The 144,179-nt window shown below is 37.7% G+C and overlaps 4 protein-coding genes and 1 long non-coding RNA gene across 7 annotated transcripts in view; all 5 read left to right on the forward strand.

Moving 5' to 3' along the window:
- LOC122144130 overlaps positions 1-1,622 on the forward strand; it is an 18,497-nt gene extending 16,875 nt beyond the window's left edge. Inside the window, exon 3 of the long non-coding RNA XR_006159551.1 lies at positions 913-1,622. This is a non-coding gene — a long non-coding RNA (uncharacterized LOC122144130). The remainder of the gene's footprint in view (positions 1-912) is intronic.
- Positions 1,623-5,059: 3,437 nt separating this feature from the next.
- On the forward strand, positions 5,060-71,618 carry LOC109097827 (NACHT, LRR and PYD domains-containing protein 12-like). Its single transcript, XM_042754804.1, is given in 12 exon segments — positions 5,060-5,373; positions 5,530-5,663; positions 6,620-6,733; positions 8,777-8,896; positions 17,962-19,134; positions 19,136-19,876; positions 49,783-49,956; positions 50,364-50,528; positions 56,424-56,597; positions 56,917-57,090; positions 57,220-57,266; positions 70,946-71,618. Coding segments are annotated over 12 exon segments (3,693 nt in total). The 5' UTR covers positions 5,060-5,232; the 3' UTR covers positions 71,482-71,618.
- A 9,611-nt stretch (positions 71,619-81,229) lies between these two features.
- LOC109054661 (membrane-spanning 4-domains subfamily A member 4A-like) lies at positions 81,230-88,985 on the forward strand. Its single transcript, XM_042754794.1, has 8 exons — positions 81,230-81,383; positions 81,896-82,102; positions 84,895-85,005; positions 85,094-85,162; positions 86,277-86,423; positions 86,647-86,763; positions 88,461-88,541; positions 88,721-88,985. Exons 2-8 carry the CDS (start codon positions 81,917-81,919, stop codon positions 88,793-88,795), a joined length of 786 nt encoding a protein of 261 aa, XP_042610728.1. The 5' UTR covers positions 81,230-81,383; positions 81,896-81,916; the 3' UTR covers positions 88,796-88,985.
- A 9,643-nt stretch (positions 88,986-98,628) lies between these two features.
- Positions 98,629-102,926, forward strand: LOC122144125 (membrane-spanning 4-domains subfamily A member 4A-like). Its single transcript, XM_042754798.1, has 7 exons — positions 98,629-98,831; positions 99,742-99,852; positions 99,948-100,016; positions 100,369-100,515; positions 100,759-100,872; positions 101,892-101,972; positions 102,175-102,926. Exons 1-6 carry the CDS (start codon positions 98,649-98,651, stop codon positions 101,949-101,951), a joined length of 684 nt encoding a protein of 227 aa, XP_042610732.1. The 5' UTR covers positions 98,629-98,648; the 3' UTR covers positions 101,952-101,972; positions 102,175-102,926.
- Positions 102,927-124,520: 21,594 nt separating this feature from the next.
- On the forward strand, positions 124,521-140,131 carry LOC109073057 (coiled-coil domain-containing protein 106-like). Of its 3 annotated transcripts, none has more exons than XM_019089240.2 (7): positions 124,521-124,631; positions 124,735-124,948; positions 137,253-137,318; positions 137,746-137,805; positions 137,972-138,109; positions 138,217-138,411; positions 139,466-140,131. In XM_019089240.2, exons 2-7 carry the CDS (start codon positions 124,783-124,785, stop codon positions 139,777-139,779), a joined length of 939 nt encoding a protein of 312 aa, XP_018944785.2. In that variant the 5' UTR covers positions 124,521-124,631; positions 124,735-124,782; the 3' UTR covers positions 139,780-140,131. The 3 variants fall into 3 exon arrangements, with proteins under 3 accessions (XP_018944785.2, XP_018944783.2, XP_018944793.2); XM_019089248.2 differs by having other exon boundaries at positions 124,547-124,631; positions 124,732-124,948; XM_019089238.2 differs by having other exon boundaries at positions 124,539-124,948.
- The last annotated feature ends 4,048 nt before the right edge of the window (positions 140,132-144,179 follow it).

Here is a 144,179-nt window from a genome sequence, read left to right on the forward strand (position 1 = left end):
TGCGACGGCAGCCATATTGTGCCAGAATGCCCACCACACACTTATTGGTGGAGAGGAGACAGAATGATGAAGCCAATCAGCAGATATGGGGATGGTTAGGAGGGGATGGTTGGGGATTCTGCTCGGAGTGAACCGTTTTTTTCCTCTCGATTTTAAGCCCTGCTTAAAGCATATGACATGCAAATAATAATAATAATAATAAATTAAATTGTGAATTTTGTTTACTCGTTTTACTAAATTGTGCGCACGATATTACTAAATCGTGGCCAGGATTTAGTTTAATAAAATCAACGAACGAATTATTATATCGTGCCAACAAATTTACATAAAAGGAGGGAACAAGTAAATTGTGCGCACAATTTAGTAAAATAAGGGAACAAATTAAATTTTGCGCACTTTTTTTATTTTTTTTCCTGCATTGTCGATCAAGCATGGGGATCCATACATAAGCCACTTTAAGCATAAAAATATCCACTTCAATTACGGTGCGGTTGTCTTAGAATATTAAGCCCACTTCACTGCACTATATTTGCGCTCACGTCTTGCGTCTTTTGCAGTGTCTGGAAACACTGCCTTTTAGAATGTCCTGTGACGGGGCCCCCTAAAAGGCCAGGGCCCCCACGCACCTTGGGGGCTGCGGGGGTGTCCTGTACGCCACTGGGGGTATCCTTTATTTCTCTTTTGTGCCAGTGTCGGGTCTCAACGACATGACTGACATCTGCTCTTCAATTCTTTCACACTGTGATGCTAGTTCTACTGAGCGAGCAAGTGTTAGACTCAGACCTTCCTCTAATCTCATCGCCAGTGTTACATCTCTGCATTAAATGAAATGAACACACTAGCACGCTTTTACATTTCCACTCCAGTTCACACTTGTTTACTGAAGATTCTAACACACCAACTTCTTTACAGGTAACAGGCCCCTCTAGTGACCAACACTGGAAACAGCACAGTAATTCCAATAATAACATGATTCACAGTGGAGATGATGACAATCACAGCAGCATTACAGCGAGAGAAGAGACACATCAAGAAGACTGGTGTTTGTAGAGACTCGTGATCAGCGTTAATGTGACTGCAGTCACACACACACATCTCACAGCAGACAGAATTCACTCAATCAAATACACATGTTTGATTTGTTATTAACTTTTACACAGAACTGGACTTTATCTGAGGATATCAGCTATAAGCGGAGTTCTTCAGATGGATTGAGGAGGGCAGCAGTGTGCCTTTGATGCGTCTGTTCTGCTGCAAATCACAGAAGAAGAAGAGGTTTCTGCGCATGCACATTCTTTACTCCTCTGAGGCAAAACTGAAAGTAAATTAGACCGGTAAATGCGGAAGTTTTGAAAAATTAAAAATTGTCATAAACATCACATTAAGGTAAGTTCATTTCTTGGCTTCTTATATAAATTCATATTATTGTAGTTTTCTCTGTCGTGTGTTAAATCCGATCTTTAAACTTTAACACATTTAGTGATTGTGTCACCTGTAAAAGTGGATGAAGCTGCACGAGTTAATTACGGATTAATTTATGGATTTTTTACAGTCGGAAATATAGGTTACCAAAGGAGGAAATAAAGATTGAATCAGAAAGCACAAGCTTCTGCCCTGTTGAAAAAACCAGCATATGCTGGTTAGGTATGTTTTGACGCTGGGATGCTGGTTTATGCTGGTCATGTGCTGGCAAAGGACCAGCATAAACCAGCAAAAGGACCAGCATAAACCAGCAAAGGACCAGCAAAAGGACCAGCATAAACCAGCAAAGGACCAGCATAACCCAGCAAAGGACCAGCATAACCCAACAAAGGACCAGCATAAACCAGCAAAAGGACCAGCATAACCCTAAACAAAGTGTTTATACATTAGTGTTTAGCTTATATATGGCGTAAACAATTTGGACCCAGAAAAGGATGCAGCAAAGTTAATCTGTGGAAAGAATTTGTGGAAAGAAAACATTCTGGTGTTCTTAATTGTTATCTTTCCATGGACATACATTTTAGTAAAAAAAAAAAGTGTTGCAGTTACAAATATAAATAAATGAATACAAATATTATAAACATTGACTCTACAGACAACTTTGGTTCAGACAAACCTGATATATTGTTCTCACAGCTGCATGGTCTGGCACTGCAAATAAATATTTATTAATATGAAGATCCAACACACAGTAAGTGACCGATACAGTACTTGTTTATAATAGTTCTTAATTCACATGATAAAAGGACACTCCAACAACAACAAACATCATTCTTAAAGAATTTATGTGCAAAATGAATTAACCAGCTTTATCTGCCTCTCCCTGAAGATGCTGTCTTTTGTAAGACAAACCTTCTTTCCTCACTGGTTGAACACTAAAACAAAAAAATGTGAAGAGAATTGCCTAAATTTTATACAGGCCGGTTCCAGAATTAAATCACTGACAGTGCTCTAGCCTTAAAGCACATGTATTTTCACCTTTTTTTTTTCCCCCCGTCCACTGCTATGTCAATTACTGCTCTTTTGAGAGTGAATCCTGTATAAATCAGCAGATGTCATGTAGCCAAAAGACAAAGGTTTTATACTGATTCTGAATGGATTTGTGAGCTTGCAAAACTTAGCACTGGACACGTTTTGAGCCTTGCGTGAATTCTAACTTAAATGCCTCTGACTGGGCATTGCCTTCATGAAATCAACAGATAGTATATTTGTATACTTTTACTATCTAATCAATCTCAGCATGCGGTAAGTTTGTATTTTATATGTTTGCCTCACTAAAGGTTAAATTATGCCTACATCTTTCTTTGGCCTGCACTCTGGAAGTGATGTTAATTATGCTAAACTTTAATACAAACTAAACTATATAAAAACTAAATAAAAATGCGTTCAAAAAATAAAAACTAAACTAAAACTAACAAAAATCTGAATTAGACTAATAAAAATGAAACTGAATTTTATAGCAAATTTGAAAACGATATTAAAGTAAAACAAATTGTAAAATTCAAAACTATAATAACCTTGGTAGTAACAAATTTTTCAAATTGTGTACGCATTAATGAATTGCACTGGGCCTTGTTCGTTGGTAGTTGTGTGTGTGTGGGGTGGGGGTGGGTCATGAAATGCTGCAAACTGCAAAAATTAAGTCTCAAAATCGAAATGAACCAAACAAGATCGACTCCTACAAGATGTCAATCAGAAACGTAGCAAGGAGATCAGTAAAACTATCCACGTGACATCAGGTGTTCAAATGTAATTTAACGAAGCTACAAGAATACTTTTTGTGCACAAAAATAAATAAATAACGACAATTCGTCTCAAAAAGTATTCTCAGAGAGCTCTCAGAATGCATAAAAAATATCTTCATTTGTGTTCCGAAGATGAACGGAGGTCTTAAGGCCCTGATATACTGTAAACGAAATTGAAGAACGAACTGATATGACATCATTTCAAACAAAATTAGGCGGAAAGAAGTTGTTTTGAGTTCGAAACAGCTGACCAAAGCAAACTTTCTGGGGGAGTTCGTTTGGCTCCTAAACACCTTTGAGTTTCCATTGGTTGTGGCGGTTACGCAATCGATGGGTGTGTTCTGAAACTCCACCTTCTTTGATGTGCAATTTTTTTTTACCCGGTTCGTATCTCATTCAACGGAGGTCAGGCAAGAGAGAAAAATATCTCTGGCCTAGTCACTAGCTACATGAATACACTGGAGTGTCGAATAGCAGAGTTGGCACAAATATATTCGCACCTGTACAATCGCTCGTGGAGAGAGTTTAAAGATTCAGAGAAAGCATTTAATTCCTAGAAAGAAAATACAACGAAGCTTGGTGTCGATGACCCGGAGTTATGCAAAAAGCGACGTAGAGAAACATCCGAGACAAGTTTTCCAAAGCCACGAAAAGAATGAAAAGAAAGAGTAAAGATATAAGGTAGCAAGTACCAAATACATTTGTTTCAAATAAATGTTACACCATGCTGCTGCTGCTGCTGTTGTTGTTCTTTCAATAAGCAAATTTAAAAGGTATACAATAAATGTATACCGTCACTCAGCCTTTTCAAACTTTTTTTTGCCTCAAAACGAAGAACGAAAACGAACTTCGTTTGAAGTATACCGGGCCCTTTACGGGTTTGGAACGACATGAAGGTGAGTAATTAATGACAGAATTTTCATTTTTGGGTGAACTATCCCTTTAAATGTCCTAATTGAACTATGGTCTAATCCTGGCTTCACCTAAGCCCTGTCTGTGAAACCAGCCCATTGTGTTTTAACATAAATTTATATTTAATTTAGTGATTCCTCTAAGTTCCACTGAGTACCGCTATAAGAATCACCATTAGAAGAAGACGACGTACCGTTCACTGTCAAAGAGGGATAGGCTAGGGTTACCAAACGTAATTGTTATTGATGTTCTAGTTAGCGCTTCAATTGCAATGAATGTGATTTTCTAATTAAAAATAGTATCAGTTTTAGCCTTGCGAAAATAGCCTGCGCTATGGCTAACAATTGCAATGAATGTGATGTTCTAGTTAGCGAATAGCACAGGCTATTTTCCCTGAACAAAACTGATTGCAGTCACCGCTTTCTCAGATCGGCTTCTGTTTGATTACAACTTCAATTTCTTTTGAATTTGGAAAATTCTGCACACAGTAACCATCAGAAAATCTCTTCTCCTGTCTCTGAAATGTCCGGATTTTGAAATCATTCCACAGACTCTCATTTTAACAAGCGTTTAATTCAGCTAGATGATTACAGCACATTGAAAATATGCATAACCGGAAATAGCTGAGCAGTATTATTTCAAAACAGAAGTGTATCATACGGCTCAGTGCAAGTAGTCCATTATAATACAAACTATATAAACACCAAAATAATTATTGCTGGATTTTCAGTGTAAAACAACTAAAGGAGCTGCAAATATTAGCACAGTTTTTGAGAAAAGCTGTCAGAAGTGAAAGTATCTTCAGCTGAAATGTAAACTGATTCTGGTCTACAGTCTGTGACTGAAATGTGTCATAAAATTTTGGATTTAAAGGGGTAAATTAATTCAGCACTGGCAAGATGGGCTTTTAATAAAACTTTGTCAATGCAGTAGAACGTAGTTGCAACATGAAAAGAGAAAACAGAGGAAAAAGTGCTGTGATGTTCACTTTTCCCAAAAAGGTGGAGAAACTTCAACACCCATAATGCACTAGGCTGGTTGTGGTCGTGGCGTCTCTGGTAATCTGACCATTAGTTAGCAAGATAGAAAAAGTATGATCTTGACGTTTAAACAACTTCTGAGTTTTGAATTCATCTTAAACTTTCTCCTTTCTCTCAGAGGAACAGATGTCATGATTGCTGTAACAAAACACATTCATCAGCTGAAAAACTCAGACTGTGCTTCAAGTGCAGAGGTAATTATTTATTATCACCTTTCTCGTCACTATTCTCTGAATTCTCAAGTATCTATGTGTTTTTAAATGTGTAATGGATATACTGTTAAATAATAAATAACTGAAGAAATAATGGATGTATTGTCATGTATAATTAGTTTAGTGCTTCATATACAGCCCTCATATCAGTCTGTCATTATGGAGAGCAGTGAGAGATATTCATCTCCAGAACACAACAGAGAGTCTCTGAAGAGTGACAAATCCATGAATCCTCCTGAATCCAGTGATGATCCAGTGACCTCTGACCCCAGGTGAGATATGATCCAGTGACCTCTGACCCCAGGGGAGATATGATCCAGTATTAGACTTAACACACTGAAGAACAGGCCGTTTTTTGAACAGACGCTATGTTTACGGCATTGCAGCACATTATTGTGGCAGAAAAACAATGGAAACAAGTGGAGGAAAAAATCCACAAAAGGAGGAAAAAATGTGTTGTGCCTTGATGTCAGAATCAGAGATGCATTTTCATTTTTACAGAATGCCATCACCAAAGACACACTGTGAAGCTAAACCCAGATGTTTATGTTTGCAAGCATTAATTGGATAGACTGCACTGATGAATAAAGCATGCATTAATGTAAACAATAGATCTATATAATGTTCATAGAGGAAATAATGTATTAGCCCTACAGTTTCAGCATGAAATAATATGTAAACCTGAAACATTCACATAGACTAGACAGTGATATCAGCAGTCGTTGTAGTGTTTTCTCATGAAGAACAGTTAATAGCACACTAACACACATGTGCAGTTCACTGTTAGTATATAGTTGTTTGGCTGCTTTATAATAGTCTTGTAGAGCTGTGGTTTGTGTCCTTGTCTCCAGTTCTTCAGTCTGTAATACACAAAAATCATTCGACAAATATCAGTATTCAGTGTCCTGGACGTGATCACAACATACTAAATTATAAAGCCATTTGAATGCCTTGAGCTTTTCTTTCATATAGACACTGGTTAAATGTAAAGGTAACTGTAATTTTTTTCATTTATTTGGATCCTTGTGACAGTGAGTGTGGGTCAGGAAACCTCACAGCATTGCTAAGTGTTGCTTTATACGTAAGACATTCACACATTTGGAGAAGGTGTCCGGATCGGAGGATCATGTTTTAAATGTGCTTTGTTGATCACATCTGACTGCTTTCTGTCATCAGGAAACACATCGTCACTGTTTACAGCAAAATAATCTATTTGCGTGTTTCTCAGTATCTGCAGACAGAGATCTTCATCTCCTGCTTACAGCTGTGTGTCTCTGAAGAGTGACGCATCAATGCCTCATCCTCCTGAATTCAGTGATGAACCTGTGACCTCTGACCCCAGGTGAGACACAACACTACTGCTTTATTAATGCAGGGATCTAATCATTTACAAACGACTGATCACAGTCTGTACTTTATGGTGTGGACATTGTAACATGTTAGATGGTTGTAAGATGCATATTTTATCTCCCTCATCTTTCTGAATGAGCAGCCAGCAACAGAAAAGCATACATTGCAAAATAAGAGTCCTCTGTATTTCTGTTTGTTTATAATTAAAGTCCAAAATTATGGATTAAGGTTTTTTGCTTTGTTTTTTGCCTGGTTAATATTGGTATTTTTGGTTGCACACTGTGTTTAAAGTAGGTCTAATGTGTCTCATGGCTGAGTGTGTTTGAATGAATGTGTATGTGCTGCATGTTTCAGAGTCACTCACTCAGATCCTCTCATGATTCAGTGTTTTCAGAGTGGATTCAGATCCTACTGTCACACATTATTACAGTCGCATGAAAACCTTGTTCTGTAGTAAATGCTGCTCTTCACAAACTCCATCTCTGAAACTGAATTTTTTAATTCAGTATTTATAATGCTAACACTGAACTTAATTATAATTATTATAATTATGACTTAATTATTATACTTATAATAATAACTAACATGGTTTCTAGAGAGCAAAAGGTTTTGTGAAAAAAAACCCGTAAAAACTGTAAAATTAACTGTTAACAGGATTTGGTGATCACTAGTTGTATTTCAGCTTTAATGCACAGTTTTTTAAACAAAGCAGCTGATATTTGCGACAGCTGGAAGCTAGTGGACTGCCAAGTCACTTTCGCTGAATTCTTAGAGCTGCTGCTGTTGCAATGGAATATTCTATTGGCTTTCACTTCTTGTCAGTATAAGTTCTTGTCAGTATAAGTTCTAGCCTTCATCCGTCCCTCGGGTCATTTTGACCCGAAAATGATTTTCTGAAGAAATTCTAAAAATCATGTGTTGGTCCAAAATTTCTTTACTTTTGTCACACTTGCACCGGGAATACACAGCAAAAAAAATGTTTTAGTGGATTCCAGGAGTTTAAATGGGTGCAATAAAAAAAGTAACAAAAGTGTCCCTCGCAGGTCATTTTGACCCACATAGAAATTAATTGAATTTTTTTTTGATGTACAAAATCTGAGACAATCCAGTAAAGATTTATACCCAAACGAAGGGCTGAGACTGCAGAATATCCCAAAATGCAGAAAAAAACTGACATACACACACACACATGCACAAACACACACATGGTACACACACTCCCATAGAACACATTATAACATGTTTCATGACTGATACGACTGTAATTTTTCCATTTTTTTTTGACTTAACAGTTAAATTTGAGTGATGTGGTGGAGACCAATGAGTTTATATCATTTATATTTTTAAAAATATATTATATATGTATTTCATATTTATGAAATTGTATGAATATACATATGTTTGGGTTATATCTCAGTTAGAATTTGATTTTTATTTTTTAAATATGGATTTTGTAATGTTTCAATATATATTTGAATCCATAAACAACCAAACTGAAGCCTCAAGATTATCTAATTTCTTATGTTACACTTGTTTTGCTCAGTTAAAATCTCCATAGGATCCTATAGGCCCTTAACCATAAAATGCAATGGTAATAACCTGCTTATTTGCTAATATTTTCTTAATAATATACACAATAAAAGATAAATAAAATAAAAATCACCCAAAAAAATTATAGAAAAACCTACATAAATATTTAGAAAAAATATATATATTTTAAGATTTCTGGACCAAAAAAAAAAGTAGTGTAATTTTTATCCTCAAGGGACACTTTTGTTATAGGTTGGAGAGGGATGGATGAGGGCTGGAGAACCTTAGTGCCCCCAGTGGTGCGTAGTAGTATTACTCTAAGAAGAAAAACCATGAGAACAGGCCTAGCCCTGTTACAATATGGATAAATGGTGTTTGTGTTTGAGGCAGAGAAACTCTTTTATCACAGCAGTATGTCAGCGGTCATAAACACGTTAAGATGATTTAAAGTAGCCTGTAAGTATAGTTTAAACTGAAGGAAGAATGATTTCTGTGTGTTTATCAGGATCATCAGGAGGAGCGAGAGATCTTCATCTGCAGATCACAGCTGTGTGTCTCTGAAGAGTGATGCATCCATGGGTCATCCGCCTGCATTCAGTAATGAAGCAGTGACCTCTGACCCCAGGTGAGGATAAATGTGTGGTGATGAATGAACTGGTTTATGGGAGTCAAAAACACAGTCAATGTACACAGACAGGACTCCACACAATGAGCACATGACCTCCTACATTGAAAATTTCATCAGCGCTATGAAGATGTCATATATATAATGTTATGAAAATATCTAATAATGTGTTTTCTTTAACCTGTTAACCAGCACCCCCCATTATGGGACTCACAGCTGAAAATGCTCTACCTAACTTAAAATTGCAACAGTTCCTGACTTCATTGTTCTACACACACAATTTTGGTGTCTTTGGAAAGAAGACCCTTTGGGCTTTACTGTCCATCATCCAGAGTTGATAATGCTAAAGATAAAAAGTTATAGACCCTGTGTCTTGAAAAAATATGTTCCACACTTAATTTTTTATTATTTCATATAAAAATACATGAAATTAGTCCTGGAGCAATCCAGAAAAGTAATGGGTTGAAAGTCACATGTCTGAAGAAGATACCATGAAAAATTAGATTCCTGCAACCATTTTTCTGAGACTATGTCATATGCCCATATGCAGGCAGCAAAAACTGAAGGCTATCTACCTGGCTTGACCTTCCTAGATACTGAATGAGGCATCAGCTCCATTCTAGAGAAACTCCCATATAGTCTACAAGAGAAATGGATGTTGCAGGGAACTCGTTACAAACACAAGTATGGTGTCAGCTTTCCCCCCTTTTCATTCTTTTGTGATTTCATTTGTTGCGAGGCCTGCATGAGAAATGATCACAGCTTTAACATGATTATGCATAATGCTACATCATCTAAAGGAGAGAGATTTTCATCAAAGGCTATCAGAGCTCCCGTCACTGTTCACAAAACAGAAATAGACAATAGCCACACAAAGGGATGAATCTACCAAAGCAAGTGACAGCCTCAACAGACATTGTCCTATCCATAAAAAGCCACATCCCCTCAGAAAGTGTAGAGGTTTCAGGGAAAAGACCTTGCAGGAATGCAGAGCGTACCTCAGAGAGAACTTAATATGCTTTAGATGCTGCTCGTCAACTACACACCAGGAAAAGGACTGTAAGGCAGTAATGCAGTGGTCTGAATGCAACAGCGACAAGCATATAGCCGCACTTCACAACGGCCCACCCTCCTGGTTAAAAAAGGAGAATAGCAATCCCTCTACAAACTATGGCGGGGAGCGAGAAGAGCCTCCTTCCCCAGTCGCCGCATCCACTTGCACAGAAGTGTGTAGAGATCACAGCAGTGGAAAATCCTGCTCAAAGATCTGCCTGGTAAATGTGTATCCAAAAGGTGAGCCTCAGAACAAACAAAAGGTTTATGCAATCATAGATGATCAGAGCAATAGATCTCTGGCTATATCTGCCTTCTTCGAGATGTTGCAGACAATACGGCACCTTACACACTTTGGACGTGTGCAGGGTGTCACGGAAGCTGAAGGGCATAGAGCTGAAGGTTTTATAGTGGAGTCCTTTGATGAAAATACACGCTTTGCTTTTCAATCACTTATTGAATGCAACCTCATCCCAAACAACAGAGCAGAGATTCCTACTCCAGAGGCAGCAAAATACCACAACCACTTAAGATCAGTAGCTTCCGAGATTCCATGTCTAGATCCCAAAGCCAAAATTATGGAAAAGTAAGGAAAGTTGAGGTCGAGGTGGTCAAAGACGGATCATCTAAGGTGTTCTTATGACCTAAATTGGATGTCGTTTTACTGCTATCTCCTGGGACTGAATAGACAAACGCTATTATGCTTGATGGCATCTTACAGATACCAGATGGGGAGTGTACTGTTTCCAGTGTAATTTAGTTTAGTGTAGTTGAATTTTTTTGAGCCACTAGGTGGTGCTATTCTATACGTTTTGACAGTAATCTCTGACATTAATAGCAGCCATCTTGTTTTACTCAGTTGATGCTGATAATCACACGGGTAAAGCAGCTATTTTTTAGGTTGGCCCTTGGGTGGGTGATAGTTGGAGATGTATGCATTAATGGAGCTCACAAGCCTTCATCAGTTGATGTTTTCAAAACTCATATTTTAGGAAATGGATGCCCCAGCTACAAACCCGATTCCAAAATTTGGAAAGTTGGGACACTGTACAAATTGTGAATAAAAACAGAATGCAATGATGTGGAAGTTTCAAATTTCCATATTTTATTCAGAATACAACATAGATGACATATCAAATGTTTAAACTGAGAAAATGTGTCATTTTAAGGGAAAAATAAGTTGATTTTAAATTTCATGGCATCAACACATCTCAAAAAAGTTGGGACAAGGCCATGTTTACCACTGTGTGGCATCCCCTCTTCTTTTTATGACAGTCTGCAAACGTCTGGGGACTGAGGAGACAAGTTGCTCAAGTTTAGGAATAGGAATGTTGTCCCATTTTTGTCTAGTACAGGCTTCTAGTTGCTCAACAGTCGTAGGTCTTCTTTGTCGCATCTTCCTCTTTATGATGCGCCAAATGTTTTCTATGGGTGAAAGATCTGGACTGCAGGCTGGCCATTTCAATACCCGGATCCTTCTTCTACGCAGCCATGATGTTGTAATTGATGCAGTATGTGGTCTGGCATTGTCATGTTGGAAAATGCAAGGTCTTTCCTGAAAGAGATGACGTCTGGATGGGAGCATATGTTGTTCTAGAAATTGGATATACCTTTCAGCATTGATGGTGCCTTTCCAGATGTGTAAGCTGCCCATGCCACAGGCACTCATGCAACCCCATACCATCAGAGATGCAGGCTTCTGAACTGAGCGCTGATAACAACTTGGGTTGTCCTTGTCCTCTTTAGTCCGGATGACATGGCGTCCCAGTTTTCCAAAAAGAACTTCAAATTTTGATTTGTCTGACCACAGAACAGTTTTCCACTTTGCCACAGTCCATTTTAAATAAGCCTCGGCCCAGAGAAAATGCCTGCGCTTCTGGATCATGTTTATATATGGCTTCTTTTTTTACCTATAGAGTTTTAGCCGGCAATGGCGAATAGCACGGTGGATTGTGTTCACTGACAATGTTTTCTGGAAGTATTCCTGAGCCCATGTTGTGATTTCCATTACAGTAGCAATCCTGTATGTGATGCAGTGCCATCTAAGGGCCCGAAGATCACGGGCATCCAGTATGGTTTTCTGGCCTTGACCCTTACGCACAGAGATTGTTCCAGATTCTCTGAATCTTTGAATGATATTATGCACTGTAGATGATGATAAATTCAAAGTCTTTGCAATTTTTCTCTGAGAAACTCCTTTCTGATATTGCTCCATTATTTTTCGCCGCAGCATTGGGGGAATTGTGATCCTCTGCCCATCTTGACTTCTGAGAGACACTGCCACTATGAGAGGCTCTTTTTATACCTTTATCATTTATACCTTTATTCATACTTTTTATCATGTTGCCAATTGACCTAATAAGTTGCAAATTTGGCCTCCAGCTGCTCCTTATATATACATTTAACTTTTCCAGCCTCTTATTGCTACCTGTCCCAACTTTTTTGGAATGTGTAGCTCTCATGAAATCCAAAATGAGCCAATATTTGGCATGACATTTCCAAATGTCTCACTTTCAACATTTGATATGTTATCTATATTCTATTGTGAATAAAATAAAAGTTTATAAGATTTGTAAATTATTCCATTCCTTTTTTACTCTCAATTTGGACAGTGTCCCAACTTTTTTGGAATTGGGTTTGTATATGAGTCCATGTCCAAACAGTATGCATGTGAAGGACTTTTTCAATCTTCATGATGAGCCACAGAAATCCTCTACGCTGAACCCTAAACAGAGAAGGTTGCATATACATAATGGGTGTCCAATAGGAGAATCAGTTTTCTGCTACTCAAAGAACGACGATAAACCAGCTCCCTCAATGGATGACCTTACCTTCCTGAAGATTATGGAAAGAGAATTCCATTAGAATGAGTCAAATAGCTGGGTTGCCCCACTTCCATTCTGTAGCCCACGGCAACGCCTTCCGAATAATAAGGTTCAAGTCAACAACCTGCTCATGTTACTGACTCGCAAACTAAAAACACACCCAAGGTAAGGGAGCACTTTGTGGATTTTATGCACAAGGTATTTGAGAATGAGCATGCAGAGTTGGCACCACAATTGCAGAATAATGAAGAGTGCTGGTATCTACCGAAGTTCGGGGTGTACCATCTGAAGAAGCTCAGCCAGATAAGAGTATTATTCGACTCTAGTGCTCGACATCAATGTGTATCATTAAATGATGTCCTTGTTACTGGCTATAATGTAAACAATAGCCTCTTGGGGGTTCTACTGTGGTTCAGGAAGGAACATGTGGCAGTGGTGGCTGATATTCAGCAAATGTTCCATTTCTTTGTGGTTGCAAAACAGCATCAGAACTTTCTACGCTTCCTTTGGTATGCAACAATGACATAGACAACAAGGTGCTGAAGTACCAGATGCGAGTGCATGTATTTGGTAATAGCCCGTCTCCAGCAGTTGCCATATATAAAATTAGGAGGGCTGCCCACGCAGGTGAAAAAGACTATGGATCCGAAGCAAGGCACTTTGTGGAAAGGAATTTTTATGTGGATGATGGCCTTATCTCTCTCTCCACAGAAGAGGAAGCCATCAGGCTGCTTAAGGCCACTCAGAAAATGCTGGCTTTGTCTAATCTACATCTTCAATGTAGAGGAATAAAGTGGAATTTATGAAAGCATTTCCTCCAGAAGATCTCGCAAAGGAGTTAAGGAATCTAGATCTCAGCACTGGCCTCCCACCAGTTCAAAGTTTGGGGGTGAACTGGGACATGTCTGAAGACATGTTCATCTTCCAGGTTTCAGACCAGTTGAGACCTTACACCAGACATGGGTTCTGTCAACAATCAACAGTTTGTCTGACCCACTTGGGTTTGCTGCGCCTGTCGTAATTCAGGGCAGACTCCTGCTCAGAGCGCTAAACACAGAGTCTTGTAACTGGGACCTCTGCCAGATGATAAATTTAAAGAATGGATAGTTTGGAGAGATTCATTAAAAGAGCTTGAGCATGTCAAGATTCCCCACACATATGCTAAAATCTCTCTATGTCAAGCACAAAGAAAAGAGATGTGTGTCTACTGTGGTGCATCTACACATGCTATCGCAGCTGACGCTTACAGCAGGCTTATCAATACAAGCGATAATGTAGAAGTGGGCTTCATGTTTGGCAAGGCTCCCCGACCTGCGATCTCTGTTCCCAGACTTGAGCTGTGCACAGCTGTTCTAGGGCTGGGCGATAAAACGATAACGATATGTATCGCGATAGACATGTAATCAATATCAATAAAAAATGTATTTGATAAAACGTTCGATTTTTTTTTTCTTCGTCGGAAGAAACCAGAGGTTGCGAAGCAAGTTTGGTTGCATGAACAAAGGCACTCTCTCTCTGGTAACCTAGCAACGTATGGAGTGACACGCTACCAGCCAATCATGTAACAGTTTGGTTGCGCCATATCGTTGTCTCGTGTTGGATTCTTCAGCAACAGAACCGGCGTGGAGTGATAAGTTGAAAGCCTTATTTGATCGGTGAGTGATGTAGATAAGATGACTGGCTGCTGCGCCAATTCTGACAGGTGCCCGCGCACGTTACTGAGAGAACAAGCAGAGAGAGAGCCCCTCCCCCGGCCTCGTGCGCCTGCACTCTCACAAGCTGTGTCCCAAACTTAAGTGCATGGACTCCGAAGTGTGCATTTGAAGTGAGAATGCATCACAGTGGCACGACGAAGGGTGTCCCAAACTGAAGTGTGTGGACTCCGAAGTGCGGATGTGAAGTGCGATTGCGTCACAGCGTCACAACGTAAGCTGTCCTAAAGTCAGAATGTGCACTTCGAAGACCGCATTTAAAGTGCGAATGCGTCACTGCGGCGCGACGAAGGCTGACGAGTTTCGAAAGCGACTTCAAATGCGCCCTTCATTTCCCATGAAAATGAAGTGTACATCTTATGGACACTTCGCACCCTACCATATCCCAGAATCACTTGCGTGCATATGACGAAGGTGTTTATATTCAGAGACAGGTGCGAGTTCTGTGGAGGACTTCACATTGAAATGTAAGTATTGTGTTTTCATTTACTCAAATACCTAGCGAAAGTGTTTAAAGCCAGGGTTTTTTTTAACATAAAGCCCACAAACAATAAGACAGCCACTATATAAGGCAATGGTCTTTCCCTTTGTTGTGTTTCTGTAGTGCAGTCATGCAAGAGATGTCTATAAATGTTTCAACCAAACTTTAGCACTTCAGTATTTTGTATGCATGTCCTGCTGTGTCATATTTTCTAATGTTAAGATTGCAAACCTGTATTTTTTCATAAGTGTTTCCATTTTCTTTTGTTTTAATACTATTCTGGAGAAAGTGAGCATGTGTTGTTATTGTTGTTAACAGGCATGGTTTATTTGTGAAGTGTCCTGAGACAGGTGAGGGAGCGAGTGGACAGGGAGGACATCAAACTCAAACAAATACATTCTTCATTAGCCAAGAGAAAACAGTGGGAAAAACATTGAGTACATTACAGTTTTTCCAATATATTTTTTTAAATGTCATATTGTCAATGAAACAACCTAATTTCTGTAGTTTATTTTTGTGATGCAAGTTAAAAATGAAATGCATAAATTGTATACATTATTAATTTTTTGTGTGTAATTTATTCGTAAATAAGCCTGAGTACTTTCTGTACATTTTGTATTTTTGTTTTGCATATTCACGTGTAAATATAAGAAAAGTGCTTATGTCCATTGTTATTTTTTTTAATGTAGCTTATAATTTTTTCCACAACACACACTAAAACAAATTTATCTATACATCAATTAAAAACCTTTTTTCTTACAACTTAAATCCTTTTTATACATAAATAGAAAGTACTTTTTACAACCATTTACATCATAGCTTAGGTTTAACATCAGAAAAACAACATCAGTTTGAGCCCGGCCCTGCCTCCATGTGTTCTGGGGTCTTCAGGAGGTCAGTCTCTTGGTAAATGGCCAGCACCTCCTCAGTCTCTCTGAGGATAATGTGGTGACAGTGGAACGAGGGACATGTCAAACACTCTGGAGACCATATGTATGATGTACCACTAGCAGATCGAAGAGAAACACCAGGGTCGGGATCGTGGCACACCATCACTGTTGCCGTTCACTTCCCAGTAGATCCAGCAGCACAGTCAGGGTCTCCCTGCTCAGAACAAAACCATTAAACACCTGTCCAGCGCTGCCACATTCAGCTTTATCCTGCAGTACAGGGGTCTGATCTGATTTAGGGAAAGAAGGAAAAGAGAAATTGTTTAGAGCTATGACAACGTAATTAGTACAAGAAATATTGACATACTTCAGTAAACTACTTTTAGTAACTACCAATACCATATTGGCGAAAAACTACTACTCATATTTGAAGTGAAGATTGTGAAGGCGGAGCATCTCACGCACTTCGGAGGACCCTTCGTGCACTTCGGAGGTCTGGTCTTCGAAGTCCGTGGCCTTCGAAGTGTGCACACTCAACTTTGGGACACAGCTACAGTCTTCAAACTGTCTTGCTTTCCCTCGCTCCCTCGTGCATATTAATCAAAATTGATATTACCATCAAAATCAATTGAGAATTGACACGATGATAGGTCGGAAGACCGAAGTTTCACGTGAAGCATTCAGAGATTTTTTTCCCTGAATTACCGCTGGGTGTGAATTGTACTAAAATAATGTTGCCTTATCTTCTCTGAAAAGCATTCAGCACATTCAGCTGACATAAACCACACTTTAAATAAACGAACAAAACCTATCCAGTGATGAAATGTTTTCTGTGTTGACACAAATCTTGTGCGATGTCGTAACTACCGGAGTAATCACATGTGCTGTCGCCGCGTCATGATAGCGCCTTATATTTTCCTGTTTTTTTGTCCTTTGCCAATCACACCTATGAATCAGAGGAAGGTAAAAGGATTAGTTCACCCCAAAACGAAAATTTCCTAATCATTTACTCACCCCCAGTGCCATCCAAGATATCCATGTCTTTCTTTCTTCAGTGGAAAAGAAATTAAGTTTTTTGAGGAAAACATTTCAGGATTTTTTCTTCATATAATGAACTTCAATGGCAACCAACTCGGTTGCTATTGTTTCCTCAAAAAACTTAATTCTCTTATTTAGACTCGTATTTTTAAATGCCTGCTTCTCTATTGCTGGATGCTCATTCAGAAAGATGAGGAAGATCAAATATGCATCTAACAACCATCTAACATGTTATCCACAGCATAAAGTACAGACTCATAATTCATCAGCAGTTGATCACAAGTGATCATCTGGCACAAATGTGCTCTGTTCACTGATTGTGAACAGCTGTGAAACACAAGCCTGTAGAAGAGCAACAGTGCCACGGTTTTATTCTGAATGTGCAGCGCTCAGGTTTATTTCATCACAACAGACTTTTGAAGATTAATTATCACTTTTGACTCTATCATAATTCCCGCTTTTCAGTCTCCACATTTAAGATAATAAAGATGATGTTTGTTTTGCAGTGTAAGATGTTGAAGACTGTAAGATGTTGAAGCTGCAGGAGCTTGTTTTATTCACACTTGTGCTCCTGGACACAGTTCACTGTTCACACACATCTAGTGTTTGCTGTAGATGTGAGTAAATGCTCGCACTGTCGAGTCCTGACAGAGAGAAGAGTTATGATTTTATTCCTGATTTCAACTCAAATCTGTGTACAAAGGTTCAGTGATGGAAAATGAATTTGATGTCAATGTCCAGATATAACAAAACATACTGGCTAACAGAATCTCTGCTGTCAGCTTGAGAAAGAGCTTTTGGTTTCTTCCTCATTTCTTGAAGCTCTTCGTGAGTTTGTTCCTTTCCTCGTCACCTTTAACTGTTCGCTGGAGGATTGTAAGACACTCTTTTCATTTTCCTGCTTTTCTGCTATGGAACTATGTGCATTAAACAAAAAGATAATAAGATTTACTGAAACTGAAATTATACTGAAAATACTAGACCGACATCTCTGTTGATTTAGATGTTAATTTATACATCCTTTATTTTCAGATATGTTTAAACTGTTGTTCTTGTGATATTCCAGCAGAGCAGATGGAGAGCAAAGCATCTCTCGAGGAGCCGCCTCTGTCTTCTGTCTGAACGACACGAGTGTTACAGCGTCTCTGAATAAACATGATCAACCAGTGAATGATGAACTACAGAGAGTCAAAGACCAGCTCAAAACCAGTATGAAGAACAAGTATGAGAGATTATTTGAGGGACTGAAACTCCAGGAGAATGAAAGCCTCCTGAACAGCATCTACACACAGCTCTACATCATAGAGGGAGAGAGAGAGGGAGTGAATGAAGAACATGAGGTTTTACAGATGGAGAAAACAGCAAGAACACAACACTCACAAGACACTCCAATCTACTGCAATGACATCTTTAAAGCCTCAGCTGAAGCAGGATCTGAGGAGAAAGAGCAGGTCAAGACTGTTCTTACTAAAGGCAACGCTGGAATTGGAAAAACCGTCTCTATTCAGAAGTTTATTCTGGACTGGGCTGAGGGAAAAGCCAATCAGGATGTAGATTTCATGTTTGTGCTTCCATTTCGAGAGCTGAACTTGATCCGAGATCATCCGTACAGTCTTCACAGACTTCTGCTGGACTTTCACCCTGAATTTCAAGATCTGGACTCACAGATTTATGAGGAGTGTAAAGTTGTGTTCATCTTTGATGGTCTGGATGAAAGCAGAATCACACTGATGTTTTCAGATGCTCAGAAAGTTTGTGATGTGACTAAGACTTCATCAGTGGCTGTGTTGATGTCAAACCTCATGAAAGGAGAGCTGCTTCCCTCTGCTCTCATCTGGATCACCTCCAGACCAGCAGCAGCCAATCAGATCCCCTCCAAATACATCACCCGTCTGACAGAAATTCAGGGATTTACTGAGCCTCAGAAGGAGGAATATTTCAGGAAGAGAATCAGTGACCAGCATCAAGCCAGCAGAATCATCTCACACATCAGAAGAGCAAGAAGCCTCCACATCATGTGCCACATCCCCGTCTTCTGCTGGATCTCATCCACTGTGCTTCAGAAGCTCCTGATAGAAGATCTGAGAGCAGAAATCCCTCAAAGTCTGACTGAAATGTACATCCACTTCCTGCTGATTCAGATCAACATGAGGAACCAGAAGTATGAAGAGAAAGATCCAGAGAAACTCCTGCAGTCCAATAGAGAAGTGATTGTGAAACTTGCTGAAGTGGCTTTCAAAGCTGATGAAGGGCAATGTAATGTTCTGTGAGGAGGACCTGATTGAGAGCAGCATAGACCTCACTGACGCCTCAATGTATTCTGAGATTTGCACTGAGATCTTTAAGGAGGAATCTGTGATTCATCAGAGGAAAGTCTACAGCTTCATCCATTTGAGCTTTCAAGAGTTTCTCGCTGCTTTCTATCTGTTTTACTGTTATTTAACAAAGAACAATGAGCCACTGGAGTTTCTGGATAAAAGATTTAAAAAACACAGTTCAAACAAAGTCTCTCTGTATAAGTTACTTATATTAACTGCACGTAAAGCTTGTGAGAGTAATAATGGACGTCTGGATCTGTTCCTGCGGTTCCTGCTGGGCATCTCACTGGAGTCCAATCAGAGACTCTTACAGGATCTACTGACACACACAGAGAACAGCTCAGAAACCATCAGAGAAACCACACAATACATTAAAGAGAAGATCAAAGATGAAGATGATCGTCTCTCCACTGAAAGATCAATCAATCTGTTTCTCTGCCTGCTGGAAGTGAAAGATCAGACTCTGTCCAGAGAGATTCAGGAGTTTGTGAAATCAAACAAACACTCAGAAAAGAAACTCTCTCCTGCTCACTGCTCATCAATCGCCTACATGCTTCAGATGTCAGAGGAGCCACTGGATGAGCTAGACCTCAAGAAATACAAGACATCAGCTGAAGGGAGAAGACGACTAATTCCATCTGTGATCAACTGCAGAAAAGCTCTGTGAGTGTTTAATCATTAACTAAACTATCATATTTAATAATGAATCTGACACCTTTAAAATAAATGCTCCTAAATGAGAGATTTTCTACTAAATAACAGGCCAGAATCTTAAAGAAGTCAAGAGTCATGACATGTCTTTTTAATACAGTAGATAGTAGATCACAATGGCTTTTAGTGCCGTGGGTAAACACAACCCAGTCACGTGAAACTCGTTCATTAATTCAGCAGCAGCTGCAGCAAAGGGATGGTCAAAATCATTGATCAGCAAAGCTGAGAAATTTTTACTGTGAATGAAGGTAAAATAATAGAATACATTACTGGTAATATTAATAACAATAATAATATAGCATTATAACATTTAATCTGTTCCAGCTGTTTGACTGCTTTTACAGTGAACTATTACAGTGAAGACAGTACTGAAGTGTGCTTACCCTTTAATGTACAGCACTAGCTAGTATTTTAGATGATTATACATGTAAAAAGATTTGCATTATGCCATAAAATAAATAAAACAAAAGAAAAGTGGGATTACTGTGAATGGGAATATCATGATATTATGATATAGGTCAAGTTCCCCTTCAGTTGGTCACTACGACTCACCTCATGACCGTCGAATTGGGATCTCACTTCTAGAGACCAATCTACTTCGAGTGTAAACATGCATAGCAGCTTTTTGCTTTGGAGCAGAGCAACAACATTGTTTTGCTCTTGCCTGATCCTTCATGTGTGACGATGTGGTTTACACAGATGCCTCCACCACTGGTTGGGGGGGCCACGTACAATGGACACGCAGTGCCTTGAACCGTCTCAAAAGGCGCTTACGAGGCAAGCATGTGCTGGTCTGAATGAACAACACAGTGACCATTGCGTACATCAACCGACAAGGTGGTTGGTGCTCCCGTCGTATGTCACAACTCATCCCCCACCTCCTCCTTTGGAGTCGGAAGGTTCTGAGGTAATTTCTGTCTGCTTAACTGTGCGGCCGACGAGCTGTCATGAGCCGTGCTCCCGGGAGAATGGAGACTCCATCCCCAGATGGTCCAGCTGATTTGGAGACATTTTGGAGTCGCTCAGGTAGACCTGTTTGTCCTTTTCAGGAACCTCTCACTGCCAGTTGTTTTACTTCCTGACCGAGGGAACACTTGGCACAGATGCACTGGCACACAGCTGGTTGCGGGGCCTGCGCAAGTATGTATTTCCTCCAGTGAGCCTTTTCACACAGACACTGTGCAGGGTCAGGGTAGACAAGGAACTGCTTGTGGCACCGTATTGGTCCACTTGGACCTGGTTCCTGGGAACTAATGCTCCTTGTGTCAGCCCCTCCTTGGCAGATTCCTCTGAGGAAGGATCTACTGACACAGAGACGGGGCACTTTGTGGCGGAGATTATAGTTGCCTTACCCCATGCGGTATTGGCCACCATCACTTCGGCACGAGCACTGTCTACGAGACCTAATTCGCTGGTCACAACATGACGTCTCCATTCCCTCCTTCAGGAAACAAGGGTTACATACATAACCGAGACATTTTCTAACACATATTTACTTTGTCAGCATCAGGATCAAATTAATGTTACAATAGGTTTGAAACTTACATTTAATAATTTGTTGATGCATTTTAGCAGGTCACGCATGTTCTTTTTCATTATCTGTCCATTTTTGACATCTATTCTGGTATACAAAACAGCCCTGCTCATGACATGCCAAAAAAATATAATGTCCATGAATTAAGACAATGCTGATCACTTTTTTCATTAAATCGTTCCTTTGTATGAGCTTAAACATGAAAGCACTGTATATATTCAGTCCGGTGAATTAACTAAAAAAAATTAAGAAACAAGTTAAAGGTCTTAATTTACAGGCACATGCACAGTAGGGATGCGGTGATTAACTAGTTTTGATCGATCAAAAGAGAGAAAAAGAGAGGTGACAATAGTCTACCTGCGCTTGCGCATCTCTCTACAAACAATGAAGCTAAGTTTACTTACTTAAACAGTGATTTAACCCCCTTGTTGCTGATGAATGTAATGTAACGATTCAGTATCCAAGCTATTTTATTAATAAAAGTTGAGGGGAACCGTTCATAACAAGTTTGTGTGTGCGCAGCAAGATTTCCAATCTCACAAAATAGACATTATTTTCAGGCCACATGTAAAATCATATGAATTATTATAATTATTATTAAAATCAATACATATGGATGACAAAAGATTACAGTAATAGTTAAGTTTATTCCCCTCATTTAGTTTCTCCTAACAACTCTCAGAGGGATTGGCATGGTAATGTACATTACAATGTGTAACACTACTGTTAATGCCTGGGCTTCAGCAATTGATGGTGAGTTGGCTGGGTTATCTCTTGAAAGTTATGGTTTACAGAAATTATATTTTCTGATGCGGTGCCTCCAAAAATGTGTCAACTATACACAAAGAAAATAGTCTGTGCACTGTTACTCCTGATTAAATAAAATGAAATACCCTATTTGTTATGGGCTGTTCTCTTTATAAACCACACTGTAATCAAGTTACTCAATGAAAATATACAGTAAAAACAAGTACTAAAGTAGTAACAAATAAAGACTTATTTTACCAAACAAAAACTCTCAAATTTAAAACAAAAATAAGATATCCCTTATTTTTATAGCGCAAGTAAATTATAGAATGAACACAGAGAAATAAAAAAAACTGCAGACTCAAAGCTGATACCAGATATTAGTTGCAGTTGTATACCTTTATGTATCCAAAACTGTACCTTTAATCACATATTCACCCTTACACGTCCTTAAATGTTCCTAAACCAAGCACTTGGATTTCGTTGGGGCCCCTATTCGGTGGTGCACATAATGGCAGTCACATTTGGATGACACAGTTTTTAAAGTACTCTGTCAATCTGGTTACTCACTCAGTCACTCCACTCTGTTACAGTGAAACTCTCCAAGTCGTGAAGAGAAACGATTACGTGAAGCTTTAATCCTCTTTTCCTTGATAGGCACAGGAAAACAGTCCAACGCTGAAATAAGTAATGTGTCACTCGTTCAGAAAATGTCAGATGAGTCCCAACCACGAAGGCCTGTGCTCTCTCTCCTTCAACTGCCAAACAGTCCACTGTTGGCATATAACCCCCCTGAAAACACTCCAATTCGGTCTGTGACTCCTCTGTGTCCTCAAATCCCGAAGAAACAATAGAACAACGCTACAGACTTTTCAGATATAGGACGGCTGCTACGATGAACGGAGTAGACCTAATGTATTAGTAACGGAAAACCCTCCCGTTATCAGATAGCTATAAATTATCTGTATGTGATCTAGGATACGAACACTGTTGCTAGATAAACTTTGACAGCATTACCTTAATTTTTTCTGTCTTACTCCGTCAAGCATCGCTAACCTCTCTCTGTTCTTTTTCCCAACCTCACGTTATCATTTTGATTGATTGAAGGTGAACACATCTCATTGGTTAGCATTTAAAATACCTCGGAATACACTGTACATGATATGTTCAAAATCAAATGTATGTACACACAATATTGAAAGTACATCAATTTTAAATAAATGTGTGTACAAATATTCACAGGGTTACACAATGTTAATGTATTTGGTCTTGGCGGAATAGATCTGCTACACTGCTGCTGCTGTAGAACAAGTACAGAGACTATACATCCACAACATGCTACTGTGAACATGTAAGAAATATTGCTGCTGTAAATATAACATACATGAAATAACCCCCATATAGCACACATGAATCACCTCGTAGCTGATCTATAAAGGTGGAGCTGGGGAAGGTGGAGGGTTTCTGAAGCAAGCTGCAACTGCTACGGCAAGCAGCAGTCTTATATATTTGAATGATGAGCAGCAAGTTCATTGGCTACCGATACAGGAGATAACCATTTAGCTGTGCCATGTGATGATGTCATTAGGTCAGATTGAGTTAGACCTATCGGACTGCATCTTCTAGAATTTCATGACAGAACTCTGTATTTCTGTCATGACAACTCTCGGAGGGATTGGGATGGTAACGTACATGACAATGTTAATGTATTTAATCTTGGTGGAATAGATCTGCTACACTGCTGAGCAAGTACCAAGACTTGCTACTGCCAATTGTTACTATCTCTTTTTGGATCGCAACAAAATAAGGTAGTCACCGCACATCACAACTAATTATTAAGTTAATTTATTTGTCCATGGAAGACAGAACAACATAGAATGTAAATATAAATGGTAATTAGTGTGTCAGCAGATACACATAAGTGTGTAGCAATCATGAAAGACAGCAGTCCAACCAAACACAGTCCATGGAACCTCCAAGAACAACAACCATCCCCAAAGGAGATGCATCAAAGGCATCCCTCCCATCTCATAAGTCCTCCAGTAGCCTCATGAGTAACCCAAAGTACAGTGCAAACAAAGACAGCCCAAGCTCCACACAAGCTCAGCCCACACTCACATTTCCCTCGCCATCTCTGTACCAGTCTTTTATAGAGCGCCCATGATTACATTCATACATGCAACCACTCCTCTCAGTTACTCAGTGGACCCCCCCCCCCCATACATACACGTCAAAAAACTGAAGAGCCCAAATTAAATATAAGACCTCTTTCTCAATCATTGAATAATTTCTCTAAAAAATATTGAACTTACAAGAAAAGAAACTTACGGGATAGTCCAATCCATCCTCCCCTGTCTGTAATAAAACAGCTCCAGCACAGACCTGGCTGGCATCCACCTGTAATTTAAATGGCATATCCAGCCTCGGGGCAGCTAGAACAGGAGCAGTGGACAACAACAGTTTAAAATTGCCCAAGCTCTCTGACAATTTCCACTCCAATCAAACTTCACTAAGCTCTTAAGCAAGTCAGTCAGCGGAGAAACCATGGTTGAAAAATTAGAAAAGAAACCTCTGAAATAACTGTTCATCCTCAGAAAATGTACGAGTTCTCTCTTGGTAGATGGAGAAGGAAACTGCTGAATGGCTAAAACTTGAACCTGAACTGGCTGTACTTTACCTTGGGCAACCTCTTTTCTCAAATATCTTACAGTAGCTTTGGCAAACTCACACTTGGCCAAGTTAACTGTAAGACATGCCTCAGCCAGCTGAGTTAAAAGAGCTTGCAGACAAACTAAATGTTGTTCCCAGGTCTCACTGAAAACAATAACATCATCCAAATACACTGCACACCCCTCCAGCCCAAATATCACTAATTTCATCAATCTCTGGAAGGTGGCAGGTGCATTTCATAAACCAAAACTCTTAACAGGGTATGAGTATAATCCAGATGATGTAATAAAAGAGGTTACCTCTCTAGCTCTAGGAGTTAACGGCACTTTCCAATATCCCTTAAAAAGATCTAGCTTGCTCACAAATTACCCACCTGATCTACACAATCCTCCATTCGAGAAAGTGAAAAAGCATTGGGCTTAGTAATGTTTACCGTTTAGCTTCCAGTAGTCAGTGCAAAATCTATAAGCTGAATCTGATTTCCTCACTAACAGGCAAGGTTAAGCCCAACTTGAACATGATGGAACAGCTATTCCGTTCTCAAACATATATTGAATCTCGGATTCCAGCGCTTTCCTCTTACTGGCTGGAGCCCTATAAATGCGTTGATGAGAATGACGTGACCTCTCGGCGGCAATGCACATATAGTACTTCGCTCTGCTCACTTTGTCAGAAATTATATATATCCTGTCAATAAATTTTGAACCACTCTTTACTTAGCCCACTATGAGTACCCTAGCAGTCAAGGACGACCGGGAAAGAGAGAGTGAACAATCTGCAATAAAGAAAAAAATTCAAAGATTCCACCATCTCCAGAGAGGATCTCGATGCGGCTATAGCTAACGGTATCAAGCTAGCGCTAAAAGAGAAACAAAGTACTCTCGATTTGGTAGTGGCTTCGAATGTAAGAGAAGCGATAGACTCTGTACTGACCCCAGCACTCCGTTTTCTACATTTGGATGTACAAACGACCAACGATTCTGTAAAAGAGCTAAAAGCAGAAGTTCAAATGATGGATGTAGAAGATAGCTGCAGGAGAAATAACGTCAGACTGGTGGGGTTACCAGAAGGGGCGGAGGGCTCCGACACAGCTGGCTTCCTCAGAGCTAATCTTTCCAAGTGGATCCCTTCACTGAAAGGCCGGGACATCGAGATTGACTGGGCACATCACGTGTATGATGGAAGGAAAAACTCAGTACACGGAAAATTAGAGAATGCAGCTGAACTAAGATGGCATGACAGGTCGGCAATCCTGAAAGGTGCTCGGCAAGCATATCCGGTGAAATATACGCAGGACAATGTCACGCTACTATTTTTTTTTTAACTTCCAAGAGAAAGAGCTTTAATCCAGTCATGAAGATGACAGCACTTGGTCTCCAGCCATTCCTCAGCTATCTGGCATTTAATTAAACTATGGCACAAAGGTGAGCAGATGATGTTCGACTCTCCTCAGAAGGCAGTGGATTATGTTACTTCATTGTCCCTGAAGACGTATTCTGCAGTGCTACAACGCAGCGGGAAGGCAATGGCTACTGTCTCCATTCTTTCAGCTCAATGAGATGAGGTCTGTGGTGATCCTAACTGCCCTGAAGAGAACAATAACAAGGTGGCCATGGACACTTCTTCATTTCTTTTTGGAATCATGCCCCTGTTCTGTACGCTCGTCCGCTGACTGCTTAATAATAATGATTTATTTTATTTATTTTTATTTATTATTATTATTATTTTTTCGGGTTAATGGAGAGCAGGTTTGATCTCTAAGCTTTTGGCTCAGTGGGCCTTTTGGGGACATGCCTCTCATTGACGTGGACTGCATGCATCAACATTTGTTTGTTTTGTTTATGGAGACCTACACTTTCGGTAATGTGCGGTCTACTTTGGCATTTTTGTACAAAGTTGTTTGTCGTTCCTTTTGTTTTGTTTTTTCTATGCCCTTTAACTGACACCAATACTTTTATTTATTTTGCTTTTCTTTTAAAAGGATTATGCATCTAGGTGGACTGGTATCTAGGATACATACTATTGTTTAGTACTATTGTCACTGGCAGAATGGCACTGGCTTTTGTTTCTCTTCACGTATGTAGACATAATCCTGGCATTGCGAGCACACAATGCAGGTTCTGAATATCTTGTAATTGAATGCGAATGGTCTAAATTCTCCTATTAAGTGTACCCGGGTATGAGAATATTTGCACCGTTAATCGATTTCCTGTGCCCTGAAACAAGAGTCCCATTTAAAACTATGCAATGTGGCACGTTTTCAAAACAGGTACTACAAACTGGCAGCCTTCTCTTGTGCTCGTAATAAAACTAAGGGGGTGCTTATCTTAGTCGATAGGAAGTTACATTAAACTTTTGAACATACCGGGAATGATGATGAAGGTAGATTTGTTTTTATACACTGTAAAATACATTATGACAGGTTAACACTGGTCTCCATTTACTGCCAGAATGAGACAGACAGTGCATTTTTCACAAATATTTCCAATATATTACTTGAGCAGATTGATTGTCCTTTAGTGATGGGTGGTGATTTTAATGCTTTCTTAAATCCTGCACTGGATAAATCTCACTCTGATACTACAGCTAACCAATCCTCTAAGTTATTGAATAAATTTATCACAGGACTTAATGTAATTGACCTTTGGAGAATCCAGAATACTACATCTAAGGACTTCACTTTTTTCTAATAGACATAAGTCTTTCTCTAGGATATATTACATATTTCTTAGCCCATCTCTAAATACATGTAACTCTTTCATCTCTATATTACCAGTTTTATTGTCTGATCACTCTGCAGTGTTATGTACAGTAGGTGGCCAACCAGAGAGTGCTTTCTACCACCGTGAGCACCGCCGCCTCGTCTTCAAAGTGCATTTGCAGCTTTTGACCGCTGAGTGGCTCTTTAACCACAAGTTATCAAACAAATGCATCAAAGCACATTTTCGCAAATAGCCATCAGCTTTGCCTCGCTGGTGTGTTACATTTGACAGATGCAGTCACAGGAAAATGAAAGAAAAAACACTATAGTTAAAATATCTGATATTCACAGATTAAACTTTAGTAGCCTACTTAATAAGTTATGTTCTTTCTTAGAATGAATTAAACAGAATAAAACACACACATACTTTGTTATTCGTTACCTGTCATTTATTTTGACAGATAACTACTTGGGGAAAAGATATCTGTCTGTACACTGATTAAAAAATTGTTGCCTGTTTTATAAATTATTTCCATTATTTAAGTAAAACTGCACTGAATAATTTCGCTCCCATTATTTAGGCCAAACTAAAACAAGAATCGAACAAATTAAACCTGGCCACGATTTAGCTAAATCATTGAAACTGAAAAGAATGTACGGATTAATAAAATGTTCTCACGTTTAAACTCCAGATCTCTCATTATAATCAACAAAGTGCACACGATGTAAAAAAAAAGAACATAATTAATTGACAACTTTAGTGATTTTAAAGGGAGCCTTCTTTACTTGCTTTTTATACAATTTAAGTAAAACTCAAAAAAAAAAAAATGCAGCCGCATTTAAATGCAGGAGTGTTTTCTAAAACATAAAATATCAAAATTCAAGATTCGCGCATAACGCATAAAGCAACACACAATTTTTTGAGTGTATTTTTTCTTCATTACAAATCTTTTTGGGTTTTATTTTGTATAATTGCCTGTAAAAAATAATTAACTTTGTAATGCATATGCAAAATGTGAAACTGCAATCTTATTCGCAGTCTATAGCAATTTTTATAATTATTTTTACAACAATATCTTACTTAGCTGCTTTGTATCTTTATTAATGTAAAAGAGATTTATTAAAACAATCATTTTAAAACGTCAAATCGCCTTTAATTTACATGTTATAACTTAATGTGGATCCCATACTGTAACCTAAAAGAAATCTGCTCTTTTACTATTCATATTCAAGCGTTTGTGCGGAAAATTATTAATGCGCATGCATGACAGGGAAGTGCCCTTGCGATCTTTTTTTTTTATTTCTTCCCTTTTTTCCTGAAAATTAAATAACTTAAAACTGGGGTGCCTTACATACAGAAAGCTTTAAATTTCTAGTTTAAAACGAACCAATTCAAAACTTAAGCCAATCCTGTGGAGATGAGAGTCAGCACCATGAATTGAAAGAAAACAAGAAAACATTAGAAAACATTAGTTTATTAATAAATAATTAAAATGTCTCCTTTTTCACAATTATTAGGCTACTTCTGCCTGTGCTTTGTGGCAAACTTCATGCGTGTGCTTGAGCGTAGAATATATTAGCTAAGGCTCATTATTGATTAGACTGTGTTAATTTAATATAAACATGCGATTAGTTGAATAATGACTTAAATGAACGACTACTACCCAGCTAACAAAAATTAGTTGTTAGAACATTTTACTAACATTTCCCTTAAGTTATGAAAACGTTATTTCGGAATGTTTTGTACACGTTGAGAACGACAAGTTTTTTTAATGTATTGAGAACATTTTTTGTGGGGTTTCTGCGAACGTTACAGGAACATTCCATACCACCATTTTAAAAACGTAACGAAAACTTCATTACTGAATTAGCATTTTTTTAATGTACTGAAAGTTTTTCTTGGTTCTTTAAATGTTTAAAAAACGTTAGAAATTTTTTTAATGTTCCTTAAATGTTTGAAATGTTTTTTTTAATGTATTAGGAACGTTTTTTCTTGGGTTTATGTGAACGTTATATAAACATTCCATTCTATCACCTTGAAAACGTTATGAAAATGTTATTAGTGAATGTTCCTTAAATGTTTGAAATGTGAATTTTTTTAATGTATTAGGAACGTTTTTTCTTGGTTTATGTGAACGTTATAGAAACATTCCATTCTATCATCTTGAAAACGTTATGAAAACTTAATTACTGAATGTTCTTTAAATGTTTAAAATTAGCATTTTTTTAATGTATTAGGAACGTTTTTTCTATGTTTATGTGAACGTTATAGAAACATTCCATTCTATCATCTTGAAAACGTTACGAAAACTTCATTACTGAATATTCTTTAAATGTTTGAAATGTGCATTTTTTTTATGTATTAGGAACGTTTTTTCTCGGTTTATGTGAACGTTATAGAAACATTTCATTCTATCATCTTGAAAACCGACGCTGCCACATCACAAGATGATACTGAAGTGTACAGCGCCCCGGGCGTGGCCCAGATTCATTTTGAATATCTTCTTTACTGTTAACTAACCTTTCAATCAAAATTGATACACTGCCAAAATGTTTACTTACCGCTAACCCTAACTCATCTCATTATGATAAATGCATTTAAAAGTGAAGAACTCACTGGATTAAGTTGGCATGAGAACAATTTGTTTACAAAACTATGCAATTACAGCAAAAAAGAAGACAAAAAAAAAAACAAGTTAGACAGAAAGTTTATATAAATATAAAAAACATACCATTTAACTAAATTACCCTTACACTTATTTATACTTACATATAAATAATTTAACACGTATAAACAATAAACACAGGTGATACTTCACAATTTACAATAAGGTTTCATTTGTAACATTAGTTACCTACCCAACATGAACTAACATGACAAATACTTAACATTAACCTTACTTAACTGTAGTTAATATATTAACCTAATTAATTTCAACATTTACTAATACATTAAGAACAAAAGTTGTGCCTGTTGACATTAATGGATCAGAGCCAACATGAACTAACAAAGAACAGTTGTTGTTTTTTAACAGCATCAAAGATTAATGCAAATTGTAACAAATGTATTGCTCGTTATTTAATGTTAATTTCAACATTTACTAATGTTAACTAATGATACCTTTTTGTAAAGATACACCAAAACTTAGTGTTTTGAATAACCCATTAGTAAATGGCAGAGTTTTAAAATTAAAACCATTTTGTACTTTTTATTTATTTATCTAATCATTTATTTACTATTACTATTACCATGAATCATTTCTGACTAAAACAATGGGTACTTTTCCTCGGTTGTTGCCCATATTCAAATTACTCAGGATTTATGGTTTTTGTGGTGTAACATATCTTTCCACATCTTAATCCGGTGACATCTTTGTTTGGGAGCTTTCATCTCTGCACCTGTAAAGAGCAAATAATATACAAGTATCTATTAGTAAAGGTGTAACGTAATGCATCATTCAAGTCAAGTCAAGTCAAGTCTGCTTTATTGTCAATTCTTCCACATGTACAGTACATACATACAGAGAATCGAAATTGCGTTACTCTCAGACCCCCGGTGCATACAGATAACACTAACAGTAGAGCCTAAAAATCTAGATCAAATATAAAATATAAGATAAAAACTATACAATAAGGGAACTAAAAAGACATAATAGAAAAAATAAAATAAAAATAAGGTTAAATAAAAGCAGCACAAGGCACATGGCAGATAGAGTGCAAACCAGTGAACAAACAGTGCAGATAAAAAAAAGAACATTTTTAGTGCATAAAAAAATAGCTTATTCAGTCTGATTAAAAGTGACAAAGTGACAAAGGGCTCAAGAGCAGTTATTTTATTTAACTGACTGATGAGGAGGTAGAATGATGTCAGATCCATGGTGAATGAGGTAGTGAGCAGACCACTGTGCACAAAGTGACTGGTGCATGACATTCGTATGTTAGAGGGAGGGGGGGTTCATAGTTCAGTGGTGCCTGAGGCAGAAGAGGGACGGGGGGGTAAGTTCGGGAGCGAGTTCAGCATTGTGAACTACATTAAATGTATGTTGTAGCAATGTACCTGTTATTTGACAGACTATTTACAGCACCAACTGCAGTGATAGCACAATAATTGGCTGTGCCCAGCATGATTAATATTTAGTGTGTAGCATGCTAATTAAAGAGAGTTCACCCAAAATATGGAAATCATTTTGTCCCCTTCGTACTGTCCATACCTGACAAACTTGTTGGGTTTGATTACCAGCATTCTTCAAAGTATCTTCTTTTGAGTTCTGCAGAGAAACAAAAGTAAGAGGTTTGGTAAAACGTAAAAGACAGAATTCTGGTTAACTATACATTGAAGTAAATTAATAAACACTTTTCACGAGTCATCGCTATGCAGAAAAATAACAGTGAACCATGCAATAAAATGCTTGAAAAATACACATTCAGTAGATCCAAAGCTTGCTTTTGATCAGGTATCTTCAATTAATATTCCCTGCAGTTACTAAAAAAAATAACACGGTGAAATGGTCAATGCAAACATTTTACTTGAACTTACTTTCTCATTGGCCCCAAAGCACCTTGCTAGTTCAGTCAGAAGTATAATAAAGATGATTTCACTGTCTTGGACTCCAACCACTGCTGAGTGTTCACAGGTGTCTGAGTAATGTCTGCCATTCCTTCAGCTTCTGTTGGTTACTACAAAACATAGAAATATTAAAAGAAATCTGTAGCATGTTAAGAGAAATAATCACTTACTCATGTGTGTCTTTACATCCTGAGTGAAGTACCAAGTAAAGTGATGAACTGTGATGCTGTGTTTGTGTTGTAGTCACGTGTGTTTTGGCAGAGATGAGCATCTGTAAAAGCAGGACAGATATTGCAGATGATCTCAGACAAACTGATTAAAATACTACAACACAACATCATCATAAAAAAAACAGAAAAAACCAAATAAATCAATTAGTTGAGGTTATAAAAAAACAACCAAACAAAAAAACAAATCTTCACTCTCACAAACTTTAAGAAATATGGGGGAAAAAAATATGTTTTCTTATTGCAACTGCATTAACAAAAATAAGAATGTGGAAGGTAAAAAAACAAACAAACCTTTCTCTTTGTATATGCTGGACCACTGTGATTATCATCCTCATCTTCCTCGTCTGTTGGTGGGTTGGGTTGCTCGTCAGTTTTCTGCAGAGTAAAAACTCTAGAGTAGACCCACACAACAATTCGATCAAAAATGAAAACTATTTCGTTTATTTTATTAATTTTTTTACTTAGGTTTCGCAGTCTCACACGTGAGGTGAAGGTTTGCGAGTTCATTTATGAGATTATGAGCGCCTGCGCTAGTAAAATACTAAAAAGAAATGCTCAACGATGCTTACCAGAAGTGTTTTATCGAAATGAGTTCATACATCCATATATCTTGGTAAATAATCCATTGTTTTGTTTGCATCCAAACTGCCCAAACATGGCGCACAGTACTCGCGAGCACAGGTACGAGACTCCGCTCACGCTGCGCGAGTGAAGGTGATACACGTGAGCGCGCAATGAAGTGCGTTCAAAATACATACAAGCAAACGTATGTAAGAATTACCTGCTGCGTTACATAAATATATATTTGATATGTTTATTAATATTAGAGAACGTTCTGTCCTATAAAGCACTTTTTTTTTTTTACTATGTATCGCAGATAATTTGTTTTTGACAAATTCACGACATTAGACATATAATTAACATTATAAGATACTGTAAAGATCTTAAGCCAAGTTTAAAATAGTTTTATGTTATTTATTGCTATATTAATGTAACCATCTATGACTGAACCGAGCAGAGTCGTTGCCAGAAGTGGGAAGCAAACAACAGCCAGACTCGGGTCGGTTACGGTGAACAGGAATCGGGTCAGTGCTTTACAGGCGCATCACAAACACATGCGCGAGAGCGAGCTGCAGGCCACACTCGGCCCGGATAACACCCAGCTAACAGGGAACGTTCCCATAACTTTCACTAACATAATGTAAAAGTTAAGTAAATGTTAGAAAAAAACGTTCCTGACATAATGTTTCTGGAACAGTCTTATAATGTTTTCATAGTTAAAATACATTGTCGTAACGTTGAGCGAAAACGTTCCCATAACAACGTTCTTGTAACGTCTGTATGATGTTGTTTTTAATTGACTGATGTTCTCATAATGTTGAAGGAAAACATTCTCATAACAACATTCTTGTAATGTCTTTATGGTGTTTTTTTGTACTTGACTGTTGTTCTCATAACAACGTTCTTGTAACGTCTTTATGGTGTTTTTTTGTACCTGACTGATGTTCTCATAACAACGTTCTTGTAACGTCTTTATGATGTTACTTTTAATTGACTGATGTTCTCATAATGTTGAAGGAAAACGTTCTCATAACAACGTTCTTGTAACGTCTTTATGGGGTTTTTTTGTACTTGACTGATGTTCTCATAACAATGTTCTTGTAATGTCTTTATGATGTTATTTTTACTTGACTGATGTTCTCATAACAATGTTCTTGTAACGTCTTTATGGTGTTTTTTTGTACTTGACTGATGTTCTCATAACAACGTTCTTGTAACGTCTTTATGGTGTTTTTTTGTACTTGACTGATGTTCTCATAACAACGTTCTTGTAACGTCTTTATGATGTTACTTTTAATTGACTGATGTTCTCATAATGTTGAAGGAAAACGTTCTCATAACAACGTTCTTGTAATGTCTTTATGGGGTTTTTTTGTACTTGACTGATGAAATCATAACAATGTTCTTGTAACGTCTTTGTTATGTTATTTTTAATTGACTGATGTTCTCATAATGTTGAAGGAAAACGTTCTCATAACAATGTTCCTGTAACGTTCGCAGAAACCCCACAAAAAATGTTCTCAATACATTAAAAAAACTTGCCGTTCTCAACGTGTACAAAACATTCCGAAGAAATGTTAGTAAAACGTTCTGACAAAACATTATTAAAACCTTCTCACAACCCATTATTTCTAGCCGATCACAACACAATGCCGAGTCTGAGCCGAGGGCTAGCCAAGCTCGGGCCGATTACTACATGCTGTCTGGCACTGGTCACACTCGTAATTTCTGTTCCCATCACTTATAAAATGAAGGCATTCCAATAATGGTGTTTTAAGAATGTATTTGTTCAACATTATGAAATAACACTATAAACACGTTACAAGAACGTTGTTATGAGAACATCAGTCAATTAAAAATAACATCATAAAGATGTTACAAGAACGTTGTTATGGGAACGTTTTCGTTCAACATTATGAGAACATCAGTCAATTAAAAATAACATCATAAAGACGTTACAAGAACGTTGGTATGGGAACGTTTTCGCTCAACATTAGGAGAACATCAGTCAATTAAAAATAACATAAAGACGTTACAAGAACGTTGTTATGGGAACGTTTTCCTTCAACATTATGAGAACATCAGTCAATTGAAAATAACATCATAAAGACGTTACAAGAACGTTGTTATGAGAACGTTTTCCTTCAACATTATGAGAACATCAGTCAAGTAAAAATAACATCATAAAGACGTTACAAGAACGTTGTTATGGGAACGTTTTCCCTCAACATTATGAGAACATCAGTCAAGTAAAAATAACATCATAAAGACGTTACAAGAACGTTGTTATGGGAACATTTTCGCTCAACATTAGGAGAACATCAGTCAATTAAAAATAACATCATAAAGACGTTACAAGAACGTTGTTATGAGAACGTTTTCCTTCAACATTAGGAGAACATCAGTCAATTAAAAATAACATCATAAAGACGTTACAAGAACGTTGTTATGGGAACATTTTCGCTCAACATTAGGAGAACATCAGTCAATTAAAAATAACATCATAAAGACGTTACAAGAACGTTGTTATGGGAACGTTTTCCCTCAATGTTACGACAATGTATTTTAACTACGAAAACATTATAAGACTGTTCCAGAAACATTATGTCAGGAACGTTTTTTTCTAACATTTACATAACTTTTACATAATGTTAGTGAAAGTTATGGGAACGTTCCCTGTTAGCTGGGTAGTAACTAAAAAAATCTTGCGTGTGGGGCAGACCTATTAACTACCCTCTAGAAATCTCTGTTAAAGTTTTTTAAGCATTTTATACGCGTTTGTATAAATTCTGCTTTCAGAACGGTCCGTAACGGAGATATGCCTTAACATTGAGTTTTCCTCTGAAACACAAAAACGAAAATTTAAATGAAACTGATATTTTATGTTTTGAGAATGGTCAACCCTTCTCCATTCTGCAGATATTGTTGCTTCTAGTTTGTGCATTGTAAATCACAGAAAGTGATCTACAATCTACAAAATGTTGTCTCCCAAAAATTCAGAACCTTTTTGTCATGTCCTTAACTCACGAGTATTTCCCAAATCTTATATAAAACAAGGAAAGACGGATAGACGGATACTTTTCTGATGTCTAGACTCTGTTTGGGATTTAGAAAAACATAAAAAGATGGTTCAATATATTGGTAATGAATACATTCTGTGAGAATTTATATACAAAAATTGCAAAAGCCAAACCCAATGAGGCATGAAAACACTTTGCCTAGACCTGCTCTGCAAGTCTGAAACCCTCATCGGACACTGTCCATATGAAAGAGCAAGAGATTCACACCTTTATTTTTCAACCCCTACAAGCTATACAAAACGACCCCCAACACCCTCCAGCTGGACTGAATTCAGTCATTACTGGTTGCTTAGTGTAAAATGGACATGCACCATCTAAAATAAAAAAATAAAAAATGGTGTAACATACACCAGCGAACTGCAGGATACATTTGTATTGATCATTTTGTATATTATTTTATTATATATAAATAAATAAAAAAACACCACAACCCGGGATTTTAAACTGTGTTGCAAAAATCACTAACTTTATAAACGAAACTTCCCTTCTCCAGACGCGCTCTTCATTCATCTCACTTTGCAATAATAAAAATAGTGTCATCAAGCAGATAATTCTTGTGTTATTATAGTATTTAAATGATGCGTTATTATTTCTGAATGTAATAAAATGCGACTTATACATGACATTTTTTTTCCTCTCAAAAACTCCATTTAGGCGATTAATCAGTTAAGCTTTGTTACTGTGGGTTAACAAATTTATTGGTTAAATTGTGTTACTGTGGGTTAATCTAGGATATGTTGTTAACTATTTACAAGTTTCGTATTTTCTGTTTACAAGACTGCCTCAAACGCCTATGCTCACAAATAACAATGATTTTTGCAAAAAGAATGATTAATTATCAATTGAGAATTTGTTATTATTATGGTCTGCTGAAAATAATAATATGGGCTGCGAGAAAATAAATAAAAAGAGTAGTATTTTCACCAGACCATAATAATTCCTAATTGATAATTAATCATTCTTTTTGCAAAAATCATTGTTATTTGTGAGCGTAGGGGTTTGAGGCAGTCTTTAAGACCAAGTGGAATCCTCTGCCAGCTGCTCCCGCTTCACTACCTGAAGGAAGACATATTTCATTGTAAGTTATTGCTGTTCAATAGAGAGAGAAAAAAAAATCATTGAAAAAACAAACAAACAAAAAACAAACAACAACAACAAAAATACGAAGTGTTGGCTATTCTTAAACTTGGACCTCATTATATTGAAGTATCAATCCAAACACCAGAAGCAACATACACTCTCTTTGAATGTTCTTTCACTGAAAAAAAGTATGCACTAATAATGTTTTAGTTCAAAACTTTAAGTGCCATTGTTTAAAAAAAATGCTTTATTGATTGACATTTCATAGACCTTACCAGTTAAGACTGTTTTTTTTATATACTAGATTTAACTTGAATCTCAATACTATTAAACTGACTTTAAAATCTCAAGGAGTTTATAAATTGAAACGGGTGAAAATGTCACAGTGGATGTTAAATAGCCTAAATGAACTTGTATCTTGTATAGTAACTTAAGACCTTGATTGCGTGTTACCATGAAACTAACAATATAATTTGATTGTTTTTAAAATTAACAATTCCTGTTTAAAAAAAATGGGACAGCAAGCTTTATCAAACATTTTTAAATTGTCCACATTAGCAACGCAGGAGGCAAGTTCTGCACCAGAGCACACAAAGTGAATGGGCATGCACAATTGTTAGGGGGGAGGAGGCTTTTTTTGTTTCTTAAAGTAATTTTCAGAAGCAATGGACAAAAACGGGATAAACACGAAACTTGTAAATAGTTAACAACATAGCCTAGATTAACCCACAGTAAAAAAAAATTAACCTATTAATCGCCTATTTTCGTTTGCTGCATGTTTTTTAAAAACCATTATTCATCCATGAAGAGAACACCTCTCCAAAGTGCCCAACGCTATCGAATGTGAGCATTGGCCCACTCAAGTCGGTTACGATGACGAACTGCAGTCAGGTCGAGACCCCAATGAGAATGACGAGCATGCAGATGAGCTAACCTGAGACGGTGTCTGACAGTTTGGGCCACAATTATTTGGTTATGCAAACCGATTGTTGCAGCAGGTGTCCGGGTGACTGGTCTCAGATGATCTTGGAGGTGAAGATGCTGGATGTGGAGGTCCTGGGCTGGTGTGGTTACACATGGTTTGAGGTTGTGAGGCCGATTGGATGTACTGCCAAATTTTCTGAAACGCCTTTGGAGACGGCTTATGGTAGAGAAATGAACATTCAATTCATGGGCAACAGCTCTGGTGGACATTCCTGCAGTCAGCATGCCAGTTGCACGCTCCCTTAAAATTTGCGACATCTGTGGCATTGTGCTGTGTGATAAAACTGTACATTTTAGAGTGGCCTTTTATTGTGGCCAGCCTAAGGCACATCTGTCCAATAATAATGCTGTCTTATCAGCAAATTGATATGCCACACCTGTGAGGTGGATGGATTATCTTGGCAAAGGAGTGCTCACTAACACAGACTTAGACAGATTTGTGAACAATATTTGAGAGAAATAGGACTTTTGTGTACATAGAAAAAGCCTTAGAACTTTGAGTTCAGCTCATGAAAAATGGGGCAAAAACAAAAGTTTTGCATTTACAATTTTGTTCAGTGTAATAAAACAGACAGACAGTCAAGCTGCATCAATCGACAAATTTGTAGACTACAGTGGGCCAACAGCTGACCAACATAAATATATAAGCGCGAGTTAGCCAGTTAGCAAGAAACTTAAAGGGTTTACACAACATAACATAAACAACTACTTATTTTGAACGATTGCTAGACAATACATTGAACCTCTACCTGTCAGTATGTTTAATAATTGATAGAGGAGCAAAGCAGGTCCAAAAAAACTGGGCACTGATCCATCTTTTAAGAGCAAGCGGTTTGGTGAATCCCACATTGAACTCCCCGAGATTGGAAAAGCAGTCATCAGTAAAATGACGGGAACACAACACAAGATTGGAATTGTACTGCTGAAGTGTTGTTGAAAAAATTTATGTTAATCACTGATTCTTTGTAGCTTCATCTTTTGGAAGTGTAAATAAGACAAATTTACTATCACAGTGTAGGATACAGATGTAGAACATTATGCAAATGTGTTACTTCGTGATGTAGAGCTGTAACAGAATAAGATTTTAATTCCTGACGAGTCGTTTAGGCGATTGCAAGCCGACTCTTTTTGATAGGCAATAACTTTATTTATCTTGCACTGTCAGCTTCACAACTTTGCAGGTAGTTTATGTTCACATACAGCTACATGACACACTGCATGAAAAGTAATATTCAAAAAGGCATAATGGGGCACTTTAATGATCACACTGCAAAACCTCTTTCTATTTAACCTATCTGGAATTGTGAATTGACAGATTTTGACTTATCAGTAGACTGGGAGAGGGTGTGGTCTAATCTAATTTTAACTTCTAAAAACTTGGCTTATTGTCTTATCCATTTCAAAGTCCTCCACAGAGCATACACAACTCCTTACAAGAGGTTTAAAATTAAACTGCAATCGACCCTATAACTGTCATATCTGTAACATGGTATTTGGTTTTTGGAATGTCCAGTTGTTGTCAACCTATGAGTTCTGTTTTGTCCTTTTTAATACAAATTGATTACATGCCTAATCCAGGTTTATGTTTTCTCAATGACGATTCTAACTCCTGTATAAGTTCATTAAAAAAGTGAATGTTGTTTGTTGGTTTTACAGCTGCAAAGAAGACAATAATACAAAACTGGTTTACTCCGCACTTGTGTGCAAAAACAATTTGGATTCATAGCCTCCTTAAAATAGTGACTTGTGAATGTACAACAGCACAAATTAACAAGGCTAAACCTAGCACATTATACACATCAAAATTTCTCTCCCAAAACCACTTACTACAAAATATAATAACCACAAAAAAAATTATTATTTTTTTATCCCTTTTTTTTTCTTTCAGATTGTAAAATTATTGATCTGTCTGTTGCTCCCCCTTCCCTGTTTTGTTTGTTTGAACTGATGTTTTTTTTTAAAATAAAGACAATAAAAAAGTTGATCACAAAAAAAAAAAAAAAAAACGTTGAATGTGCATCTCCCACATCAACATCATCCTGTATTAGATGAGTACAAGTGGGTACATCTGAGAACAATCCAGGAAACTCCCATAACAATTGGGTTAGCTCTTTGTTTTGCTGCTCTGTCAAATGTGAAAACAGAGAATCGCAATCCTGAAGAGTCTCTGAATTCTGTAATCGAGGGAAACAAAACACAATCTTAAGGAACAACTACGTCCTCATTAACAATCATATCTTCTCCTCCCTCAACAGAAAGTTGATAAGACTCAATGACTACTACATAAGAAGCAGTAGCAACAGGGGCAACTTCTATCATTGGTTGAATTTCAGAATTTGAGAACGATAAGCTTTAATCAAATTTACATGGGAACATTGCTTAGATTTCCACTAAACTGGGGTTGCAACTTGATAATTTTCATCAGACAGTTTCCCCAGAACAGTATATGGCCCAGTAAACTTAGCACAAAAAGGAGATCCAGAACACAGTAACAAAATTAACACCTGATCACCTGGTGTAAAGACACGACCCTCAGCATGCTTATCAAAGTGTTTCTCTTGCGCAACAGCAACATTTTTCTGTGAACTCAATCCGGCCAACAACATACGTCAATAAAAACCATTAACATACTCTACCAAATTTTGCAGATGATCCTGCTGGAGATAAAGGTTAGGGTTATAATTTTTTTAGTATTACATGACATTGTGGGTGTATATTAGAACAGTTTGGTGTTTTCTTGGGGCATCTAGCAGAGTGGTAGGACCCAGAAGCAGTGAAGCGTGATGTCAGACATAACAAGCAGATATTCTTAACCACTCCTATCCAACCGTGAATATGCTATAAGCAAGAGGTGGAGTGGAGATGCACCACAATAAAACATCTCCCTTCATTCAATATTCTGTTTCACTCGGAAATACTTCACAACACTAAAGTCAGTTGCAACTTCCGGTTCATGGGTACTTTGATATTTATAATTTTCAAGGTACTGAAAGTTACAAATTACTATTTCATGTCCACTAATTCACATACTTTGTCAATAAGATAAAAGTGGGTTTTGTTCAAGGTAGCTATTATCCACACAAATCTTTGATATGAATTAGTATTTTATAGTAATTCATTAAATATAGCCAGCTAAAAGTAACTAGTAACTAGTACTCTGAGTAGTTTTTGAGAGGATTACTTTGTACTTTTACTTAAGTACTGTTTTGGCACCAGTACGTTTACTTATAATTGAATATTATTTATATATATTTCAACATATACTGTATATTTCAACAAATGTAACAGTACTTGTACTAAAGTACTAAGTACAAAATTTCAGTACTCTTTCCACCACTGCAAATTACAAACACACAAGTTCATAAATACTACTATTGCTTCTGTGAAATATTAATTATTTTATCTACAGTATTTTTCTTGGATCGTCTGACTGAAACAGATCTAGTCCATTGGCAATTCAAAGCTGACTGCTACTCATGAAAACTTGCTTGGATACATTTCGGCAGATAACTTGTCATATTTTTTTTTACACAAACAGTCTATTTCCAAGCCTCATTCTGAGTGTCTGTCAGCAGCCAATATTTGATCTCTCCTTAGTTCTCATGGCCAGTACTGCTAAAGTAAAGTAGTTTTACTTCTCTGTAGTTTTTCAAGTGGCTCTCTGTCATGCCATTGACATTACTTGAGCATTTGAAGGCTGCGCATTTATTGCATGGGCAGAAAACTGCTGACTCATTCTATTTATGATGTGCTGACACAAAGTTCAAATTATTTGCAATGCTTTATTGCGTACAGAGTAGATATGATATGACAGCAAAAACATGGCAAGTGTGATACCATCTTTGTTATGGATGATGTTTTGCAGTGAGTTCACAGTTTTAATGTAATTAAGTTTGCTTTAGCCTAATTTATTTTCAAGATCTGTGGTAAAATATATATTGTTGCTTTAACTATGGCTATGAAGATCACGCAAAATAATATTCAAACTCGCATTACACAATTTTAACATTGAATAAAGCACATAATCATTACCTGATATTATCACTGTTATATTTTGTATGTTGTTCCTGCCGCGACGTTCTAGAAAATTAAAAACATTTCTAAAATAGAATTCTGTGTCACTTATTGTCACGTGTCGCTATCGCAGGTGATTAGTACAAAAACTACATGGAAAAGATACTTTTTTATTGCATTGCGTCATGTCTGGTTGGGACACATTTGATCCCCCCCAAAAAATATATGTAGAAAAATATTAATGCTGCAGATCTAATAATTGAATCTGCAATTAGGGACAGAGGAGAAAAGATATCCAGTTTGATGAGCAGTAACAGTTGATTTGCATGACAGACATGGAGATCCAGATTTTTTGTTAGTTCATTTGTTTTTAATATTCAGCAGGCAAAGTTCTTCTGTATCTAAATGCAAAAATGTTCAGAATTGTTTGAATAAAACAGACTACTGGGGGAAAAAAATCTGAATATGTTATGGATTGTGAGAAAGGACCCAAAAGCGAAATGCAAGAAAAAGTCTTTAATAAAGAAAAAGCAACAGTCCAAAAAACAGAAATTCTCTTCAGAGATAAATTCCAGCAACAGCCGTCAATACGATAAGGCAAATAAAAATATCCTCTTGAAAAAACAAAAAACACAGCAGAGGGAACAGGTCTGGCGGCGTGAAGCCTCAGTCTCTCAGAGGAGGTACAACACACGGCTGGCGGGTAGGAAGCTCAGGCTGGCAGACATCACCAGGTAAACTGGACCGAGTGCAAAGCAACCCGATAATCAGCAAACACAGAGTAATAAATTGTACAGACCAGATCCAGACAGGACTCAGACTAAACAGGTACATAGAATGGAGAGAAAGCCTCTGCATAGTTGACTCTAGGAATAATCCGGCAATGAAGCAGGGAAATGGGAAGCTAGAAGTAGCAAACACAATCAGAGGGAAAGGAGAACAGGTGTGAGAGAATTAACACAAATGCTGATAGCAAACTAGAAACAGCTGAGGAGAGTGAAAGAGCATGTGGAAGAGAGTGAGTGAGTAACCAGTAGAGGGAGACAGAGACGGATACCAGAACCATGACAGTACCCCCTCCCCTAACGAGCGCCCCCTGGCGCTCCCAAGGGAGGAGCCTGGCGGGCACGGAGGAAATCTTCAATGAGCGAGCAGTCCAGGACATCCCGGGAGGGAACCCAGCTTCTCTCCTCAGGACCATACCCCTCCCAGTCCACTGAGAACTGGTGTCCACGACCCCGGCGGCGCATATCAAGGAGCTTACGAACCCTGTAAACCGGAGCTCCCTCGACACGAACGGAAGACAGAGTGGGGCGAAGAGAAGCACGCACGACAGGCTTGATGCACGATACGTGGAAGACCTGGTGGATGCGACGTAGGTTAGGAGATAGTTTGAGTCTGACAGTAACTGGGTTGATAATCTTAACGATCTGAAACGGACCAATAAACCGGGGAGCCAATTTGCGGGAGACAGACTGGAGTGGCAGGTTGAGGGTGGAAAGCCACACTCTCTGACCACAAATATATCTTGGACTCTTGACACGTCGCTTGTTAGCGGCTCTTTGGGTACGAACCTTAGTATGACAGAGAGCTGACCTCACCCTTCTCCAAGTACGTTTACAACGCTGCATAAAGGCCTGAACTGACGGCACATTAGATTCAGTGTCCTGAGAAGAAAACAGGGGGGGTTGATACCCCAGGCAGCAATGAAACGGCGACAGACCGGTGGCGGACGTGGGCAGGGAATTATGGGCATATTCTGCCCAGGGAAGCTGCTCAGACCAGGACGCGGGGTTACGAAAAGCCAGGCTGCGCAAGATACGACTGACAATTTGATTGGCTCGTTCAGCCTGACCATTAGTCTGTGGGTGAAAACCCGACGAAAGACTGACGGAGGCTCCGATTAAACGGCAAAATTCCCTCCAGAACTGGGACGTGAATTGAGGGCCCCTATCAGAAACCACGTCAGAGGGGAGACCGTGAAGCTTGAAAACATGACTGACCATAATCTGAGCTGTCTCCTTGGCAGAGGGGAGTTTAGCGAGTGGGATAAAATGAGCCGCCTTAGAAAATCGATCAACGACGGTAAGTATCACAGTATTACCCGCCGACGGAGGAAGCCCAGTGATAAAATCAAGGGCGATGTGTGACCAAGGACGTGACGGGGAGAGGTCTGAGAAGACCCGCTGGAAGGGAGTTACTTGACTTAGTCTGGGCACACACGGCGCAAGAGGCAATAAAGCGACGCGTATCTCGTTCATGTGTTGGCCACCAAAAGCGTTGGCGAATACTAGCGAGAGTACCCCTAACGCCGGGATGGGCAGTTAATTTGGACGTGTGACCCCACTGAAGGACCGCTAAATGTGCAGAAACGGGAACAAAAAGGCGATTCTTAGGAACGTTACGTGGAGAGGTGGAGTGAGAAAGAGCACGCTTAACCAGTCTCTCGATTCCCCAGATGACAGCGCCAACTACGCGACCCTGAGGAATAATAACCTCCTGGGTCGAGGGGACCTCAGAGGAATCGAAAAGACGGGAAAGAGCATCAGGTTTCACATCCTTAGAACCAGGACGGTAAGAAATTGAGAAATTGAAACGAGCAAAAAACAAAGACCACCGGGCCTGGCGCGCATTTAGTCTTTTAGCGGAACGGATGTACTCTAAGTTCCTGTGGTCAGTCCAGACAATGAACGGAATGGCCGCCCCCTCCAGCCACTGTCGCCATTCTCCCAAAGCTAAACGAATGGCGAGCAGTTCACGATTCCCCACATCGTTATTACGCTCCGCGGGCGATAGGCGGTGAGAGAAGTAAGCGCAGGGGTGAACCTTCTCATCAGAGGAGGAGCGTTGAGAAAGAATAGCACCAACGCCCACCTCTGAAGCGTCGACCTCGACTATGAATTGTCTAGAGACGTCGGGGGTCATAAGAATAGGAGCGGTAGTAAAAAGAGTCTTAAGAAGGTCAAAAGCCCTTTGGGCGGACTCAGACCACCTAAAACAGGACTTGACCGAAGTGAGAGCTGTCAACGGCGCGGCCACTTGGCTAAAGTTTCGTATGAAACGTCGATAAAAATTAGCAAAGCCAAGGAAACGCTGAAGCGCAACGCGAGTGTCAGGGACTGGCCAATCAGTGACCGCCTGAACCTTAGAAGAGTCCATGCTAATCCCCTCTGCCGAGATAACAGACCCGAGAAAAGTAACTGAGGGCGCGTGAAAGGTACACTTCTCAGCCTTAACAAAGAGTCGGTTTTCCAGAAGGCGCTGGAGGACCCGGCGTACGTGTTGTACGTGAACTTGGAGAGAGGGAGAAAAAAATCAGAATTTCGTCAAGATACACAAAAACGAAAATATTAAGCATATCTCTAAGAACGTCGTTAATCAATGCTTGAAAAACTGCTGGAGCGTTGACAAGGCCGAACGGAAGAACGCGATATTCAAAGTGTCCTAAAGGTGTATTAAACGCTGTCTTCCATTCGTCTCCCTCCTTAATGCGAACTAAATGGTAAGCATTGCGGAGATCCAACTTTGTGAAGACCTTTGCTCCCTTCAAGAGCTCAAAGACTGATGACATAAGCGGCAAAGGATAGCGATTCTTAACGGTTATGTCATTCAGCCCTCGATAATCTATACAGGAACGCAAAGAACCATCTTTCTTCTTCACAAAGAAGAATCCCGCACCGGCGGGAGAGGAGGAAGGAACAATAGTGCCGGCGTCAAGGGAGTCAGATAGATACTTCTCTAACGCTTCTCGCTCAGGAAAGGACAGAGAGTATAGCCTTCCACGGGGCGGGGTTGGACCAGGAAGGAGCTCTATACTGCAATCGTAGGGATGGTGGGGGGGGAGAGAAGTGGCCCGGGAACGACTGAAAACCGCCCGCAGGTCGAGATACTCCTCCGGGACCCCAGTCAAATCACCCGGTTTCTCCTGAAAAACAGACAGAAGAGACAGGAGGGAATGCTGACGTTAAACACTCGACATGACAGGACAAATTCCAAGAAAGAATAGTGCCCTTAGACCAGTTAATGTGAGGATTATGTTTTACTAGCCAAGGGTGCCCTAAAACTACAGGGAAAAAAGGGAGAGTGAAAAATTAAAAAAGAAAGAATCTCGTGGTGGTTACCAGAAACAGTGAGAGATAAAGGAACGGAGTCACAGAGTACCCGAGGGAGGGCGCTACCATCAAGGGCGAAAAGGGAGGTGGCCTCCTCACGTTCCTTCAAAGGAATACCTTGTTCTAGAGCCCATGCCTTATCGATGAAATTCCCCTCTGCCCCTGAGTCAAACCAAGGCGTTACAGGAGACCGAGAAACCCGGCCAGTGAAGCGTGATAGGAATGGTAGTGCAGGACTTGGGGGGGGGAGATCAGAGAAGTTGCGCTCGCCAGTAACCCCTCCTCTACTGGCGAGCATTGGCTTTTAACGGGCATGTTGGAATGAAGTGACTGGCCGAGCCGCAATATATGCATAAGCGGTTGATGATTCTGCGTTCATGTTCCTTAGCTGAGATGCGAAGACCCCCCAGCTGCATGGCCTCAGACTAAGAGCTGGCGGAGGCGGGCGCTGATGCGGCGGAAGGGGCGAGAAGTAGGGCGGTCTCCATGCCTCGGTAGCGGCGGCGGAGCAATCAAAAAACGCTTCTCTATATGAATGGCTAGGTCAATAAGAGGGTCAACAAGCTTGGGTACCTCACGGGCGATAACCTCATCCTTAATGTCAGCGTTCAGTCCCTCCAGAAAGCGAGCGACCAGAGCTGGCTCGTTCCAACCGCATGTGGTGCCTAGGGTGCGAAACTCAATAGAGAAGTCCGCGGCGGAACGTCTTCCCTGACGGAGGGTGGAAAGGATGCGGGATGCTTCGTCCCCGTGAGCAGAGCAATCAAATACGCGTATCATCTCCTCCTTAAACAGATCAGACTGATTAATGCACTCTGCCCCAGCCTCCCAGGTAGCGGTACCCCACTCACGTGCCCGTCCGGTAAGGAGCGAAATGACGTAAGCAATCCGGGCTCGATCCCTTGAGTAAGTGGCTGGCTGAAGAGAGAACACCACCTCGCACTGAGTCAAAAAGGAACGACACTCTGTTGGCTCACCAGCGTAACAGGGCGGGTTGTTTATTTTGGGCTCAGGAGTCTCTGGTGTTCTGGAATGAGTAGGTGGATCTCGACGAAGCTGAAACACTTGCATGGAAAGATCTGACATCTGGGCGGCCAGGGTCTCAACGGCGTGTCTGGCTGCGGTCAGTTCCTCATCATGCCTACCGAGCATAGCTCCCTGGAGTTCGACAGCCGTCTGAAGAGGACTCTCCTTCGCTGGGTCCATACTGGCCGGATTATTCTGTTATGGATTGTGAGAAAGGACCCAAAAGCGAAATGCAAGAAAAAGTCTTTAATAAAGAAAAAGCAACAGTCCAAAAAAACAGAAATCCTCTTCAGAGATAAATTCCAGCAACAGCCGTCAATACGATAAGGCAAATAAAAATATATCCTCTTGAAAAACAAAAAACACAGCAGAGGGAACAGGTCTGGCGGCGTGAAGCCTCAGTCTCTCAGAGGAGGTACAACACACGGCTGGCGGGAAGGAAGCTCAGGCTGGCAGACATCAGCAGGTAAACTGGACAGAGTGCAAAGCAACCCGATAATCAGCAAACACAGAGTAATATATTGTACAGACCAGATCCAGACAGGACTCAGACTAGACGGGTACATAGAACGGAGAGAAAGCCACTGCATAGATAACTCTAGGAATAATCCGGCAATGAAGCAGGGAAATGGGAAGCTAGAAGTAGCAAACACAATCAGAGGGAAAGGAGAACAGGTGTAAGAGAATTAACACAAATGCTGATAGCAAACTAGAAACAGCTGAGGAGAGTGAAGGAGCGTGTGGAAGAGAGTGAGTGAGTAACCAGTAGAGGGAGACAGAGACGGATACCAGAACCATGACAGAATATGTATCTTATGACTTCTTTTGATTATTTTAACAAAAGCAACAATAATAATTAGTAATAATTGTAATAATAATAATAATAATAATAATAATAATGTCAATGGCCCTTGGTTGGTATTGTTGGCAGAATTCAGCCTTCTGCAAAAACTAATTGAGGAACCCTGTTATAAAGTTTTATCAGAAGAAGAAAAGCCCATGTATCCCAACTTTTTATTGTGTTAAAACTAACAGGGTCATGAATTGAGAAATAAAATTCTCATTGATCTTTTCACATATAAGCGGTCATTGTACTTGTGACGAGTGGGGCGGGGCCGAGAGCCGTGGGAACGGAGCGAGGCCGGTGGAGTGATTGGGAAATGAGCAACACCTGCTCCACTCACCGGTCTCGAGTCCCACGGAGGAGATCGGAAGGATATAAAAGAGGAGCGACGACAGTGAAGGACGAGAGAGGACCAGGCCTGGGTTTTATTTTGTGTTTGGTTTTTTGTTTGTGCGCGACAGTCGCCTGTGAGGGGCTGTCGCGCTATTTTATGTTTATTTGGTCATTAAAGTTTTATTTGAGTGTCAAAAAAAAAAAAAAAATTCCTGTTCCCAGACACGCTGCCGCTCGGCCCTCCACCAGCTGTGTGAACTCCTCCGCGGTGCCTGGCGGCGGCACTGGACGGCCCTCGGTGGACGGCACGACACTCCTCCGCCGCCCGGTGGACGGCGACGGCTCCTCCGGTTTTGGGCACCCGGCAGGAGTCCCCTGTTCCCTGCTCCTCCTCTTCTATGGGATGGCAGCAGGCTCCGGCCCCCTGGCAAACGGCGCCGACTCCTCCGCTCCCTCACGGATGGCAGCCGCCCCTCTACATCACGGGCGGCCGGCAGCGAGTTCGTCCGTCCCCGGCAACTCACTCCAGCCCACCGCCTCAAGCGTCCATGGCGCCAGACTGCTACGCCCTGCTCCACGGCACCGCGGATTCACCCCAGCGGCAAGGGATCTTCGGCAGCGCGTCCCTCCTTCCTCCCGGGTTTCGGCACCAGTGTAACACTATAAAACTCCATAATTACGGGAAGAAGGAGGCGGGAACCGGCGAACATTCAAATAAAGCTTTAATCACAAAATAAACATAAAACAGCGCGACAGCCCCTCACGGGTGACTGCCGCGCACAAATAAAAACCAAAACCACAAAATAAAAAACCAGGCCTGGTCCTCTCTCGTCCTTCACTGTCGTCGCTCCTCTTTTATATCCTTCCGATCTCCTCCGTGGGACTCGAGACCGGTGAGTGGAGCAGGGTGTCGCTCATTTCCCAATCACTCCACCGGCCTCGCTCCGTTCCCACGGCTCTCGGCCCCGCCCCACTCGTCACAGTACTATTTAACAAATCCTTTGAATTTCAGAACTCAACACTTTCTCATTAGTCTAAAAACAGCCTTTATTGAAACCAAGATTCTAAAATGGCTTGTTTTGGAATCTGTCACATTATGATGTCACAATGTGATGAAAGCCCACCTCTGCAGAAGATGATCAACAGTTACTTCAACATCACCGCCTATTTAGCAGTGGAGAAACAGTCTCAGAAAACTTTGCTACATTTTGCTAAATTTACAAATTCATTAGCTGAAGAAACTGTTAGAAGCATATCTTATTGTGATTCAATGTTCAGATCATGTCATCCCATGTTCCTGAGGGGGGCAAACTGGCAACCCTCTTTACATGTCTTTTTTATTATTATTATTATTATTATTATTTGTCTCTTCTAGATTTTCTGGCTGTGATCTTTCAGATCAGCATTGTGAAATGGTGTCATCAGCTCTACAATCCTCAAACTCTGTCCTGAGAAAGCTGGATCTGAGTAAAAATGACCTGCAGGACTCTGCTGTAAAGTATATTTTTGATGGACTGAAGAGTCCAAACTGTCAGCTGCAGATACTGAGGTATTAAGAACTTATAAGAGATAATTTACAGTCAACTAATCACATTGTTGATGTGTATCTGTAGATGATCTGACTGTGTGTGTCTGTAGATGATTTGTGTGTATGTAGATGATCTGACTGTTGTGTATGTAGATGATCTGACTGTGTGTGTCTGTAGATGATCTGACTGTGTGTGCCTGTGTAGTTGATCTGATTGTGTGTCTGTAGATTATCTGTGTGTGTCTGTAGATGATCTGACTGTTTGTCTGTAGATAATCTGACTGTGTGTAGATGATCTCTGTGTCTGTAGATGATCTGACTGTGTGTATCTGTAGATGATCTGACTGTAAATAATATGTGTGTGTCTGTTGTTGATCTGTGTGTCTGTAGATGATCTGACTGTTTTTGTGTGTTCTGCTCTCTTTCAGTCTTGCTGGATGTAACCTCACTTGTGAAATGGTGTCATTATTTCTTCAATCCTCAAACTGTGTCCTGAGAGAGCTGGATCTGAGTAACAATGACCTACATGATTCAGGAGTAAAGCTGCTCTCTGATGAACTGAAGAGTCCAAACTGTAAGCTGCAGATACTGAGGTATAAATAACATATAAGAGATAATGTGGGCTCTGTTTCTATATAAATGATCGAAGGCGTCGTCTGTATAAAGTGAATGGGAGGATCTGTGACACAGTTGTGGAGATTTTGTATTTAACTCTGAGACATTTCTACCTGCCCAGGGAAATTGTATGTGTTCTGGTGGTGGTTGTTTATGTACCTCCCAGTGGCAAGATTGTATTCATATGCTACGGCAGCAACATCGAAAGGCCCCAGTAATTGTTGCAGGAGATATGAACCAGTGTAAACTGGATATAACAATGCCAGGTAACTTGCTGGATAAATGTTTTGTAAATGTGGAGGGACCATATGTGTCACGGATAAGGCCACCGGCTGCAAACTCAGGTGATAATTTGGTACATCTTGTACCAATATATATTTCTAAGCTGAAAAGCAGTAAACCAGAAAAAAATGTAAAAACAGACTAAAACTGGTTTCTGTGTGATACCAACTAAGGAGATTACAATCTATCCAAATAATAAGATGTACATTACTAAAGATGTCAAGCATGTGATGAATCTGAGGAAAATTGCTTTTAAGAAGAAGGACACAAAATAATTAATTTACCTAGAAAAAGAGATAAAGAGGAAAATACGAGAGATGAAGATGGCTCATAAGGTAAAATTGAAAAGGCTTTTAAGGGTAATAATGCAAAATAGATATGGGATACTATGAAGGGAATGACTGGATTGTCAACAACACAGAAATCTTTAGAGTTAGATAATGAGATGGAGTTTGTAAATCAACTGGATAAATTTCTCTAGGCTTGATAAAGGGAATATTTCAGATCAGAGTGTGACTATTATTAATTCAGTCATACCTGAGTGGTCAGACAGAATTGATGTTACGTTTGAACAAGTGAGGAGTACTTTTAAAAAGTCAAATGAATTTCTTAATTTCTTTTAGACCTACCTGAAAAACCTGAATAGCACTGTTGACTTATTTAATGTCTTGTGTCTGCTATTGCTTGTAATTTGGAAAAGATTCTTAGCTTTCAGCCCTGCATGTCTGTATGAGACCCAGACTGTAATAATTAGTAGCAACCAAAAAAATGCAAGTTAAGTTTTAAATGATCTTCTCAAATTCAAATTTAGTTTTAAGAGCTTTATTTTTGTAATTTTTTAATATATTTATTTTATTAAAATGGAAGTTAATCCTAATCTTATTCATTGGAACCACCGTCCGCTGCTCAATACGCAGCATTAAGTTAAGACAAATAAAGTTTGGTTCTACACCAGAAACATAAACCATCTATAATGCTAACAAGAATACATCTTAAAATATACTCCCACTTATCATTTGTCATAAACATTCTTTATTTTTATGAAAATACCACAAACTGCATAAAAACACATACAGAATATATCGTCACAATCATATGTGACCCTGGACGACAAAACCATTCATAAGTAGCACGGGTGTATTTGTAGCATTAGTATATTAAGTAAAGATCATGTTCCATGAAGAATTTCCTAACGTAAATATATATAAAAAAAATTATCATTAGTAATATGCATTGCTAAGGACTTCATTTGGACAACTTTAAAGGCTATTTTTTTGCACCCTCAGATTCCAGATTTTCAAATAACAGTTAAAACGCTAATGCAAGGGTGATTCTAATGCAGCGTCTATGGGAGGGACAGTACATTTGACATCGTTCTCTCTTCTGACTGCCATTATCAGTCTCTCTCAATTTTTCTCAAATTTGCTTTTATTGAAAGTCACGAAAACACTATTGTGGAGTTTTTCTTTTGCTATTTGAGCAAATGGGAATTCAAAAAATATATTTGTGGTACTCTCCCATTTACTGCTCTTCAAATTTACCCAACTTTGACGACTTCCACTGCTGAGAAACCCGGAAATGTGTAAAGGGTCCATTGACAGATCTTAACGCACTCTGACTCATAACACTTGCGCACATGGAAGAAAATTCACAGAAATTCTATTCAGTATAAAGAACATGTGAGAATAAATCTGTTCTCAGATACCAGTGATAACACGAACTCAGCATCCGCTCTTTTCTCTTTTCTTTGGTGTTTGTTTGCACTGGTTTTTGGAACAGCGGCACCACTCTTTTGTGCAACAGCAGCTGCACCGGGCACATGATCACAGCTTAAATCTAATTGGACGGGCCGTTTCATCGCGGAGCAACGGAGAAAAAATGACACAGGACGAAAAAAAAATTCTCCCTTTTTCGTGCTGCGAATCTTCGCGCCTGGTGTGAATAGTCCCATAGGGATCTATTGATTCGATTCAAAAGCATCATTGCGCCAAATTTTCGCATCAGCCCTTTAGAGTTAATCAGAAATTTTCAACTCCAATTGTTACTTTTTCCGGAGTGCCTCAGGTTGTGTGAATGTAACCCCTTTCTCCCGGGTCCTCACTGCCACACCTCGTACTCGCTCCGAGTGGGCCTCGAACCCGGGTCTCCGGGATGGGAGGCGGACGCACTAACAAGGAAGCTAAATGACTGCAGCCACTAGCATCAGTCGCTATTGTGTCTCTTGGGATCAGGGGAAGGAGGTTTACCTGCACAGCACCTACTCGCTGGTCTTCGTTACACTCAACTCCCTAAACCTAATTCCAATCGGTGTCACGGCACCAATGTAACCCCTCTCTCCCAGGTCCTCACCGCCACACCTCTTACTCGCTCCGAGTGGGCCTCGAACCCGGGTCTCCGGGATGGGAGGCAGACGCACTAACAAGGACGCTAAATGACTGCAGCCACTAGCGTCAGTTGCTAGTGCGTCTCTTTGGATCATGGGAGTGAGGTTTACCTGTACAACACCTACATGAGTACACCGTTTCTTTTTACTCTTTATACAGATGATTGTAAAACTGATATCAAAAATATATCCTGATTTCTAATTATAAATAAAAAGAAGACAAAGGAAATAATTTTTGATCTCTCAGAGTATAGGTATCAAAAACAAGTGACATACATAATATTCAGATTGAACAAGTGTCTGCCTTTAAAAATCTGGGTGTCTGTGTGGATGCTGCTTTATCATTGAGTGCACATATAGGCTAACATTGTTGTAAGGTACAACAACGTATCTATTTTCTCAAGAGACTAAGGTAATTTGGAGCAAATAAGCAGATCTTCTTGTTGTTGTTTCAATCTGTAATACAGAGTGTTGTGCAATATGGAATATGTGCATGCATGGTATAGTTGTCTCTCTGTTCACCTCAAAGCTTGACTGGCTAGACTGCTATCTATTTGTTCTAAAATTTTAGGTCAAGTGCTTGAGCCAAGTTTTCAAGATCTGTATACAAAAAAAAAAAATGTTGGTCTCGTCAGGAAAAATTATGTCTGACCCTTCTCACATTTTCCATGAGGAATATACATTTTTGCCTTCAAACACAAGGCTTAGACTGAACAGATTATGTAAATCCTTTGTTTATCAGTCTGTAATATTAATCAATCAGAATTGGGGGTCTAAGTAGGCCTCTGGGCTCTGGAAAATAGAAAGGACTATACTAATGCACTGTAGCCATGTGTTTATGTAGTTATATTGTTGTTGTTTTATTTTTTTTATTAAGTTGTGTGTATTGTACTGTGTGGTTATTAATTGTTGTGGAAGTGAATTGATGTGAAACAGTACACGCTGTGAGTTATTCGGCACTGTGCCAGATCTCTGGCGTGTGGCATTTGGCTGCAGAAAAAAAATAATCCTACATTTTAAAAAAACTTGTTGATATCATTTTCGAGTCCATGAGTTTGCCTACCAATGGTATTAGAGGAGCACAGCTTTCACTCTCAACCAAACTAACATTACTATCCAATCAGCAGCCCTGATGAATGGAGAAGCACGACACATTGAAAAAGCTGTGAGGTGCAATGGTCAAAGATCAAAGATGTCCATCTAGCGCATATTTGCATAGAAAAACTAATTAAAAAGCTCAATAAGAACAATATGATTGCCAGAACAAATTTACCGGGATTTTTCAAAAGCTCCTGTTCACACATGATATCTTAATGGTAACTTACCAGTAAAGACTGTATGTGTGAAAAGGGCTAAACTCTTCTTCTGCTTATGCTGTGAATTTAATTTGCTTAACGTTCATCTGGGAATACAGTGTGCATTATCTCACTAGATTTCTAACGTAAATCATTTATAAACCATCACCAACACAGGAGAATACATCAACCCATTTCTAAATATGCCATTTATTGTACATTGCGGTTTCAAAATAAGTTTCTGAATTTGCATGTGGCCAAATATTAACATTTAACGGATTTAAACATTGTGTAATCATGCTGTAAACTGAAACGTCACCAGGCCGTTGGCACCCTCTGCAGGTATTTGTTATAATATATAATGTACTTAAGTTGGTTATGTTCATATTATGTATAGCCATCTTACATTATGTATTTTAACAGTGTTGTTCAATAAAAAAAAACCATGTAATTACTTGGTTTTGATATTTTATTTGAGCCAATTATTATTGCCTCATTGTTAGTTTATATATAAATCATCATACTGGTTGTGTTACCAAAAAGAAATTCAGATTACTCAATTGTAAAAATAATTAGTAGATTACATGATTACAAAATAATAATAAGTTACAGCCCTAGATTTTTAAAATATTTCAAAATACAACTGCATTGTCTTTTTTGTCATTAAAATAAATATTTTGTCATTGAAAATTTCTTCAAATAGTATTAAAATATTGTCTTTTTCTAGTAAACCAAGCATCTGTATTTTGTCTCATCTTGTGAGCTAAGTGTATTGTCACAACCCTAGTGTCGATGAGCTGTGATATAGCTCATAATTTTCCAAGCCTTCATTCTTCTGGTCAGCCATATATTCATGAAAAAAAATCAGTTTGTGAATAAGGAAAGCAATTACTTTGCCATAGTATCCTTTCAAATGTCAAAGTTGCCACAGTCATTGCATGCTTTACATGTGCTGCCCCATCCCCCTGCCCTGCCCCCGGAAAAAAAGTTCAGGCTCAGGATTTTTTATTTTTTTTTGCTTTAACGGGATAGTTCACTCAAAAATGAAAATTAGTCCAAGATTTACTCACCCTCAGGGCATCCTAGACATGTCTGACATTACTGTAATGCGCAGCTTCCGGTCTCTCAAGCAGGCGCATTCTTGACAAGGCGGTCGAGCACATGATGTAGGCGTAACGAAAGGTGCAACGTTAGATAGTGACGAACGCGGTTGCATAGAGGTGAAACAAAACAAAACACCTGTCACAAACTTATTTAAACATCCTGGGTATTGACACGAATGCACCATTTTAATCAAAACAGATACAATTTACTTGTTCACATGGTTTCTCAGTGCTGTACACAAAACTTACTCTCGCGAGACTACAGTCTTCTTTCTGGATCTTACGTTGCCCCTTTTGTTACACCTACGTCATACGCTCAAACGTGCCTGCTTAAGAGACCGAAAGCTGCACATTACAGTTTATAAAGTTTTAAGCATTGACATTTTTCTTAAACTAATGCATCGTTTCACTTCAGAAGGCCTTTATTAACACCCCGGAGCCGTGTGGAGTAGTTGTATGATGGATAGATACTTTTTTTTTCAGATTCAGAATCAGGGGCACCATTCACTGCAATTATACAGATTGGAGCAGACAGGACAATGTCGAATATAACTCCAAATGTGTTCGTCTGAAATAGAGGAATGTCAGACACGCCTAGGATGCCCTGAGTGTGTGTAAATCTTTGTCTAATTTTAATTTTTGGGTGAACTATCCCAATAATCCCTGTGTGAGATGCAAGACAATTTTTGGAAGAGATTCCAACAATAAAGTGAAATGGAGTTGAATTGAATGTACAGTTAGCCGGTCATGATGTTGATGTGTGTTTGTATATGATCTGACTGTTAATGTGTTTGTTCTACTCTCTTTCAGTCTTGCTGGCTGTAATCTCACTGCTCAGTGTTGTGAGAGTTTGTCATCAGCTCTTCAATCCTCAAAGTGTGTCCTGATAGAGCTGGATCTGAGTAACAATGACCTGCAGGACTCTGGTGTAAAGTTTATTTCTGATGGAGTAAAGAGTCCAAACTGTAAGCTGCAGATAGTGAGGTATTAAGAATATATAAGAGATCATTTACAGTATGTCCGTACATGATCTGTTTGTGTCCTGTAGATGATCTGTGTGTATGTCCGTACATGATCTGTTTGTGTCTGTAGGTGATCTGACTGTGTGTCTGTAGTCAGTGTGTGTGTCAGTCTGTGTGTGAGTCTGTAGATGATCTGTGTGTGTGTGTAGTTGATCTGTTTGTGTGTATCTGTAGATGATCTGTAGGTGATCTGACTGTGTGTGTCTATAGATGTTCTTTGCGTGTCTGTAGACTATCTATCTGTGTGTGTCTGTGTATGATCTGACTTTGTGTGTCTTTAGGTTGTCAGGCTGTTTGGTGTCAGAGGAAGGCTGTGGTTATTTGTCTTCAGCTCTGAGTTCAAACCCCTCACACCTGAGAGAGCTGGATCTGAGCTACAATCACCCAGGGCAATCAGGAGTCCAGCTGCTCACATACAAACTGAAGGATCCAGACTATAAACTGCAGATCCTCAAGTATGTCAAACACTAATACCGACATACTAAACGTGTGTGTAGGTGTTTGTGTGTGTGTGTGTGTGTGTGTGTGTGTGTGTGTGTGTGTGTGTCTGAATGATGCAGATCTACATTCATGTGTGTTTATAGTGTGGATCGTGGAGGAGAGAAGATGATGACAGCAGGACCTCGAAAATGTAAGTCCAGAAACACACACACACTCTCTCTCTCTCTCTCTCCCTCTCTCTCTCTCACACACACACACAGATTGTTGTTTGACTATATCACTGAGCTCATCTCACAGATTTTCATTGTTTTTCTGTCAGGTTAACGATATCTTCTGTGCCCTAAACAAATATAAAAGAAACCTGTGCAAAACACTAGATTCACGGAGAAACATGATTTGTCCTGTTTATGAGCCTTTTACTAGTTAGCAGTGCCGGTCACCACCCTTTGCTCACAAACATGATTTAAGTAGTGTGTCACTACATAACAGTATTATGTGGATTCAACTTTAGAGTCATGTTGAAATATCTTTCTTTTAATATATTAGGATTTATATTTCTTGAATTAAAGATGTGTTTTGACACATGATTATTATTTCAGATCCATTTGAAAACGGCTCTCAAGCATTTTTTCAAAACACTCTCCGTTATGACTGGACAATAATTCAATATCAATATATATAGTGTAACACACCTTATATGTGACCGCTTTCAAGTGTGAGAGTTTTTCGTGCCATTAATGCTTGGCTAACCCCTTACGCTGCATTACGGCTCCGACACGTCCACCGGAGCTGATTACAGACACTCTAGTCAATGCTTGTGCCACGGCACGTTTCTGAAGCGTCCCATAAGCGCCTCTGCGTGTGGCTTCACTAAAGATACACATCTACATCTTTGTCCTGGCTGAAGCACCTTTGTTTCAATCTATAGGAATAATCAGCCTATGTTTTTATTTAAAGTTAAAGATATTAATATTAATAAGGTGAGTATAAGAGTCTTTTGTTTATTTGATGATGAGTTCACATTTCTTGTTTGTATGAAGGTTAAAAATCATACTTTGTGCATTAAGTGCTGACACGCGAACGGTTGCTGTTTACGATGTTTATTATCATAAGTTCCTTAACTCTGTGTTTCTGAAGCACATTTGTAATGGCAAAGCAAAAAAAGCAGGGGAAACTCTGATTGGGTGGCGGTGATGTTGTCATCATATACAGTAGGTGGCCAACCAAAATGAGCTTTTTGCCGCTGCGTCTGCAAAGTGCATTTGCAGCTTTTGACCGCTGAATGGCACTTTAAACACAAGTTATCAAACAAGCACATCAAAGCACATTTTTGCAAATAGCCATCAGCTTTCCCTTGCCGATTTGTTACATTTGACGGCTGCAGTCGGGGAAAATGAAAGAAAAACACTGTAGTTAAAATATTGAATATTCACAGATGAAAAAGTTTAGTACTTGTGAAGTTATGTGTGTTTCTTAGAACAAATTCCAGCAGGATAAATGTCAAGCCTATGAGCCTGTGCTTATATTTTCTCTAAGTTACTCAGTATTACACCTTGTTTTAGATTTGACACATTTAATAGGTGTGCAGTATTATTTATATATTATGATTTATGTGTTATATTATCCTAAAGAAATGGTGGTTTACTTTGCATCGGAGCATTAAAAGTGGTAGACTTTTAGTGAGCTAGGCTACAAATATCTACATTCAAAAACCCAATACTCAAACACACAATTCCCAAACTTATCACAAATACATTTTTAATTTATATTTAAAAATTCCTTTAATAAAACAGCATGCATTTTTTTCACGCACATACTTTGTTATTCGTTACCTGTCCTTTATTTTGACAGATAACTTCTTAGGAAAAAGATATCTGTCTGTACACTGATTAAGAAATTGTTGCGTGTTTTATAAATTATTTCCTTTATTTTAGTAAACTCAAGTTCTCTCATTATAATCAACAAAATGCACACGATGTAAAAAAGAGCTTCATTAATTGACAGCTTCATTGATTTTAAAGGGATTCTTCTTTACTTGCTTTCATACAATTTAAGTAAAAAAATAAAAAAAATAAATGCAGCCGCATTTAAATGCAGATGTGTATACAGTATTCCTTAAAATATCAGAGTGCAAGATTTGTGTGGCGCGCATGATGCTGAGCATCATTTATTCTTATTTGTCTACATATTTTATCTTCATTACAAATCTTGTTTGGTTTTATTTTGGAAAATTGCATGTAAAAAATTATTAACTTTGTACTGCATATGCAAAATGTGAAACTTCCATCTTATTCCCAGTCTATAGCATTTTATAATTATGTGTACAATAATATTTAACTGAACCTGCTTTATATCTTTATTATTTAATGCAAAAGAGATTTATCAAAACAAGTTTATAAGAATCATGCTTCTGTTTAATCTTGACCAAGGACAACGAATGATCAATGATTTGAATTTGATATCATTTTAAAACGTCAAATAGCCTTCAATTTACAGGTTATAACTGCATCTCTCTCAGTTGTAGACTTGTGAAGATTATTTTTTAATGCGGATCCCGTACTGTAAGCGAAAAGAAATGTGCTCTATTATTATTCATATTCAAGTGTTTGTGCGAAAATTATTAATGCGCATGCATGACAGGGAGGCGCCCTCTCGATCACTTGATTTTTTTTCCTGAAAATAAAATAATAACTTACAATTAGAGTGCCTCACATATATGAGAAATATATATACAGAAAGCTTGAAATGTTAGCATTATGTAATCTGTGAAGGTTGCATTTTTCTTTAAAGGCGCGTCCAGTACTGTGGAGATGAGAGTCAGCACTGTGAATTTCATCTTGCAGCTGACAAGAAAACATCTGTTTATTAATAAATAATTAAAATGTCTCTTTTTTTCACAATCATTAAGCTACTTCTGCATGTGCTTTGTGGCAAACTTAATGCATGTGCTTGAGCGCAGAATATATTAAGGCTCATCATGTATTATAGATGTTAATTTAATATAAACGTGCGATTAGTTGAATAATGACTTAAATGAACGACTAGGCTACTAGTAACTAGAAAAATCTTACGTGGGGGGCAGACCTATTAAATACCTTCTAGACATCTCTGTTAAAGTTTTTAAAGCATTTTATACAAGTTTGCATAAATTCTGAGAAGATTTTCGTGAATCCGGCCCCAGGTTTTGACTGCGAATGTCACATCAGTAACGAATTGCCCAGTAATGAAACAAAAATAATTAGGCCTACATGACGTCTTGGGACAGTTTCTTATTACTGCAATATATTTTTACATTTGTATTGTCAAAATGACTGCAGCGTTGCCGCGAACAATTAAAACTGAAAATAGTAGCTACAAAGCAAAAAATACATTAAGAACAAATGTTTTTGTCTCTTTGGCAGATGCACGTCTCTTTCGGCAGTCTCTTTGTCTCTCTCTCAGAGGCGCCTCATCTCTCCTGAGAAAAAAAAATATTATATTGTGATTTATCTAATATTCTGTATGCAGTTGCAAAAATGACAAAAGCCAAACCAAATAAGGCATTTGTCCTACTTTGCCTAAACCTGCTCTGCAAGTGTGAAACTCTCATAAGACACTGTCCATATAAAGAGCAAGAGATTCACACCTTTATTTTAACACCCACAAGCTATACAGAACTACCCCAAACCCCAACCCCCCTCCAGCTGAACTGAATTCGGTCTGTTTTTTGGCTGCGAGGAACGATGTTGTCATGCTGCTGTGTTGAAATATGCTGCCTGCACTCACAGCAGCCCTACTCTTTTTATTCATTATTTTCTTGCAGCCCATATTATTATTTTTACCAGACCATAATAATAACAATTTCACAATTGAAAATTAATCATTCTTTTGCGAAAATCTTTGATATTTGTGAATGTAGGCATTTGCGGCAGGCTTTAAGACCAAGCGGAATCCTCTGCCAGATGTTCCCGCTTCACAGCAAGCGCGACTGATGCTAACTGACCCAGCTTCACTGTCAACGTTCAGATTTTAGAAAATCAGTTTGGGCGAATGCAACTTATTGATCATGAGCCCAACATTTAGCAAGGCAGGAAAACATTCAGTCTACCTGAAGGAAGACATATTTCAATGTAAGTTAATGCTGTTAAATAGAGAGTTAAAAAAACTAGTGTTGGCTATTCTTAAACTTGGACCTCATTATATTGAAGTGTTCTCTCATTGAAAAGTATGCATTTTATTTATTCACAGGCTATATGGTTGAAATAATATTTTAGTTCAAAACTTTAAGTGACATTGTTTAAAAAAATGCTTTATTGACTAATGTTTCATAGACCTTTGGTTGTTATGCTTTAAAATTCCATGCCATTTGCAATTTCACAGTATTTTCACCTTTCACCAGTCATAATTCTGTAATGATAAAATTTACTCAGGCCGATGGCATTTTTTGTATGACATTATTTATTTATTTTTAGAATAATTGTAGCCTACACAAATGGGTGAAGCAAAACAAATATGATTATTTCTCATAACTTTTTAACACTTATAAATAAACACTTATTTTCTAAAAGAGAAAGAATCACAATTAGCCCTTATTTTCCATTTCTGAAGTTAATTGGCAACCCTAATTATAATGTAATTATGTTTTGACTCCCCTGACAGTGGCACCTTCCTCAAAAAAACAAAACAAAACAAACAAACAAAAAAAAAAAACCTGTTGTAGGAGATATGCCAGCGAATAATAAATTTAAAAAAGAAAAAAGTGGGTGCTTGGTTTCCGAAATGGAAACCGATTACAGCTCGTTATCACACTGTAAAAAATTCTATGATGAAAAGTCATGATAACATTTTTAAGTTAGGCTACTTTAATTCATAGAAATAATTTAAGCAATTTAAAGCTTTTTTTAATACTAGATTCAACTTAAATCTCAATACTATTAAATAGAGTTTAAAATCTCAAGGACTATATAAGTTGAAACAGGTGAAAATGTCACAGTGCATGTTAAATAGCCTAAATGAACTTGTATCTTGTATAGTATCCGAAGACCTTGATTGCGTGTTACCATGAAACTAACAATAAAATTTGATTTTTTTAAAAAAATTAACAATCTCTGAATAAAATGGGACAGCAACCTTTATATCAAACATTTTTAAATCGTCCACAGCTGAGCAACACAGGAGGCAGGTTCTGCACCAGAGCGCACCAAGTGAATGTGCATGCACATGTAAAAAAAGGGGGGGGGGTTGTTTCTTAAAGTAATTTTCAGATGCAATGAAAAAAAACCTGGATAAAAACATACACGAAACTTGTAAATAGTTCACAACATAGCCTAGATTAGGCCCAGACTCTGTTGCTAAGTAGCCTATACTATAATGTAAATTTGTTAACCCACAGTAACACATTTTAACCAATTAATCACCAATTTTCGTTTGTTGCATGTTTTTTTAAAAACACGCTAAAAATAAATTACGTTTTTGAGAGGAAAAAATATATATAAGTCATGGATAAGTCGCATTTTATTACATTCAGAAATAATAACGGCGGGCCTTATAATGTTATAATGTACCAACAGGATATTTTTAGTTCCCCTCACTTTACAACAAATCAGAACAGAACAAGAATTAAATATATATAATTCTAATGAATAAATACAATTGAAGTATGTAATAATAATATAGGCTTAACTATTTATATATATATAATTTAAAACGAAACATAAGGTAAGGTTGGGCTTACCTCTCTCATTAGGGACAAATCCAAACGTTTCTATATTCGTGATGTTGCCCATTTGAAGCTTAGCTATTATTCATTAGGTAAAATAGGCTTTGTAGTTCACGTGTGTTTTACTATCGACGGAAAAAAAAATCATAATTAGCAAAAATATGCCAAAGTGGACTGCTGCTCACGCTGAATGGCGCGGTGAATGGCTGCGCTTTTTTCAGTGAATATGTGCATGTGAGGCACCAGCGCGATCAAACAGCTGAAACAGAAAATACTCCATTTTTGGTCACACAGTAAAGGCATAATTCAAAACGAAGTTAATAAGAATTATTTCTAAATGCTGGACCGTTCTCATTTCAATCTGCTTATGGAACCTGAAGGATTTTTTTATTATTATTTTTTTTTCCAAGAATGAACCGAAATGAAAACATTTAGCTTTTAATCTGTGTGTGTGTGTTTGTGTGTGTGTGTGTGTGATATATATATATATATATTATAATGTTATTGTTGTTTTACTTCGTCCTTTCATCTCCGTTTACAAACCAACATTTTACAATTAGGCTACAGTCATTTTGCAATCCGTCCCTTTGCACCACCTGCTGGCAGTTTTGCGAATGATTTTAACATGCGACTGACTTGAAGTTAACGCCGCGGCCCTGCCCTGCGGTCCTGCGGCATTATTACCCATTCTGGTTGTCCACCTACTTTAATGGCTGATTTAGAGTCTGATCACTCAGTATTTTTAGTTAGTTATTAATTTTACATGGCAGAGCTGTGATGTTTTGAAAGATTTTGCAATTATGCAGAAAATATTTTTATAGGGTCATTCAGACACACATAGAATCAAGACACACATCAAGAATCAGCACATGAATCTCAGCAATGGTGACAATGTGCAGATTCTTGATGTGTGTCTTGATTCTATGTGTGTCTGAATGACCCTCAACATCTAAACATCTTTTAATTCTCAACAAGAACTTTTATATGAAATGAATTCAAACTGGTTAGTAATAAATATGATAAAAGATGCTGAGATCTTTAAATCTATTAAAGTTTAATGTTCTGTTGCTGTAAGTCATTTTACTTTTTATTTAGTTGTTAGTTAGTGAAGGTGTTTGATTGTAAAAAATGTTAAAAATACCTGTAAAATAAGTGTTTGTTAAAGTTTAAATAAAGTTTTGCACTTTATTTAAATGAAGATATTTTACTTAAGTTTTACAGTTTTTGTTTTGTAGCTGTTGCTGCCTGTAACGGAGCGACTGAGACGAGAGACATGCAGATCCATATGCAAGGCTTTTATTTCCAGACATGGTCAAAACAGGCAAGGGTCAGACAACAACACAGGTATAGCACAGGCATGACAAAGGAGTAATCCAGAGACAGACGTGGGTCAAACGACGGCAAACATAATCCAGAGGGCTAAGCAAACTGGTAATCCAACTGACAGGCTATATTCCAGGCAAGGTGCAGACATAGTTCAAAACAGCAAGACAAAGGGATAATTCAAGGTGGGCTAAAATCCAAGGCAGGCAGAGAACACACAGAAACGAGATACACAGGCTAGGATCAAGATATGAATGACTAAGGCAATAAACAGGAATAAACTAGACTTTGACTAAAAAAACTTGGAATGGCTCCATAATGTAGCTATCACTTGGAGAGCGATAAACGCAATAGGGCGATTCCACAGTTTAGGCCTAACTGCAAGGACAATAGCCTGCAAAATCAATCTTCATGGAGAAAGCCATTGTCCTCAGGTTAACATCCTGAGAAAACCTGGGGTACAGCTGTGTGAAAGGCAGGATAAATCTGGCAATGGTAAACTAGTAAACTTTGATCAAAGTTGAGTTGATGTAAAATTTAACGTATGTAACATGGACGGAAAAACTGTGTAAATTCAAGCAGAAAGTGTACTTAATCTAATCTAATTCAGTTTTGTTTGTTCCTAATTTGGTATAGTTATGAGTCATGCATTGTGTATGGTTCACAAAACTGGTAATAGGACTTCCATGCAGGCAGGGTGGCCATCTAATATTATCTGTTCTATAAACTTAAAGGTGCATTTTTGATTCCGGTATGTTCATAAACTGAAAGCCAGCAAAATTATTAACAAATACCACAGGTATATTTTTTAAATTTATTTGCCAAATATAGAAGCCAAAGGAACTCCTACAAGTGTGCAAAGTTATAACGTGTGTAACGTGGATGGAAAAAATTTAACAATCCTGCAAGATTGCCTCTGTAACACAAAATATTACCATTTCATGAAAACTGGCAAATAGAAAAAGTTCATAACACATTAAAATAACCTGTCATCATTTACTATCAAATTTAAAGATCATACATCGTGAATGAAATAACATTTGTAACATGGACAGATAAAATTTGTAATTCTGCTGAACAGAGCACCAATAACTCTTTAGTTATTTTTACTGCAGAAGTAAATGGAAGTCAATTGAGGCAGATAAATGTCAATTAAGCAGCGGTCAGGGTGAACCTCATATCTGCCTGGTGACAATCATGGCAGTCGGTATAACCTACTGTGACCGTGTCCTGTGGTCCTGGAATGTTAAACTTATTCAAACAAGTCAGCGACTTTGAATGGGTTATGTCCCGTTATGGTAACAGGTCCATAAAAGATCCACATGGGATGAACACACTCAATGTCGTCTCTCCTTGGCCACGAGAATGAGTTGCCTGCCAGGTCTTTGTGTAGAAACTTGAACTTCACATGAGGGACGTCAACAACTTCACAGAGACAGTGATCTGTTACTCTTCCTATGTAATAGGCACGGTCATAATATACAGCATAATAGTCATCCATCTTGAAGTCTGAACCTGAAAGGCAAAAAGCAGGATATCAGAAAAAAAAATACTTTTTGCAATTATATGAGCACCTATTTATGAACCATAAACATGACAAAAAGGTAGTGATTTCACTGCTTAAATCTGTACAGCTGCTTTGTATCTAGCTGCTGTCTTCTCTGTCTTCTCTCCACTTGTGGGCCTGTTTTGCACTCTCATGACTGTGGGACTGGACTTCTGCAAAATTATATTAGGAAATAAACTTAAAAAGAGAGAGAATGCTCAGCTCACATTTTTCATGAGAACTTTTAAGCTTTGTATGGAATGAAAATAAAATATGGACAATTACCTGAGACTCACTGTTCAACTGTGTTTGGGAGCAGCCAGCTACAACAACAGGGTCAGTCTCATGTACTGCAGAACATGACAGTATTAACAAATACTGCGACAGCATGGGAATCATGCTTGGCATCATTTGACACAATTATCACTGAATCTCGTACTGAGTCTGGATCACCACAAGAACAAGAGTAGAAACACACTACTGGGTGAATTGTAACCTGGACTTTAGCCCAGTGGGCACTCTGTACCACGTTCTGTAAAAGGCATGTATAATTCTCAGCAGAGTCCATAATACAGACAACTGAAACTTTGGCGGGATTTTTCACTATTTCCCAGAACTTCTGCTGCCGCCATCTAGCTTGAAAAAGATGGTTGGGTAAGATCTTGAGCTCACTTTTCATCTCCTGGATAAATTTTTTAAGCTGCCCAGACCTGGGTTGTAGGGCCTTCCTAAGATTTCCACGCACTGTAGTATTTCCCCAGACCTGCCAGGAGACTTTGTTTTCTGCTGCTACATCTAGTGGTTGCAGATATGCATCAACACCGCATTCTTGAAATTTTTTACAGTCAGTACACAGTAACTTGTGAAGCTTTCTGGCATCATCTGAAGGTGGACAGATGGTGATGTCACTTGCATGGTATCGATCTCTGATTTCGCAGTCCAGATTTTTTGCTTGGACAACCTGGTTTATCACCTTTAACTTCAAGTCCATATTTTCACAATATTCACAAAGGCATTGGTTCAAATGGGCTTTTACATAGGGCAAAATGTGGCTTGGTCGGAGTGTGCAAAACTTGCTGAAGCACAACTTCATGTTGGGATTCTCATTTTGCCAGGCAGAGTATGTGGACTTCATGCTTTTCTGCAGGATTTGCTTCTGTAAGCCAGTTTGTTTGCTGACTGTTTTCTTGCGAGGCAGTGTGGTTGATACATCAGGTCTTCTCAAAAATGATTGCACAGAAAGCTAAATTGCATCACTTACTGCATCACAACATTTTTTACATTGTTCTGGATCATGCCCTGCTTTTCTCAGATGGTCATATTTCCTAATGATCTTCTGTGATATTCCTAACTTTCTGCTAGAGGCATTCCTGACTTGCTTACTGGCAGATCCAAGGATGGCTGCAAGATTGGCATTAAACATTCTTCTACTGGCTGTGGACATCTGTTTGCAAGTTTGCTTCACATATCCTAAAACAGAATCCACATCCTTGTCCTTACCGCCAAGCATCATGTCATGGAGAGCAGTTTTTTGGGGGGGCTTGCAGAGGCAACTAAGCCAGCTACTATTGTGCTATACTTCTGTGGACTTTTTGGCATAAGCCTTTTTATCCTCCAGGTTGCCTTCCTTCTAGAAAAATTAGTTTTGTACCCAGAACTGGTAGACAAAACAGGTGTTGCATTTAGCTGACACTGTATTTGAACCAGATTAGATTCCTGATTTGCAGGTGTTGCAGCCCCTGTGTGATTAGGTGGATTGTTATTGATGCTTGAGGCTTTCTTTGCTTCTGCTAACACCCTTTTCCTGGTGCGATCCTTTTCTCTCTCTTGTCTTTTCTTTTGTGCAGACATCCTAGCTCTCTGTTCACGCTTCTTGTTCTTAAAGTATTCCCTTCTTGCAGCTATTTTTTCCAGTTCACTCCTAGTTAGAGGCTTTCTTGACATGACACCTTGTGTTTCCTCACCCCCTTGAAGATTCTCTTTCTGGCGTTCTCTATACCTTCTCATCCTTTCACGCGCTTGTGCTTTCTGGATATTTCCTTCTTTTCATCTGATAGATTCTTCCTGTACTCCCTCAATCTCGTTTGCTCTTCCAATCTGTGCAGTACAAACAATTCAGGGTTCTGCTTTTACTTAGCCCGGTACCTCCGCATTCCAGCAGCAGCTTTACTTGTTCTTGAAACCACATCTGGACCATTCTCATTCGTTGGTAGGTTTCTCTCTCCTCCAGGACGCTCCATGGAGTGAAGCCTCAACTTGATGAGACCTGCCATAATTTCTGAAAAAAAGTAAATAAAATAAAGAAAGGCCACATACATATATATATATATATATATATATATATGTAAGGATATATGTATATTTGCAAAGGATATGTATATAAAAAAGACCTCTAACACTAGCTTGCTCTATTCTTTTTCTATTCTATCTGTTTTCTTTCTTTTTATTTATCATATTATTTAAAAGCCCTTGCTACATGTACTGCGTTTAAGCTAACTGAGACTTGTTATAGCACTTGTATATCATTGATCTTTTGTTGTTTTTGATTGCTTCCATTGTCCTCATTTCTAAGTCGCTTTGGATAAAAGCGTCTGCTAAATGACTAAATGTAAATGTAAATGTAATATGTGATATATGACTAATTATTTTTTAACACTTAAAATTTATAATTATGTGTTGAATTATATGCTCTGAACACCACAGCAAACTTGATTTACAGAATAGCTGTTTAATTTCTTGAATACACTTAAAATTAAGAATCTGAAATATGAATGATGACTGTTAGTCTCCATGTTCATGTCAATTACAAGATAAGGATATTATCTTCTCTATGATAGGCTGCAATTTACATAGTCTGATTTACAGAATATGATGCTGCATGAATGGTGGCCTACATAGTGTTTGGAAAAGTTTTTTTGATTTCATATTAGGCCTGCCAGTGTGTTCCGTTTAAAATAATGAATATAGGCTACTTCAAACATTTATGAGGCATGATGTGCTAAATATGATTTGGAGAAATAATACACAAGACTATAGGCTATTGCTGAGCTGTGGCTGTTGGCTACACTTGCACTCAAGAAATAGTTTGACTCTTGACTGGTCAATTAAGTGATGTAACGCTGAATTGCGTGATAGAAAGGAAATGAGCACAAATTCACGGTACGCTCTAGCTGCCATCAAACGTAGCTCTGGTGGAATTGAAAGTAAACTCGCGCATCGCCTGTGGCCTATATAATTTGGACATGATGAAGGTACACTTGACAGGCTGTGGAGCTTCATTTTACCACAAAGCTAATGTTTAAACTAGCTTTATTGTGTGCCGTCAGTGCGGAAAATCTGTGTGTTCCTTAACATTATAGCCCAGTTCACTGTTGTTTAAAAACCTATGCAATTAACACCGACACTTTAGATTGTGTTAACGCACTATTAACGTGTTAACTTCGACAGCCTAAGCTATATTCTTACGAACATTGGACAGAAAAAAAAAAATCATAAAAAAAGGAAAAACGTCAGCAAACTCATTGACGATGTTGACTTTCATGAACAGCTTATTGAGTTGAAAATACTCAATAAAAAAACCACGCATTTATACACCCTCAAAAATAAAATCTAATTTACGAGCAAGATGTGCAGAATCTGTCAAAATGTATACAAACACCATGCATGTATGCTCTTTCACGATGAACACGACACCGCTTTCGATCCAAAACCACTAGCAATCATCCGACTTGCACACTCTTTTCTCTTTTCTCACTACAATGATCCTATTTAATGTTAATGTTTTTATTTAATGTTTACTTAACCAAAGTTTACTGCATCGTGGTGGATTAAGGGAATTATACTTTCAGTGTTAGTAGTAGTATTTTGTAGAAGACACACCAAAATAAGTGTTATTTTATTAAAGGAAATGAAAGAAATGACTTAGGAAAAATCCAAATGCACTGAATGTCCCACCCTGACATCCGCTAAATCTGGGGACAGAAATAAAATAAAGTCTCATTACACGATAATGCCAAGGCTTAGTGGGATAAAATTAACTTTATTATTTCTTAAATCTATCTTAAACAAAATAGTGAACTAAAAATAAAAAAATGACAACAACTGGGTATTATTCGATCTATATTGTTCATTATACCCCATTGTGGCCAGAAACTGTGGAATCGTTCAATACAATACTCGGCAATGAGGAAGAGTAAGTCCATGGTTTATGTAGGGTGTTTGATTGGTTGCAGCTGTGTGTGTAATCAGTGCAATGAATGATGGAAAAAAGTAGTCCGGGGTGACATGCAACAGTTTGTGTAGTGTGAGAGTCCATGCAATTGGAAGGCAACATCTGGTGGTGAGCAGACGAAAAACCACAGACCGGATTCATGACAGTTTAAAAAAAATAAAATGTTACCAGTGTGAGCAATGGTGCCATTTGCACCATCTGGTGGGGTGATCTCATGAGTTATTATCACCATTATTTTTAAGAGTTTTGCCAAATTAAAATGACTGGTGGAAAAATGTATTTTATTATTTTTTTGTAAAAACATTTTTTTACATTGTTTTTTTGAAAATATATATAAATTAAAAATATGTATTTTTGAAAGTATATTTATACCTTTTAAATATACTGTAATATATATATATATATATATATATATATATATATATATATATATATATATATATATATATATATATAAACCATTTAAACATATTTTGACCTCTGTATATTTCTGTCCAAGAAAGTTCTTTTTTCTAGCCCCAGAAATACATTTATAAATATATTTTGGTAAATGAAGGTTGAAACTAAATATATTTCCTACTTCAAAAATATATTTCATTGAGCTTCCCTGTTTGCAACATATATTTAGCATATATTTCAAATATATTTTGGCCAAAATTTATTTATTTATTTATTTTTTTCCATATGGGAGAGCTCACGCTGAACAAACTGGTATATTGAGCAGATTCTGAATAAACGCCTCTGACTGGCCGTTTTGTTCACGCGCTCCGCAAACACGTCTGTGATTGGCTACAGTGATCAATGCTGCAGAAACACACTGTAAATAGAAAGCGTTGATGCTCTCCACAGACACACAAACACACACAGGATTGTCTGTCAGCAGGAACTGAACTGACCCGCTGCTGCAGAAAGACTGCTATCATTATGCTTTAACACTAAAAAACCCTGTTTTCACTGTATTAGTGAGGACATTTGTGAATAGTGAGGACAGTTTGGCAAATACAGTCAAAGCTCTAAACACTCACAGACATCTTCACTGTTGTGTTGATGTTTCTTTCTCCTTGTGTTCAGATGCCTGTGATCTCACACTGGATCCAAACACAGCAAACACTCAACTTCTTCTGTCTGATGAGAACAGGAAGATCACACGTGTGAAAGATCGTCAGCAGTATCCTGATCATCCAGACAGATTTGTTGTTCCTCAGGTTCTGAGTGTTGAGAGTTTGACTGGACGCTGTTACTGGGAGACTGAATGGAGCGGAAATGAGGCTGTTATATCAGTGTCATATGAAGGAATCAGCAGGAAAGGATGGAGAGACTGTCAGTTTGGATTTGATGACAAATCCTGGAGTCTGAAATGCTCTGATAACAGATTCACTGTCCGTCACAATAGTAACTACACTGATTTACCTGCTGTCTGTTCATCCTCTAATAGAATAGGAGTGTATGTGGACGTGATAACCGGCTCTCTGTCCTTCTACAGCGTCTCTGACACACACACACTCAAACACTTACACACACTCAACACCACATTCACTGAACCCCTCTATGCTGGATTTGGGGTTTATTATGGTTCCTCAGTTACTCTGTGTGATATTAAACGATAGAGAGACTCTCTGTAAATCCTCTTTCTAATGTTCACATGCACACAAACTCATCAAATCTCACATCATTACATTTGTATTCTAGAAGTTTTAAATCTAGTTTAGACACACATACTGTTCTGAATCTTTAATAAACGGAATGATAAGTTGCTTTAATATTTCTATTGTAAACTGATCATCAAATGTAATAAAAGTACATTTGTGACTTATTTAATGATGAAGTGCTTTCTGAATCTCTAATGTGAACTGATGGCAGTATGAATAATCATGAATGTGATTGAGATCAGCAGAATGAACCACAGAGGCATTGTCATCATTGTCTTCAGTATGGGCATGCGAGAGACTCCATCCATGCATATACGGACAAAAGTTTGATTTAATCACGGATCATAAACTGCTGGAAGCGATCTATGGCAGCGGTCAAAACCATGCGCTCACATCGAGAGGTGACTACAACTGTATGACTTTCGTGTTGTCCACATTCCCAGCGAGCAAAACCTAGCAGACCCGCTTTCACGTCCACATGAGGTTTTCAGTTTTCAATTGCAAAAACCCAGGTTATTTGTTTCACAGAAAGGAGGAAAAATAATATAGTGAGTATAAAATGTTATGGCCAAGAAATGAAACAAGTAGAGGTTATAAGATTTTTAGGAATGTGGATGGATGATGAATTGACATTTAGCATTCATATTCAAAAGTTAATAGACAATTTCATCCTTACCTCCTTGGTTATTCACAAAGCCTGAAATAGAGCTATTTTTACACAAAGATAAAAAGGAATCAAACCTGCCACTAAAAATATCTGTACAACGTTAGACAATTATACAACAACATGATTCAAATATTCACGGACGATTCAAAAGAATTAAAATCTGGAAGAACAGCTGCAGAAAATTAAGTTTCTACAATATTTATTAGTAGCTTATCTAGCTTTTCTGAGTTCTGGACACTGACAGAAACTGACTTTTTTGTGTGCGGCAGTTTTCCAGTCCGCTCACTAACGTGATAAACTCCCAGACACGGACGGGAATGTTTACTCACTCACCAGTAAATCCATGAGAAAGGGTACAAGCAGTTAAATCTCCGTAAACAGACACTCATGTCTCAGTAAACATCTATAAATTACTGTTCACTTAATGTGTTTTAAATGCTACGGGTCGTCTATACAAAAATGCATCATATGTGCTTATAAAACCTGTCAATAAAGCCACAAACACAGCAAGGCATCAACAAAACTCAATTTTTATTTTCCAGCAAATGCAAGACAGCAAACATTTAACAGGACTGCAAATATTATTAATTAAACAAACTCAGCAGGACTGCAATGTCATTTAGATTGAGAAAAATATTTTAAATATTTTGCAAACACAAGACACTAACAGTAAATCATTAAACTGATTAAAAAATAAAATAATTTTGAATATAAACAACAAAAAAAATGTATACTAACCAAAAGACAAACACAATAATGAATACACTTGCAATGGACACTCGAGCCAGGACAGTGATTACCGTTCTCTCAATCAGACAGTCACACGCACATATTCTACAACTATAATGGCACCATCAGGACCATGCCATATTTTTTCATTTAATTTTGCCTTTCAGAAGCTACAGAAGATACTGTTATGCTCATAAGTTTACATACCCCTAGCACAGAGATGGGCAAACTCCTTCCTGGAGGGCCACTCCCCTTCAGAGTTTTGCTCCAAACCTGAACAAACTCACCTGCCTGTAGCCTTCTAGTAATCCTGAAGACCTTGATTAGCTTCAGGTGTGTTTAATTAGGGTTGGAGTGAAACTCTGCAGGACAGTAGCCCTCCAGGACCAAGTGTGCCTATCTCTGCCCTAGCAGAATATATGATCATTATAAAAAAATAAGAGGGATCAAAATGTATGCTATTTTTATTTAGTACTGCCATTAATAAGAAATTTTACATAATAGATATTTACAATTACTGATTTTATAAAAATGAAAATGTATAATTTATAAAAACTTAAAAAAGTTTACATACACTGGATGACCCAAAGCTGTTTTTATGTTTTGGGAGTCAGAAAATCCTCCAAGTCCTGCAAATTCTTTGGTTTTCCAGGATCTTCTGCATATTTGGCCCATCCGACAATGACTAACACTGTATATATTATTATGAATATCTTGTCAATTATTACTCCTATTATTGTACTTCTTTTTTCATTACATGTTGCCCCAAAAACACATTAATATATTTAGTTTATAGATACATTATATATAATGAGAAAACCTGTTTATGGCCATTTTACACACATTTTGCATGAAGAAAAATTGTATATCAAATCATTCTGTTGTAACATAGTTGAGAATTATCTTTAAACAAAGTTTGGTATAAAAAAAAAAAATCCTGAAAACTAAAAATGTATTGGTGATTAAAAAAAAAAAAAAAAATCTAAAATTTTTTTGCATGTTCATTCATGTCTTTTTATTTAAAAAAATAAAATAAAAATGAGTTCCGATGTCCTCTACAAAGGACGCATAACTTTACAAAAATTCTTTTAATGCTCTAAACCAAATCAGTTACTTATTGCATGGCTCGCGAGCCTCCTGCAACTCAACAAGCTTTAATTTGTGTCTCGCATGGCAGTAAATAATACGGTGATATGATCATGCAGTCAATACATAATATATTTAGATTTGCTCTGCTCTTATACGTCTGTGACGCCCCACACACACACACACACATCTACCAACAAATGAGGCCCAGTGCAATTCATTAACATGTATACGATTTGAAAAATTTGCAAATGTGCGTCACTACACTGAAGACACTGGTTGAAAGGCATTGGTTTCAGAGTTAAGAATTACATTAATGTGCAGCATTTTGTTCAAATAAAGACATATTTGTGAATACAAATGTTATACTTTGTATTAAAGTATCAAAATTTTTATAATGTGCATTTGTGGATCAGGCGACATGCGTGCATTCATTCACATCTCTTCTGAGTAGATTCTGTTTGATTCATTTGAATTTTGAGACTTTCTTTCCGCCCTTTAAGCCTTGCCCAATACACACACACATAGCTCGCGATCCACATGCAGTTGAGCCACAGAAAATCAGCGACCACTAGTTGGCACTAGCCCCACTCACATGTGCGCATTCCATTATGTACAGTTTTATGAATGTTACATTGTTTTCTTTGTTTCTTTTTGGTTTGGCTTTTTTCCTCTGACCATGAATATGTTTTATTGAACTTGTTCTAACTTAACTTGTCTTAAGAAACAGAATAGCTCATGAGGAGGACATTCTGAATACACTTCTGGCATTTCTTGATAAAAACAATCTCAGTTCGTCAGGTCTAGCAAATGTGTGCACGGATGGCCCCCCTAGCATGCGAGGAAAGGAGAAGGGGCTTTTTGGGCTCATAAAAAAAACAAAACTTTATCAGTTTCCACTGCATCATTCATCAGGAGTCACTGGTATCAAAACTGAGAAATAATACATTCCAAAACGTGATGCAAACAGTTGTTCGTGTGGTAAACTTCTTCATCTCCAGAGCGCTCATTGAGGACTGTGACAGATATGATGACTTACTAATGCACAGTGAAGTGAGATGGTTGTCCCGTGGAAAAATGCTTGAACAGTGTCTGCGCCTCCTCCCTGGGATTTGCACTTTCCTGGACAGCAAAGGAAAACGGGAGCCAGAGCTGGAGGTCCCATGCTAGACCCATGCTTACTTGAAGCTTCAAGGAAGAGATACGCTTCCAAGCAACATGCTGAATGCAAACAGAACATTTCAGAACAAAATAACTGCCCTGTACATACCTGAAAGAGAATTCATTCACTTCCCCAAACTCAGAGCTGTCACCAAAAATGACCCATCTATGCAGCAGCACTTCAGCCACAGAGTATTTGTGAATGTTTTGGTAGAGCTGAGGTGGGAATTTGACTCCAGATTCAAGGATGTGAGTGAGCACAAGGAGATTTTCAGCTTTATTGAAAAGCCCTTCCATGTGGATGTGTCATCTCTCACTCTGCTCTGCCCTACTCAGCGTGCTGCTGTAGAAAGTGAAATGGTAGAACTGCGGACAAAAGACAATTCCAAATTGGAACTCAGATCAGGTGTTGGTCACTTCTGGAGTTTGGTGTCTGAAGAAGATTTTCCCACTTTAAAGCCACTTGTGCAAAAACTTATGTCTTTCTTTGTGAGCACATACACTTGTGAGTCAACATTCTCAACCATGAACACCATAAAGAGGAAACAGAGAATCTGCCTCACTAATGAACATCTTGAATTGCTCACAAAGATTGCAACAACAAGCTACAAATACAACATGAAAGTCAAGGAAATGCATACATGCTTCCGCTCAGACCAGCATTAAGGTAATCCTCCTTTTTTTTTCATTAAGGGAAATCATCTTGTCTCAAATACAAATTTGACTGGTAAATGATACAGAATGATTTTCCCCGCTTTTGTATTTTTTGCTTAGCATATTATATGTTCAGGAATGACAGATTGATAAGCAGGCATGCTATTTATTACTGTGTGTAACTTTTGATACTTTGCGGTAAAAGTGGCTCTCCTATTGACTTTGTCCTATCAGTGTGGCTCTCATTAAAAAAAATAGTGAGTAGCCCTGCTCTAAACAATGTAATGACATGAAGACATACTAATTTTTTCCTAAAACTGGTTTGCCGGGTCTCAAGAGATTAATAAGGTTTTTTTTTCTGTTTTTTTTTTTCTAGTATAAGTGCACTGTGCTCACATTTATTTGTGCATTAAATTACAAATTTACAAATTTTACAATTCTAGTAGAAAATATATGAAAATGATAATTTAAATGCATACAATAACCTTTTTTAATCTTTCTGCATGTCTCATTCATGAGTATGCAATATTGGAGAGCAATCATTTGGGAGTTTTGAGAAGTTGTATGAGCAATAAAGCTATAGTGAGCACCTTTATTAAAAAAGAGTTGAGGAATTACAAAAAATGTCATAAGTATTACTTGATGAAATATCAATTACAGTTTAGTAGAAACTATGTAGTTGTGTTTTAGACACCTCCAGTACATTATAAAAACACTGGAGGTTGTATTTACATAGATGTGCCACTCCAGAGTGATTGCTGGCCCCTCCCTGGTTACCCCTATGAAAACATCCTGGCTCTGCCACTGGCTGTGAGGCACAATAGTCAAAGATTTCCATCTAGTGTCATATTTACATAGAAAAGCTATTAAAAAAAGCAGCAGAGCTTTGTAAACAGCTCAGTGAAAGTCGTGACATTTGCCAGGTATGGTAACCCATACTCGGAATTGGTGCTCTGCATTTAACCCATCCAAGTGCACACACACAGCAGTGAGAAGTGAACACACCATGAACACACACCCGGAGCAGTGGGCAGCTATATATCCAGCGCCCAGGGGAACAACTAGGGAGTTCAGTGCCTTGCTCAAGGGCACTTCAGCCATGGGTATTGAGGGTGGAAGAGAGCACTGTTCATACACTCCCCCCCCACCTACAACTCCTGCCAGCACCAAGACTCGAACCTGCGACCTTCAGGTTACAAGTCCAACTCTCTAACCATTAGGCCACAGCTGCCCCTAGTAATAATGCTGCTCAGCTGCTCAGCTGCTCGGAGTAATAATGTCATCTCAAAAAGAACGATATGATTGCCAGAACAAATTTACCGGGATTTTTGAAAAGGTCATGTTCACACAAGATCTCTTAACGGTAATTTACCAGTAAAGACTGTATGTGTGAAAGGGGCTAAACTCTTCCTCTGCATATGTGGTGAGTTGGGGTTGCTTGATTAATGTTCATCTGGGAAAATTCACTTGATTTGTAACAATAATTTAAACCTATGCCAACACAGGAGAATACATCAACATATTCCTAAATATGCGATTTATTGTACATCATGATTTCAAAATAAAAGTTTCTGACTTTGCACGTGGCCAAATATTAAAATTAAATGGATTTAAATGTTGAATCACATGAAACATCACCATGGCAGTCTGTGGCCTTCGAAGTGTGCACACTCAACTTTGGGACACAGCTCATATGTGCTCAAACATTCCTATAATATAATAAGTATTAATAACCAGATAAGTCAAAGATTGAGTCATGAGACATTTATTTGCCTTTTAGAAAAAAAAGCTTAAAAGAGTTACTGTAAGACAAATATTATGATAAAGGCATCAGGTACATTACTTTTTCCAGTAGAACAAATGATGTGTCCTATGCATATAAACTTATGTGTCAAAAATCAAGATTAATGTTATCTTTATTTCTTCATAATTTCTCTCTTAATACGGGCTTAACCTTTAGCTTAAAGGTTAAGGTTCCTGTAGCTCAGTGGTAGAGCATTGCATTAGCAGTGCAAAGGTTGTGGGTTCGATTCCCAAGGTAACACATGTTAGATAAAAAAATGTTAGCCTGAATGCATTGTGAGTGGCTTTGGATAAAAGCATCTGCTAAATACATAAATGTGAATGTAAAGGGTTACTCCACCCCAAAATTAAAATTTTGTCTTTAATTACTCACCCTCATGTCCTTCCAAACCTGTAAGACCTCTGTTTATCTTTGAAACACTAATTAAGATATTTTTAATGCATTCTAAGAGCTCTCTGATCCTCCCATAGAGAGTAGGGCTTTGTATCGGCAAGAATATTGGCAATACAGGGGTTGTGATACGATATGTTGCGATACTGTAAACAAGGCGATATATTGGGATATTTCTTATTTTAGGAATAGGATATATTTTTAGGAAAGCTGTCATAAAGAACACACCACCATATGCAAATCTCAGCTATAAATAAATAAAATAAATAAATAAAAATTATTTAACCAGAACACAGTGGGATCTGCATTTGCAATAATCAGTCCATGTAACCTTCAACGTAATTGAACCACTTTTTGTGCAGTACGAGTCAAGGAGGAAAAATTAAATTGCTTGCAGGATCCTTTAGTTATGTTACGACCCAGGCCTCTGTGGCTCTCTCCGACGGCCACCGGAGGGCACCTTCACCTGAGTACTAACATTCTCATGGATTACATTACCCAGCGGCCCCGTACCTCAGATTAATCACCACCAGGTGTTCCTCATTCCACGCCCTATATAAGCTGAAGCCAAACACTCACTCATTGCGAAGTCTTGTTTAGTCTGTCTTGCAATTCTGAGCGTTTATCCCTGTCTGCCTTTCCGTGTATTACCTTGAACTGTTCTGATTCTGACAATCCTCTGCTGCCTGCCTTACTGACCCTCTGCTTTGTCTACGACCTGTCTACTGTCTGCCGTCTGCCCCGAATCAAGCCTGGTAACCGGCCTTGATATTGACTGTCTCTGAAATCTATGATGCTGTTGTCTGAACCCTGCCTGTTGTCACTACGAGTTCATAATAAACATTGCACATGGATCCGAATGTCTCTGAATCCTCGTTACAAGTTAAATGTATTATGTTTTTTAAAAAAAAAAAAATAAGTTTACAATTGTAACAATATCATAACATTTTGATCTTAACAAAATAATTACACCTGCTTAATATCAATGAAAAATAAAGTGCTTGCAGGATTTCTAAAGAAAAAAAAATTTAAACTTTTAAACTATAAAATAAATACAGTTGTTAAACATTCTTAGAACCTTTCCACTTGGATTTCACAGGTTTTTCAGTTTGTATTTATGTTCCATGTGGAATCGCAGAGACTGCGAAGCCAGCACCGCCCCAACTGCACAAAACACCCCCACCACGAGATAAAGCTGCAGCCGCGTGGTGACCATGCCACCCGCCACGCCCTGCACGAAGCCTCACACAAGACTCGGCAAGCGGTGGAACCGAGGTGGCACCCGCGCCACGTTCCCGTGGTGGATATTAAAAAAACAAATGATGCCACATTTTTGTACACCGAAACAGGAACTGGAAACTTTTTTTCATCATTCATTACTAGCATTGAACTATATTGATGCTAACATTAGTGGCGTGCCCTAATGCTAGTATTTCCTGTCACTGTTTAAGTTCAGAGATGAAGACTGTCATCTAGCGGTCGGGATATAAACTCAAAATGAAACAACTGCCATGAATCTTGTATGATTTATTTATTTATTTTAAAATATCGATATTCTGTTTTTAAGAATTGATACAGTATCGCCAAACAAAATAGCGCCATACTCACATGTATTAATATTTTCTTACACCCCTAATAGAGAGCAATATAACTTACACGATAAATGTCCAGAAATGTAGCAAGGAGATCGGTAAAATAATCCATGTGACATTAAGGGTTCAACCGTAATTTTACGAAGCTACAAAAACAATTTTGTACACAAAGAAAACAAAAATAACGACTTTATTCAACAATTGGTCTCCTCCGAGTCACCAGAGCGCCATTTTGCCGTATGCGGTTTTGTGTCAGCCGCACCACACAGATATGTTGTTTTCATTCAAATCAAAGCGTAAATAAACATAGATTTGCTGTGGGTCTGCCAGTCTTCATTAGCGTTGTGGCTGGAGGATCCCTTGTCTCCGCTTCCAGCCTCTGAGTCCTGGACTCCGCATCGGCCTGTCGACCCAGCAGCTCCACCATGGCTCCTAGCTCCCTCATCTCCACCATGGCCTGACAGTCCACTGACTTCGCCGGGCTCCTTCATTCCTCTTGCTCTGCCCTGGTCAGTCATTGACCATCCTCTGCCTTGGGACTCTACTCCTCTGGCTACACCTCGTCCGTCCGTCCCTCCCGCTGTGTCAGGCTCCTCCTTCCCTCTATCTCCACCTTGGTCCTCTATCGCTCTGGCTCCACCACGGCCTTCCGGATCCCTGCCTCCGCCTTGTTCACCGAAGCCATGTGCTCCGCCTTCGCCCTCCGGATTCTTCAGCGTCACCCTGGCTCGTTGGCTCTCCGCCTCGGGCTCCACCACCACCTGCTCCGCCGCTGTCAGTCAGCCCCCTGGAGTCGTCAGCCCTTCTTCCACCATGGCTTCTCCCTCCGTCGTCTCCACCCTGGACTCTGTTCGTCGCCCTCCTCCCGGGAGTCTGTCCTCCTCCTGAACCTCTACCTGGGTTTTCAGCCTGCCTTACTGCCAGCCCTTCGCCACCCCCTCTCACCATCACACATTCACTCCTTTGTCCTCCTCCTAAGTCTCCCTCCATACCTCCCTTTGTCTCTGCGGGGCAAGGTCGCGGCGCCTTTCGGGAGGAGGCGAACTGTCAAACCCCAGGACTGTTTTGTTGTGTTTTCCTTCCCCATGTGTTCCATGACCTAGTTTGCTATCTGAGTGTATCATTTGGTTCAGGTGGGTCTCGTTAATTATCCTTACTTGCCAATATATTTAGTTCTAGTCTGTTCCTGTTTTCCCTCGTCCAGTGTTAAAGTTAACATGTTGCATGTGTTACCTGCCTGCCTTCTGTGGATTGCCTTCTGTGTGGATTAATAAGCATTCTCTATAGACTGCACACCGTGACAGATATACTGTAGTATCCATTTGTGTTGTAAATGTATTAAATAACTTTTATTTCTAAATTATACAGCCACTGTAGGAGTTACACTAAGCTAACTAAGCTACTTTTAAGCTATAAATAAAGTTTCCGTATATACAACCATAGTTATAAAACAAAAGTGTCTCTTGACATTTTAGCAAATACAATTAAATAAAAATCTCTGTTGAGCTGTCACCTCATGGTGAAAATACTTATGCTCAACAAAACACGTCATTCAGGAGCTGGGTCACAGGTGTCAAAGTCTCCTCTTGATTGTGGAGCACACACAATCATGAACTCAGAATACTTCTGTTTTCCATTGTATTAGTTTTTATATTTCCTGGTAACAGTGGCCAGCTATGACACCCCTCCTATTCACCTGAGCCCTATAAAAGGCAACTGTGATTACGGAGCAAAGTGACTACACAGGGCAAACTGAAGAGAGGATTTTTTTTTCCTGGTAAAACAAATTATATACTTATATTACTCCTGACTATATATCTTTATACAAATACAAATCTTTGCATTATGTCTGGATCTTATTGTTGTTGTTTAAACTAAATGATATTAATGAATGGATTTCCTTTATTTGGTAATCATCTATAATGGCTGGTTGGACACTTGATTGTTTATACATTTATTTATATAGTCTTTGGAAAAGAGCATCTGCTAAATGCCTTAAATATAAATGATGTATATTAATTTTAACAAGCTATCTTTCATATAGTACATTTTCTATTTCCGAGATCTAATAAGGATGTTCTAGTTGATGACAATAATTCTATCAATTGTAATAACTACTATGACATAACTGCAGTCATGTTTCAACAATATGAAGAACACGTTTATAACAAATATAATGAATATATCCTTTTCAATAGATAAACTGGAAAGTTTTTTTTTTTTACATAGAAAATCTATTTTATGATCATGTTCTTTACATGTTTTAAATGTACTATAATTTTTGTTTAGGACAATTTCAGATTTGGAAGCATGTCTCAAACAGTCTTACCCGTGAACTCTTCAACACTCATCATCCAGATTCAACCACCAACACAAACAACACCAGCTGGGACTGTGACAAATGCTCCTGCGCCTGTTTATGTCCAACAGATCGCAGGAGTTTCTCCTCTTAATGGATTTCAGGCATTTCTGAAAGGACAACCAAAAGCCCTTGGGGTGAGAAATTTTTCATACACCCATATTATTGTGTATGCCAGTGTGAAGTAAGAAAATCAGAACATTAATAAATTATAGAAGAAGAAAAAAAGCAGAGTGGTAAACATTAAAGCATACATGGTTTTTATTGCATAATGTGACTTATTGCCTTGGTGACAATACAATGTAAGAAGACAAAGACCAATTTAAGATAAGGTTTAGCATTTACAGAGTTATTTTACAGTTTATAATTTACAGTGTACCAGTTACAAAAAAAATTCACAAAGAATGTTTTAAGAGGTGCAAACTATCAACAGATCGGCAACAGGGGGGGTCACACATTACACAGCTTTTCAGTACTTCTGTCTACACACTATTTTTCACAACAAAACCAATGAGAACTGATACGGGAAATGTGAGATCACGTGAGAGATTGGCGTTCTCGCACAAGAATGGATTTATTTCTGTAAAAATATGGTAGCCTACAAAAAGCTTTGGCATTTATCTGCGATTTCCACAAAACTGTTGGCGATTGAAAATCAGGGCTAAAATCATGTAGTGTGAACCCAACATTTATTGTTGAGGACTATTGCATCTTTGAGCATACATTCAGTGTGACTCAAATACTTAAGTACTCTTAAAATCAGATACTCTTAAAGGAACACTTCGACTTTTTGGGACTTTAGCTTATTCACAGTATCCCCCAGAGTTAGATAAGTCCATACATACCTTTTTTCATTTCTGTGCGTTCTGTAAGTGTTATTTGACGCACCCACCGCTAGCCTAGCTTAGCACAAAGACTGGATGTGAATGGATAATGCTAGCATAGTAATCCCAATAAGTGACAAAATAATGCAAACATTTTCCTATTTACATGTTGTGATCTGTATAGTCACAGCGTGTACAAATAACAAGGCTATATGAGACAGAGACCATTTTTAATCGTATAAATACTGGGAACTATATTCTCACTAGGCGTAGGAGCACAGCTTACGTTACTTGGGCGGAGTGATTAGAGCAGCACACGAGATGCCCTGTTGATGGTTCCGTAAACAAAACAAACGTGACTAACTAGCTAGACGTGACTCGTGATCATGGCTGACTTTGAGGAATTGTCAGACTCAGAGTAATTTTACTGTGTATCAAACCAAGATCCAGAACCATATAGTTTTGAGCCAGGATACACAGACGAGGAGTTACAAAGTGCTGTAGAACACTCATCTCATCCTGATTGATAATTATCACAGAAAATGTATAAAGAATTATTACAGGAATTGATATATTTGAAATGCAATTTATTACAGCTGACCAAATATATATTCAACAGCATATAATACAGTAATGTTAGATAATTGCATTACAATAGCCAAGAATATGGGGAAAGTAATAGCAAAAGGCAAATAGTTTTTGCACAATGAACCCACAGACAGTAACGTTAGCCTACTATTTCACAAACATTTTCTCAAAAAAAAAAAACTGCCCATCCCCCTCCAATTCATTAGCAAGTTGAATGTATTAGTCCTGAGAGTTACATTTAGCGCCGCTCATTTGTTATTGAGCGATACAGTGTGTTCACGACAACACAATAATAACAATAAAGGGATACACGGAGCCCCTATTCACGTAATAGTGTCACTACTAAGGTTATATTACATTAGCATGGCACTGTTACAGTATAGCTAATGTTAGTCATCTGAAAACATAACGGAACACTTACCGCAGCAACAGGTGATCCAATTTGTCCTGTCTTTATTATCGATGGGATGGCTGTATCCTTTAGCGCACGTTTCATGGTCCGTGTGGCAACTTGCATTTTTTCAAAATAGTCGTCTACAGTAAAATGTTCAGAGCAAACGAAATACTTCGTGATGGTGTTTACAGGTGTGTTTGGAACTATACCCAGAACAAGTAGCCATCGATTCATCAGGTCAGCGTTTTTGGTTGGAATTCTATGAAACATCATAGTATTACCTGGTCTCCCCTGTTTATTGTCGTCGCAGCTCTTTACAATACAGCGAACACCCATGACTGTACACTATAAATGTACTGTCTAGTAATTGCTGACTCTATTACTCCAACTCTGAGCGAACTCTCTGCTCCTCACCACGGCGCGTCTCGGGTGCTGCGCTAATCACTCCGCCCAAGTAGCCACTCCGCCCAAGTAACGTAAGCTGTGCTCCTACGCCTAGTGAGAATATAGTTCCCAGTATTTATACGATTAAAAATGGTCTCTGTCTCATATAGCCTTGTTATTTGTACACGCTGTGACTATACAGATCACAACATGTAAATAGGAAAATGTTTGCATTATTTTGTCACTTATTGGGATTACTATGCTAGCATTATCCATTCACATCCAGTCTTTGTGCTAAGCTAGGCTAGCGGTGGGTGCGTCAAATAACACTTACAGAACGCACAGAAATGAAAAAGGTATGTATGGACTTATCTAACTCTGGGGGATACTGTGAATAAGCTAAAGTCCCAAAAAGTCGGAGTGTTCCTTTAAGTCTTTAACTCAAGTCGTATTGGAATTGGTGACTTGTCATTTGTAATGGAATAAGGAATCGGTATGTTTACTAAAGTATGATTTTTAGGTACTCTTCACACCTCTATCAGTATGTGAATTCGTACATTGAGAATTAAACACTTGTAGAATATTTTTTGGGTATTTTTCTACTGTAATCTTAAGTCCATAACTACAGATGCTATGAATTTATACTGTAGATTTTGTTTTGATCCCCAAAATTTGAAACTGTTTAACTTTAGAAAAGACTATCTTGTCCTACTCTGTAAATTTTTTTTGTTCCTCACAGACTGTCCAGATAATGATTGCTCTGTTGACTTTCATGCTTGGGATCGTTTCTACAGTTCATGCGGAATCCATCTTTGTCTTTAGTGGTATTCCTTACTGGGGATCGCTCATCGTAAGAAAAAATTACAATTAAGTGATCTGTAATTCAAGCTACATTTTTCAACAGAAGCCTCAATTTTTGTCTTTCTCTCTCTTCTCAGTACATTATTGCAGGTTCACTCTGCATTGCTGCCGAAAACAAACTTAATTCACCCTCCGGTTTGTGTTTGGTATGTACACAACACTTGTTACTTTTAGGGGTCCAAGCTGCCCAACATAGACAGGCTGCATTGTAATAATATAATTAGCATTTTGGAGTGATTGATATAAAAAAAATTTAACCCCCTTGAATAATTAAGTGTACTTCTTATGATTTAATTTCCAGCTATAAACATTCTGCCATTTTTCAAACTCCTCCTAGGCTGTTGGTTCAGTCTTTACTAAATTTTGCACATAGCATCTAGGGATGATGCTGGAAAAAAAATTATCTAATTATTTTAGATTAAATGAATCACTGTGATGATATAAATGAATTAATTAGTCTGTCAGAACTCATTTTATCTCCTAAGCCTGGGGTCTGCAACCTTCAGCGTCAAAAGAGTCATTTTGGCCCCTTCCCCACTAAATAAAGTTCACTTGGAGCCACAAAATATTTGATCCCTAAATAAAGATAACACTGCATTTAGCTAAAGTGTTATATTCAGTTATGTTACAAAGCAGGGGAGTAGCAATCATTTCAGAAGTGAGGGGGACAGAAATGTCAAATGTAAAAATAATAATAATAATAATAATAATAATAGGCCTAATAATTTTTTTTATGTTTGTCTAATTGACAAAAAAAAGTTCTTATCTCTTTCTTTTAAGAAATAAAATACACTGCTGGACAATAACCAATCATTTGTCTTCTATAATATTTGTGATATATATTTTTACTAATGACAATTTTATGGTTTTGATTGTATAATCAGTATAATAGTTTTTATACAACGGAGCTTTTGAATGCTTTAATCTGATTGGCAAATCCCTTTAAATATATCATCCGATCAATGTCTTTAGGTGTGGTAACTGTAGTAAAAGAGGAATAATTGACGACGGGCCGTTGAAATATTAAAAAAAATAATGCACACCCAAAGTGGTGATGCGGCCACGATGCAAAGCGGAGTGAGCCATTGGTGCTTGAACCCCAGATGATTGCTGCTTGCGTTTATTTATTTCAAGTAGTGTATTTTATTTCACACTCTATATATTTTTCTATCTATGTTAACCTGATATGATAACAAAATGTGTTATAGTTTTTCCTAATTCATTAATGTGTTTTATGTTTCTTTGTTTTTCTGCCTATAGGTGAGAGGTTCACTTGGAATGAACATTTTCAGTGCTTTAACTGCAGGCACTGCCCTTATTATAACTTCATTGGATTTGGCTATAGGACCAATGTACTACAGTTACTGCAATGATTATGAGTGTTTTGATTTTGAGGGAAGGTATAAGGTATGTCACCAAATTTTGAATTCATATTTATTTAGCAATTGCAATAAGTGCACTTATCAAAAGTCAATCCTTAATCTACAATCATCTGTCCAGTCTTTTTTCCCCCCAATATTTCAGAAATAGTTTATAGATTTCTTACTTTAAGTGCTCATGTATAATGCAAGAAGGCATTGACATTATACGATTGTGTTATTATTATTTGTTCTGTTGAATTTCCTCTCAGACTCTCTTCTGGGGAATTGAGATTGTATCTATGATATTCGCCTTGCTTCAGTTTATCCTCTCCATGTATCTGTCAGCATTTGCCTGTAAAGTTTCCTGTTGCTGTTGTCCTCCACAGGTGAGTAATGCATCAAATCAGGGGTTCACAAACTTTTTTGTCAGCTGAAACTCAGATATGTATATAAAACGGAAATAGTTACTTGAGGATGTTCATACTTGGGTTCACACTTTACAAGAACCAACAAACACTACGGGTAACATTACAGAGATTTATTTATTTATTTACATTTTTCACTTTCAAATGTTTAAACCCTCAAGCTTTTAACATGTGACATCCTTGAGCTTTAGTCTTCTGTCCCTAAAAACGTTAAAAGTATGTGGATGTCAATAAAGTAAACTTAGCACACATTGTGTTCCCAAAGGTTAAATTCACAGCACTTGCAGAAAAGAGTTTGTGAGAAGCAAGGATAAGGTTCTGAAGACACACTTAGTTCAAGAGTTTATTTTGAATAAATTATCATATGTAATAAAAGACAGAACAATATCCAAGCACTATAAAAGGCATTGCCACAAAATCATCTGACTGGTTTCTCTCCTATATGATTTCACATCAGTCACTTGAGACCTTCTAACTGCACATGAGCTTCCAACTTCTGATTGAAGCTGTGTGTGACCTTCTAACTGAACTCCTTGATCTAATTAATTACACATCAATTTTAGCTGAGAAATTACACACCACAAAAACAACAATTCATAGATAATGATTATAAATGGTTATTAATGTTACTCTAAATATGAAACTAAAACCTTCAAAAAAACAAATATATATATATATATATATATATATATATATATATATATATATATTATATATATATATATATATATATTCAATATTGCATAGATAATGATTATAAATGGTTATTAATGTTACTCTAAATATGAAAATAAAACCTTCAGTCACAGCCTTGAATAAATATTTCAGTCATTCATTCAACTGATTTGTTCAAATGGCTGATTCGTTCACAAATGAAGTAAGTAACTGTTTTTATTAATGGCTTAGAATTATTTACTCACTTGTTTTATTAAATTATTGTATAAAGTTTGTTACATTTGCAATCGTGCTGATATCTGACAGCTGTTCACCTTGACAAGAAATATTGTCATGTTTTAACATCACAAGATCTCGTGGTACAAGATCTTGTCACACAGCTGAACATTACTGAATATTTTACTGTAAATGTTAACTTTAATACCACATGGTTTTACATACATAGATATACCCTATTAACTCATACTTAACAGTTCACAAATTGACATGTTCCCATTACCCCCTTTCTCTTAAATAACATAAAATACCATTCTCTGTAATACATATTTTTATGTACAAAGACATTAAATTAGTTTTTCACTAAAACTCCACTCCACGCTGTTACATCGGTGCTACTTGTCCTTTAAAATCAGAACAGAGTATTAGTTTTTTCTCTCTACTCCTCATTTTTGAAGACTAAAACATAACATTTCCACCCTGTTGTGTCAATTTACACTGGAAAAGAAAGTGTATAATAAATTTTATATATCTATTGATATTTTATGATGACATTTTCCAAAATGTAATTTTAGAGCTAGTAATGGAGGCTTGAGCCATTGATATGCAGAGATCGCAGTGTATGTAAATGACCTGGGTCTCTGTTTAGCAGCAGCGTCTCTACTAATCACAAAACCTGTAATAATAGAACTATCTGTCAGTGTTTTTGCATTTATGGCATTTTACAGTAAGAAGACATAAATGCTACATGTGGTTTTTTCCCAAAGGTTCCGTATGTTGCGCAAGTTTTACCTCCACTGCCCTGTGATTTTAGGCCCTGTCATTACCATGATCTTAACAGCTCAGAGGTAAGAGAAGCTTGAAACACCAGTTTTTAATTGGACTTAGAGTAAAATGGTACACAAAACAATAAAAACACAAATCATTATTTAGTGTTGATTTGTCCTCATACGGGAAATGTGTAAAGCACTGAATAATTGTCAATCAATAATCATTATATAGCTAATCATGCTTTTTTTTCTTGCAGATATCTGTGATCAGCAACCCTTCCATGCATCACCACCCTGCAGAAATTCCTCCACAATACAATGAAAGTAAATAAATATTAATAGTAATCAACAAACAAAAAGGGGGTGGATGGGGGTTGGGCCCTGCAGTTGTGTGTGATGCTTTCATGGGGCACTGGGGTTTCCCAATGGTTTCCTGTCCCTTACCACTAATGTCCTTTCATTAGAAAAGAGATAAAGAAAGCAAAAAAAGAAACCAGTTGATCAGATAAGGATTATATATATATATATATATATATATATATATATATATTAATATATATATATTATATACATATGTAAACAGTATCTTTTCAAGACACTAATCGATTATATTTCCTGATTTTCTTTCGTTAGTTGAGTCAAAGTTGTCTAATCATCAGTGAATCTGGGTAGATTGTTTTGAACAAGTAATTATGGCAGGAGAATGCCAGTCTCCTGGTGGACATTCATATCATTTAAAAGCCATTAAACTGGAAAATGTGATTCTTAAACATGTGATGGAACTGTCTCATTAACTCTTCAAAATAGCCTTTCTTTTTTGCTTTAAACATGTTAAACAGATAATTAAATACAGATAAAACTGTTTTAACAGGGATTATGCTAGAACTAAGTTAGAACAAACAATTTTATATTGTTTTAGTCATGTATTTAACCCAAAGTCTCATAAATCTTCTGAGAACTGTCATTATGTCATGAAGTGCCAAAATGTGACCTAAATCCTCTGCTGAGAACTCAAGAAACAGGAATTACGATATTTGCACCCTGGTAGACTAAAACCCTGTACTGAACAGAGGAGAAACTGCTTCTAAAGCTGTGATGATGATAACTGTAACTGTGTTACCTCAGTCAAGGCTTTTTGTGTGGGAATAACTTGATTTTTTAATGACTTGATGTTTTAATAATTTATGTAGGTTCCTTATTAATGTTACTTAATAGTTAAATAGCATTTTGATTTATGAGTATTGGAAGGGGTAAACTACAACATCGTTTTGTGGTTTTTAAATGCATTATCTTTTAAAAGGGGAGGTATTGTGTAGTGCAATGTCAGGTTTTACGTTCTTGTAGAAGTGGTTAGATTTATCACCGCTTATAACCACCTGAGCTCCACATGCGTTATCTGCTTTATTCTGGGAAACAGCATCAGCAATTACAGTTATGCAATATGCCTTATCTCATCTCAGATAAGTAACCTATTAACAACAGGTGGAAAAAAGTGCAAAACGACCTGAGGACTGGATTTTCTCCCCCTGGAAAACAATATTATATACTTATACCACAATTGACGACTACTGCTTTTTGTCTGCATTTTTGTTTCATTTTGTTTTAAATTAAAATTTTATTAATGAATGGTTTTGGTTATAAGTGGATTTATAAGGGCTGGTACAGCACTTTTTTTAAACAGGGTTCATACAAGGTGCTTGAAGTGCCTGAAGTACTTGAATTTGACTTTTTGAAATTAAGTCCTGGAAAACCCTTGAAAACAGCCATATTTATGAAAAGGTACTTGAACGTTTAAAGGCAGTATATATGAAAATGGTGTTAACTTCTGTTTTCGACAAAAACAATCTTTTCTCGCTAAATCAATGACGCAGAATGTCTAAATACAGAGCCGCTTCACCCGGCTGCCCGGAGCGCAAGCGATCTCACGGTATTACTCCTTGAGGTGAAAAGCAGTCTCGCGATATCCGTATAAAGTTGAGTTTGTGATAACACCTTTGATGGTGCTTGCATTATATTGTTCAATCTTTTATTGCATGTGCTGTTTGTTTGGGTTTCATTTGGGAATGCATATAAAGTCTGATTTACTTTGCGTTGCACTTACAAGTGTGAAGCGCGTCTTCATCTCAGCAGCTCGGTCCACAAACTCTTCCTCTGTGTATGCTGTGAGTTTGTTCGTCTGGGAAAACAGTGTGCGTTATCTCACTAGATTTATAAAGTAAATATTTTAGAAACCCAGAATACATCAACATATTTCTATATGCGATTTGTTGTACATCAATCGCGATCTCAAAATAAAAGTTTAAACCCTCCTCTGAGTTTGCATGTGACCAAATATTAAAATTATATGTGTTTAAAATGTTTTGTGTTTAAAATATTTTTATTAGGGAATCCAACAATTTGACAATCAATGTTACATCGCTTTTTATGATTCCTCATTATAAACATAAGAGACAAAGAAAATAATAAAATAAAAACAAAAAGCAGAACACAACTAACAAGAAAGAAAGAACAGTACCCATTACTACCCACCACACCCTAGGGACATAAGTCATATCACACTAATGGGACAATCAGTACTACACACTTGGCCTACTTAAACATGTCAACTTAAACTATGCTATCAAGGTAGCGGAAAAGGGGAGACCAAATCTTATCAAACTGATCCAGTTTGTTTGATAAAGAAAAATGAATTCTTTCCAGATGTAATAACCTAACCATTTCATCCAACCACATTTTAACAGTAGGGACATTGATATATTAAAATTATATGGATTTAAATGTTGTTGAATCATGCTGTAAAGTGAAACATCACTAGGCTGCTGGTGCCCTCTGCAGGTATTTGTTATAAACTTATAATACTTAATGTACTTAAGTTGGTTATGCTCATATTATGTAGAATAGGAATATTATTTTACGTATTTTAATAGTGTTGTTCAATAAAACCATGTGATTGGTTTTGATACTTTATTCAAACCAATTATTGTAGTCACATCGTTAGTTTAATATATATAAATGTAGTTATACTAAAGCTGGTTTTTCACTTAGGTCTATTTTTATTACTTAAAAATATCAGATTACACAATTGTCAAAATAAAACGTAGATTACTTAATTACCGAAATAATTGTTAGTTACGGCTTTAGATTAGTTAAAATATTTCAAAATACAACTACATTGTTTTGCGGAGCTCAGCGTCTTGCTTTTTCTGATTAAAAGACAAATATTTTGTCATTGAAAATTTCTTAAAAATAGTTCACTAGAATAGACTTTTTAATACTAAGTATCTTTAATTTAAATGCAACTCTGCATGGGCAGACATTTTTAAACAGCCAAAAGCCGTTGGGGTATGGAGATAGAATTGTTGCATAATTAAATCTCAGAGTTTCACAAACATGAACTAAATTCACAAAATAAATAAAATGAGATTTCAAATAATAATAATAAAAACATATTCACAAATATCTGAAGACTGTCACAAACACAACTTTGCCTGGAATTCATTTGTGAATCGCATTCTGCACATTTGTAGATCTCTGCACGCATTTGTGGATCACTCCCTGTACATTTGTGAATGGCTTTCCGTGCATCTGTTGATCGCTGCGTGCATTTCTAGATTTTGAAACATTTCTAGACCCGCTGTATACTCAAGCCAATCAGATAACAGCAATACTTCGCTGACCAATCGTAGCATGTTCCCACTATAGCCAATCACGTTTTGCTTTACAATCAGCATGGTCTCTTTATGAAAAAACATCATTCATCTGCACTGGCTCAAATAGGAAATATAAGTAACATAAAATTGGTATAGTAAAAGATTATTAAAATTGGATTTTGTTACACCATTAGAATGTGTATCAAGCCAAGCCACAGTATTATGCTTTACATGCCTTTGAAAATGCCAGAGAAACAGCACTTCAAATCACGGCTATGGGAACTATGCTACATTGGATTAAAATGCATTATAGAAGTGTCACGTCACATCACTTACTCACTTTTGCTCCATCTCCCATGCAGAGATCCTGAAACCATCTGGGCCCATTTAAGTCCTGTTCTGACCAGGGTTAAACAAAATCCTGTGTAAAGTTCCCTGCTGCTTCAAATGCTCTACTATCATTCTAGTCCCCAAAAAACCCAAATCACTGGATTTAATGATTACAGACCTATCACTCACATATTGTGTTCATGCAGTCATTTGAAAGACCTACCTGAAAGACATCACTGGGCCATTGCTGGATCCTCTTCAATTTGCCTACAGAACAAACAGGACTGTGGATGATGCAGTCAACATGGGACTCTACGTGCTGCAACACCTCAACAGACCTGGGAATTATGCAAGGATCTTATTTGTGGACTTCAGTTTGTCCTTTAATATCATCATGCCTGATCTTCTCAGACAAACTAACACAGCTCTCTGTACCCACCTCCATCTGTCAGTGGATCACCAGATTGATGATTGACATCTGACTCAGGGGGACCTTATGGATGCTGATTAGGGGTGTAACAGAACACAAACATGATGGTTTGGTATATACCTTAGTTTTGACATCACGGTTCGGTATGGTTTCGGTACAGCGGGAGAAAAAAAAACTAAACATAAAATTGCTTAAAATAAAATGGTTTACTGAACAAATTGTTCTTTCTTTAAAACCTATTAACATGCAAAGATTGCCGGTGCACTCAGATTATTGTTGTTTCACTTTCACAGCACGTTCAAACCCCACACTATTACTTGAAATTGACAAACTATGTATCATTAGAAAGATTAAAGACTTTAAAGCCTTTGATATTTGACCACTGTTTTGTTTAAGTTGTATTTACAACACTGTTCCAGAACAGTTTAACCCAAATTTTCAGATGTGCCCAGCGCATTTTATGAGGACTGTTGCCTGATCCTGGTAGAGTAGACTACAATGCTGGCTGTTCTGACTCACAGACTGGAAGTATGTTTTTTATATTTAAAGAATTTGCCACTGACGATGCAAAAGCGACTTTTGAGCAGTGTAGAGTAGCACTTGTTGTTTTTCGTTTCTCAGATCACAAATGCAGACATGGTTTTATGTTTACGCAGTGTGATGCAACGCAACGCGTAAATAGACAGTATAAGTCATTATAATCTGTAATTATGTCCTCACTGGATGCAACAAATGCCTCGTTTATAATGGGTTTTAATGTTTATGTCTCGTCACTCCAGCAGCACAGGGCATCACAGTATGTTAGGGGTGTAACATTTCCATCACATGCTTGAGGTATTCAGCCAATCTCAATGCACTGGATAGCTGGCCAATCACAGCACACCTCGCTTTTCCTTTTTTTTTATCTACATTTTTAAGAAACACTGTTCGCAGTAGAAAGAGTCATCATCCAAGATACCATGCTCCTCGGAACAAGACTCGTGATAGTAGGCATGACATGTTTCACATTTGATCCACCCTTCCTCTGACTTTGGATCTTTCTGATCTCTGTACATTTGTTTGCAGCCTGGACTCTCTTCACATCCCACTGATGAGGCTCTGTAATTTTTCTTGAATGGAATCGTGGCAATGTTCAGAGGGAACATTCCAGCTGCCCAGAATCCAGCTTGAGCATTTTCTACTGTTGCTGCTTTAGACCAGGCTTCAGAAAACAAAAAGAAAAAATTCTGCTTGGGAAATCTCATGCCAGCAGTTAGGTGGCTCCACTTTCTTCCAGCTTCAACCCAGTGATACTTGAGACTCTTGAAGACAGCTTTGTCTGCTGGCTGGAGTGCATGGGTAATGTGGGGAGGGTAGCACAAGACCCCTACATTGTGTTTTCTCATAAGCTGGAGGAATTCAACATTAAAAACATGGCTGCTGTGGCCATCAAGTAGGAGAAGGTGAGGTCTGCTGTTATCCTTTGGGAGCTGTGCAATTTACATATTTCCCAACTCATAGCAGAGATCTGAATTAATCCATCCATTGTCAGAAACCCTCACCATGGCATTTTGTGGAGAGCCATAAAGCCATTCTTTTCCTCACCCCCTTTCCCTTGAAGATGATCAGTGGTGGCACTTACTGCCCAACACTTTCTCTCTTGCTGTGACCTCAAAGCAGGGTTTCCCAACCTCTCCCAAAAACCAATAAATTGTCTTGAAGTCCACTCTCATCACAGTTCTATATATGACTAGGAAGATCTTTGATGTGTAGTTTTGTGAGAAGACGCTGATATTTCTCTACCACCTTTTGGTTCATTCCTGCAGACCTGGCAGCTGAGAGCGCTTCTGGTTTTTTTATGCAGAGCCCAGGATTGCGCTTCATGAAGCCCTTGAACCATCAGTAGTCAGCTTTCTTTTTTTTTTTTCAGAAAATCTCTTAATTCCTGCTGCTCGTTCAAAGTCATAAGCAACTTTCTGGACATCAGATCTTTTAAGGGGAAATCCCCTTTGAGAGAAAGCGTTGAGCAGGGCTGAAAGCTCCTTTTCAGACTCCTCTGATATGATTTTACCTAATGCCTCCTAATCCGTGTATCATTCGTTCATTCAGTTTTTCATTTAATATTTTGAAAGTAGAAAAATGAGAAAACAGCTACTTTTCGTTTTTTTCTTTTTAAAAAATGAGAATTCGGCTTACATTTTCATTTTTTGTTCAGGGGTAGAAAAATGAATAAACAGCTTGACTATTCGATTTCTACATGCGGGTGGGAATTAAACACCCCTTTCTGCTGACTGGTCAGCCGAAGATCAAACAGTGCCGTCATCAGTTCTTCTGCAGTATCACGCAGCAGAATAATAGTCCTCCGCTGCTGCAGTTGTATGGATTCTTAACACATTTATTGGAACTATTTTTAATCTTTTTTCATCAAACAAACAGACTAATGAATAGCTTGACGCAACGCATACTGGGACAGAGTCTAGACAGGGCTTTCTTCTGTGTACATATAAATTCTATTTTCTTTGCATTAGCTAGGCATGGCTGCTCACCTAGTAAGTCTGTTTGTTTAATTAAGAAATTAATTAATTAAATAATTTCAATATAAATATTTTAAACACTAAGACAAAAAGGAAAGAATCATAAATTTTCTTGGGTTTATATAGGCATATAATGTTCACGCCAGAACTGTCATTCTGACTGAAAACCGGAGAACAACAGATATTAAATAGCCTACTGTTATAGTTTTATAATGTCAAGTCAAGTCATCATTATTTATATAACGCTTTTTACAATGCAAATTGTGTCAAAGCAGCTTCACAGTATTAATTGGGGGAAATAGTGTGTTGAAATAGTGTGTCTTTCTCTTCTGGTCAGACAAAACCAGTAGTTTAAATCTAGGCTGCAGCCGAGTCAGATTGCGCATAGGACTCATCTGGTTCCTGTGGTCTTGTCCGAATGGCCGTCTATATGATGGGGTCTTCGGAGGGGATCAGTCTCTGGGGCACATCTAGATGTCCTGGTCTCCACTGACATTAAGGGCAATCTAGGTCATCTCTAGGTGCTGATCCACCATCTGATCTGGATACAGACTGGATCTGGTGGCAATGGTGACCTCAGAATAAGAAAGAAACAGACTAATATTAGCGTAGATGCCATTCTACTAACGATGTAACAAGTACATTGGGTGTTATGGGAAGTGTTCCCGGTTCCGGTTGACCTAATTAATGCAGCCTAACAATCCTTTAAGTCCTCCCATCAGTAGTTATCACTACACTTCCTTTCACATTTGCATTAGCTTTGTGGTACAAGGCTAGAATTATGTCATGACTAAAGTTCAGGCCAGATGGGATATTGTACTTAGGCTTAAGTACCTTAACAAGTTAGTAAAATCCACATTACCGACCACATAAAATGGGCCACAAATTACTGTTCTGATTATTTGTATTGCTTTTTTTTTTTCAATATGTACAAACCCGTTTCTAAACCAGCAGGTAGGTTACTTGTTATAATGTACAACAACATAAACACATTCATGAATACTTCTGTTTATTACTGTAAATTTATCTTATCTTATGAAAGGAAAGATATTGTTATATTTCCTGGTGGCAGTGGCCAGTTGAATGCATTTTATAAAGCTAGGGTGATAAGGAGGAGTTGGCAAAACTGCGACTTCGGAGCAGAGTGTGACTCTACAGAGCAAACTGAAGAGAGAGTTTCTGCTAAAACATATTATATACTTACATTAAATTTGACTAATTTTATACAAATACCTATCTTTGCATTATGTCTGCATTTTGTTGTAGTTGGTTTTTAACTAAATTGCTATTAATGAATTGATTTCTTTTATTTTGTAAAATTCTGTAATGGTTGGTATGGTACTTTTGTAAATGTCTTTAGAAAAGAGAATCTGCTAAATATCTAGGATGTACATGTAGATTAATTTAAACATTCACTGTATTTATATAGTATGTTGTCTGTTTTGTATTAACATATATATATATATATATTATATATATATATATATATATATACACACACACACACACACAGAACACATATACATGTTTTGATATACTATGATTTTTGTATAGGTACATTTCAGATTTGGAAGCAAAAATGTCCCACACAGTTTTACCCGTGAACTCTTCAACACTCATCATCCAGATTCAACCACCAACACAAACAACACCAGCTGGGACTGTGACAGATGGTCCTGTGCCTGTTTATGTCCAACAGATCGCAGGAGTTTCTCCTCTTAATGGACTTCAGGCATTTCTGAAAAGCCAACCAAAAACCCTTGGGGTAGGAATTTATTTTATTATTATTATTTTACTCCACCCCACCCCAAAATGAAATTTTGTCATTAATCACTTACCCCCATGTCATTCCAACCCCGTAAAAGCTCAGTTCGTCTGGAGGCTTGAGACTGTCCCCATAGACTGCCGTATGGACACAAGGATGCGCTGTTTCTTGTGTATTTAGCTTTGATTTGAAATAAAACAGCGCATCCTTGTGGCACAGATGATTCAGAAGAGCATAAACGCAGCAACATGATATGGAGAGGGACAGAGGCGCACAAGGAGGGACAAAAGAATTATTGGAATCCAAGGTCGTGTATGTTTGTTTTTTCGCTTCAAACAGTGTTTCCAAAAAGTGTTCCGTTGCTTCATATAACCCAGATTGCAATGTCTGATGGCAGGTGGAGTATTCCGGACGATGAACTTTCATTCATCCTTTTAAAGGACCCTTGACAACTGTTATTTTCTTGGGCAGTCTATGGGAACAATCTCGGGCAATGGGGACCTCAGAATAAGAAAGAAACAGACTAATATTAGTTGTAGATGCCATTCTAACTAACGATGTAAACAAGTACATTGGGTGTTATGGGAAGTGTTCCCGGTTCCGGTTGACCTAATTAATGCAGCCTACACAATCCTTTAAGTCCTCCCATCAGTAGTTATCACTACACTTCCTTTCACATTTGCATTAGCTTTGTGGTACAAGGCTAGAATTATGTCATGACTAAAGTTCAGGCCAGATGGGATATTGTACTTAGGCTTAAGTACCTTAACAAGTTAGTAAAATCCACATTACCGACCACATAAAATGGGCCACAAATTACTGTTCTGATTATTTGTATTGCTTTTTTTTTTCAATATGTACAAACCCGTTTCTAAACCAGCAGGTAGGTTACTTGTTATAATGTACAACATAAACACATTCATGAATACTTCTGTTTATTACTGTAAATTTATCTTATCTTATGAAAGGAAAGATATTGTTATATTTCCTGGTGGCAGTGGCCAGGTTTGCATTTTATAAAGCTAGGGTGATAAGGAGGAGTGGCAAACTGCGACTTCGGAGCAGAGTGACTCTACAGAGCAAACTGAAGAGAGTTTCTGCTAAAACATATTATATACTTACATTAAATTTGACTAATTTTATACAAATACCTATCTTTGCATTATGTCTGCATTTTGTTGTAGTTGGTTTTTAACTAAATGCTATTAATGAATTGATTTCTTTTATTTTGTAAAATTCTGTAATGGTTGGTATGGTACTTTTGTAAATGTCTTTAGAAAAAGAGAATCTGCTAAATATCTAGGATGTACATGTAGATTAATTTAAAACATTCACTGTATTTTTATATAGTATGTTGTCTGTTTTGTATTAACAAATATATATATATATATATATATATATATATCTATATATACACACCACACACACACAGAACACATATACATGTTTTGATATACTATGATTTTGTATAGGTACATTTCAGATTTGGAAGCAAAAATGTCCCACACAGTTTTACCCGTGAACTCTTCAACACTCATCATCCAGATTCAACCACCAACACAAACAACACCAGCTGGGACTGTGACAGATGGTCCTGTGCCTGTTTATGTCCAATGGGTAGAAGGAGTTTCTCCTAATGGACTTCAGGCATTTCTGAAAAGCCAACCAAAAACCCTTGGGGTAGGAATTTATTTTATTATTATTATTTTACTCCACCCCAAAATGAAAATTTTGTCATTAATCACTTACCCCCATGTCATTCCAACCCCGTAAAAGCTCAGTTCGTCTGGAGGCTTGAGACTGTCCCATAGACTGCCGTATGGACACAAGGATGCGCTGTTTCTTGTGTATTTAGCTTTGATTTGAAATAAAACAGCGCATCCTTGTGGCACAGATGATTCAGAAGAGCATACGCAGCAACATGATATGGAGAGACAGAGGAAACCGTTGACAAAAGAATTATTGAATAAAGTCGTTATTTTTGTTTTTTCGCTTACAAAAAGTGTTCCCGTTGCTTCATATAACCCAGATTGCATGTCTGATGGCAGGTGGAGTATTCTGACGATGACTTTCATACCTTTTATGGACCTTGACACTGTTATTTACTTGGCAGTCTATGGGACAATCTCAAGCCTCCAGGTTTTCATCCAAAATGTCTTAAAAATTGCAAACAATACGAACTGAGCTTTTACGGGTTTGGAACGACATAGGGGTAAGTGATTAATGACAAAATTTTCATTTTAGGGTGGAGTATCCCTTTAAAGCATACGTAGTGTTTTTTCATTGTACTTATTGCGAAACGTATTGCCTTGGTGATAACGCAGTGTTAGATGATGAAGTCCAATATAAGATGAGGTTTATTATTTACAGATTAAAATTTGTAGTGTACCAGTCACATAAAAGTCACAAAGAATGTTTAAGGAGTTGCAAATTATCAAAAAATGTGAACTAATGGACAAATTTTGCTCATCCACAGTCCATAACGACAGTCAACATAAATTTATATTGTACATTTTATATTGATTCCCAAAATCTGAAATGGTTTTACTTTATAGAAGACACTCTTGTACATTTTTCTTATCCCTCACAGACTGTCCAGGTAATGATTGGTCTGCTGACTTTCATCCTTGGGATCGTGTCTACAGTTCATGCGGATTCCATGATTGTCTTTAGTGGTATTCCTTACTGGGGATCACTTATCGTAAGAAAAAATTACAATTAAGTGATCTTTCTTTTATAATTCAAGCTACATTTTCCAACAGAAGCCTTAATTTTTGTCTTTCTCTCTCTTCTCAGTACATTATTGCAGGTTCACTCTGCATTGCTGCCGAAAACAAACTTAATTCACCCTCCGGTTTGTGTTTGGTATGTACACAACACTTGTTACTTTTAGGGGTCCAAGCTGCCCAAAACTGGCAGGTGACATTATTATTATTATTATTATTATTATTATTATTATTATTATTATTATAATAATAATAATAATAATAATAATAATTTGTATTGCATTTTTCAGTAATGGCTAGAAACAGTTTTCCCCCTTTATCGTTAAATGTATATTTTTTTATTTTATTTCTATCTGTAAAAAAATTCTGCTATTTTTTCACACTACATACACTTTTCCATCTACGTTAACAAACAATATGTTAACAAAATGTGTTACAGCTCTTCCGAATTTATTAATGTGTTTTATGATGGTTTGTTTTTCTGCCTATAGGTGAGAGGTTCACTTGGTATGAACATTTTCAGTGCTTTAACTGCAGGCATTGCAGTTGTTATAATTTCATTTGATTTGATTATTGGACCAATGTACTACAGTTACTGTGATGGATATGAGTGTTTTGATTATGAGAAAAGGTATACGGTATTTCACCTTTTACATTCACATTTATTTAGTAATTACATTAAGATGTCAAAAGTCAATCCTTATTATGCACTCAGTCTTTTCCCCCAAAACATTTCAGAAGTAGTTTATAGATCTCTTATATTTCTGATCATTTATAATGCAAGAAGGCATTGACATTATACATTAAGCAGCCGGCGTTCCAGTGTGAGTACTAATTATCAATTGTTTTATTATTTGAGCTGATGTTGTATTTTCTCTCAGACCCTCTTCTCGGGAATCGGTAGTGTTTGGCTGATATTTGCCTTGCTTGAGTTTATCATCTCCATCTATCTATCATCTTTTGCCTGTAAAGCCACTTCCTGCTGTTATCCACAGGTGAGTAATACATCAAGTCAACTGACTGTATGGGTCAGTGCTACTATTTGGTGGATTTTATGACCAAAAAAAAAAAAAAAAAATTAGGGAAGTGACAATGCATTTGCTCAAGAGACGATATTGAAGTAATAATCATACACAGTTAAAGACTGAACAAAATCCAAGCACTGTAAAGTTATTGGCACAAACTCAGCTGACTGGCTTCTCTCCTATATGATTTCACACAAGTCTTTTCAGACTGTACATAAGCTTCTAACTTCTGAATGAAGCTGTATGTGACCTTCTAACTGAACTCCTTTCCATAAACTGAACATAAACAATATGACTGTCAAGTGATTCAAATTTTTAATCTAATTAATCACCCCAAAGAACATTTAAAGTCATAATTGTGTTAAATGAGAAAAGCATTGAATAGACACTACAAAAAGTAGCTTTAGAAATTAATATTTTAATTCAACACTATAAATAATCATTATAAATGGGTATTAATGTTACTGTAAATATGAAACTAAATACCCCAGTAGGTGGTACTACTTGTCCTTTAAAATCTTTACATCTTCAAAAAAATTCACATGACTTGCTAGAAGTGACAATTTCAAGAAAGCAACTTCGAGAACAAACTATGTATTAGTCATTAGTTTTTCTCTTAAGAAAATGTATTTAAATGAATTGTATATATCTATTGATATATATATATATATATATATACATATATATATATATATATATATATATATATACTGTACATTATATATATATTTATGTTGACCTTTTCCAAAATGTCATTTTAGAGCTAGTAATGGAGCTTGAGTCACTGATACGCAAAGATCGAAGTGAATGTAAATGACCTGAGTCTGTGCATCTCTCAAAAGCATTAAGTAGCAGCATCTCTACAAATAGCAAAAAACAAACAAACAAACAAACAAAAAGAAACTGTAATACTGAAACTGTCTGTCAGTGTTATTGCATCTATGGCATTTTACAGTAAGAAGACGCTACATGTGCATTTTCCCCCCAAGGTTCCGTATGTTGCACAAGGTTTACCTCCACTGCCCTGTGATTTTAGGCCCTGTCATTAACATAAACCTAAGAGCCCAAAGGTAAGAGAAGCTTGAAACACCAGTTTAATTGGACTTTGAGTAGAATGATACACAAAAAATATGAAAAGTGAAAAACTCAAAATATTTGTATTTAGTGTTGAGGGTCCTTGTACTAGAAATGTCTAAAGCACTAAGTAATTGGTGCAATAATTATTTATTATCAATGTAAGGAAGCTGATCATATAGATTTTTTTCCTTGCAGATATCTGTGATCAGCAACCCTTCCATGAATCACCAACCTGCAGAAATTCCTCCACAATACAGTGAAATATAAATAAATATGAATAGTAAAAAGGGGTCAGTGACGTGATCTTGCAGTTGTGTGTGCTGCTTTTGTGGGACAAAAGGCTCCCTGTCCCTTACTACTAATGTACTGTCATTAGAAAAGAGAAGAAGCACAGAAGAAATCACTTGATCAGATTACAGATTTTACATATTTTTTTAAGTCACATATGTGTAAATTATAACTATTCAAGACACTAATAGATACTATTTCCTGGTTTTCTTTCTTTAGTTAAGTCAAAGTTGCCCTATCATCAGTGAAACTGGATAGATTGTTTTGAACAAGTAATAGACAATACTGTAATACTGTAGGAATAAAATATACTGAATAAAAATGGCTTATTCTTGTCTTTAACCTTTATTTAACCATGCAAGTCACTTGAATTAATGAATTCTTATTTACGACAATGGCCTGGAAGGAGAATATCAACCTCCTTGAGGACATACAGATTAAAACTTCATTAAAACAGGAAAATGTTTCTTAAACATGGGTGATGAACTGTGCCATTAAAATAGCCTTCTTTTTTGCTTTAAACATAGTAAACATATACAACTATAGATATGAAAAGAGTTTAAACAGGGATTATGTAAGAGCTAAGTTAGTATAATTTTATTGTTTCAGCCATGTCTTTAACCCAAAGTTAAATTCTGAGAACTACTTACACTATGAGGTGCCAAAATGTGACTGAAATTCTCTGCAGAGAACTCAAGAAACATGAGCTACAGTATTTGCACCTTGGCAGATCGATCAGGCTACCCAAAAATGTTAAGCTGATTTCTTATATAAGAGAATTGCAACATTTGCTATATTTATAAATAACTGCCACATTGTTTAAAAATATTTTTTTGACACAAAAATTCAAATATTTTTCTATTACTCTAATAGTCTGCATTTAAATTTTGGCAAATTATATTTTTCTCCCATTCGAAAATGAATGAGAGCTTTATATATCACTCCCGAAACTTTGCTGCATTAGAAGCAAAAAAAAAAAAAATGTTTATTCAAATACTTAACAGATTATATTTAGCCTAGAAAGTATGCAAATAGCCCTTCCTTTATAATCACTAAAACGGTATAACTTACTTCAGTTACTCACAAAGTTTTTATGTAGTTTTTATAATCAATGAACTTCTTGTTACGGTTAGAGGATTCGCGAGCGTCCAGAACAAAATCCGGCGTTTAGCCATGAGTGAATTGACACATTTGAAGGAATGGCCAATCCAAGGTGTTCAAGAATCACATATGCCTGTGATTGGCTACCAGGGCTGCCACTAACGACTATTTTTATTTAGATTAATCTGTCAACTAATTTATCAATTAATCGATTGATATAAACGATTAATTTCCCACCAAAAAAAAAAATCAATAATTTTAAAAAACATTTTATTAAACTTGCAACGTTGCCATTTAGTAGTGTACCATAAAAAAGTATAAATGTAAACATGCCATTGACAAAATGTAAAATTAAAAGAGTAAAAGTGTAAACAAACCTAATAAAACTGATATAAAATTAAAATAATTACAAAAGTCTGAGAAAGTCAGCATGTTCTTGATGTCAATATATCCACATGTTCTGGGCTTCTGTTCATTAAAGCTGTGAGTGCAACTACAAAGGGGAAAAAAGTAACCAATTAACCCCAACAGTTGGGTTTTCACATTAAATAAATGCAATGTTTAGAGTCCACTAGAATCAAGTATTAAAATTGTATTATTACGTAACGTAACCTACATGCCTATAACGCCATTACATGTAATTATTTAATTCAATTGTAGCGTTTGTGAATTCACAGTTATGTTTAATTATGTTAATTAAGTTTTTTAACTGTTTACTATATCATGAGGCCTTGGAAAACAGTCTAATAATGTGTTTTATGGATTCTCGCCCGAGAAATGTGCCACTTCCAGTATTTTGCCGGTTAGTTGACACAGGCAAAATAAAGTCGAGGATTTTTAAAAAATCGAATAGTCGAATAGAATCGACAAATCGCGACAGCCCTATTGGCTACATTGCTTAATGTTACAAAAAAAAAGTTGTAAATAGAAACTTTTGTAAAAACACAAATATGTACTGGAACGTTTACCCAATTTGATTCGCCAATATCGTATTAAAACAGTTTCAATTTAGGGTGATTTTTACTGCATGAGAAAATAAACGTTGCGTGAGAGCATGAGAAAGGTGTTAAGTGCGTGAGCTGGCAGCACTGCTTAACTGTTCTTCTAGCAGAAAATATTTCTTTTGAATAGTAATTTAAAAACAAAACTAACGTTTATTGTGTTAACTGAGACTTGTCATAGCACTTGCACATTGCTCTTTTGTTGATTTTGATTGTTCCATTGTCCTCATTTGTAAGTAGCTTTGGATAAAAGTGTCTGCTAAATGACTAAATGTAAATTTTGCATCATTTTTCAACCCCTGCATCTACAAATAGCTTCCCAGCCAGATGAAGCTCTGGTAATGTCTTTTTTTTATTCATTCTTGCGCATGGCCTTTTAAAAACTAAGCAACACACAAGTTAACAGTACTCATGGGGAACAGATGGGAAGTAAGGACAGGATGCAGAATTGGGCACTGATTAACGTTTTGATCCCCAAGACCGCTATACTAATAACATCTATTTTATTCTGCATTTAAATTCAGTGGGAGAGAATCTACCCTTTAATTGGTGAAGTTAAGAAAGGCCAATTTTGCTAAAAGAAACACTAATAAGGAAGGGCTAAGGCCTAGACCAGGGGTGCCCAACCCTGCTCCTGGCGATCGACTGTCCTGCATTGTTTAGCTTCAACCCTAATCAAACACACCCTGCCTTTAATTTTTAAGTGAGCCTGAAGACCTTAATTAGTTGCTTCAGGTGTGTTTGATTAGGGTTGGAGCTGAACTTTGCAGTAAAACCGAACGACATGATAATGAATCACAACCCCACCCCTATACACAACAGAACAGAGGAGAAACTGCTTCAATAGCTGTGATGATGATAACTGTGTTTACTTCAGACAGGGCTTTTGGGAGTGGGCATAAGGGTGGGAATGACTTGTTTTTATGATTCGATGTTTTAATATTTGTAGGCTCTTTATTAACATTACTTAACAGTAAATGAGCATTTTGATTAATGGGTTTTGGAGGGGGGTACACTGAAACATTTTTTTGTGTTTATTAAATGTATTATCTTATAAAAGGGAAGTTATTGTATAGTGAAGTGTCAGGCTTCATGTCCTTGTAGAAGTGGTCAGCTTTATCACCACTCCTAACCACCTGAGTTCTACCTGCGTCACCTGCTTCATTCTGGGAAACAGTGTCAGCAATTACAGTTGTGCCATAAAATATGTCTTATCTCATCTTAGACGAGTAACCTAATAATGACAGAAAAAAAGTGCAAAACAATAAATGAGGTATATATAATTATACCACAATTGACTACTTTTGCAATATGTCTGCATACATATATACATATATATATATATATATATATATATATATATATATATATATATATATATAGAATGACTTTCCTTTGCATTTACATTTGTGACACTGCCACGCAGGACATGTTTTAACCTGGTCAATATAGTATAATGATTTTATGCATATTTTAATAGGTTTACATGATGTCTTAGCCATTTTATTCCTATCGGTTTTATATGTGTGTGTATAGGCTTGTTCGAGATTAACCACACTAGCCTGCCACCAGCTGGTGAGATCTGCCGGTTGCAGGCAGGGGAGGAGTAAAGAGAAGGCCCTCAGGTCAGACACTTTGTGCTTTCTGTAGTGTGAAATGAGACTACATAGGGGGATATCTTAAGACAAGGCAAAGGCGGGTTTATTTATATAGCACATTTTATACACAATGGTAATTCAAAGTACTTTACATAAAAGGAATTAAAATAATCATAAAAAAAGTGGGAAAAAAAGTGACGTGACACACCCAAGTATGGTGACCAATACTCAGAATTCATGCTCTGTAAACAATATACTTGCTCTTGTGAATTTATTTTGATGTTAATTACATTGTGCGAGCGGTCTCTTTAATACCGCATGGTTTCTATACATGTTGCTGCTGATTGTGCTGATATGTTTGACACACCCACCAAACAAGAGAAAACACATCTCAAATCCCATTGCACACCGTTTCCAGGAAATACATATAATATTTGGAAAATTTCATAGCTACACAAACAAAATTGTGTAAATAATAAATCTAATGTCGTATTATATAAAAGTGAACTAACACACTATTTTGAGACTCTTGAAGATATGAGGAAATAAAAAAGCAAAACAATTGTATAGAATTCCTGATACTTTTTCTTTTATTGATTTATTGTAAGAAAATCTGAGCATATCACATCAGTCTTCAGGTCCTTAGACTGGCTTTTTAGGATTGATTTTAAAGTACTTTTACTTGTTTATAAATCACTCAATGGCCTAAGACCTAAATACATTGCAGATATGCTCACTGAATATAAACCTAACACACCACTCAGATCATTATGATCAAGTCAGTTAGAAATATCAAGAGTTCACACAACACAAGGGGAGTCCACTTTTAGCTATTATGCCACCCACAGTTGGAATCAGCTTTCAGAAGAGATCAGATGTGCTGAAATAATAGCCACGTTTAAATCCATACTCAAAACTCATCTCTTTAGCTGTGCATTTATTAAATGAGCACAGTGCTATGTCCGAACTGGTTGCATTCTATTTAATGTAAAAAAAAAAATTATTGATGAAAAAAAAAAGATTGTTTTACTGTTTTAATTCATTTGTAAATATTTAAAAATTCCTTATTTTTATTGTTGAGATTTTTTGGGGGGGAAGTCGTGGCCTAATGGTTAGAGAGTTTGACCCCTAACCCTAAGGTTGTGGGTTCGAGTCTCGGGCCGGCAATTCCACGACTGAGGTGCTCTTGAGCAAGGCACCGAACCCCCAACTGCTCCCCGGGCGCTACAGCATTAATGGCTGCCCACTGCTCCGGGTGTGTGTTCATGGTTTGTGTGTTCACTGCTGTGTGTGTGCACTTTGGATGGATTAAATGCAGAGCACAAATTCTGAGTATGGGTCCCCATACTTGGGTGTATGTCACATCACTTTCACTTTAAAATTTAGTTCCCCTCACTCTACAGCAAATATTTTAAATTTAATGGAATTCAGAACATAACAAGAATGAAAAATAAGTAGTTATAAAATTATATATTAAACTACAAAATAAAACACAAATTAGGCTACAAATTATGCAGCCAAGCGATGATATCTCAGATCATTATTTAGTTTTGTGTGAACTTCATATAGCTAAAACTGTAAATTCTACTTCTTGTTACAAGTATGGTAGAACCATCACTTCTTCCACAAAAGACTGCTTTGTAAGTAATCTTCCTGATGTATCCCAATTCCTTAGCATATCCAAAACCTCAGAACAACTTGATGATGTAACAGAAACTATGGACTCTCTCTTTTTTAGCATTTTAAATACAGTTGCTCCTTTACACTTAAGGAAGATTAAGGAAAAGAGTCTGACACCGTGGTATAATGAGCACACTCACACCCTAAAGAGAGCAGCCCAGAAAATGGAGCGCAGCTGGAGCAAAACAAAACTAGAAGTATTTCGTATTGCTTGGTGGGAAAGTAACCTATCCTACAGAAAAGCATTAAAAACTGCTAGATCTGATTACTTTTCGTCTCTTTTAGAAGAAAACAAACATAACCCCAGGTATTTATTCAATACAGTGGCTAAATTAACGAAAAATAAAGCATCAACAAGTGTTGACATTTCCCAACAGCACAGCAGTAATGACTTTATGAACTACTTTACTTCTAAGATTGATACTATTAGAGATAAAACTGTAACCATGCGGGCGTGAGCTAGAGTATCGCATCAGATAGCGTGCTATAGATCGCCTGAGGAACAATTCCACTCATTCTCTACTATAGGAGAGGAAGAATTGTATAAACTTGTTAAATCATCTAAACCAGGAGTTCTCAAAGTCTGCATTCAAAGGTCCAAATCTGAATTTTCATCAATGACAAAGGTCCGGAACGATCAACATTCATTTTATGAAAAAATAAGGTGCCTTTTGCATTCAAAATACATAAACAAAACAATTCATTTAAGTGTCTGGATTTTTCTTAACAAAACACCACAAAAGTAACATGGTTCAAAATACAGAGCAGTCTAATGTGAGAAATGGCACTGTCTGTCTCCCATCAGCTGCCGAAACCGTGGCACAAAAGGTGTGGTTGCTAGACGGAGACACTGGCCTAAATGTTCATTAGTCAAGCTGCTGCGATGTGAGTTCTTAACAGCATTCATTGCTGAGAATGCAGACTCACACCGATAGGTTGACCCAAACATGGTAAGAACACAAATGGCTACTTTCTGTAGATCGGGGAAATTTTCAGCTGTGACCATTTTAGTCCAAAAGGTAACAGTGTCACAGTCCACTTCCTGCAAAGCCACATTTTCCTGCAAGTCAATGAGTTCAGTCTGCAGAGATGCCATGCTTGCCCACGGGAAGATGCTCTTGATTTCTTTTGAAAACTCCTCAACATTCTTGACTAGGAATGGAGATGGAATGCAGAGCAGCACTTGTCTGCCTACATTGAAGCCCTCAAAGCGCATCCTGAAATTTTCAGCTAGCTTCTCCAAAAAGGAAAGATGGTGACGATGGTGATTGCCATTAGTCTGCTGGAGAAGAGTTGGAAAGTGAATATGTGGCCCTGTGATGTCACTCTTAAAGATCTCCAGCCGCCTTTCAAAGGAGCGTACTGCTGCCATCAGATCACACACTATGTTGCCTTGGCCCTGGAGTTTCAGATTTAGTTCATTTAGATGAGATGTTATGTCCACTAAAAAGGCCACAACCTCCATGGTGTCTTTGACATTCTTCTGCTGGGACAAAAACATCTCCAAATCTTTCCTGATGGCCCAAAACCTTTCCAAGACTCTTCCCTTACTCAGCCACCTAATGTTGTTATGGAGGAGTAAGTCGTCATAACCAGCATTTACCTGATAAGAGAAAGAAAAAAAAATATACAAATAAATAAATACATTACCTTTTTGTGTTGCATAAATATTCATAAAGTGAACACAAACACCTTTGTAAATGCTGTAAATGTAAATTGTTAAAGTCTGTTGTAAGTAGATTTTGATGACAACCTTTAATAGTTCCAAATGCATATAATTACATTTTATTCACAATTAAAAATGATTAAATAAAAAACATTTGTGAAATAAGGGTTGACTTATCATCAGTCAGTGGGGGAGATTTTCAGCATTTCCTGCATTAATTATGCCTTAGTTACACATTGATTAAAATTGTTAAAGATGTAAATGCTTTTGCTCTGAAGCCATATTTTTTTTTATTTGGCAAGTCTCTCTCTCTCTCTCTCTCTCTGTGTGTGTGTGTGTGTGTGTGTGTGAGTGAGTGAGTGAGTGAGTGAGTGAGTGTGTGTGTGTGTGTGTGCGTGTGCGTGTGATCAACACTTAATAAACCCCTATTGACCCACACACACAAAAACAAAGTAGAAGTAAAAAGTCAAATAAATTCTCACCTCAGTCAGGAATGCCCGCAGAAGACCGTGCTGAAGGGCAGAGGATGCTCTCAGGTAGTTCACAAGCTTCATAATAGTTTTCATGACGTCTGAATATTCTTTTCCAAGGCTAGCACACAGCACGGACTGGTGTATTATACAGTGGTATGTCAGCAGGTCGGAGTGCTGCTCTTTCAGACGCTGAACAGCTCCCTTCTCCTTCCCTATCATGGCTGGAGCACCATCAGTAGTGATGGACACAATATGCTTGACATCAATTCCCCATTCATTAAGCATCTGCATGATAGCTTCATAGATGTCCTCTCTTCTAGTGTGACAGAGTGGAGTAAGGCCCAGTATGTCTTCACAGAATGTCCCCATTGCCTTGCTGAAATATCTGACAAACACACATAGCTGGGCTTGGTCTGTGCTATCTGTAGACTCATCCACCGCAAGTAAAAGGCAGGGTGCACCTTTGATATCATCAGTTAACTGCTTTACTAAGTCATGGGTAAGTACCTCTGTTATCCTGGTTGAAGTGTCATTGGACAGTGGAATTTTCTTTAATTTCTCTGACATCTCCTGTCTCTCCTTTCCCTCAAACAAAGCATCTATCTCCACTAAACACTCCTTAACTATCTCTGCATCAGTGAATGGCTTCATGTTTTTGCCTAGTACCCAGGCCACACGGAAAGATGCTTCTGTAGCTCTCTCTTGCTGTGTCACAGCTCTCACAAGCAACTTATTTGTTGATTCATATGAAGACTTTAACTGTCGTAGTTTTGTATTTAACTGTCGTAGTTTTGTACTTCTGTATTTTGTGGATATTGCCGTTCAAAATGACCGTGTTTTGTTTCATAATGCCGTTTGACATATCCAATCTTCACAACTCCAACTGTCTCATTACAAATCAAACAGAATGGCTTTGTGCTGGACTGGGGCAAAATGAACGCATACCTTTCTGTCCAATCATCTTTGAAAACTCTATTTTCTTTGTCAACTTTTCTTTTTCTGGACAATGACATCCTCCACACCCATTCAAACGCTTACTGCAGTGAAGTGTCACGGCGTGCGACTCGCGCCCAATTATGTCAAAAGTATACACTCACTGGATGTCATGGCAACTGAATCACGGAGGAAAACTTTAAATATCTCGCCTTAGCTTTAATTTCGGACCATCTCCAAAAAGACATAAAACATTAAACAAATGATTTTGACATGCGTTATTCAAAGTAGGAAATCCAGACTTTTAATCCCTTACACACAATTACTGCTGTTGAAATACGAAATGGAGGCGGGTCCGGATTGAATTCCCTCCGGGTCCAGATCCGGACCGGAGTCCGGACTTTGAGAAGTGCTGGTTTAAATCTTACTTGTATGACCGCCATCAATTCATAGCAGTGAATGAAGAGGAATCATATCGATCACAAGTGCAGTATAGAGTACCTCAAGGCTCAGTACTAGGGCCGTTACTCTACATGCTTTACATGTCACCCTTGGGAGATATCATCAGGAAACACGGTGTTAGCTTTCACTGTTATGCTGATGATACTCAGCTCTATATTTCTTCGCGGCCCAGCGAAACATACCAATTTAAAAAAACTAGCGGAATGCATAGTCGATATAAAAACTGGATGACGAGTAATTTCTTACTACTAAATCCTAAAAAAACAGAGGTGTTAATCATAGGACCTAAAAGCTCTGCATGTAATAACCTAGAACACTGTCTAAGGCTTGATGGATGCTCTGTCAGTTCTTTGTCATCAGTTAGGAACCTACGTGTGCTATTTGATAGCAATCTTTCCTTAGAAAGCCACATTTCTAGCATTTGTAAAACTGCATTTTTCCATCTCAAAAAATGTATCTAAATTATGACCTATGCTCTCAATGTCAAATGCAGAAATGTTAATCCATGCGTTTATGTCCTCATGGTTAGATTATTGTAAGGCTTTATTGGGTGGTTCTTCTGCACGCTTAATAAACAAACTCCAGCTGGTTCAAAATGCAGCAGTTAGAGTTCTTACTAGAACCAGGAAGTATGACCCGGTTCTGTCAACACTGCACTGGCTACCTATTAAACATCGTTTAGGCTGCATTAATTAGTTAAACCAGAACCGGGAACACTTCCCATAACACCCGATGTACTTGCTACATCGTTCGAAGAATGGCATCTATGCTAATATTAGTCTGTTTCTCTCTTATTCCGAGGTCACTGTAGCCACCACATCCAGTCTGTATCCAGATCAGATGGTCATTGCAGTCACCCGGATCCAGTACATATCCAGACCAGATGGTGGATCAGCACCTAGAAAGGACCTCTACAGCCCTGAAAGACAGTGGAAACCGGGACAACTAGATGAGCCCCAGATACAGATCCCCTGTAAAGACCTTGTCTCAGACGACCACCGGGACAAGACCACAGGAACCTGTTGAGTCCTTTGCATAATGTGACATTACTGCAGCCTAAAATTAAACTGCTGGTTTCGTCTGGTCAGAGGAGAACTGGCCCCCCGACTGAGCCTGGTTTCTCCCAAGGTTTTTTCTCCATTCTGTCACGGATGGAGTTTTGGTTCCTTGCCGCTGTCGCCTCTGGCTTGCTTAGTTGGGGACACTTCATTTACAGCGATATCGCTTACTTGATTGCAAATGATTGCAAAGATACTATTTAAACTGAACTGAGCTGGATGATGACATCACTGAATTCAATGATGAACTTCCTTTAACTGTCATTTTGCATTATTGACACACTGTTTTCCTAATTACTGTTGTTCAGTTGCTTTGACACAATCTGTTTTGTTTAAAGTGCTATATAAATAAAGGTGACTTGACTATAGTGGCATTCATTAAGTGACGTGACATACAGCCAAGTATGGTGACCCATACTCAGAATTCGTGCTCTGCATTTAACCCATCCAAAGTGCACATACACAGCAGTGAACACACAAACACCGTGAACACACACCCGGAGCAGTGGGCAGCCATTTATGCTGCAGCGCCTGGGGAGCAGTTGGGGGTTCAGTGCCTTGCTCAAAGGCACCTCAGTCGTGGGATTGCCAGCCTGAGACTCGAACCCACAACCTCAGGGTTAGGAGTCAAACTCCCTAACAATTAGGCCATGACTTCCCCATTAGGCCATGACTTCCCTTTATAAACAGCATACAAATGTCAAGCAAAACTGAAACAGCATTGGGCTCACGAGCCTGTCTCATACCACAGGAATCCAAATGTTTCCATTTTTGCCATTTTTGTTGTAACATTTGTTTGCATAACTATTATTCATTTTGTAGCCTAAACATGGCTTCGGACTTCACTCATGTTTTAATATCCGTATAAAATCTTTCTCATGCACAAAAATGTTTGTTTGGGCACTGCACGCTGATTTTACAGCAGACCTAAAATAAACAGTGTAACTTTTATGCATTAAGATAAAATAAGAGTGTCACAAAAACGAGTGTCGCCTATACTTGTTGCACAGTGTTTTGTTTAATTATTTTGTTTATCTGTTAATTATATTATAGCCCATATATTTAATGTGATCCTATTTATTTTATTCCTTTTATAAACTTAATTTCTGTTTTTCTCCTTTCACAGAAGCACTGCAGGTGCATGATGCAACGATTGAATCCTTGTAGTCTTGTTTACGCTGCTATTAACACATATAAAGCATATAAAGCGCGCAAGTTCAGGTAACTCAAAAACTTGCGTACACGAGCTGGGACGTGAGATTTGATCGTAGCAACACGTCCAAATTAATAAATTCCAAGTTTTGCTCTGAAACGGCAAATTTTCTGTCGTATGTTCGTTTCGTTAATGAGACCCATTGTTTATGTTGTTACTGTTCTTGTGTATTGTCTTTTGTTTTGTATACTGTTTTATGCATGCTTATGATAGAACCACTCGTTCATGTAATCTTACCTGTATGTAATCTTACCATGTTTAGTATCTATGAATTCATCTTCTGATGATCTAAACGAGAGTGTGTATTATATGTTAGTACCCAGGCAATATATAAGTGTTCTAAGAATCTTAATAATTTTGCATCAACACCTAATTGAGTTCCATATCCAAATTACCATACTCTCAGACAAAGGTCATAAAACTCCCCAGTATTTCCAACTTCCCGCTTGGAATTTCAGCCTTTCTCATTGGACAAACCCATCCTGAGAGGCGTGAATCTTCTCAAACCTTAAAAGGCTCATGCACAGTTCTGCCCAGGGGCCTCATTTATAAAACTGTGCGTAGGATCCTTACTAAAACTCTACGTACGCAAAAAAGCCAAAAATAGCGTACGCAAAAAAATATTCAGATTTATAAAACGATGCGTACGCACACCTGCACGCAATTTTCATTTTATAAATCACAGCCTACCTGATAATTTGCGCACGCAAAAAAAAAATCATTTACCGCCCTTTATCCACCCACATTCAACCATATATAGACAATGCAAATTACCCCATTGGCCATGCATATTAAAAGGAGCAAGGAAATTTGTGTTTTTTAAAAACAAAATCATGGCAGCAATGGAGAGCAAGGGCAAGAAGCGAAATTTCTCTGAGGCAGAAATAGAGGTTCTTGTCAGTGAGGTGGATGAAAGGAAGGCTATTTTGTTTGGTGGCCACAGCAGTGGAATTACCAATAAAAAACAATATTTAGAGTGGCAACACATCACTGCTCCAGTAAACGCAGTTGCTTCGGCAAACAGGACGGTTCCAGATGTAAAAAAGAAGTGGTCCGATTCTTCACAAATGGCGCATTACTTCCTGACGGAGCCCTGCTCCCTGATGATGTCCTTCTTGTTGGGGAGGGGGGTGTGGGTCAGGCTCTTCATGCTGGTGTTGTGGTAGGTTGGGAGGAACAGGGATACCATTCATCAGTGCAATGTTGTGTAAAATAGCGCACACCATGATGATCTGGCATACTTTTTTTGGTTAATATAGAAGTCTACCACCCGAAGCATCAAGGCAACGCCATCTACACTTGAGGCCAATGGCTCTCTCAACTACTGAGCGCGCACGAGCGTGGGTATCATTAAAGCGCACTTCTTCTGCGCTCTGAGGGTTTTAGAATGGGGTGAGTAGCCAGTCACCTGTAAAGTATAACATATTATTTGTACAATAGGCTTTAACTGTTATGTAAAAACAATTATATGCATTTACTTACCCAGAAGCCAGCCATCGCGAACGGCACCTGCCCTAAGTCGATTCCCTACACTGCTGTGCGCTAGAATAAAAGAGTCATGTGTAGAACCAGGCCATCGTGCCACAACATTCCTTAGAGTCAAGTTGGCGTCACATATAATTTGCACATTTATTGAATGCACATGTTTGCGATTCACATAAATTAATTCATCTATATATGGAGCCCTTATAGCAATATGAGTGCAGTCGATTGCGCCGATTACATTTGGGAAACCGGACATTGCTGCAAATTGCCTTTTGATATTGGCCTGTTCTCCAACAGTGTAAGGAAACTTTATGTATCGATTGGTCATTTGAATAATCCCTTTCAAAACTGCAGGCATTAATGAGCTTAGGGATGGCTGTGAAATCCCAGACCTATGACAAATTAATAGGAATGTTAAAATCAATAAAGTTTTGCTTAAAAAAAAAGTACACTTAGTTACCTGTCGCCTATTTCCCGCTGATATGTCCCGGTTGCCAAAAATTCTCTGAAACTTAAAGTACTTGGGTTGGTACCGGGATGGCGCGGTTCCGTGTTGTTGGTCTTTGTAATGCTGGGCCAAGTTCAGCACACAGATCCAAGAGCATGGCTCTAGGAAATCTAAAGCGGCTTATTAGCCACTCATCATCATGGGCTAGGAAATCCTCACGGTCCCTGAATACTCCTTCCCTCCGAAGTCTGCCATTGGCATAGTCTTCCAGCAGTCCCAGCGCATCCATCATACAATATGCACTTAAGTGTTGCTGCAGTAGGCTATTTATGTTTTCAGCGATCAGATTTAATCATTTACACATTATCACATTAATCACATAATGAGTGATAGGCCTACATCCATTTAAGAATGGAAGTGAAAGAAATTAAATTTACTTACTTTCAGCATATAGTTCCTTTTATGTCTTTAAACTAAACATGCATGTATGTATCTTTAGGACCCATAATGGTGATTTAATGTTAGTTGTATTTTTGTTGTAACCGGGACCTATGAGCAACTTGTAAATATTGTAAATATTGAAATATGTCAAAGTAAATTTTGCCATTTTGCAAAGGGTTAATTCCCTTTATCCGTAGTCAGTTCCTCAACTCACCATCAGTGTCGCCAAACTGCTTTGTCTTCAAAATGTGCGTACGCATGGGTCAGAGTTTGCGTGTAGGTGCGCATATTTTCACGTCAAGTTTTTCTTTATAAATCCCACCTTTTGAGCAGGAACTGCTTACGCATGTTTTCAGCCCTGTTTTGTGCGTACGCAGGCTTTATAAATGAGGCCCCAGGTCTTCTTATACTAAGGCTTCTGCTAAGTTTTCTACTAAATCTCCTGATGGCTGCCCATGTGGAGAGCTTGAGCCGGTGCGGTTGTGCCCGGTGGGCTCCAACACATAGCCTTTCAGTCTGCGGTTCTGTTAGATAAGAAGATGAGGATGTAAGCTAGTCTTCTAAGGACACCCTAAGTCCGTACCAGACCTCGTGCCTTGACTTTCCATTCACTAAAAATCCTAGGATCTCAGCTGATCTCTCTCTTAGCTCTTTTTCACTTTCCACTGGGAAGAAACTCCCAATCACCATTGAGTCAGGACATCTTTGGAATTCATCACTCTTCAAACTCGGAAGAACGTGATCGCAAGTCCAGAACCTCCAAACCATCAAGACTTTCATCCGAGACTACAGTCGTGGCCAAAAGATTTGAGAATTACATAAATATTAGTTTTCAAAAAGTTTGCTGCTAAACTGCTTTTAGATCTTTGTTTCAGTTGTTTCTGTGATATACTGAAATATAATTACAAGCACTTCATACGTTTCAAAGGCTTTTATCGACAATTACATGACATTTATGCAAAGAGTCAGTATTTGCAGTGTTAGCCCTTCTTTTTTTTAGGACCTCTACAATTCGACTGGGCATGCACTCAATCAACTTCTGGGCCAAGTCCTGACTGGATGAGAAGCAACCCCACACAATAACTTCTTCAAGATTCTCAGAATTAGTGGGTTTTTGTTTGTCCATCCGCCTCTTTAGGATTGACCACAAGTTCTCAATGGGATTAAGATCTGGGGAGTTTCCAGATGGACCCAAAATTTCAACCTTCTGGTCCCCGAGCCACTTAGTTATCACCTTTGCCTTCGTGCTGGAAAATGCATTGTTCTTCACCAAACTGTTGTTGGAAGAAGTTGCAGGATGTTTTGGTACCATTTTTATTCTGGCTGTGTTTTTGGGCAGAATTGACCCACTCCCTTGGATGAGAAGCACCCCCACACATGAATGGTGTCAGGATGCTAGTTGGCATGACACAGGACCACTCACCTTTTTTCTTCTCCGGACAAGCCTTTTTTCCAGATGCCCCAAACAATCGGAAAGGGGCTTCATTGGAGAATATGACTTTGCCCCAGTCCTCAGCAGCCCATTCACTATACTTTCTGCAGAAGATCAATCTGTCCCTGATGTTTTTTTTTGGAGAGAATTGGCTTCTTTGCTGCCCTTCTTGACACCAGGCCATCTTCCAAAAGTCTTCGCCTCACTGTGCGTGCAGATGCGCTCACACCTGCCTGCTGCCATTCCTGAGCAAGCTCTGCACTGGTGGCACTCCGATCCCGCAGCTGAATCCTCTTTAGGAGACGATCCTGGCACTTGCTGGACTTTCTTGGACGCCCTGAAGCCTTCTTTACAAGAATTGAACCTCTTTCCTTTGAAGTTCTTGATGAACCTATAAATTGTTAATTTAGGTGCAATCTTAGTAGCCACAATATCCTTGCCTGTGAAGCCATTTTTATGCAACGCAATGATGGCTGCACGCGTTTCTTTGCAGGTCACCATGGTCAACAATGGAAGAACAATGATTTCAAGCATCACCCTCCTTTTAACATGTCAAGTCTGCCATTCTAACCCAATCAGCCTGACATAATGATCTCCAGCCTTGTGCTCGTCAACATTCTCACCTGAGTTAACAAGATGATTACTGAAATGATCTCAGCAGGTCCTTTAATGACAGCAATGAAATGCAGTGGAAAGGTTTTTTTTGGGATTAAGTTAATTTTCATGGCAAAGAAGGACTAACCAATACATCTGATCACTCTTCATAACATTCTGGAGTATATGCAAATTGCTATTATAAAAACTTAAGCAGCAACTTTTCCAATTTCCAATATTTATGTAATTCTCAAAACTTTTGGCCACGACTGTACATCCAGACACTCGTTCCAGGCCAAGAGAATGCAAGTATTGTACATTTAACAAAACGAAACAGAGGTTTAGTATAATCTATAGACCCCATTATAAACGGCGCTGATTGTTTGTTTGTTTGTTTCTTAGTTTGTGTTAGGGTTTAGTTAATAAAATTCTTGTGCACAAATTACAAGAGTTTCTAATTCTGCCTTGCAAATTAATTGTCCCTTTCTAGAGAGTGTCTTTCTAGAAAATGAAACATTTTCTTAACATTTGTTCCCTCACAGTAGCAGCAATCGTGACAGTTATTCATGTCTTAACTTTCAGAAGAGTGTATCAGTGCGGTGCTACATTTAATGTAAAATTGAAATGGCTTAAATAAACTTTATCATTAATCTTGTCCACCGATACTTTAAGAACTGGACAACGTTATATAAAAATAATGCCTATTACAGTAGGTGGCCATCCAAAACATTGGTTCTACCGCCGCCGCGGCGTCTGCAAAGTGCATTTGCAGCTTTTGACCGCTGAGTGGTGCTTTAATCCCAAGTTTTCAAACAAGCGCATCAAAGCACATTTTCGCAAATAGACGTCAGCTTTGCCTCACCGAAGTGTTATATTTGACTGCAGCCAGGGAAAATGAAAGAAAAAATATTTAATATTCACGGTTGAAAGTTTAGTCCTTATGAAGATATGTGCGTTTCTTAGAACGAATTCAAGCAGGATAAATATCAAGCCTATGAGACTGTGCTTATATTTTCTCTACACCAAATTTTAGATTAGACACATTTAAATAGTGTGCAGTATTATTTATATAATATGAATTATGTGTTATATTATTAAAAAGAAAATGTGGTTTACTTTGCATCGGAGCATTAAAAGTGGTACCCTATTGTGAGCTAGGCTTGCGTGTTTTATAAATTATTTTCTTTATTTTAGTAAAACGTGAGGCACTGTATAATTTCGCTTCCATTATTTAGGCCTAATTAAAACAAGAAACAAATAAATTAAACCTGCACGATTTAACTAAATCATTGAAACTCTAAAGAATGGACTGATTAATGAAACGTCCTCACTTATCAACAAAGTGCACATGATGTAAAAAAAAAAAAAGAGCTTCATTAATTGACAACTTCAGTGATTTTAAATTGAGTCTTCTTTACTTGCTTTCATATAATTTAAGTAAAAATAAATAAATAAAATAAAATAAATAAATTGCAGCCGAATTTAAATGCAGGTTTGTATGATATTCCTTAAAATATAAGTGCAAGATTTGCTCTGCGCATGATGCTGAGTGCACGTGCAACATTTATTCTTATTTGTCTACATATTTTATCTTCATTACAAATCATGTTTGGTTTTATTTTGGATAATTGCATGTAAAACAAATTATTTACTTTGTAATGCATATGCAAAATGTGAATTATTATTCATATTCAAGTGTTTGTACAAAAATTATTAATGCGCATGCATGACAGGGAGGCGCCCTCTCGATCACGTGATTTTTTTTTCCTAATAATGAAATAACTGAAAATTGTGGTGTTTCACATACATGAGAAATATATCAACAGAAAGCTTGAAATGTCTTTTAAACCAATCAATTCAAAACGAAAGCATTATGTAATCTGTGAAGGTTGTATTTCTCTTTAAAGGCGCGTCCATGTGGAGAGAGTCAGCACTGTGAATTTCATCTTGCAGCCGACAAGAAAACATTTGTTTATTAATAAATAATTAAAATGTCTCCTTTTTTTCATAATTATTAGGCTACTCTGCCGGTGCTTTGTGAAAAACTTAATGCATGTTCTTGAGCGTGGAATATATTAAGGCTGGATTATAGTTGTAAATTTAATATAAACTTGCGATTAGTTGACAAATGAACGACTAGTAACTAGAAAAATCTTACGTGGGAGGCAGACCTATTAAATACCCTAAAATTTTTTAAAGCATTTTATACACGTTTGCATACATTTTTCTTTCAGAACGGTCTGTAATGGAGAGATGCCTTAACACTGATTTTTCCTCTGAAACACAAAAACGAAAATTGAAATAAAATCAATATTTTATGTTTTGAGAATGATTGGGCTCAACCGTCCCCAGCGCGTTTGAGACACTCTGCCGAGCAGAGTATGAGCGGAGCGGTGTTATTCTGACTGGGGCGAGGAGTGGATTTTTTAACAGTCGGAGTGTCGTGGTTTTCACTCGCTCCAGCACCTCTCCATCACGAATACAATTCATGCCAACAGCCCGTAATATAACCGCATTTTTAGCAATAATTCACATGATAAACATATTTAGCTATAGCTTGATACACATAATCTCTCTGACCAGAAGATTATAATGACGGCAATAGTCGAGCGGGATGTTACAGGCTAGTTCTCAAGGAGTTTGTCTTCCTTTTACTGATTATTTTCGATTTAAAGCATGATTTAAACAGATACAGCACATTCAAACGTAATTGCTGTCGCAATAAAGCATTCAAACAAATGTTATTTTACAGTGCTACTTCATCTGTAACTGATTTTGAATGAGCAGAAATCTGTAACAAATGCATCGATCTGTAGATAAAATAACTGACGAAAATTTAAACTGTTGTTTTCATCACAAACAAAATTTGCACAGCAGAAAGCAGCAATTATACCTTTTAATGCTGACAATTTTATTAGTTTGGCGTTTGGTACAAAAAGTTTGCACACAATAGCCTAATCCCCTTTGAAACTCTCCTGTAATTTAATTAATTAATTTATTTTAATTTTATTTTTATAAGCTATTATGAACATAACATTTCAACTTTAGCCACGGAGTGAAGGCGGAGCAGTGTTTCTGGTATCAATGAACCGCGGAGCTTAGTGATTATTAAATGCTCGGAGCGCGGAGGGAAATTGTTGCTGCTCCACTCCGCTCACATAGGCCTACTGTACTGCCGAGTGAGAGAGATGTTTCGCCCTATATGAACAAGGCCGTCCGGTGTAGACACAGTTAGACAGTGTCTGCTATATTTACAAATAATTGATATAAGAAATAAAAATAAATACATAACCTAAACCAGTGGTGTCCTCCGTCCATGACACTGACTCACTGCGGAGTTGCCAGTTTTAATCTGAACAGCTCTTAACGCCGAGTGGATGGTTAGATGCATGATGCGCTAGTATTAAAAAATAATATATTGTTATATTAAAACTTGTTTTGAACAATTTCTTTGTAATTTGAATATTGATTTTAAGCAGGGAGGTAAAAAAAATCGATTTAAATTGTAAATCGGATTTTTTTGTGAAAAAAAAAATCAGGGATTTTTTTAGGCCATAGGTCTATCGCCCAGCCCTAATGCAAAAGTTTTTTTTTTTTTAAGTTAAGGCAACTTCCTCTGAAATTATGTTATAATAACTAATAAACTTTATTGCTCTATACAGTAGTCAACATTTGAAGTGGATCAAACCTTTCTTTAAAGTTGTCCTAAAACCTGTTCTGCAAGTTTGAAACCCTCATAAGACACTGTCCATATGAAAGAGCAAGAAATTCACACCTTTATCTCGACCCCCACAAGTTATACAGAACTACCCCCCAAACCCCTAGCCCCCTCCAGCTGAACTGAACTCGGTCTGTTTTTTGGCTGTGAGGAACGCTGAGTTGTTACTGGGTTGAAACATGCCTGCACTCACAGCAGCCCCTACTCTTTTTATTCATTATTTTCCCGCAGCCCATATTATTCTTTTCACTAGACCAAAATAATAACAAATTATCAATTGATAATTAATCATTATTTTGGCCAAAATCATTGTTATTTGTGAACGTAGGCGTTTGCGGAAGGCTTTAAGACCAAGCGGAATCCTCCGTCAGCTGCTCCCGCTTCACAGCGCGCGGGACTCGCGCAAACTGACCCAACATTTGGCAAAACATTCAGTCTGCCTGAAGGAAGACGTATTTCATTGTAAGTTAATGCTGTTAAATAGAGAGTAAAAAAAATAGTGTAGGCTATTCTTAAACTTGGAGCTCATTATATTGAAGTACAAATCCAAACACCAGAAGCAATCTACACTCTCAGTGTTCTTTCACTGAAAAGTATGCATTTTATTTATTTATTCACAGGCTATATGGTTGAAATAGTAATATTTTAGTTGAAAACTTTAAGTGCCATTGTTTAAAAAAAAAGCTTTATAGAAATGTTTCATAGACCTTCAGTTGTCATGCTTTAAAATCCCATGCCATTTGTAATTTCACTGTATTTTCACCTCCTAAATTACTACCCCAATTCTATAATGGTAAAATTTATTCAGACCGATGACATTTTTTATGAGATTATTTATTTTTATTTTTAGAATAGGCTAATTGTAGCCTACATAAATGGATGAATCAAAACAAATATAACTTTTTAACTGCAGGCAGATATAGGCCTATATTATTGTACATTACAAATATTTGGATCGTCCCTTATTTTATTTAAGAATAAATACTTATTTTCTTCAAAAATAAACATTATAAATAAATAATTAAAGAAAGAACCTCTATTAGCCCTTATTTGTAGGTTGTAGGAGATATGCGAGCGATTGATAGATTTAAAAAAAGAAAAAAGTGGGTGCTTGGTTTCTGAAAACGAATACAGCTCGTAAAAAAATGCTATGATGAAAAAGTCATGCTAACTTATTAATTCATAGAAATAATTTAAGCAATTAAAACCTTTTTTATACTAGATTCAACTTGAATTTCAATACTATTAAGCTGACTTTAAAATCTCAAGGAGTTTATAAGTTGAAACGGTAAAATGTCACAGTGCATGTTAAATAGCCTAAATGAACTTGTGTCTTGTATAGTATCTGAAGACCTTGATTGCATGTTAGCATAAAACTAACAATATAATTTTATTTTTTTTTAATGAACAATTCCTGTATAAAATGTGACAGCAACCTTTATATCAAACATTTTGAAATCGTCCACAGCTGAGCAACGCAGGAGGCGGATCTGAAGTTATATTTGTTTGTTCACGAAGTGAATGTGATGCACAAAGTCATTTTTAGATGCAATGGAAAAATAAAGCTGGATAAAAACATACACGAAAACCCCCTAAAAAATAAATTACATTTATGAGAGTTGCATTTTATTACATTCAGAAATAATAACGGAGGCCTAATAATGCTAAAGGCTAATGTAACAACAGGACATTTTTAGTTCCCTTCACTTTACAACAAATCCTTTAAATTCAACAGATTTATCAGAACAGAACAAGAATTACAAATATATAATTCTAATGGATAAATATAATTGCAGCAGGCTATATAATAATATAGACTTATAAACAACAACAAATCCAAACATTTATTGAAAAATCTGTTTTGTGGGGAACAAATAAAAGTGTTGTACTAAATATGGTAAAATGTTACACATTGCTATTTGTATTATTATAAAATCCATTCATTAAAAACATTTATGAATGTATTTATATATAAAAATATACTATAAAATTAAAAAATATAAATATATTTTAAATGTATAGCAGATTCTTTAATAAGGCAACAACATATGATAGATACGACAGGACAAAACAAATACAATGCAGCACGAAGTGCTTACAATGTGTGCATCCGGTGTGCAGAATGATGAGCTTGAAGCAACACGGTAAGCACTTTGTGGCACACTGAAATCTGTTGCAAAACACAAAGGGAAGAGAGATTCAATTTTTTATCTATAGCTTCATTACTTCTGCTGGTAGAAGTGAACTGGACTGTGTTCAGAGCAGGGAAATCTGTTGCTGGATCAATCTTCATAACGCAGGTCAGCAGAAGGTTGCACCACCTCCGTGTCGTGTGTGTCTTTACTCCAGGTGGCTCCAGAGGGATTGGGGTCCCTGTAATAAGAGCACTTTAAGTCACTTCAGATAAAAGTGGCTGCCAAATTAATAAATGTAAATGTGATTTTTGTAAATGCTTTTTTGTGTCTTGGGCACAAATGCTCAATAAAACTTCTTATTTCTTAAAGTTTATTTCTTCAAGGTACTACTATAATATCAATGCATGCATATATTTCATACAGTTTCTATTTGGGGCTTTAAAGGGTTGGTCCATTTAAACATTTCTTTTTCTTTTTTTCTGAACACAAAAGGTGTTTTTGGTCAAGTTTATGTTCATACAGTGTGTGTGTTTTTGAGGGTTTGTGTGTGATGTCTGAGGGCAAAGTTTGGTTTTTCAGAGTGAATGGTTTTGAGTGTAGAGCTTCATTTTGACCTGAAAATAGGTTGTTTGGGTAATTGGGTAAGACGTTATGGATTTGTGTTTACTCTTTTGAGAATATGAGGCATAGTTTCAAGAAATGTGTTTAAGCAATCGAGAAAAACTGTAATTAATTTTCCCAGTATTATTTTCCTCCTATTGCCGCTTCACACTCCAGTCCAGCGGGCGGCGTTAAAACACACATGTTTGTTTGCCAAACACCATTAAACCTCAGAGGAAGAAGATTAGTTTCTCCCACTGATCTATGATATAATATAGATCAGTGGTTTCACCGCGCTCTCTGTTGTTTTGTCGGGATGCGAAGCGGTTAGAATTGTCTCTTTAAATAGAAAAACGTTTTTGAATCAGGTCAGTAAATACCTGTAATATTCTCATCCTCACAGTCGTGTCTAAATGTTGAATTAAGCAGGATTATCTGGAGGGAGTATCAGCTGAACAGAGATCTGCTGCTGTGAAGATGATGTTTGTTAAAGAAGAGAGTGAGGAGAGCACGAGTGAACCAGAAACCTCCAGAATAAAACTTGAACCAGAAACCTGCAGAACAAAACACGAGGAACCAGAAAACCGGAGAATAAAACACGAGGAACCAGAAAACCGGAGAATAAAACACGAGGAACAAGGAGGTTGGTGTTTATTGTTCATGTAGACTAGAATTTTTGCTAGGGCTGCTCGATTATGGCAAAAAAAAAAAAATAATTATTATATAGATTATTTTGGTCAATATATTGTATATTTGGTCACACTTATTTAACACTATTATGAGTGGGCCATATGTCCAAAACTTTATGTGAGTGATTTATTTAAAGACATATCTCGATTATTGTATTTTCATGATCATTGAAGGCTGAAATTGAAATAAATTTTCACAGCCCTAGTTTTTGCTACAAAAATGATGTGAAAATCATCCAGTTCACTCTATTGATTTATTCTTTTTGGGACGTTTTGTGTAAGAAAGGCCCTGTGGGAGGGAGTGACAATGTTCATGAATATTTAGTGATTCACACCTGAGAGACAAAGGGCCCTCCCCTCTGTAATGTGATTGTGAGGCAGGTAACAAAGAATTTGAGGAAGGTTACAAAGAATGTGAGGAGAGTATAATAATGGGGGTTTTGGGTATTTGTATTTAATTTAAAACACTGTATAAAGAACAAAAAACTAAAAAAGTAACACAACACAAACTTGTGTCAAACGTTCATAGACTCTAACACTCATAGTGGTTCAGTGTAAACACTCTTACTACTTTATAGTAGGGTTGTAACTAGTGTTGTCACGGTACCAAAATGTCAGTATTCGGTACCAATACCGGTGTAAATCCATGGTTCTCGGGACCAATTTCAGTACCAAAGCAAAACACAAAAGCATGCTAATTAAAAAATGTGACTATACTTCATTTAATCCAAACTGTGTATTTAATTTTAAAGGGCTTTTAAAACCTTCTAGAGTTATTCAGCCAAAAATATCAACTAAATTAGCTAAAAAAATAAATTAAAAGCCTAGAACTGCTTTTCTGACTGTTATGACAAAAACAATGTTAACCATTTGTACATTCTCTAACACATATTTTAGATTCACAATTCGTTTAAAAGACTGGTGTGTAAAAATAGTAAATATCATCACGTCCTCCTTTTTTTAACCCTAATGAAAGTTACAGGAGCATTAAATAGTTAATAAAGGAACTTCATTCAAATGCTCATTAAATTAGCATTTGTCGTGCTTATGATAACGATTAACTACTGTAATAACAGCATGTTCATTTCAATCCAACATTCAAATTAAAATATTGAATAATATTCATAACAGAAGCGGTGTAAGCTGTAATCAAATAAGCACTGCGCTCACAAACGCTGCTTTATCAGGCATTACAGGCAAGATGAAATGAAAATTAGTGCGTTAACTCAGGCGATTTATTTATTCAAATCTGCATACTGCTGTACATTTTGAGGTAATAATTTCTAACATCATCAGTCACACAGCCTGTTAGGAGCTATAAATACTATTAAAGTGAGAGAATTAACTTGCATTAGTCTAAGACTGTGCGCGCAACTGCTGCGCATACTAGGCACTTCAGATCAAAGCCTCTGCAGTCTAACAGCGCTTGTCAATGTCAAAATGACTGAAATGGACAATCAAATCAAAGTAGGTGGGGTTTACTGTTGACAGAAGCAGAGCGCGAAGCGGCAGTTTAACATTAAAGGGGGCATAACACACAGTTTCACCCAATCTCATGTTAATCTTGAGTACCTATAGAGTAGTACTGCATCCCAAAAGTCTTTAGTTTTATCATATTTATAAAAGAAAGATACAGCTTTACGATTCTCTCCGGAAAAAGCCGAGCTCCTGGAGGCATGCCGTGGGTGGAGCTAAAGACTGACAAGCACTTGAGCGCCGAATGCCACTTATCGCGTGCAGTTCTGAATCACGTCTGGGATCTTTTATAGCTGGGACCGCTTCATCTTTCAGTATCAAACGTTGTGCGAATCCAGCGACAAACTGGGCCTTGTTTATAAAACGTTCGTCAACAAAGACACTTGTGAAACTCCATTGCTGCCCCGGAAAAACAAACTGTATACACTGTTCAGTTTCCTAAAGAACCCAGTGTTACAAAGTTATCTTTCCCTTACAACCAAAAACACACTTCTTTGGATTGGAGACATTCTTCCCGAGCGAGTCCCGTGCAGTGCTACCACCGGGTGAAGCTTGTTGATGGGCGCGATGTCGCTCTCGCTCCTGCGCTGGTCGATGTGTGCACGGGTGCACTCTTCCGGGAGAAATGCCCATATAAGTAGTTCCACCATCGTCTACGTCATGAAAAGCCGCGATCGAAAAAAACTCTCGGAAACTTGTTCGAACCTGGAAGTACGATTTTTGGCACAGAAATACTGTCATACGGCGAAGTTGTTTTTTGAAACTTTGTCCATGCTTGAAATGAAAACAAAACTTAATCCACAAACAAAACAGTACCCCCTCTTGAAATACTGTACAAATGATTTAATATTAGTTAACTTTTAATGATACGTTTTACGATAGAAATGTTAATTGACTGATAGCTATATCCATTAATGCAAACTACTCAAATTATTTTTTTTCTCAAATATGGACATTTAGAGAGAGTGAGAGATTGTCTGAATCTGATTTTACCCCCCTCTTTAAAAAAAAAAATAATACAGCAACTCACCATCGATTAGAAATAAAATTTACCAATCAACAATCAAAAAGGGCTGTGCGATTAATCGAAATAAAAACAAAATCATAGCGTGTGCGATTTCGAAATCGCTTTATAGCACGATTTTCCGCGGTCCCGACCTCCCGCAATATGCTAGCCGATCCAGTCAGAATGCAGCACACCTAAGTGGCTAAAAAACAGAACAGACTGGGCATATGAAACGCCAGCATGGTGACCCCCCTCTTAATAATCAGAACGTTCAGACACGGTAAAAGATGTGAACGAAAAGGTTAGACTCGAAAGGTGCGAAAAGAATGAATTTAGTGCATGATTAGTGAGTGACACGTTTAAGTGCGCACTTTCTCTACGGACGAGAGCCGCGTGTTAACGCATTGACTGAGCAAAGGCTCTGCGTGCGAGCGAACAGATTCGCGCTCGCGCATTATTTTAATGTGCTTTCGTGTTAAAATAATTCTCCGCTTTTCTGAACCGCATCAAACGTTATGTACATTTAGAGAGACGTGAGAACCTTGCAAAAATATATTTCAGGTCTGCGTACAATAAGTCTCTATGACCAATGCATGGCAAAAAAAATTTACTTACTGATTATTTTGACTCATGTCTATTCTAAGGCATGATTTTGATAAAGCCTCATTGGTTTTCTTTGGAATGTGTTTAAATATACTGAATGTTTATGCTGTAAAGCATGTCTGTTGGGTCAAATCGTGATTAAAATTGAAATCGCAAACAAGTTTATGAGTGATAGGTTTTTTTTGTCCATATCGCACAGCCCTACTATCGATTAATAAAAGTTGCGTGGCAGCACTGACAACAAGTTTATGAGCTTCTGAATGTTACTTTATGCACAGCGCGATCTCAGATCTCTGTGTGCAAGTGGGATCAATTAAAGCAGAACATTAATATAGAATGTTGATTAAACTGAACGGTTTTAATGCATTGGATTTGTCACACACATATACAGTGGTGTTCAGTACGGTCCCACTGTTTATCTGTTATTCAAGAAACTTTTGAAAAGTTTAAAAACAATTAGGGCTGTGCGATAGATCGCATGCGATTGTCACACGCATTTCGTCAGTAAAGCCGGTTCCCTGATTAGCGGTAAATCTCCATCACCAGCTTTCAGATGGAGCGGCATTTAATACACAGAGCCGTAGTACACTAATAAGCTACACAATATTGTGTTCATTATTGAAGGCAATTCATCAGCGATAATGAACGCGATATTGCGTAGCTTGGCAGTGATCTATGGCTCTGTCTATTAAATGCTGCTCCATTTGAAAGCAGGTGATGGAGATTTAGCGGTAATCAGGGAACCGGCTTTACTCACTAGATGCGCATGATCATTGCGTTCGATATATCGCCCAGCCCTAAAAATAATTTATGAAACAAGCATAGCCAGCGAATAAATAGCCAGATCGTCGATTAATCATTGACATCCCTACTACTTTAATATCTTGGCTTGTGATGTATAGAAAGTAAAAATAAAATAGTTCGGCGCCGATCCAATATTCAGTATTGGTATCGCTCTGATACTGGCATTTTCTGCTGGATTGGGGTAAGTGAGTAAAACTGGCTGTATAGACCACACAACATTGTTATATTATTTTAAATGACTGCCTCTGGATCAGTAGAGTACTCTTCTAATAAAGTAGCAGTGGCTGGGACAGATTTTGAGTATTGAATCTACTTAAAAAGACACGATCTAATCCTGTTTACATGAAATAAGCTGCTACCGAGCAGGTTTAAACTTATGGACCTGTTGCTATGACAGAAACTCTTGGATGGGCTTTGAAGAAACCCAATCCAAGGTCAAGCAAAATTGTCAACAATCAAATCCAGCTAACTGAGTTAAATTTAAAAATCGTAAGCTCTTACTGGACATTTTGTCTGGTTTTCACCAAAATTGGCTCAGATCATCTTCAGACCATGCTGGCAAAAAGTTATGGATCTCCAAACCATTTACAAAACTACACCAAACTTTATATGTGCCATTGACACCTCACACAAAGATGCCAAACTGCATCTGAGGGCTGTATGTCTGCAAAGCTTTGACATATTTACATCAAACTTTATATGTGCCATTGACACCTCACACAGACCACACCACCTCAGTTTGGTAACAGCGCCGCCTATTGGTCAAGAGTGATAAACCATTCATTAACCATTCATAATTCAATTTCCAGAAATGCTAATAACTTTTGATTGGATTAGCCTATTGTAATGAAACTAGTCTCAAAATATTCCTTGGCTTATTTGGACAACAAAGATACCAAATATGCCAGAGTAAGCAGAACTTCCTGTCCGCCATTTTGATTTATGTTGAAAAACTACTTTTTTTTGAACTCCTCGTCAACTGTTCGAGTCAGAAATCGAGTCAGATTAGGCATAGTGTTTTTAGGCATAGTGCCAAACTGCATCTGAGGCTGTATCTCTGCAAATATTTGACATATTGACACCAAACTTTGTATGTGCAGTTGTCACCTCACACTGACCATGTTACATTAATTTGGTTACAGCACCATCTATTGGTCAAAGTGATAAGCCAATAAATCATATTACTAGTGATTGTATTTATGACTAAAATAATCTTAAAATGGTTTTAATTACTCATTGCTGCAGTTGGTCTGAAGCTTGCTTCTGTAGTGCTTGGCCCCGTAATTGCTGCTTGCAGCTATATTTATTGTTGTTGTTGCTGTTATTAGGGGCCAAGCACCGAAGGCGTTAGCGTGATTTTCTTCTTCTTCTTCCGCCGCAAGTCTATGGCAGCCCATAGAACCGCTTGCGGGAAAGTTGTGAAATTACGCACTGATAGAGGACAGTCCCCATCATTAACCATAGCAAATTTGGAGTCTCTTACGCAAACTCTCTAGCACCACCATTTGTCTAAAATTTAAAAAAATGTTATGCTAATAACTTTTTAACCGTAAACCACAAAAGTAAAATTCTTTTTTCCTCTGATTCCTTGGCTCATGCGGAGTCGAATGGACACCAAAATTCAAAAATTGTAAGGTTTAGTATTTTCGCTATTTAAAATTTTTCGTTAATCCTACTTTTTCGAACTCATCCTAGGCCGTTGAACCGATTGTCACAAAATTTGAACCAGATCATCTTCTGACCATGCTGTTAAAAAGTTATGGAATTCAAGTTGATTAGTCAAACCGTTCTGGAATAGCCCGCGAACAAATTCTACGAAAAACATGCAAAAATGGATATGAGGCTATATCTCCGCAACGGTTTGGTGTATTGAGACCAAACTTGGTGTGTGTTGTACCAAACATGACCTAAGGCTACCTGTAGTATTTTGGCGCTGTGCCCCCTAGTGGTCAGGAGATATGAAACATGCATATTTTTGCTCATAAATTAAATACTTCAATTTACCAAATAACAAACATATTGTTTTAAGACTTATTACAATAAACTTAATGAAGATAACTCTAAAATGCTGTATTTTACGAACAAATTAGCGTATTGTTACGACACTAATTACAAAAATCTTTGTCTCCATAACCTCATGGCAGTGTTGTAGTCGAGTCACCAACTGTCGAGTCCGAGTCGAGTTTCGAGTCCCAGTGTTAGAGTCCGAGTCCAAGTCCGAGTTCCCAAAGAAGAGTCCAAGTCGAGTCCAAGTCAAGTCACCATTACCAGAGTTCGAGTCAGAGTCGAGTCTCGAGTCCCCAGTGTTCGAGTCTCAAGCTCCCAGTGCATGTCTCCACTCTGGGACCTTCAAAGAACTGATAAAATGTATGTTACATTAAACAAAAATGACACCACTGTCACGATTGCAAAGTTTATTTACTGATTTGACATACACTTTGCAACACACTTTGCAACTTTACGACGCCATCAAAAGCATGTGTTTACTTCCATTGTTGTGAACTTGTGATTGAGAACTAGCGTAGAAAATTTACAAATTGCATGTTTAATCATGCTGCATTTTCATGTTGCATTTTAAAAGCATCAGACACAGTGACTATCGCAACAGACAAAAAAATCATGTAATCTGATCTGACACAGTGACTAGTAAGTTATCAACAGACAAAAAAAAATGTGTAATCTGAACCAGACATTAGACATCGTCGACGTCTGATGCCAAATTGTCAAACATCGCCCAACCCTAGCTTCTTCTGTTTATTATCATATATGCATTAGTCAATAATAGTTTTTTTTAAAAGCTAACGTTAGCCAATGGAAAGCATTTTACTTACTTTTCTGGGTGCATCCGTGACAGGTGTCTTTTCCTCAATTGTGCGATTACACACACAACATTTAGCGCTGCTCTTTCCAGCATTAGATGCAAAATTCGTGTAGGCAAAGTTCACGATCCGGGGCACATCTTTCTGCATTTTCCAAATGTGAACATTTAGCCCGCGAATCATGCACTAGCGTAAAGTGAGTGATGTCAGTGAGTGTGTTGTCAAGCAAAGAGAGCGATTGGCAGTGGTAGTGTCTGTGAGGGGAAAAAATAGATCCCGGCCGGTCTTGGGCACGAAACAGGAAAAGTGTAACACCTTATATAATTTTTTATAACATATTTAGTCAAAAACAACGTGATGAATGCTCAAGTCCGATTTTATATATCCTCGAGTACGAGTCATCAGTCCGCGAGTCCAAGTCGAGTCACGAGTCCAGAGAATGGAGTCTCGAGTCGGACTCGAGTCCGAGTCTCGAGTACTCCATCACTGCCTCATGGTTCTCAAAAAGTTTGGGGGCAGCGCCACCTTGTGGTCAAAAGTTATAATGAAATTTAAAAAAACTCATAAAACTTTCTCACACAAAAAACATTTAAAAAGACACCTCTTTATATATTACTATTACTTTAAAAATACCGAGAACACCGACAAAAATTTCCAAAATATTGGCTGAAAGTCGTGTCCAGGATTTTGATTAATGTTGAAAACCTACTTTTTTTAACTCCTCCTAGACCGTTGGTCTGATTTTTACCAAATTTGGGTCGGATCATCTTCAGACCAAGCTGGCAAAAAGTTATGGATTTTGTGTCCATTCACAAAACGGTTTTTGTTTAGCGCATGAACGAATTTGCTGGAAAGATGCCAGACTGTATTTGAGGGCTGTATCTCTGCAAAGGTTTGACATTTACACCAATCTTTGTATGTGCCATTGTCACCTCACACTGACCACGCCAACTTAATTTGGTAACAGCGCCACGTATTGGCCAAGAGAAATAAACCATTCATTAAACTTCAATTATGAAATTTTCAAAAATGCTAATAACTTTTGATTGCATTAGCCTATTGTTATGAAACTGGTCTCAAAATATTCCTTGGGTTGTGCCGACAACATACATACCAATTTTCGCGAAGGAAATCTGAACTCCCTGTCCGCCATTTTGATTTATGTTAAAAACTTACTTTTTCTAACTCCTCCTCAACTGTTGGTCAGATTTTCACCAAAATTGAGTCAGATCATCTTCAGACTGTGCTGAAAGTAAGTTACGCATTTTGTGTCGATTGACAAAACCGTTTTCGTACAGCACCGTACAAATTTTAGGCATGGTGCCAAATGAATGAGTCTGAGGCTATATCTTTGCAAAGTTGACATAATGACAAACAAACTTTGTGTCTGCCATTGTCACCTCACACAAGAACACACTACAATGATTTGATTAAAGCACCACCTGTTGGTCAAAAGTGATAAACCATTTAATCATATTAATACAAGTTGGATTTATGATTTTTCAGCCATTTCAATTACAATCATCCTAAAATTGCTTTTATTACCCATTGTTGCATTTGGTCTGATGCTCCATGCCATGCTGGAGTGCTTGGCCCTGTAATTGCTGCTTGCAGCTATGTTTATTTATGATGTTATACATAAAGCAGCTGTTTTAGAGGTAGAGAAAGAGAGAGAGAGAGATTGTCAGAATAATATTGGCACCATAAGAAAATATGATCCAAAAAGGTTGTGAAAATAAACCAGGATGTGTGTTTTTTTTTTTGTTTTTTTTTATACTACCTTTTTGGTCTGTCATAAAAAGTAAATAAATAAATAAAAAAAAAAACCATCACAAAAAATCTAACTTTTCAACAAAATCGCATTATGAAAATATTTTCTCTAGGGAAAATTGGCCACTAGGGATGCAAAAATACAGTTAGCTCACGGTTCAAATCATACCTCTGATTTTAACCACGGTTTTCGGTTCGGTTCTGATGTCTTAGCACATTGTAGTGTTTTTTGCAACAAATTAACAAAAAACTCCTGTAAACTTTTATATACTGGAAAAAGTATGGACCTCCCAAATATTACTTAAAATTTCTTTTGTGAGGGGTATTACTTTTCCTATTTTTACCCAAAATAGAATGGAATTGGAAGTTATTATTGAATGCTATAAACACATGTAATGTGTTTCATGCAGGTCATCAGAAGGCGCCCTCGCACAGAAAATCCACATTAGTGATGGGAAGTTTGGATTATTTTCCCGACTCGGACCTTTGAGTCTCTTTCAGCAAAATGAATGAATCTTTTTTCGAGTCATTTAGTTCATTTTACCAAAATGTAATTTAAATATTACATGCTACTTCCCTAACACATCTACTACTTACGCAGACATTGATCACACTACAAACAATACAAAAGTATAATGCTATAAGAAACCGAAAAGATGAATTCATTATAAAAGATGGGTACATCATCATGATTTATGATTTATTATGCATGATCATGATGTTTTCTGGGAGGAAAAGTGAGTGAGGAAAAGGGCTCAGATCCCTCACATCCAGGTTAACCCCTTTTTGAACTTTTGCCATCTGGCCGGAGCTTCAGAGCCACAAATACCAAGACAGCCAGGCACAAGAACAGATTCTTCCCCCAGGCAATCTACCTCATGAACAGTTAAATGTTCCCCACTTACACAATAAAAATGTGCATTAACCTTATATTTATTTGTTACCACCTCCATCCTAGTACATCCCTGCATCTCACTCTATTCTATTCCATTATCATCTATAGCACAACTGTTCATACAATTTATTTATTTTTCGATTTATTTGTATTTGTCAATACTTGTCTATTTATATATATGCATTTTTTTTTTGTCTGTGTGTTGTTGTCTCTGTGTACTGGAAGCTTATGTCACTAAAACAAATTCCTTGTATGCGCAAGCACACTTTCAGAATCTCTTTCAGATTCTGATTCTTTGTTCACACACAAAAAAAAGGCCTTTACTATCCACTTTGGATAAAGCTATACTTTTGGTATATTAATCATCATGAATTCATAAAAAAAAAAAATCACATTATTTTTTGCATGTAAGATTACTTACCTCATAGAGACATACAGGCTAGAACGGTACATCAGTTAATGTGAGAACTAATGTTTTTCATTAATTATGAGTTTTCAAGCACGTTCATCTTATCCTCATACAGCCTGCAGTAAATGGACAGACCCCAACATTGGCCAATCACAGCACATATCACATGAATCACGAATATCCTTTAATAAACGACCAAGTATTCCTTCCTTATGCTTGTTTCCAAGCCAGTGGGTCCATTCTATAACTGCAAGATGCTCTTTCAAAAGCTTGGTAGTTCGGTTTCCCCTCAATTGCCAAATTGTCGATTTGTATGTTAACCATGCCCTCTCCAAGTACTGAGTGTGAGCTCCACTAACAGGATCAACAAACCACCTTGAATGATTCACGGTGAAATGCCTGTAGCCTAAGTTGTTGAGAGCACCCCTATATGCTCTCCACCCATCACTAAGGATTGATGTCCCAGGCATCACATAAACCAACTTTTAGGGAATCAGATGGTGGCGGGACCTCTTCTTGACCAGCCCCAGAATAGGTCTTCGATGCTTTTCTTTTACTCCAAGCATCCCAAAAACCCACTTTTTCCGTCTCCAGGTGCTGGATATTCTTCCACGAGCATACTGTAAAAACAACATATTTTCTTAACATTTGACACTTCAATTCACCCTTGTGAATTGTCATAATAGTCATATAGCCTAACCCTTTCTTATTTGATCAAATCTCCATTTACATTCACATCTATTCATATAGCATAAACTCTTAACCAAAAGCCAGTCACAAGCACAGTAACATTTTATATATTTGATTTTTAAATACTTAATCTTAAACATAAGTAATATAAATAAAACAAAAATTTGGCCCCAGGTTCGGACCAGCATACTATTTGCAATTGAGTTGGCAATTAGGAAGCTGGGGCTGATATTGTTACACATTCTAGTAGCAGATTGCAGCACAAACAAAGCAAGATAGTTTAAACTTAATCCTTACATTTATATATACATTACATTTAGTCATTTAGCAGACGCTTTTATCCAAAGCGACTTACAAATGAGGACAATGGAAGCAATCAAAACTAAAAAAAGAGCAATGATATACAAGTGCTATAACAATTCTCAGTTAGCTTAACACAGGACACATAGCAAGTTTTTATTGTTATATAATAAATATATATACTGTTGTTATATAATAAATAAAAGGAACACAGTAGAAAAAGAATAGAGCAAGCTATGTGTTATTGAGTGTTGCTGAGCTTTTAGCTATCCCATCTGTCTTCATATCAACCTGCCTCATTCGCAAGCCTTGAGAAAACCTGACAAAGAAGCAGATTTACTTGAATATTAAATATTTACCAAGCAGCATAGAAAGCATAGACATGTTATAGCCTGTCTGTCACTGCCCACTGCACTGAACTAAACTACAGTTTTACTAATCATGATTTTTAGTGAGGTCCAAATATTGTAGGGCTTTGTGGGTTAAAGAACCAAAGCCTTCCAAATATATGTGCCTATCTATGTCTAGACAGAGAGAGAGAGAGAGAGAGAGAGATGTGTGTGTGTGTGTGTCTATATCATTACTTATCTGAATGGATGATCTGGATTACCTGTAAAAAAAAAAAAAAAAAAAAATCATCCATGAAAGTAGGCTGCATCTTGACTTCTCAAAGATTGATCCTGATCTGACAGTCTTGGTGTTTTTTTTTTTTTTTTTTTGCCTCTATGGCGCACCAAGTCCAAAAACACACATCGAGGTAACACCTTTATATAGCGCGCACGCACGCACATTGTGATAGCAGCTTACAGTTAACATGGAGTCTGTGGGTAAGCGAAGAGGCAAAAGAAAGGCGAATGACATTGGTATGTGGACTGACATGTATGCATTAAGTTGGTTTTGTTTGAAATTTATGTCCACTATTGCATAGCCAGGCGGCTGGCTAGCAAGTTACACTAGCTTAGCTAGCTGCTCGATGCCCAGACAGAGTAATAATCGGCTGCAAAAGCTAATTTATTTTTCCCCCCTTATGTATAATGAACCATAAAAATAGTTGCCAGCTTTCTGATTCCTGGCAGCATTAGTCATTAGTCATAGATTTTAATCAAACTTAAAATCTTGAAGTGTGAACAATTAGTCTAATATTAGTCTGCAAATCTAAATAATACTTATTCATGTTCACTATAACATGGTGATATAAAAGTTAAAATGTGTAGACAGTGTAAATATGTTGGATGTAATACAAATTAATAAATCAGCAATGTAATTACTTAGAATAGATTGTGAGTAGCCTACATTGTAATTATAGATTGTAGATTCTAATTGAGTGACAAGTAAAATGTGTCTTCAAATATCTTAGGTTCTTGTTATATTCCAACAATTTCTTTCGACTTCACCAAAAAAAAAATAAAAAATTAAAACCGTTATGTGATGTTATAAAGTGCTGTTTTGATATCGTTTTCTTTATCTTCTTTAATATTCCTCCCAGACCCGTCTGTGCAGCAGTCTCCACAAGATATACCAAAGAAATCAAGAGTCGAGAAGGCTGAAAAAGGTAGGATTCATTCATTCATTCCAAGGCTCAATGTACATTTGTAGGCTTTCAATGTATTATTACAAAAATTGTGCCAACAGTAATACCTCTATGCATGGGAATCTAAATTAGTCCTAATATGAAGACATTTTTTGCCAAAAAGGGGCTTCAACTATCATTAGGTTAACTGTTGAAATGAACATTTACTACTGTGTGACTTAGGCTACTCATTTACTTATCTGATGTGTAAAGTGATGTTTATCCACAAATTCCAGTGACTCAGTCTTAAGTATTTTTGGAGATTTAAATGTAAATGTTTTGTGTGTCTAGTTAAGTGTCAAGCTGTTGACCTCCCAGCCATCAGACATTAGCATACATCACACACATCAAATGAACACTGACATCTGTAACTAAATTTCATGTTTCATCTGTCATTGAAACCTTATAGTGTTATCACCTCTGTGGGATCATCCACAGATCTCTGCAGCAGAAAAGGCTAAAGAAACTGGTGAGCATGTTTCGCAGTCAACTACACTTTACAGAACTTTGAAGTATGGGATTTTTAATCTCAGTATTGCTCTTTATGTGCTTGTGTGCTTCTTTGATCACTTTATCACTATTTAAATCTGATTTAAAGTGTCAATATCTCATTATGAGGTCTTTTTTTATTACAGGAGCCCCTACCCTGCAAACTGCTCTGCAGGAGGCAAAGCAGACCATTGAAGTTCAAAAAAGGGAGATTGCTACCCTAAAAGAATGGGTAGATACACTTAAAGAGGAAAGAAATTTCCTCCGCGAAAGACTTACAGAGGGTAAAAACTGATTCTAGAACATTACGGCTTCAAAAATACTGATTGTCATAACACCAATGGCAAATATTACATTGTCAAACAATTCCTCAACCATTTAATTTTCACAGCTCTTGCATTTAGAAGTAATATCCCACCTATAAAGCAGGCACCTGAACAGAGGAAACAGGAGTCCGATATATCTGACTCCTCATCTTCTGATTCATCGTCTGAGCACGATTCGGAGTCCTCAGAGACCAAGAATAGGAAGAAGAAGAAGAAGTCCCAGTCCAAAACGGCAAAAAAACGGGGCAAGACACTAAGAGGTATGCAGTGAGTCAGTCTCTATTTTGGCAGTAGGTAAAAAAACGAATGTAAACACTTTTAATGTACTTTACATACACCTATACTCAGAGCTCGAATTGAAGGGGGGATGCAGGGTGAAAAAAATTATAAAAAGCATCCCCTCTGTAAAACCCCCATCCCCCTTACCATCCCCTTTAGATTAATAATGTTGTTTAAAACTCGTCATGCAAATGAAATGTTAACATTCTCTTTGTATGATAATTTACAAACGAAATATCAGCGATTTATAAATCAGAACTGCACACAAGCTCAAAAATGGTTCAAACGTGACTTTTGACGTTCTTAAAAACATGCAGAGCAATCATTTCTAAATGAATATGTTTTTGAATGAATCGATTTAGCCACTAATTAATAATCCATTCATAAAGGTGGTCACTTGCTTTGTTCAACTGAATCAGCCGTTTTGAATGAATCTTTTGACGCAATGATTTAGTGAATCATTTATTAAAACAGGGACTTGCTGACAACTACTGGCAGTTTTAGTGTCATGAGGGCCCTAAATCAGCCAAATGTACCAGCATAAAAATATTTTGCAAAATATTGTGTAATTAACAACAAAAAGCCCTTATTTCAGGTCCCAGAAGGAAAACATCTTATAAATCATAGTACATTAAATTAAACATCATTTTATATACATCAATTTAAATTATACAATTTGACCACTGCCTACACTATGTTCTGTGGTAGATTCCACAGCAGTGGTGATGCATCTATTGAAAGTAGCTATGTATGATTCCTTTGTACCCAAATGTCACTGCTTTTAAGCCCTATCATTATTGCGCAAACAAAGTTAGAAGACCTTTAAAAAATTTATTTAAAGTGTACCACTTTGCAAGCAGTGACACTTTGCCACTCTTTGCCCATTGTCATATACAAATCTATGGACCACTTATGAATTATATTTCGTTTTGTTTGATTATGCAAATGTAAAATTGTTAACTGCATTACAGTGCTATTACTAGGCTGGTTCAATTGAATAGGAATCACCCATTAATGCATTCTTTTGTCCTACAGTCAAAACCCCTGACGACTCCATCCGCCGCTACACAATGGTATTGGAAAAGGTTAAAAAGGATCGCATCAGCAAAGCTGAAGCTTATTTTAGGCTTGGGGTAGATCGGAATACCATTGTGTCTCAGGCTCCGATTGCAGAACTTGCAGCAACTAATCCAGATCTGTTCCATACCCTGAGGTCCACTTTTAAAAGAAAGGACAGCCTGAAAAGGTTTGTTGAAACTTGCAGGGGGTTTTGTGAGCAGGAGCCTACAGCTTCAGCTATTTTAAAGAAAAAATATGATGGATCCTTACTGGATATTTACAAGAACTAAGCAAGTTTGTATGTTAGTATGCCATGTGTTTGTGCCATTTATTTGTTCATTTTATTTTTGTTTAGCATTAAATATTTCATGAGGAGTCCACATGAGTAGCTTGTTACATTAAAAAGTGGTTCCTTACCCTTAAAAAAGACCAAGCTGTTTGTGAAACCTTTTTTCATCTTTTTTTTTTTATTTTATTTTTTTTGGAAATCCTTTAACAGCTTTATGGTTTTAAGTGTTTTCAGATAAAGGCACTAAAAGTTCATGGTATATGTACTGTATTCCTAATAAGCTCTTCCCAGGCATTGCTGTTCATTTAACTGGGTTATACTGTTTCTGAATAAAACAGAAAGTTAAGATCAAAGTCCTTCTGTGTCCAGTGCATTGTGTGCAGAAGCTTGAACTTTCATGTTCATATTCATGTCATTTCACAATCATGCCATCATTAATAACACACCATTTATCAGTATTTAAAATGTCCAAGTCACCACACACGATGAAGTCATGAAAAACTAATGCTTAGTTAATGATGAGTACTGTTTTTGGGTGTTAACAGAAACAAACACAGAGACAACAACACACAAACAAAAAAAAATGCATAAGTAAATATAAATAGACAAATATTGAAAAATAAATCGAAAAAGTAAATAAATTGTATGAACAGTTGTGCTATAGATGATAATGGAATAGAGTAAGATGCAGGGATGTACTAGGATGGAGGTGGTAACAAATAAATATAAGGTTAATGCACATTTTATTGTATAAGTGGGGAACATTTAACTGTTCATGAGGTAGATTGCCTGGGGGAAGAAACTGTTCTTGTGCCTGACTGTCCTGTGGCTCTGAAGCTCCGGCCAGATGGCAAAAGTTCAAAAAGGGGTTAACTTGGATGTGAGGGATCTGAGCCCTTTTCCTCACTCACTTTTCCTCCCAGAAAACATCATGATCATGCATCATACAGTGAATCATAAGTCATGATGATGTACCCATCTTAATGTCTTAAGGTGTTGTTCATCCATGAAGTCATGATAGAAATACTTTGAATTCCTGTTAGTTCCTGATAATTCATGAGATATTAATGCATGAAGTAATGCATAATTCATGCATTAATTTATGCATAAATTCATGGTAATTTGTGTACCCTTACTGTAAAGTGTTACCAAAATGCAAAACTCACCTGATGCAAATTCTTTGCTCTTCAATTTTTATAAGCAGAGTTAATAAACCCTGTTATATCTCCTTGTGAGTTATTCAAAGGTACTCTGCCAACTTGTTCGGACCAAAGTGACTTGAACGCACCCGATGTAGTAATTATGACTTGTCAACTCGTAAGTACGAACATCCGAGGAGGACTTGAACGCAGCATCATACACTTGCAGTCTTTATTTTTTATTTGGTTCTATCTATTTTGTTTGTTTGTTTGAATCTCTCAACATTTTACAACAGTAGCCAGGTGGTGAAAACAAGAAAAAAGGAACTAAACTACGAAGTCACTTGCAATCTTCACTTGCACTCTCCGCTACCTGCGACGTCACTTGCAATCGACACAAATTGTGCGAGTTGCCAATGGAGACAAGATGCTGTGGTGCTTAAATGATTAAAACTAATTTACTGTAATGTACAGGGTCCTGCAAGCCATTTGTAGGAGAAAAAGACAAGACCCGCAAATCTGTGGCCACAGAACAGCAAAGTCTCGCGTTAAGCCTTTTCCTCTTGTAGAAAACATAAACACTTAATATGGATTAATGTATTAAGATGCTATTAAAATATCAAATTCAATATGCACTTTATTAATATAGTGAACATGAATATATTATTTTTCTCCCATACCACAAAACGTGGCATAATGGACTAAGATGATAAAGACCAAACTCCATATACTCCTCTTCATTATTAAAATGTACAGAACTAATATGTACAGCAACATGCAAAGTTTCACGTAAGGCATTTTTTCCATGTAGAATAAACTAGCTACAGCTCTTTTATATCATTGTCCTTGTCCATTAAGCTACATTACGTGTTTTATTTATAATGATTTTTTATGGGAGGAAGATGTTTAACATGCAATTTAACGCATTGCGTTCTGAGCTTGCCTGCATGGAGTTGATCCTTTTAATATCACTTAATGCATTTAATAATGCACGTTCATATTTGCTGGTCTATATATAGTTTGAGTCAACAACAAGACATATAGGCTAGGCCTACTGAATTGTCTTTATCACCTTAATACGTTATTATAAATCAAGAAACTCTACCGACCTCAGTGTGTATCAGTCTCTCCTCTCTTCCTTCTCTGCAAATGTCTTCACTGCTAAAATATCATCCTACCACAACAAAATTAACAACTGTCGTGACACTCGGACACTCTTCAAAACTTTCTCTTCTCTTCTCTTCTTAATCCGCCTCCACCTCCTCCTCCATCAACTCTTACAGCTGATGACTTTGCAGTTTTCTTCACAAATAAGACAAGAACCATCAGTGACCTATTCTCCACACCGCAGACTGAGGATAACTTCACAACGACTAATGCACACTCTCTCTCCTCCTCCTCTCCACTCTCAGAGACGGACGTTTCCAAACTTATTCTGTCCAGTCATCCTACTACTTGCCCACTTGATCCGATCCCCACTCACCTCCTTCAAGCGATTTCTTCTTCAGTCATACCTTCACTTACTCACATTATCAACTCCTCTCTTCACTCTGGAACATTTCCCTCAGCGTTTAAGCAGGCTCGGGTAAGCCCACTGCTGAAGAAAACCATCTCTAAATCCAGCACTTCTAGAAAATTCAGACCGGTACCCTTCTTCCACATTGCAAAGCCCCGAACGAGCTGTGTTCAACCAGCTCTCTATGTTTCTTGTACAGAACAACCTCCTGGACAGCAACCAATATGGCTTCAAAAGCGGCCACTCAACTGAGACTGCCCTGCTCTCGGTTACTGAAGCCCTGCGACTGGCAAGAGAAGCTTCAAAATCCTCAGTACTCATTTTGCTGGACCTGTCTGCTGCTTTTGACACCATTAATCACCAGATTCTCCTGTCCACCCTCAGAAAGATGGGCATCTCTGGAACCACACTCCAGTGGCTTAACTCCTACCTTTCTGATAGACCCTTCATGGTGTCTTGGAGGGGTGAAGTTTCTAAGTCACAACAACTTGCTACTTGGGTTCCTCAAGGCTCAGTACTTGGACCACTTTTCTTCTCCATCTACATGACGTCATTAGGATCTGTCATTCAGAAGCATGGCTTTTCCTATCACTGCTACGCTGATGACACTCAGCTCTACTTCTCATTCCAACCAGATGACCAGACGGTAGTTGCTCGCATTTCAGCCTGTCTGAGTGACATTTCCAGCTGGATGAATGACCATCACCTTCAGCTTAACCTTACTAAGACTGAACTGCTGGTGGTTCCAGCTAACCCATCGTTTCATCACAACTTCTCTGTACATCTGGGTTCGTCAACCATAACTCCTTCCAGGACAGCCAGAAACTTAGGAGTTGTGATGGATCATCAGTTAAGCTTCACAGACCATATTGCTACAATGACCCGCTCCTGCAGATTTGCCTTATAGAACATTAGGAAGATTAGACCCTTCCTGTCAGAGCAAGACACCCAACTTCTTGTCCAAGCTCTTGTTCTCTCCAGACTGGACTATTGCAATGCTCTCCTGGCAGGCCTTCCTGCATGTACTATCAAGCCTCTGCAACTGATCCAGAATGCAGCAGCGAGGGTTGTCTTCAATGAGTCAAAATAGAGGTCTTCAATGAGGTAAAAAAAAAAAAAAAAAAAGTGATATAAATACTGTTCAGTTTCTTGCACAGACCGATCGTTTTGTCTTTACACATCAGTGTATCGTAACAAGCCGTAGGATATAATTAGGTTTTGTTTGTGTACGTTTTTAAGATTCTCAAAACCTTGATTTCCATTCACCTACATTATATGACTGAAAGACTGCAATGGCTTGGCTTAAAAATCTCCTTTTGTGTTCAACTGAAGAAACAAAGTCACCTACATTTTGGATGCCCAAGATGACATGCTTCAGGTCGGCTGTGATTTTGGCATCCTGCTCTGACTTCTTCAGCACACCTTCCAGGTGGGCCAACATGGGCAAAAGTGAGGAAACGTAGTTTTCTCCAGAGAGAATGTAAACTCCGCTACAGACTTCAACTTGCTGTTAACTGCTTCCAGAACACTTATGTTCTGCCATGTAAGCCGCGAGAGCAGGCAGTGGTGGCTTTTTTCCTGAGAAGACATCTATTTGATGGCTTACACCTGCTCCAAGATTCTCTCCACCATTTTGCTGTTTGGAGCCACATCGTGTTGCACAGTTCTGTCATGAAAACATATTTATCTAACTTTTAAGTAATTATAGCCTAATAGCTATTCTGACTTCTAAATAAATATATTTAC

The sequence above is a fragment of the Cyprinus carpio genome, unplaced genomic scaffold (genome assembly GCF_018340385.1).
Source record: "Cyprinus carpio isolate SPL01 unplaced genomic scaffold, ASM1834038v1 S000006593, whole genome shotgun sequence".
Classification (NCBI taxonomy): Eukaryota; Metazoa; Chordata; class Actinopteri; order Cypriniformes; family Cyprinidae; genus Cyprinus; species Cyprinus carpio.

What these genes read in the sequence shown, in the direction of transcription:
- LOC109054661 (XM_042754794.1), top strand. Translation starts at nt 81,917, where the DNA reads ATGTCTCAAACAGTCTTACCCGTGAACTCTTCAACACTCATCATCCAG. An exon ending in CTTACTGGGGATCGCTCATC is followed by an intron (nt 85,006 to 85,093) that starts GTAAGAAAAAAT and finishes CTCTCTTCTCAG; the next exon opens with TACATTATTGCAGGTTCACT. An exon ending in ATGATCTTAACAGCTCAGAG is followed by an intron (nt 88,542 to 88,720) that starts GTAAGAGAAGCT and finishes TTTTTCTTGCAG; the next exon opens with ATATCTGTGATCAGCAACCC.
- LOC122144125 (XM_042754798.1), top strand. Translation starts at nt 98,649, where the DNA reads ATGTCCCACACAGTTTTACCCGTGAACTCTTCAACACTCATCATCCAG. An exon ending in GCCAACCAAAAACCCTTGGG is followed by an intron (nt 98,832 to 99,741) that starts GTAGGAATTTAT and finishes TATCCCTCACAG; the next exon opens with ACTGTCCAGGTAATGATTGG. An exon ending in CTTACTGGGGATCACTTATC is followed by an intron (nt 99,853 to 99,947) that starts GTAAGAAAAAAT and finishes CTCTCTTCTCAG; the next exon opens with TACATTATTGCAGGTTCACT.
- LOC109073057 (XM_019089240.2), top strand. Translation starts at nt 124,783, where the DNA reads ATGATGTTTGTTAAAGAAGAGAGTGAGGAGAGCACGAGTGAACCAGAA. An exon ending in AGTCGAGAAGGCTGAAAAAG is followed by an intron (nt 137,319 to 137,745) that starts GTAGGATTCATT and finishes GAAACCTTATAG; the next exon opens with TGTTATCACCTCTGTGGGAT. An exon ending in CCGCGAAAGACTTACAGAGG is followed by an intron (nt 138,110 to 138,216) that starts GTAAAAACTGAT and finishes TAATTTTCACAG; the next exon opens with CTCTTGCATTTAGAAGTAAT.